General features: G+C 40.1%; 8 protein-coding genes across 17 annotated transcripts; 6 read left to right on the forward strand and 2 right to left on the reverse strand.

The window, feature by feature from the left end:
* The first annotated feature begins 4055 nt into the window (after positions 1-4055).
* LOC134634082 (agouti-related protein-like) lies at positions 4056-7570 on the forward strand. Its single transcript, XM_063483139.1, has 3 exons — positions 4056-4176; positions 6959-7035; positions 7298-7570. The coding sequence occupies exons 1-3, from the start codon at positions 4056-4058 to the stop codon at positions 7568-7570; spliced, it is 471 nt and encodes a 156-aa protein (XP_063339209.1).
* A 6855-nt stretch (positions 7571-14425) lies between these two features.
* LOC134634753 (NEDD4-like E3 ubiquitin-protein ligase WWP1) lies at positions 14426-40496 on the forward strand. 2 transcript variants are annotated; one of them, XM_063484104.1, is made up of 25 exons: positions 14426-14595; positions 20262-20318; positions 20988-21079; positions 21308-21449; positions 22851-22975; positions 23307-23483; positions 23657-23729; positions 26301-26482; positions 27343-27754; positions 27939-28034; positions 28523-28697; positions 29831-29885; positions 30571-30655; positions 31357-31485; positions 31906-31978; positions 32085-32156; positions 32660-32748; positions 32866-33025; positions 33340-33473; positions 34945-35085; positions 35181-35301; positions 35522-35626; positions 35884-35980; positions 36077-36149; positions 36961-40496. In XM_063484104.1, the coding sequence occupies exons 3-25, from the start codon at positions 21010-21012 to the stop codon at positions 37058-37060; spliced, it is 2886 nt and encodes a 961-aa protein (XP_063340174.1). In that variant the 5' UTR covers positions 14426-14595; positions 20262-20318; positions 20988-21009; the 3' UTR covers positions 37061-40496. The 2 variants fall into 2 exon arrangements, with proteins under 2 accessions (XP_063340174.1, XP_063340175.1); XM_063484105.1 differs by having other exon boundaries at positions 23307-23459.
* Positions 40497-43115: 2619 nt separating this feature from the next.
* Positions 43116-46443, reverse strand: rmdn1 (regulator of microtubule dynamics 1). Its single transcript, XM_063483622.1, has 10 exons — positions 46229-46443; positions 45645-45750; positions 45456-45540; positions 45096-45255; positions 44904-44993; positions 44762-44817; positions 43815-43902; positions 43702-43732; positions 43440-43573; positions 43116-43320 (listed from the first exon to the last, which is right to left on the reverse strand). Exons 1-10 carry the CDS (start codon positions 46361-46363, stop codon positions 43279-43281), a joined length of 927 nt encoding a protein of 308 aa, XP_063339692.1. The 5' UTR covers positions 46364-46443; the 3' UTR covers positions 43116-43278.
* Positions 46444-47566: 1123 nt separating this feature from the next.
* On the forward strand, positions 47567-56913 carry LOC134634754 (copine-3-like). Its single transcript, XM_063484107.1, has 16 exons — positions 47567-47665; positions 49006-49175; positions 49312-49491; positions 49583-49657; positions 50315-50386; positions 50470-50547; positions 50631-50720; positions 51332-51430; positions 51515-51598; positions 51719-51778; positions 51956-52089; positions 52417-52471; positions 54243-54294; positions 54394-54527; positions 55244-55477; positions 55594-56913. Exons 2-16 carry the CDS (start codon positions 49017-49019, stop codon positions 55711-55713), a joined length of 1626 nt encoding a protein of 541 aa, XP_063340177.1. The 5' UTR covers positions 47567-47665; positions 49006-49016; the 3' UTR covers positions 55714-56913.
* Positions 56914-60302: 3389 nt separating this feature from the next.
* On the forward strand, positions 60303-77449 carry LOC134634758 (copine-3-like). Of its 4 annotated transcripts, XR_010094873.1 has the most exons (17): positions 60303-60400; positions 67278-67466; positions 67617-67796; positions 67918-67992; positions 68090-68161; positions 69886-69966; positions 70083-70172; positions 72103-72201; positions 72317-72403; positions 72571-72630; positions 72764-72897; positions 73819-73873; positions 73998-74049; positions 75053-75186; positions 75289-75525; positions 75612-75894; positions 76154-76262. XR_010094873.1 is itself a non-coding variant. In XM_063484114.1 (16 exons), the coding sequence occupies exons 2-16, from the start codon at positions 67308-67310 to the stop codon at positions 76295-76297; spliced, it is 1659 nt and encodes a 552-aa protein (XP_063340184.1). In that variant the 5' UTR covers positions 60303-60400; positions 67278-67307; the 3' UTR covers positions 76298-77449. The 4 variants fall into 4 exon arrangements, 3 of the variants coding, with proteins under 3 accessions (XP_063340184.1, XP_063340185.1, XP_063340186.1); XM_063484114.1 differs by lacking the exon at positions 75612-75894 and having other exon boundaries at positions 76154-77449; XM_063484115.1 differs by having other exon boundaries at positions 75612-76266.
* A 2768-nt stretch (positions 77450-80217) lies between these two features.
* On the forward strand, positions 80218-91080 carry LOC134634759 (copine-3-like). Of its 3 annotated transcripts, none has more exons than XM_063484118.1 (17): positions 80218-80338; positions 80533-80559; positions 80952-81100; positions 81458-81637; positions 82022-82096; positions 82183-82254; positions 82344-82424; positions 84337-84426; positions 85166-85264; positions 85395-85481; positions 85580-85639; positions 85731-85864; positions 86045-86099; positions 86268-86319; positions 86447-86580; positions 87541-87777; positions 89192-91080. In XM_063484118.1, exons 3-17 carry the CDS (start codon positions 80969-80971, stop codon positions 89318-89320), a joined length of 1617 nt encoding a protein of 538 aa, XP_063340188.1. In that variant the 5' UTR covers positions 80218-80338; positions 80533-80559; positions 80952-80968; the 3' UTR covers positions 89321-91080. The 3 variants fall into 3 exon arrangements, with proteins under 3 accessions (XP_063340188.1, XP_063340189.1, XP_063340187.1); XM_063484119.1 differs by lacking the exon at positions 80533-80559 and adding an exon at positions 88539-88651 and having other exon boundaries at positions 89192-89302; XM_063484117.1 differs by lacking the exon at positions 80533-80559.
* Positions 91081-91937: 857 nt separating this feature from the next.
* Positions 91938-98030, reverse strand: idi1 (isopentenyl-diphosphate delta isomerase 1). Of its 2 annotated transcripts, none has more exons than XM_063484125.1 (7): positions 97971-98030; positions 96014-96168; positions 95161-95333; positions 94975-95067; positions 94727-94857; positions 94518-94622; positions 91938-92708 (listed from the first exon to the last, which is right to left on the reverse strand). In XM_063484125.1, the coding sequence occupies exons 1-7, from the start codon at positions 97983-97985 to the stop codon at positions 92496-92498; spliced, it is 885 nt and encodes a 294-aa protein (XP_063340195.1). In that variant the 5' UTR covers positions 97986-98030; the 3' UTR covers positions 91938-92495. The 2 variants fall into 2 exon arrangements, with proteins under 2 accessions (XP_063340195.1, XP_063340197.1); XM_063484127.1 differs by having other exon boundaries at positions 97909-97984.
* On the forward strand, positions 97480-120062 carry LOC134634762 (WD repeat-containing protein 37-like). 3 transcript variants are annotated; one of them, XM_063484123.1, is made up of 14 exons: positions 97480-97803; positions 98978-99244; positions 101164-101260; positions 101357-101452; positions 103573-103637; positions 107148-107286; positions 107758-107829; positions 108118-108162; positions 108341-108417; positions 108539-108773; positions 110099-110240; positions 115057-115191; positions 117636-117750; positions 117862-120062. In XM_063484123.1, the coding sequence occupies exons 2-14, from the start codon at positions 99092-99094 to the stop codon at positions 117991-117993; spliced, it is 1503 nt and encodes a 500-aa protein (XP_063340193.1). In that variant the 5' UTR covers positions 97480-97803; positions 98978-99091; the 3' UTR covers positions 117994-120062. The 3 variants fall into 3 exon arrangements, with proteins under 3 accessions (XP_063340193.1, XP_063340192.1, XP_063340194.1); XM_063484122.1 differs by lacking the exon at positions 97480-97803 and adding an exon at positions 98147-98364; XM_063484124.1 differs by lacking the exons at positions 97480-97803; positions 98978-99244 and adding an exon at positions 100747-100806.
* Positions 120063-121896: the final 1834 nt, after the last annotated feature.

The following is a 121896-nucleotide window of genomic DNA, read 5'->3' on the forward strand; positions in this document are numbered from 1 at the left end:
CTCTCAGCTTTTGAGTTGTGAAGTTGTATGTCTCCTTTTCCTGTGTTGATTCATAGTTTCCTTTGAAGTGGAGGACACAGACGCCAGCTCTTCTCCCATGTGTCTGAAGTGGGAAGTTCTTCTGAACGTTTTCAAGGGACCAGTTAAAGACCCTTCGGGGACTTTCCCCATGAACTGCTTTTTATAAGATTGGTTTTGTGGCAAGTTTCAAGCTCAATAAAGAGAATAATTTGTGTGCCCTCTGCTCCCTGAAGATGTTTGCATATTCCCGGTTAAAATAATAAAAGATGGATGACATCCATAGCGCCATGGCAGCTCACTGTCGATCTTTTCTGGCCTACTGAGCCTTTTTAAAAACAAAAACAACAACATCTGACAGTGACAGAGCCTGAGTCTGGTTTTCATATCCTGGCACATATAGAATTTTTCTTGGATGGTCATAGTTGGACAGAACCATCTGGGTCATATTTTTCTTGACAGATTGAAATAAAGTAATGGCTTTTTTTAACGGCTTCTTAGGTTTCCATTAAAAGTCATCATTCATTGAATGTAAGTTATCTTAAATTGTCTGTTTGGAAGCTGTCCCTGAAAACCTTAAGTCATTCTGACTGGGGCTTTTGTTCCTCGCAATACACTGCTCTACAAAGGTCCTGCTTTTCTACAAATTAAAAAAAAAAGGGAAATAGGTGAAATGATTTAATAAATGAGAATAAAAACTTTATTTCGGTTTAAATTTTAATTCCAATAAATGCATTCAGCTTGAAGCATATAAGCAGAAACTGAGCAGAGAAAAAGAATGAAAAAAATAACAGAGAATGAGTGCACTCAGGGGTGGAACCCTAAAATCGGTTGTATTGGCTCAACGTGGGGAAAAGAATCCCAATTTCTATTGTGAGCTTCAGTAGATTTTTTCCATGTACAGGCTGTGATCAGCTGATCTGGGCTACTGCTGCTCTGAGGTTTACTGCTCTTTGTGGATTTACACAACGGCATTCAACAAATGTAAGCAGGTTTTTTATGAGTTGTCCTGTTTATGCTCTCTTTATACTAAACAATATGAAGGTGGAATTCAGTAAATAAATCTAAGCATCATCAGCTTAACATTTAAATTCCTGTCTTTCTTCTCTTTCTCCGTCTCTGAGTGAAGTTAGCTCTCTTTCTTTTCTCTCCTTGTGAAAACTAGCAACACACTGGGAGACAAACTGCACACACACATTATTGCTCAAAAGTTCACTGCATTTGGAATTACCTTTTATTTAAAAAGCATTACCCCTCGGCCCTCTTTTGTAGCACTACCTACATGTTGAAATAAATACTCATGGGCATCTGCTCTCGTCCCGGTGTTGCTCCGGGGAAAAAACTGGCCCCACTTTAACCCCTGATAACGGCACACGGTTTCGCCTCTTTTATCTCTTTTTATTTGACATGCTCTGGTGATTAATACACAAATAGGATTTCCTCTCATGTGTTACTCTTTAGCCTCAATTCGGTTTCATGTTTGAATGCTCGTAGTCACGTGAAATAATGATTCCCCTCAAATACATTAAAGCAAAAGTATTGAGCCCGTTTTGAAAATATAAGGAGTAGAAAGTACAGATATTTGTTTAAAAATCCAGAGTGTAAAAGTTGTCAGAAAAAAAACTACTCAAGTAAAGTACAGATACTTAAGAAAATTGTACTTAAGGACAGTAACAAAGTACTATTACTTCGTTACTTCCCACCTCTGATGGTGTTGCATAGTGGAACACAATCTGATAGTACTTCTCTGCCTCCATGACTCCATCAGTTTTAACAAGATCCCCAACACCACTGGCTGAAAACCATGACAGAGCTTCTACCATGTTTTACAAATGGATGTAGACACTCACCACAACTTCTGACCTCCTCTTTTCATAGGACAATGTTTTGAACCAGAAATGTTTCATTGGGATTCATTACTCCATCAGACCTGTTGCCACTGATTTTCTGTCCAGTTCTTGTGTAGCTTGACGTACCACAGCTAGTAACAAAATGCCTGAAGACACAATATAAAATCATTGTCATTTACTAAGTTGAGCTGACACAGCATTGGTTCATACATTAAGTGCCTTTTTATGCTTGAACGATTCATAAGTCAGTGTTAAATGGCTTACAAACAATAACATCAAGAACCTGTACCTGACCATTGTCAGAGGGAAATGATCAGGTACAAGGACTGAACTGAAAATGAGTGAAAGAGCAGCCAAATAGCCAAAGAAAAAAACTGAAACAGCTCCAGAAACCCTGGAGGAAGAAAAGAATCTGGCTACCAGGAAAAACAATACAGAGAAATGAGGGGTGTCTTAAGAACTGCACAGTCCTGTCAATCATCTTGCCTAAGAGTCAAGAATTATCTGCTTAAGCAACTTCAAAAGAGACAAAATGTCATGGAAACTCAAAACATTTAGGTAAGTATGTTTTTTTTTAAAAAAAAAGATTTGCTTGATATATTTATTTCTTTGAACTCTTGAGCTCATGATGTGCTCAAGTTGAAATATCTTTGCTCGCTATACAACTCAGCACAAACTGTAACAGAACTGTGAGCATGTATTACCTATTAGAATATAATCAGTTGCAGGATCTCCCCACAGACCTTTCAGAGCTCTGAGATCACGGTTTTTTGGGACAATAGAGTCTCTCTGATAATAAAAAGCTTTATCAGACTCATTATTCACCAAGTCAAAGATTGTGTTGTGGCTGTATTAACATGTGGATGCCAGATGAAGCTCTTATTATGTGTCAAATCAGACATGAGACTGAAAATGTAGCTCTTGTGTCTTATAAATGTATCCATGGGTTTAACACACTTTCTTTATAACCAGGGGGCACGCAGGGAGTATAAGTCACAAAGTACAGCTAAATATATATTTTGATAAAGTCCTGACCAAGAATCCCCACCAAGCAGACAAACACAAATCTACTGCAGCTATGTAAGAGTGCAATGTAGCGCTTAAGGCCAAGCTGCTGCCTTTCATTTCTGACTCGCTTTGTCAGCATGGAAAGGAGATATTGTTACATGTCCTTAAAATCCACTGTCAATCATTTTAAACATGTTTCAAATTAAAAGCTGCTTTGATATTATGACTGAACTTTCTTCCTTCATCAAGTGTTGTATAATAATTGAATGTCATGCACAGTGTCAGATTGCAGGTTCCCATCATGTGTGCTTTCTTCAAACTACAAAAGGCAAGGTTCACCGAAGAAGTTTTAACATTTTCTTTACACTAAAAGCTTCATTTAATGTGCTGCCTTCACTGCATTCATCCAGCTCATTGTATCACTTTCAAAATGCAAACACAAGTTCTGACATGTTCTGTAAATAAAATCTAAGCATTTTGACTTGAGCTACAGTTAATAAAACTTAACAAAAGCGATAAAAGCTTCAAATTCCACCCATGAACATATCACCATGTTAAATTTATATCCTCGATCTTGTCCCAAGGCTTCAGGGGAAGGCAACAAGAACACAATTAGATAAATTCCACATGGACAGAATTATCACATAAAAACATCCAACACAGGTTGCCAGTCTGTGTTCTGCCGCAGACGCTTAATCATGTTCTCTACATTCAGCACTTGGACTTCAGATAACATCTAAATAAAGACACACTAGTAACTTCTTTCAGATTATTAGGAGCAACATTTCATCCTGTTACATGTGCATGAATAAATCTGCTCTCTTTATGTTGTGAAGTGGCCAATAAATAATTTTTCTATTTGTGTAAGAGCCGTTATTTAATTTTTTTTTTTTTATAAAGGCAGAACAAATCTATTTGTTTAAAGTGAATAAAGGACGCTACCCTGTCGGTCACTGTGATTTGGAGGCGTTGAGACAAAGAGGGGTGTGTACCATGCGTGTGTGAGCCTGCCTCTTTAATATATTAAAGTTGGAGAGGCGTGAGAAGCGGACACAGAGAACAGGCCAGCTAAGTAACAGGTTGGGTTTAAAGGCTTCAGCTGGCATCACAACACAAGGAAGGCCTTTCCCGTCAGGGGTCCTGTGTGTCATCGGTAAGAGGGAGCTGCTTAGAGTCGGGATGAAGCTGGCACTGCTGTGCCTGTGCATTGTGCAGCTGGCCTTCGGAAGTCGTCGAATCAACGATCGTGAAGCCGCTGCCCGCGGGGATGTGCCGCTGAGGAAGGCCTCTCACGGCACAGGTGAGTGCGTGGGATAACACGTTATAGTTTACCACGAGGTCGCTGCTGGTTTACAAACCAGCAGAAACAGCAGACTGTAATAATGGCTGAACCTCATTAAAGTAATAAAACTGATAACTTCGTTTTTGGCTATTATAAAAATAAAAATAATAACACAAAATAAAATGAGATTTCTTTTTTTAAAAAGAATTGCACAAGTCTGCTGTACAGGGTGAGGGACAAAAAGTATAGTAGGACTGACGTAATACCACCTTAAGTGGCCACCTTTATATCACGCTGCTGTTGTTTAAAGGTGCGCTTAAACAGTCTCAGAGTAAAGCTGGGGATGGTTTAAATGTGATTTGTCAGGATGAATTGATAAGAAAAAAATGGCGTTGCTGAAATTAAAATTTAGTGTGAGTCCTGGGAGTGCTTAAAGGACATAGGACAGCTGTTGGGTTCATTTTGATGCCTCATTTGTGACATAAATGTGTTACAAATGGTGGTGGAATCTAGCACAAAGTTTCACGAACAGAACAGAACATTTGTGTCTTTCTATCTTTTTGGGTGTGTTCATCCCTGAAGTCAAAACAGCCTTTAGTAAAGCAGAGGTGGGAAATTAATTTTCCCAGTGGCCCACGTGAGAAACCGGGGCCTTTATAAACATATAAAGAGATAAAAATAATAATATTGCGCAAACTGAGTTCAGCTGATTGATGTGGCCCTCCAGATACGTGAAAATTCTACTTGAGTATACCACTGGTATTGCACAGTGGAACAAAATCTGATAGTACTTTCGTTTCATTGCCCATTGGGAAAATAAATTGCCCTTGCCTGCTTTAAAGGCTGTAAAAAGCATTCACTTTATATGTGACTGCTCTTGCTCTCCGAGCCTCCTCTGTAAACGACACCTTGGCCCATGTCTGTATATGAAATGGCACTGAATACGTTATCCTACACACAGTGCGATCAAACGTTTACCCACCACCACTTCTGTGCTGTATTTCCACACACTCCAAAGCTGACTGGAATATGTAAAAATTCAATTGTCTGCACGTAGTTAAAGCAGCAAAGAGCATGACAAGCATATTTAGCCCAGTAGCAGTGGGGACGTGTCACTTTCTGATATATCACTTAGGTCAGATTTACAAGTGTTTAAAGTTAGAGTATTTGAGTTCGCTATCTTTTTATTGTGACTGATTTATGTGCGTTCAGATTTACTGCTGTGTAATTTTAGCAAAGTTAGACAAGTCTTACTGTTAACTGCAGAAGTGCGCTCTGCTAGGATTACAGTCGGGGATCAAAGCACCACCAAACGTTTTCCACTTAAAGAGTTTAAAGGGTGACCATAAAACGTCAGGCATCTCCTGATTCATCAGCACAACATGAGCCGCAGAGGAGGAGGCCCAATGCTCCTCGTAGCGCATAACGGTACAGCTGGCATCACCTATGAAAGCGTATATCAACATGACAACACTTTATGGGAGTCTTCAATAATAATAACAATAATAATAATAATCTCGTTTGCGCAATTTCCTGCTGATTGGTCAAGTTTTAATATCTAGTGGTTAGAGCTTTTTTTTCTTTTTTTGGGGGGGGGGGGGTATACATTTTATATCCGTGTTATTATTCATGTTATTACAACATAAATCAGGATTTCACATAAGAAGGGGAACACACGCGGCAGTGAAAGCTCCGGGCACCTCTATCACCTGTCTAGAACTGACAGCTTGTGGGAAAATAAATCACCTTGTCAGTCTCAGAGTTTCCTGCTAAGCAGGGTGTGAGGTTGCTGCGGCTGCTTATCTATAGAGATCCGCCAGTGTCTAGGCAAATCTTGTCTCATCTATTTGAGGAGTGATTTATTACTGCCATAAAATTATATGAGCTGCAAATTGAGAGTTGACCTGTCTCTATACCAGTATACATTCATGCACTGTCATATACCCCTGGTGTGAACCGTTTTACATTTTTTCAGCAGTCTCAGATATGTGACCTCGGGCCAATGTTTTCAGTTACAGTTTTAGAGGAATTTATGGGCCTGCCTGCTCAGCTCTTGGGTATCCAGATATCTTGTGCGTGTGTGTCTAATTAAATAAATCGGAGATGATTTGCAGCTCTTCAGTGGGAAAAAGATTTAGACGTCTAACTTAGAGGATCACATTGAGGCCCTCTGGTGGCCAAAGAGGTGACAAATTACATGGATTAAAACAAATTTACAGAATATTTTTTTTATCTCATATGATATTAATAAAACCAGATTTATTTTCTATGTTGATATATTTTTTCCCGAGGCGCCCTAATCCTCATCTGTAGCTTTGCCGTTAATAAGTTATAGAACAGAACAGTAATTTTGCTGCGCCAGTGCTTCGTGACTTAAACAAATGATTATAAAAATGCACTTTGTGTGACATGAAACAAACTCTAGAAGTTGTACTTTCATTTATGTGCGTACATTTTAATTCTATTGTATTATTTTACTCTTTTCTGAACAAAAAATTTGCCTTTTTCCTGATTCAGAACTTTAAAAAATCAACAATTTAAAGAAACGTTTGTTGATTGGAGTTCAGCATCAAGTCTGTTAAACTTTGGGGATATTGATGTGTTGAGTTAAGTAGCAGAGGGGCATTGTTCATCAGTTTTTGCTGATTTGGTGTTAAGGAAATTAACAACAGGTGCACTACAGGGGCAAAAATGAGACAACCCTCAAAACAGGAAAGTAAAGAGAAGGTTTGAAAAGCATGGGGTCACAGTATGTGTTGATCTTCTTAAGTAAGAAAATAGTTTGATGTTGTTTCAACAGGGTCTACGAATGAAATCAGGGTGAGGCCACTGTTTGCCAGGAGAGGACATTATGAACGACAGAGGATTCTTGTGCCAGTAAGTTCAAGATCTGTGCTGTTAATCTGTAAGTCTAACAAAACCTATACATCTTTGGGGGCCTGCATGTTCATGTTTTAGTCATACATGATGTCAATCAATCCTTAAAATGGTCAAAAATTTTAGCATTTACTGTGTGCTGTGGGTACCCACAGTCAAAGCTTTCAGTGTTTGGAGGCAGTATTACTATAAGGATCCAGAAGAGTCAGATGGCTTTTCTGATGCTCTCGCCATCTGTTTTGTTTTTCTCCCCACCTCACAGAAGCCCAGAGGCGCTCCTGCTGCTCAAAATGAGATTTGTCCTCCTGCTAAAGTGAGGCCAAATCCTGTGAAGATCAAATGCTCCCAGCTCGCTCAAAGCTGTTTGCCTCAGTCCGGTTGCTGTGACCCGTGTGCAACATGCCACTGCCGCTTCTTCAATGTCATCTGCTTCTGTCGCAAGACAAAATCGCAATCTGAGAAAAACAGACAAAAGGAAACACCCCATCACATCAAATCAGAGACGAAAAGTCCAACACAGGCTACAGGCCATTGACCAGAAATCCTATCCACCCTGCTACAGTGGTATTACACAAACCACTTCAATAGTGATAAAATGACAGGCACATATCACAGTGCCAGCATCTTGAGTCAGTAAACAGATTTACTACAGTCTACATGACTTTTATACCTCGTATGAAAGGCAGCTGCTTCAGCAAATTATTCATCCCAAACATTTATGTGAATGTGAATTTCTACAAATAACCTATAATGCATATTATTTTGTTTGTAATATTAATTACATTGTTGTTGCATTTTACCCTTAAAAAACAGTGCCTGGTGAATGTATACATGTGTTATTGTTGGTGTTTGGTAATATTAATACAAATATTACGTTCACAGAATTGCATGAGAAAGCTTTATCTCATTAAAGACTATTCATTTTTTAATCAAGTTTTCACAGTAATCAGGGAGTTATTTAACAACAAGGTTACAGCAGAAACTGAGAAAATGTTTTTACAACCTTCTGTTGTCCAATTTTGGTGGAGAAAACCTAACATAGGACATGTAAGAGAGCTGTCCTTCAAAATAAAACAGGAAGTAATCAAAGGAGACTCATACAGGTATGAATACTAACAAATTTTCAATCACAAAAAACTCTGAAACAATAAAACAACACAAAAAATTAAAATTAACTAATGTTCAACTATATTAACTAAGAATAAAAAACAAGAAACCTAAGCCTCACACAACGACACTGCTGTGATAGTTATCCTAAATTTGTGTCATATCCTGAATTTATCAATTTGTTTTTTCTACAATTTTTCATTTTTTATGTATTTTTTTTTTTTATTTTGCAGTCAGCCATGGCTTATACACCTAGAACAGGATTCAGAGATATGCATTCAGTTTAGGAATCCAGCAACCAGACCAGACAGACAGGCCGAAGTTGCTATTTATAGGCATATTAGAACAATGTTTGTAGCCCAGTTAAACAAATACTACATCCCTGCTACAGAGGAGGGAGGAGCAGTTGGTAGCTTTCTGAAGCAGATGCAGGGCCATGCAGTACTCTTCTTCCAAACCAGCCAACTGTATTGCCAAAGCCAACATTTATTAGGCAGTTTGTTTGCCATGTTAGTGTCCTGCTGCTCGATGTACTCAAAGGAGAAACCGTCATTACAACATTAACAGCAGGAAAAGCAAAAACATGAACTTTTCACACAACAAGAGCAGGAAAAACTATATTAACAGCAGCTTTTTGTAGGCATGTGATCATTAGAGTCAATAATTGCTCAGCAATTTCCCTTTCATGAAGGGAGATCACTGCATCATGGGGAGTTGTGGGAGACAACTCCCCATGATGCAGTGCAACATAAGTCGGACTGTGTGGGTGAGTTGAAGGGACAGGAAGCAATTGCAGATAGGCAATATGTTTATAATATACAATTGCTGTGGGTAACTATGCCTTTAGGAGCAAGGAGATAATATTTAACCCCAGAGCAGCTCAAGCTGATGGATGAGGCACAAAGGAAGGGTCATCAGTATTGGTTATTTACAGAATTCCTAGCTGGTCTCTTGATCAGCTGAATTTGATGAGTTGCAGTAACTTGTGGTCTTGTTCATGGGCAGGGGGAGAGTGGCGCAGGAGATTGACAGACAGGCTGGAATAGCATCTGATGTAATCTCGCTGCTCTATCGGTCTGTTGTGATAAAGAAAGAGCTGAGCGTTAAGGCAAAGCTGTCAAATTACTAAACAATGCATTCTTACCCTCAACTATAGCCACAAACTACAGATACTACCAGAAAGAATATAATCTTGGATACAATGTACAGAAATGAACTTCCTCTGAAGGGTGTCACGTTCACGGTTAGAGAGAGGACAAAGATTTTGGTTAATTGTGAGGGGCTCAGAGCTGCTGTACCTCCACATTTCAAAGAGCCAGTTGATGTGGTTCAGATATCAGACCAGGATGTCTGGACTATCTATATACTATACACTGGAGCGATTATGTGTCTAGATGGTGGCTAGGGGGAGGGTCTGGGTATCTGTGCTTAGACTGCTTAGACTGCTGTCCCTGTGACCCAGATCCAGAGAAGTAACAGAGGATGAAGGTGGATGGATGGATGGATGGATGGATGATATCTGATATCCCTTCAAAAATCTGCTGGCATTGGTTTAAAACTGATGTCCACAAATTGAATCAGGAAGAATTCAAGCATCATTTTCAGACTGTTCACTGCTTGAACAGCTATCTTGAACAATTAAACATCGCTGGAATAACTGACTACTCACAGTCACAATATCAAACATCTACATAGTTTTTATTGGATTCTATAGTTTAAATGAGAGAGCCTTTTCAGGCTTGAGGTTGCTGTGTCATATTGTGCAAACTGGCCTTTATGTCAATGACCACAGTCTTTAAAATTGTTTTGTTACCCTCTCTTGTCTTTTAAAAGACACATGAAAAGTGAGTCTTCTTTTAATAAATTCCATGTGTATTGTATAGCTTTTTTTGATGGATTACAGTAGGTGATTAAGCAGTAACGTAGAGCAAGTGGATTCAGACAATTCTGATGTTCATGTGTAAAATCAAGAGTTTGAAAACACTTTATCTGAAGTTGCCTGCCTCAGTAAATCCCATCCAAAAGATTCAGAATTTGTTTTCACAAAGGTAATTCTCCTTAAACCAGTATCTTTTTTTTTCATCTGGCATGAGTTTTAGATAAAAGAGACCCCCAACATCAGTCTCTGACCTCATAAATGCACAATTTTAAATGATGCTTTCATATATTTATCTAAAAAAAATGTTATCCACACCTATCAGTAAGTAAAATTTATTTATATAGCGCTTTTCGCAGATAAAAATCACAAAGTGCTTTACAACAAAGAAAATTAAAAATTAAAAAGACTGACCTGGCAGATCCCATAGAATATCCAGGGGCTTTTTTACCTTGAGAAACTCTTGGGTTACCTTTGCAGTATGCTGTGCATCGTTATCCATTTGCACTGCATAGTTATATCCAATCAATATTTTTTGCAGTAATGGGCTGAATCTGAGTAGAGAATATAGTCCTATGCACTTCACAATTAACCCTGCTACAAACAGCAGCATTCACATTATCAATAGAAACACAGTTCCACTGCCATAAATGCCCATGCCATAAGTTCGCCAGATGATATGAAAGTTAATGTGGTATGCTGCAGATCATGAGTTGTTTCCCTCTGTCTCTATGCTTTGCTCCTCCTGCCATTCTGCTACAAGTTTTTCTTCTGTACATATATTTTTGTCCAAACTGTGCACTCATTTAGATGCTTTCTGACAAAGGTCAAACTGTCCTTCTTGAGTGTAACCAGGCGTTTGCACTTTGTGATAAATCCTATACATATCTCCAATCATGAAATTGCCTCTTGATTGTAGATCAAGTTTTCTTAGATTGCTTAGCTTACCCTGTCAAGTTCACATGGGTTCACCTTTTCTGGAACTGCATATTTTGTTGTCTGTTGGAAATAAGTGCAGTGGCATGCATCCAGGAACATTTTCATGTTCTGAGGAATTATTTATTTCATTATTTTTGTGGGCCTAATATAACAATGCAGTTGTGAGGACAAAAAAGGTTTAGAGAATGGGTGTCAAACATATGGCTCCTAATGTAAAATGAACTGTCTTTCACAGTGTGATGATGCCAAGAACAATTTCTAGATCTCAACAATTTGTTAGAAACATAAAGTTGTTAAAACGCTTTTTTTTTCTTTTTTTTTTAACCAAACTATTACATGTGTGAAGTTTTTGTGCCTTTGTGGCACCCCTGTGCTCTTTCAGTGATAATGTGTGTAATGACAGTAGACTGACTAAATGCATTAAAAAATTTACATTAATCAAATTTTAAGAGTGTAAAACTTTTTTTAAAAGACTTCACTTTTTATTAACAGTTGTGTAAATGTATGATTCATTCAAGTTTTAAGACTGCAGTTGTTCTTGTTTACACTAAAAGTCATTTTTTAAACAGGTTAGACAGTGATTTTACTCACTGAGCCATTTGCGAATTTTTATTATGTATTTCATTTAAACTGACGTACCCACCTGCAAATAATTCATGCAAGGTTACAGAGTTTTCTGTGGCCTGATCTCTGGCCTCTAGCTCACCAACAAATGAGGGTCACAAATGTAGTAACTCTGGAAGGTTTTGGACCTGTCATTGTAATAAGTCTCCATTATTTTTGCAGACTGAGATGAGCTGTTCGCTTGAGAGATGGATGTGTGATGATTACAGCTCTGATGATTCTCAGTCAATCATAACATCATTTATTCAGTTTAAATGTCATCCACACCAGGAGTCCAGCATGCACCATACCAGGACCACACAATTCAATAACAGTGTCATCAATTACATCTGCACTCTTCCTGGAATTACACCCATCTGCCTGCCACAGAACCGCAGTTTTTATCTCAGGATTATTTGTTAGTTAGTCAATCATTTTAAGCTCAAAAGCATCCCCTTGACTCAAATGCTATTCTAAATTGGGAAATAGATAATTAGGATTTTTACTTCCATGTGCCTACTAACAAAAAACAGTACAGACTGAGGTTTGTTATAATAGTTGATCAATAATACTGGGCAACCACCAACACAATATCATCTGAAAACTGATGAAAGTTGTTTGGCAAAAAAAAAAAAAACAGCCCTTCCAGTTCATGTCCTCCAAATACTTCCTTAAAAAAGAAATTGTAAAAACTTAAACATTGAGACGTATTTTTTAATTCAAACTTTTATTTTTAGCCAAATGAAGAATCTTTTTTCCAAAAGTAACTTCACCACTAATTTAGGTCCTGTATCTTTATTTTAATTCATGTCTACGTTTTGGAGTTCAAGGCTTTCAAAACTTCCTTTTAACATAATTTTAAAGAAAGCCTTGCTTTAATTTGCTTACAATGTTAATATTTACTACATTATTTGACATTATTTGCACAAATTAACAGTTGTAATCTTTGGTATAGACAAAAGGCAACAGATCTTAGGAGAAGACCTGTTATTAAGTGTATTAAGCAGGGTGCTGAGATCTGTCGTCATTTTAGGTTTGGGCAGCTTGGAGTCAATTCTGCATCATATCAAAAGGGGAATAGTCAATTTAAATCCCAAGAAAACTTTCACAAATCTTGTAACGAATGTTCTTAAGAAGAGTCTGAAAATTTGACATCAGAGACTCCAAGACAAGTGCACATACAAACTAGTTAAACCCACAGAATACTTTTACATCTACTCAAATTTCTGTTGGATAACAAAGCTTTTTAGCCTTTCGGTTTTGTCCCAATTTACCATCTGTATCTGTGGACTGTTCAAAGTGGGTAACTTCGATACACAAACATAACTGACAAAAACATTTATGATGCTTGTATGTGCATTTTGTGTTATCTACCCTGTGAGCTGTTGTTCCTGTATAATGACTGCAAGCTTTTCTGAATTTTATTTCATTTTATTGTATTTTATTTTTACTTTTTTGTGCTCCAAACATTTAGTAAAAAAGAGACCTCAATCCCACGAGACGTCCCATTAAACAACCATTATCTCTATGTAAAAGATTACCAGAAACTTTTGATTTTTCCAGACAATTTAATATAACATTCATTAATATAAGATTTTGTAAATCATCAACCACACACATGAAAAAGAGCAGCAGATCCTCTGAAAACAACACCAGCAAGGGTCTGAAATGTGTCTGTATAAGTTTCTCTTTAATATGTGGAAAATAAAGTATTAAATATAAGTCACTGCAGTATTTTTGTTTTGTTTTGTTTTTTACAAAATAAAGCTGGCTCCAAAATCTGAATGTACTCTGTATTTTAAAATGATAAAAAATAAGCATCAGGACACACTGGCAGGAAGAACTAGGCACTGAGCATGTGTGGGGAAAAATGTTGTGGCAAATATCCACAGCATCTACATAAATTCTTTGCACACTCTGATGCAATTCAGTCTTTCAAAGACTTGCACAGATGTTGGTTCTCAATAGATTATAGATTTTGTAGAATCACTATTTTGATATCTTTATCGAGGTTTTTAATTTGGAGTACCCCTTTGCCCCTCTTAAAGCATTATTTGAGGTGGTAGACTCAAGCAGGTTACACATCATGAAAAAGCTCTATCCACAGTGTTAGCAGGAAAAATTCTGCTCCAGTCTAGGAAATCTGAGACAAACCCAATGTTTGATAAGTGGCTGAAAGAATTAGGAAATTTGCTACACCTGGGGAAAAATATGGAAAGTTAGATACAGTATATCAGACAAAATGAGTCTCTTTCAGAAAATCTAGTTAACAATCACAAGTTGAAATCAATCTCTAATGGTCTTACAGATCAACAACAAGGCAGGTAAGTAAAGTGAACACTAACACATCAAATCATATATTTTTTCTTCTTTCTTCTAAATATTTGTATTTTCTAAACTTTTAAAACTACAAATATATTTTTAAAAAGCATCAGGTAATAAGAGGTTACATTACATCAACACATTCAGTTACCACAAATCGGCCTAGTTTTCTTTCCTAATGTATCGGTGCTAGACAGATTTATCGAGGACCTGTGTAGGGACGCAGACACCCCTACACCATTTTTCTGGTAAAATTGGTTAAGTAAACGGGAAACGGGACTTTCAGTCAAAATGCTTACAACGTTCAGTAACGTGAAACGTAAAAATAAATAAATTTTGAGATTAAACAAACAAACAAAGAGTATTTTAAAAGGAAAAACAAAAGTTTGGATTTTATTAATAAACTGGATAATGACGAACCGAATATATATCCGTTTAGATTACATAAAAGTAATAAATGTGCAGTGTATAGCAGTAAGCCTGTTTCGTGTCCCGACTTATTACACAGCAGTATTACCCCTTTTCCACTAGTATCTACTGGGGTGGCGCGCCTGTCGCCCGTGTGTTTTGCTAGTCATAGGCTTCTGTACAGAGATGGCAAGAGAGCCGTAGCAGACTGAGGGGCCTGCTCGGCTGAGGATTTTACTGACAACCGTTGCGTTAGCACACAGCCAAGACACAGAGTGTAGGAAAGTAGAGGAACAGCGAGCAAGGTAAAACACCCCTGCTAATGTCACTTAAAGCATTTAGAAAGACTTTCTCCGAGTGTTTAAATAGTATTTCTTGATAAGCCTGTATTTTATATGCAGCCGAACTGGCTAGCTTTGTGATGGCGGACAATTAGCCAAGATGCTAAGTAAGTTAGTCAGATAGCCGGCTAGCGAGCAGCTAACTTGGCTCACCTAGCTAGCGTCTGCTGTAATGTTATAACATTATGCAGATGTAGATTAAGCAAACACGCTACGTTTTTAGTTATGTGCCCATTATCACCCCTTGGTTTGTCAGATGGATATTATACACACAGTAGAAAGGATAGTCACCTAGCGTTAAGCTACTTTCACAACACTAAAATTGTTTTGCTTTTTTAACTGTAGCTAGCTGGCTACCTTATTGATAGCTAGCTGTGTAGCTTTAGTTACAGACTAGTACTGCTACATATTTAAAGGTTGTCACCGGGAGTATCTGCACATATTGTACGTATGTGTGTTGCAAATAGATTTAGGAAGTTAAGTGTCCGAAGGCCAGTAGCTGCCTATTAAGTTACACTTTGTAAGCTAATGCTAGCAGTCAGTAGATTACACCAAAGTTAGCCGCTGTTCGGTAACTGTACCGGAGTTTGTGTGTTATGATCAGTATTTAATATGTAAATTAAGCATTGCTAGCGTATGGCCTGCGAATTGTGCCAAAGTGGAATCAATCTTGTGCTTTATTACCCATTAATCCATGTGACTGATTACTAAACTTTTTGTCATGAAAGGAAACGATATGTTACTCTTTAACTTTTAAACGTGTTGACATTTCTAGTCTTTGGGTGTTTCTCGGGTCGTAGACAGTGCTTAACACAGGTGAATGTGAGCCTGACCCTTGAGCCACAGCTGTTTATTTCAGTGTTGCTCCAACTTGAGTTATCCTATGAATAGTGAGTAGAACATGTAACACTTTCAGGGTCTCTAGCTTTAAAGACGAAATTCTGAGCAGAGACAGAGTAAGAGAGACCATATTTATGTGGGCTCCGCTAACACCTGATGAGAATCCCTGTCAGTACTCATTAGGCCCAGTTGCCTTACATTTCCCTTTTCTGGACAGGCTTGGTCTCAAGGAGAAATGGTCTTTCACGGCTGTGTTTGTTTGAGTGGCTGATGCAGGTTTATGTTTATACAGTATCTGCTATTGTATTTCAGGATTCTTAGTGAGTGTCTTGCTGTCTCTCTGTCATGAACAGTGGTTTAGTATTTAGGCTATCACATGCTGTGTATGCTAGTGCCACATTGGAAGGAAATTACTTACAGAAAAGTGCCTTATTTGCCTGCTGGCTCTAAAATATGCTTGTTTTTGTGCTCTCACTCACTTGCAAAGACACTGAACTTTTGAAAAGCAGGAAAGCAGCTGTGGGTGAAATTAGGAGTTGTAGCCTGCTACCATTGTGTAAAGCTTGTGTGTTTTGCCCATGAGAGAATCTTTTTTTAAAGTCTGGCAAAATAAAAGAGAGGTGGACTAAAAAAACTTTAAAGAGCTTTTACGGTATGGGGTAGTGTAAGAATAATCACAGTCTCATTATTTTGGATAAAGATAAGATTTACTGTATTTGTCTTAAAGTTAGGAAATTCCTGCTACATTAGTTAAAAATTAAAATAAACAGAACAAACATAAAAATAACCCAAGTAAGTAATAAATAAAAAAATAACCATGTCAGTCGGTGTCAGGTTAAAAACAATAGGTATTCAGCGTCAGGACTTTTAAACGTTTAAATATACTTTATATGCATCTATGCTTCATCCCTGCTCATGGTCTGCCCGGATGTGTTCTATAGACAGCTGTAGTACAGCGGGCATGTGTGTCTATGTATAAACTGTTATGTGCGTCATTAGGTCACAGGAAGACAGACAGTGCATTAGAACAGACAGCAAAGCTCGTTTGACAGGTGGTGTGAGAAAGGATTTGTCTTGGCTTTTTACACACAAAGGTGTACACTTAGAGAAACAAGGGAGGTTGTCTGCTGTCAAGCTGATTTTTTTTTGTTAGCCAGCATCTCCTTTGAAACCTTTGGATTAAGCAGGAACATGATCAGACAATCTTCACAAAATACAAAATGCATGTCCAGCAGTAAGCACGTTACTCTTGTTTTGTAGGCAAATCTAACCCTGTGCTAACCCTGCTGGCAGCCAGCATATTAAAACAGATAAGCAGTCCTCGAGCAAAACAAAGAAAACTGAATTGAACCTAAGATTAAAGGTCCTGTGTTTTCTATGGTTTTATAGGATTTTTTTTAATAACTGTGAATTCATCTGGTGTTACCCAAGAATCCAGATCCTACAAATAAAGTATTAATTGTCCCCTAGACTTGCTGTTAAACCCCTCCAAGCAGGTATTGAACAGGTTCAAAACAGGTATCTGTAAACACAGTAAGCCAAAGTCCTTGGGTGTGTATTAATTGGGCAATTAACAATTTTCAGATTGTCAGTATCTCTGAGCTGTTAAAATGTTTAAGTTGTATTTCAGAAAACAAATTTAATTGCAATATTAAATCAGCTATTGAGTTATGATCCTCTTTCAACCCTGGTGATTAGGAGTCAAACACCGCTGTATAAATACCACTCTGTTTCCATATTTCTTGCTCAGAGATGCTGTTTAGTAGTAACCCTCACAGGTCCCACTTTAATCAATACCTGACATAACCCCTGACTTGGGGTGGCTGTATCTCAGGAGGTAGGGTAGGTCATCTACTGATCAGAAGGTTGGTGGTTCGATCCCTGGCTCCTCCCCTGCATGCCAAATGTCCTTGGGCAAGATATTAACCCCAAGTTGCTCTCCGATGCATCCATTGGATGTGTGTGAATGGTAGTTAGAAAGCACACAAGCACATGCTTGTGTGAATGGGTGAATGTGGCATGTTGTACAGAGCGCTCTGAGTACTCAGAGAGAGCTATACAGGTCCTTCTCAAAAAATTAGCATATTGTGATAAAGTTCATTATTTTCTGTAATGTACTGATAAACATTAGACTTTCATATATTTTAGATTCATTACACACAACTGAAGTAGTTCAAGCCTTTCATTGTTTTAATATTGATGATTTTGGCATACATAACTCATGAAAACCCAAAATTCCTGTCTCAAAAAATTAGCATATCATGAAAAGGTTCTCTAAACGAGCTATTAACCTAACCATCTGAATCATCGAATTAACTCTAAACACCTGCAAAAGATTCCTGAGGCTTTTAAAAACTCCCAGCCTGGTTCATTACTCAAAACCGCAATCATGGGTAAGACTGCCGACCTGACTGCTGTCCAGAAGGCCATCATTGACACCCTCAAGCAAGAGGGTAAGACACAGAAAGAAATTTCTGAACGAATAGGCTGTTCCCAGAGTGCTGTATCAAGGCACCTCAGTGGGAAGTCTGTGGGAAGGAAAAAGTGTGGCAGAAAACGCTGCACAAAGAGAAGAGGTGACCGGACCCTGAGGAAGATTGTGGAGAGGAACCGATTCCAGACCTTGGGGGACCTGCGGAAGAAGTGGACTGAGTCTGGAGTAGAAACATCCAGAGCCACCGTGTACAGGCGTGTGCAGGAAATGGCCTACAGGTGCCGCATTCCCCAGGTCAAGCCACTTTTGAACCAGAAATAGCGGCAGAAGTGCCTGACCTGGGCTACAGAGAAGCAGCACTGGACTGTTGCTCAGTGGTCCAAAGTACTTTTTTCGGATGAAAGCAACTTTTGCATGTCATTCGGAAATCAAGGTGCCAGAGTCTGGAGGAAGACTGGGGAGAGGGAAATGCCAAAATGCCTGAAGTCCAGTGTCAAGTACCCACAGTCAGTGATGGTCTGGGGTGCCATGTCAGCTGCTGGTGTTGGTCCACTGTGTTTTATCAAGGGCAGGGTCAATGCAGCTAGCTATCAGGAGATTCTGGAGCACTTCATGCTTCCATCTGCTGAAAAGCTTTATGGAGATGAAGATTTCATTTTTCAGCACGACCTGGCACCTGCTCACAGTGCCAAAACCACTGGTAAATGGTTTACTGACCATGGTATTACTGTGCTCAATTGGCCTGCCAACTCTCCTGACCTGAACCCCATAGAGAATCTGTGGGATATTGTGAAGAGAAAGTTGAGAGACGCAAGACCCAACACTGTGGATGAGCTTAAGGCCGCTATCGAAGCATCCTGGGCCTCCATAACACCTCAGCAGTGCCACAGGTTGATTGCCTCCATGCCACGCCGCATTGAAGCAGTCATTTCTGCAAAAGGATTCCCGACCAAGTATTGAGTGCATAACTGAACATAATTATTTGAAGGTTGACTTTTTTTGTATTAAAAACACTTTTCTTTTATTGGTCGGATGAAATATGCTAATTTTTTGAGACAGGAATTTTGGGTTTTCATGAGTTATGTATGCCAAAATCATCAATATTAAAACAATGAAAGGCTTGAACTACTTCAGTTGTGTGTAATGAATCTAAAATATATGAAAGTCTAATGTTTATCAGTACATTACAGGAAATATGAACTTTATCACAATATGCTAATTTTTTGAGAAGGACCTGTATAAGATATATAAATATGTGCATTAAGGGAATAGAATTGGCTAGAATGACCTTGAAAGTAGTCATTGTAAACCAGACATGATATGAAAAGCTGATGACTAGTTGATGACTTGGAAGAATGGTTGAATTTCCTCAGATATTTATTTAGTATGTTTTTCCCAGCTGACTGAGGCTGTAATAGGTTGTGGATTTGCTCTGTGTTACTTAATGGATGCTGTCTTTTGCAAGAAGTTGTGTCTGACTAATGTGCTGACAGTGGTTTAGTGTCCAGAAGTCTTAACATCAGTTGACTCTTCACTAAGCCCCACACGAGCATTATAACTATGCATGGGAGGCTTGTCAGGCCTTTGGAAATGTTGCAGTAACTGAAGTAAATTGTTAGTGGTTGCCACAGATTTGAATTGTATTTGTAGCACACTAAAAATTTATAAGGTGCTACTTGGAAAATGTTTTAAGTGCCAACTATTTTGAGACAAATAAATAACAGAGCAATATAATCAAATGCCTCTCCAGTGAGTCTCTCATCCTACTAGACTCCAACCAACCAGTCTTAATATTTCTTGGGGTGCTCTGCAACCTCAGTGAGCTGAAGGGTTCAGCTCACAGTGGGTCTCCAAGCAGAACAAAGACTGCTGTCTCCAGCTGCAGTCCAACGTGGTGGTCTTGGAGTCTGTGTTTACATGATAAGACACTCTGGAGAAACAGCTTAGTGACAGTGGTCTCTGCAGTGATGTGGCCAGTGAGATGGCTGGTAAGAAAACATGAGCTGGGATGTGTGGGGGACCTGAACTTTCAAAATATGGGCAAGGGTATATCTGCTAGTTAACTGATTGCAGATGTAGTCATTGTCTTGTAACAATAAAGAAATAAAGCCAGAATGAGTTGCCAAATATACTTGAGCAGATATAAACATACTTGGATGGCCCACCCAAGTTACACAAGATACTCAGCTTTAGTTCTGTTAACCTGAAGCGCTTCAGCACTTAGTGTCCTTACAGTTTGATTATTGTGGTTGAAATAAATACATATCAAGTCATAACTATATATTTGTTATCTTAATCAATTAAACTTTTCTACCAGCTAAATCTTATCCTAAAAACCTGTGCTTTTCTGTTTCAGTGGAACCATGGGACACGGAGTAGGCTGAACCAGAGGGTCTAGCAGCACACACCAGTTGTGAGTATACATGATTTTTGTTTTTTTATTTTTCTGGAGTTTCTGTGGAGAATTACAGTTAGTGGGTAATATTCATATCTGAAGAGAGATAATAATATAAGAATAAAACTGTAACTCCATGTATAAAATAAATAATTCCAAACCACCAACATTTGTGTTTATTTGACGCACTTTACACTCCACAGAAAGTAAAAGTTCTCCCAAATCTGTCCTGGTACTTCTGTGGCATAGCAAGAGAATGCTGTCTTGCATAATTTGAAGAGAAATATTCTCTTATTAAACCTTGGCCAAGTTTGAATTTTATATTAGACTACTTTAAAATTCATTTCCTGTTTCAAGTGTAGCCATAGTTGCGACTGCTTTTGACTCAACATTGCCCAGACTGTGCTGGATTTAAAAAAAAAAAAAAAAAAAAAACTGCACGGGTGACATGGTCTCGCTTTCTCACTCCGATGAAAGAGAATATAAAAGTGAAGGCTGCTTACAGAGGATGTTGATTAACTTTGAGGCGCTGTTAGCTGGTTAGACCTCAGTTACAAACCTGTCATTCACAATATGCACAATATGCAGCTTTTTTGATTTTCTGTATTCTTATTGAGAAATATCGGAGCTCACGTTTCTTTTGTGAATTGACTCGGTCATTTGTGTGTAATGTTTGCGGGTTTAAAGGTTTTCCACTGTGGTGTATGACATGGCCACGGCCTCATCTAGAGCAGAGACTAGCCATAACCACAGAGGAACGTCACAACTCTATGCCATTGGTGAGTAAAACACTGTGGGCTACGATGTGTAAAAGTGTCAGTAGCCTCAGGGTGTTGCCACTCCCACAAAAAGCTTATGTTGAAGCACTCTGTGTACATTTTCTATGTGAATACTCATGTATCACACTTTATGACCTAAATGTCAGAGTTAGTGTCACCTTTTCTGCTGTAAATATAATGTAATTGAGTTTAAATGGTGTCTTTCTCTCTTCATTTTCTCTCCATCAGTGTCCTGTGCCAAACTCAAGAGGAAGAAGAGTTCCCTGTTTGGGACTGCCATTTATGTGGAGGTGACAGCTGAGGGGGAGACGCGGCGCACTACGAAATCTCATAGCTCCTCCAATCCTAAATGGGACGAGAGGCTCACTTTGTAAGTGTGCTGTGTACAACTGGCTGACAGCGTTCAACAGGCTGTGTGTTGTCATTTTATTTAATGTCAGTGGCTGTTTCTTTCATCTTTATTTATTTAACAGCTAAGTTTGTGGAGACGAGACACACACACACACACACAAACAAGCAAAAAAGTGTGACGTTTCCAGAAGCTGTTTTCAAGTATTATGCCGTGTTGACATTAAAAGCTGTTGACGGAGAGTTTCTGTGGTGCTTTGTTTTTTGTTTGGTTCAGCAGTCTTATACAGTATTTAATCAAAGAGTGGTTGTTGAATCATATTAGGCAATCATAAGAACAGGAGAACCCTCAGATGGCTGATTTTATAAGTATTAAACTAAGGGAAAAGTTGTATGATAATATACAAAACTCTTTGTATCATTTAAAAGCCCCCAGTTCTTTGAGTGGTCAGACTGGACTAGAAAAGTTCTGTAAATGGTGTTTGATTTACCATTTAATGGAGCCAGCATCCTGAACATGGCAGGCGTTTGCAGCTCTCTGGCTTCCGACTGGCTCAGCCATATGTCAGAAGCATGTCGTTGGAAATGCTAATTGGCTTGATGGGGTCATTATTGCTGACAAGACAGAGCGCTGCTGCGTTTGTGGTCTCGTGTTTGCACCATGGATGTTTTGCAAGCTGTTATGGGTGCTACACAAAGGCTTTAATCTTCAGTGTTTTTCTTTAGGCTGATATTCAGAGACCTAAATGCAGTTACTGTGCTGTATAGTGTTCATTTTGAAGATGGAAATCAAAGAGAGGCGGTATCATGTGTGCTTGGTACATTGGTTACCCAGGATAAATAACAAGTTATTGGTGTTTTGAGGGGATGAAGGTGTTGAAAAATAGAGAAACTAGAAGAATGAAAAGCTTCAAAATATTTTTTTTTTCGTTTGTTGTTATACTTTCCTGAGGTGGGGAATAGCTGTTGAGAGGGGGACCTGTTGAATCATAGTTACATGTCATATCAAATCAGTGTGTTCCCTTTGCTCGCGTTACTGATAAGTTTATTCACTGATTATTTGTTTTTTTTTATACCCACCCACCCCCCCCCCCCACACACACACACACAAATGATTTATAAAAGTTCTAGAGTTGCTCTTAGATCTCAGTGTATTTGAAATATAAGTCTGTGTGAGTATTGCAGAGCGTTTCGACAATAAGAGCCTTTTTTTTTCCTTAGTTGAGTCGTCCTAGAGTAAAAAGAAGATTAAAATACTGCCAGTTTGTTTGTTTTTTTTAACTTTAAAAAACTAAAAGTACAGTTTTAACTGCTGCTATTCCTTTTTGTGATAGCATAAATCTATTTGAATTGTTTAAAAAGATTTTGGGGGGAATTTCAAGAATTACACATATTTTGTGTGTGTTTGTTTATGATTTTCTAGGAATGTAACTCCACACACACAGGTGGATTTCAAAGTTTGGAGCCACCACACCCTGAAAGCAGATGCTCTGCTGGGCAAAGCCACGCTGGACCTCACTCGAGCCTTGGAAGACCATGACAGAAAATGTAACTTTTTTGTTACAGAAAGTAGCAAATGATACCCATGTAGAAAGTGTAGGTTGTAATTTGTCTAACTGTTTAGTAAATATACAGTTAGGACAGCATCAAATCAGGGTTTTTCCCAGCTCAAAAAACGTTTGTATTCAGGAGAAACCCGACAGAAAACCACTTCATTATGGATTGCTTAAATCAGGCTCACTAGTACTATGTGTTGCATGACCCTGATAATATCCTTCAAAGATGCAGAAGCATAGTGTCATGTAATTGTAGTTTTTCTTTACGTTATTTGTAATTATTATTAGCTGTTTCTAATACTATCCTTGCTTTGAATCCACAGTAGAGAATGTGAAGGAAGTGCTGAAGCTGAGTGCGGAGCAGAAGGGGGTGACAGTGCCCATGGGGGAGCTGACTGTGTACCTTGATGGACTCACTGTCACCGACCAGGAGGAACTGGCACCACTTACCAACGGCAATGCACCAAATGGCTCCAGTGAGCTCAGTGTTTATGTTAGGGGTGGGTGATTTATTTATTTTTTTTTCTTTTTCTAAGGGAGAGGAGGGGCAGAGGGGTCTTTCATCTTTATTAACAGTATGTGAATGGATTGTGCATACAGATTGAGTTGAATGAATTCCCAACATACATAATCCCGTTATCTCTAGGCTAACATTGTTTTCTTAAATCTTCAGAGGTCCAACAGAATGGTGACGCCATCCATGAAAACGGAGATTCATCTTCCTCATCCTCAAGGGCTGCCAACAGGTAAAACTGAAAAGGCAAACTAACCCTTTTTGGGACATTTTATGTTCGCCCGCATAGTTTCCCCCCCACGCAAAGCAAATTTTTATCTACTTCTCTTTGCCTTAAATACTTTCTGGCCTGTTAAGAATTACTGCTTCAAACCAGGGAGCATGCTTATTCTCAAGTAAAAGAATGCTAACAGGCTGATAAGTGTGTTAGCCTTGTTTCAATGCAATAAGTTGTGTTGGAATACACGAAGCCATATTTTTCATTGCTGTTAATACTCATGTCCTGTTTTTTGCTAGCCCCGTGAGGTCTGTTTCTTGTCTTTCTCTGTCTTGCTATTTCTCAGTTCAGACCGTCGTCCCCTTTGTGTTTTAAGTTCTCACGCTAGCTGCTTGTGCCAGTCTTATCTGTAACAGTGGAAAAGTGCCCTTCAGTGAGCTATACTGGCTTCTATTGAAGAGCCACAAAAAAAATACTCTTCACAGCAGATGGGGGGTGGTTATGAGGGTTGTGGCTGCTTGGCTCCTCTCTGCATTGCAGCTACTGAGAAGACTGCAAGACACAAACAGTAGGATATTTAAAGCTGTTTCCACTTCCTGGGAGTTCCAGAAATGTGCAAGTACACAGACAGATTGCAAACATGGCCAGCTGAAGGACAATTGTGGCAGGCAGACATAATTTTCCCCATGTCATTGTTACCTAAACATTGAAACCCTAAACACCCATCTTGAAAGCAAGACAGTTAAAGCAGCAAATATATGCACATGAGTCTAGCTCTCTAAACAATAATTTGTGAACAAATCCCCTTTAAACCTTTTAAGAAATGTATAAACAGGAATAAGCATAAAATAATGACTCATTTTGAAATCATTTTTACATAACATTAATAAACAAAGCGAGGATGCTCTGAGATGCCACAAGAAACTGTGCCTTAGTGCTTGTTTGAGCTTTAAATGCTACTACATTAAATTTTCCCTAAATTGTTGTGAACATAAAATGTTTGTGTGTTTGATTAACTAAATAGTTGGAACTGTTGCAAGTTCTTCCCATAAAAACCTATTAACTTCGTTGTGGTTTTACAAAGGTAGTTAGCAATCTCGCAAACTGTATTGAATTTTTAGTTGCAGATAAACTGAGATTCTTGCATAGACGTATATGACATGTCGCCCGCTGCTTTAACATCCTAGACAGTATAAAACATGGACGGAGCTTCTGGGTGGAAATGTAAAGGTACTGTGGCTTAATTCTGCCTCTTGGTCACCAGATAGTTGGGATGGCAAACACATTTCCAGTCCTACAGAAGGCTATGGAAAATGGCTTGCTGTCGTGACCTATGTACACAATTTCCTGCTATATTAATGGGCACGGTCATTTATTTATCCATTTATATGCTGAATAATAAATCTTGATCATGCATTATTTTAGAATGCTTTCATTATCCAGGGCATCTTCATTGCCTAATGATTTGTGATTGATAAGCAAGCAGATTCACAGCTAGACGTGCCCCTGCTCATCACATCTGGGTTTTTGTTTTGTTTTTTTGTTGTTTTTTTTTCTTAAACCAAGATGGCGATCATGAATACGCCATGTGAAGGCTTCAAAACAGAAATTGAGAAACCAGTGGATGTGTCACAGTAGCTACAGCTCTCTTTTATAGTGTCTATGCAACCTACATTTTTTGTGTTATTATTTTAGTGTTTTTGTGTTAACACCTGCAGTGAATTCAGATTGACCTAAAACCTTGAGTGCTCAGCAAAACCTGGCTCTAAATTATTGTTGTTACTGTTAAGTGATCTGCATCGTTTCACACAGGAGGCCTTTTTCTCCCTTTGTAATGCCTGTGCCTTGGTTTCTCTCTTCTGTTTATTCCTCTTTGATTTGTTGCATTTCCTTTGTTCTTTCCCCTCAGTTAGTTTGTGTTTCCAGTTTTTAAATGGTCAAGTAAAGGAACCCTTCTGTGGATCTAGCAGCAGCAGGTTTTATAACCCGTCAAACCACATGATAAAGGCTGTAGGCCTGTGATGCATTGTTGTCTTCAAACTGTGCATGTTTTTCTGTTTTTGTAATTGGTACCCTGTCTTTTGTCTCAGCATCACGTCAACTTGCCTTAAGCAGGTCCACCTGGGTTTGACTCAGTGTTTAAAATTTGTTGGCATCACTTCCTGTGCACAGCATCTTAACAGGTTTTGAGTTGTAATTATAGGGAGAGCTTTTATGGCTTCTAAATATGCTGACTAGTAAAAAACTCATTAATGTGAGTTATCTGCATTTGCCATCTCTTTTGGGTTTTCCTAATCACACAGAGAGTACCCACCTCTCACCAAGACAAAGGTTGGCCTTGACAGCAGGTTTTGCGATAGTCCCTTTCTGTCAGCTCACAAAGGAGCCTCTTTAGTTGTGCTCATTACATCACCGTACCATCCTATTATAGCCTGTTTTCCTCTACAAAACAATCAGTTCAGTGTTATAACTCAAATCCGATGGCCATGGATGCAGTGAAGTAGCACACAGTTGCTCATTCTCATGAGCAATTCAGATTTGAATTAAAAAATAAAAAGATGAAATCTCCTGTATTTTATCCTAAAGCACAGTGAATGGTACAGACTTGGGCCCAAGGTCAGGTTCCTGTTCAGCCTCCAGTGGTGCGGATGGTCAGGTGCCTTCAAGCTCCTGCAGCCCTGCTCTTTGTCATGCCGTCAACGGAGACTCCACAACCAACTCCACCCCTGTCCACCAACCCTCAGACAGTGATAATGAGAGTAGGATGGGTGAGTTTGCACATGCTGTAATGTGTACTTTACACTACACATTACAAAACTCATTTATCTTTGTTTTTTGTTTTGTTTTTATTTTAATTTTATTTTAGACAAAAAATAACTTAGATTTGGATAAGACTGAATATTATTAGAGCACCCTGGTAACATTTATGTTATAGTGCCTTGGATGGTCTCAAACCACCTCAGGTTTATGCTCTCCATGGTTGATGTGAACCTAGTGAAGAGTAGAGAAGAGGAGTAATTACATTAAGGGAAGCCTTTAATCTCTGCTGCCCTCAGCACCTCTATCCAATCTCCTTGGAAAGAAAAGCGAAAAGCGAAGTGAAAGCAGAGCACACTTAAACTCGGAGGACAGGCCACATTGAGCTGAGGTTCATGACAGAATATTAATTTTTTAATGGCATTGCATATAAAGAACACACACAGTTGGAGCAAATGGAAACTAGCAGTGTGGGGTTATCAGAATACCAAACTGGTACCTGGTAAGAGTTCCATAGGCTACCTTTGGTGCATGAAAAGTAGCTCAAGTAGACAGTTTTCACCTTCTAAAAATTTGGGTTCAATTAATAATCTTATCATTCATTTTGTGCTCATGAATTCCAACGTAATAGATGTATTTACCTTCACAGAGATCCTTGCTGATAAGCCGGTTTCTATCACTTTATCCATGTTCTGTGGACATATGCAGATTCCTAGACTGTTACACTAAAAGTCAGTTGTTGCAGACAACAGCTTAAAAGACTGATTTGTTTTTTAATTTATTTATTTATTGCCCTTGAGGCATTACTGACATCAATGGATTGAGTTGTACAAGTAAACGGCACTCCTGTCTTATTGTGACTTGCCTGCAGTCAATGGGGAGTCCTGTGATGCTGCTGAAGGGCAGTCATCTGCTACAAGAAGTGATGTGCTGCCCTCTGGAAGTGACCACGAGGACTGCATTCAGGATGCTGCACTGCCAGACTCTGACACAGCACCAAATAGCACATCTCAACCCCCACCTGCTTCCACATCATCTTCAACCTCTTCTGTTGCTGCTAATTCTGCCACTGCCGTTGCTGCCTCCTCCTCTTCCTCCACATTCACCTCTCCAAACCAGGGGGTCACCACGTCCTCGTCGTCATCCTCCCCAGCGCTTGCTGAAGCAAATGCTTCAGGAAGTGGAGGTGGTAGTAATAGTAGCAGTGCAACAGTAACTACAGATGGGGCCAAGCCCAGGCAGCAGGTCCCCAATACTGGAGCCTCAGATCCTCTTCCACCAGGGTAAAAAAAAAACACAAAAACAACCCTGCTGCTCATTTACTGATCAGTATTACTGTATTTATTTTTATGTATTTATTTTTTCAAATTACCTAAACACCAGTGCACACAGAAATATGACAACAGTAGAGTGACGTTGACCAGAATTTTTCATCCTTTGTTTGTTGTTTAATTTTGCATCTTTTAGGTGGGAGCAGAGAAAAGACCCACATGGGAGAACGTACTATGTAGACCACAACACCAGGACGACTACCTGGGAAAGACCACAGCCGCTACCACCAGGGTGAGGGTCTCACCTTTGTCTTATGTTGTTGTCACACTTGTTGTGTTCAGTCTGTTTAAATCAAACATGAACACAATAAGCACTCAGGGGCAGACTGAAACAACAGTTCCAAATGAACTCCAGAGCAGTGCATTTACGTTGTGAACGTGATCCAACCTTGATCCAAACCAACTACCAGACGCACGTTGCAAGTCTGGGCTAACAAAATTCCCGTAGACACGTATGCTTTGCATTCTGGGATCCACCAAAGCTCTATAGTGCAGGTCTGTACGGGCTAGCAACTAGCTGTGAATTGAATGTATATTCTCCATGTTCTCCTATAGTCCAGAACACAGCACCTTCTTTCTATATTTACTTTTGTTGTTTGCAGGCGTAAGTAGTTATTTCAGTCTTTTCGTTTAATCACCTACATGTCAGTCTCTGGCATCGAAATGTATTTTCATGTGTATTTCTCTATTTTTACCATCCCATTTCATTCGTTCTACCAGTTGGGAACGTCGAGTGGATGACCGGGGTAGGATCTATTATGTGGACCACAACACCCGCACCACCACATGGCAGCGTCCCACTATGGAATCGGTGCGCAATTTTGAGCAGTGGCAGAGCCAGCGCAGCCAGCTGCAGGGAGCTATGCACCAGTTTAACCAGAGATACCTCTACTCTGTAAGACATATCACCACACTCGCTCTTCTGCCTAATTACTTGTGTTTTCATATTTATACATATAAATAAGTAACTTACATACTGCCCATTTAAAAGAGAGGCTCTAATACAATCTAAAATAGCGTTATTTTGATTGCATTATTATTAGTATGTGGACCAAGCCATATCCCTTTTTCTTTTAGAAGTCAAGGTCCTCATCAAAAAGAAGCCCTGAAGCCCTAATGACTGAAAAATTTGCACTCTTTTCACTTGTTTTTATAACAAGCGCCCTGTAAATAAATGTATTTACAGAGCAAAAACCACATTTTGCTGACTGAAAATGCTGCTATCTGCCATCCTTTGATCTTTCACTCTATGTAATCTGTGCATTATTGACTCAGCAGACCAAGTGGATACACACAGCTTTCAGGGTTTATCAGCTTGTTACTTATCCAGCACTACAGAAAATGGCAGACATCAGTGTCTCTGACCACTTTAGATTGGCTCTAGCATGAATGTAGAAATATGTTACCAAGTTTAAGCCGGTTTTTGCAAAATGATTTTCATCCAGTAGAATGAATCTCATCAAATTTCATTTGTAAAAATACAGAGCTTGGAGATTAAATCAGCTGTGGTTTCAGTCATTTTCACCACCAATTTTACAATCTCCCTTAGCCGCCTCAGTAAACAGGTTGTCGTCAGTCTTATCATCATGATGAGCTCAGACATTCAAAGGACCAGCTGTTGATGGTCATTTTTCTTTCCACCCTTAATCTCGTCTCGTTGTCTCAGGACTTTTGTTTTGGAAACCCACTTACTCAATATACTGTTGGCACCCAGCCCAGCTCATTTAGCCCAAAGGTGAGAACCAGAACTTAATATATGAGAGGCGGTCTTTTATCAGTGATGTCGTCTTCACATCTTCATGATTAGTTTACAGCATAAATAAAAAGGCAAGTAGCTGTTAAGCTTCTACCAGTAGGCAGCTACAAAGACCACTTCACATCAAGGACTATTCGACAAATAGTTTTTGAACAATATATTTTTTATTTTTTTATTTTTTATTTATTTTGCTTTTGGGGCTTTTGTGACTAGATTTGCACCTTCCTGGTGTTTCCACAATGAATGTCTATCTGTGTATCCCTTGTTTGCAGGCATCCATGATGTCTGCTGAAAATGATCCTCTTGGCCCACTGCCTCCTGGTTGGGGTGAGTTGACATTCATTTTTCTCTAAAAGCTGTGCTTGCTTTTTCTGGTGTCAGTACTTTGTGTTCTATACTTAAAAAGGGGAGCTAGGAGTACATCAGCAGTTCTTAATAAGGTAAGCAGTCGTGCTAGGTTTCTACACGTGCAGAGAGGGAACAACACACCTGGAAGGTAGGTTGTTCCTTCTCTTCTTGCTAGAGTCCTTTAGAGGTCACACCATTGCTCACAGGTCCTTGTTTGTTTTGTTGCTGGATAGTTGGTCAGGAAAAATGGCTGTATGTTTTGGGTCTTTGTTATATTGCAGAATACGTTTGGACCAATCAGTCTCCTCCCCTTTGGTGTTTTGTGCTGGATTGTATTGTGTGGCTTTATTTTGAACATGCTAAAATAATATAACAACAATAAAGAAAAGAAAGGGGGAAAACGCATTTAGTGTTACCAAAACTTTAGCAAAGTGCTGTACATATGACCTATTTCTATGCCAGATTCTGATATACGTATAGTATATGCATATTCTGAATATACCCCAATATGTTTTAAAGTTAAATGTCAGCATTCTGCTCTGCTCAATGATTAAAAGGATTCATTAATTAACAGCTTTTTCTGTGTACTGATATGTAGGGCCAAGTGTCTCTTATGTCTGTTGCTACGCTACAGATTTCTTGTGTTTATTTGAATACATTTCAGAGAGACGTGTTGACTCCAATGATCGAGTGTACTTTGTCAACCATAACACAAAGACAACACAGTGGGAAGACCCTCGAACCCAAGGGTGAGTGGCAGAAAAACACTACAGACCAACTCTGCCAGTGTGGCCTTTTGGGTGTAAACCATTAACTTCACTGTGCAGTGCTACTTTGTGTTAACTTTACTAGTAGCCACACAGTAACTTCACCATTTTTCTTGAACAGCATGCAGGAGTTTATGGTCAGATGGGACAGATCAAACTATTGCAATCTTGACCTACTTTACTGTCAGTACCTGGAACCCTCTCATTTCCTTATTTTTCTGTCATGAAACCTGCTCAATTTATTTTTAAAGCTGCAAGAAGCTACAACACCCTATATGTGTGTCTTCATCTAATCTTAATGTACTATAACCCTTGCTGGTTTTGCAGAACCAGTATGTTCTTCAGCCAATAAAGTTGAGCAAAAAACAAGGAAACCCAAAGGAATTTAATTAAATTAGCCATTATAATTTGATTCAGTGCAGTAAAGTAAATAGCTGAAAAGGGTTAAACACAAAACTTTCTGCTGTTCATTTGATGGTTTAGAGTTTGCCAAAATTCACTTTAAAAGGAATATTAACATTTTATTGTTTTGCCTTTGGTTTATGCTAACTTGTTTTCTATTACTCTTTAGTAGTGAAGTAAAGTGCTGCCAGATATTTTCAATTTGGACTTTGTCCTTGTAGGTAATGTCTGTGTTCAGCAGCTACATACCTACATAACACTTTGCGTCTGTGTGCCTGCAGGCTACAGAATGAGGATCCTCTGCCTGAAGGTTGGGAGATCCGGTACACAAGGGAAGGGGTTCGCTACTTCGTGGATCACAACACCCGAACCACAACTTTCAGCGACCCCCGCACTGGAAAGTCTTCAGTGTAAGAACACCTTTCAAATCAATTTATGCAACAGGTGTCTGAAGACCTGCAGCTTCAGGTGCTTATGTAAAGTTTAAGGGGCCATGTTTAATGAGGCCAGCTGGAGTTATTTTGAGATTTAATTTAGCTGATATGCTGTACATATAGCATTAAGCTGGGTAAGAAGAAAAAAGGATGTTGATTCAAAAGAAGCACTTCCCACTGGTGTTCAGTTTTATTGTTTTATTTCACACTGGGCCTTTGAGGAAACCTTGTAATGTTTTTTGGGAACTCCAAATGTATGCCTAGAGCACATTTTCCATGCAGGGCAAACACTGAAAAACATAAATGGATGCAACTATTTACATCTGCTGGTGAAAGCTTTTCTGTTGCACCTGTCAGACTCCACGTTTTTACCTCTAAATCTTCTTTTCTCCTCAGCACCAAAGGCCCTCAGATTGCATACGAGCGCAGCTTTCGATGGAAGCTTGCCCATTTCCGCTACTTGTGCCAGGTTTGTGTTTCCTCTCACTTAACGAATTAAAGACAGTGAGAGATTAACTTGATCTTCCAATTTCCTAATCCCACTCTAATACATTTTTGTTCTTGTCTCCACTCAGTCTAATGCTCTCCCAAGCCATGTGAAGATCACTGTCTCCAGGCAGACACTGTTTGAAGACTCCTTTCAGCAAGTAAGTGCGTCCTTTTCCTTTTGTCATCTTTGTGTTTAAGCTGATGTTTACAGCATAAAGTAGTACCTTAGTGCAGTGGTTCCCAAACTTTTTTTTTGCTAGGCCCCCCTTTGTTTTACAAGAAAATATTTGAAAATCTGTTTTGGTGCAAAGTGACAATGGGTGCAATGGAGAGGCATTAAGACAATCCCCAAACAATAAATGGGTTTGCAGGCAGTGCCCACAGACCTTTACTCTCTCCTTATCCCTCTGACTGACTGGGGGTCTGTTTTGGGGGTTGTCTTTCAAGTGCACCTGTTGTCACTTTGATTTGCACAAAGCAGCTAAAAAGGATTCACAGTGACTGCTGCGTCCTAGCTGGGCACAATGATATCCCTGAAGTTTAACAGACTTTGTGTTATACTTTAACGATCAAGCGTTCTTTATTTATTTTTGTACAATATGTATTCACAACTGTGTACTCATCACTTGCTGATGTTGTGTGTGTGCTAACTGTCTCTTAGATTATGGCCCTGAAGCCTTACGACTTGAGGAGGCGATTGTACGTCATCTTCAGAGGCGAGGAGGGTCTGGATTACGGTGGCCTGGCCCGGTAATAAAGACACTCAAATATAATTTTAACTTTAAAGAATTCCAAAGAATATTTGTGTGTAAAGAGTAAACAAAAATGTGCAGCTCATGGCCCTCCATCTCCCTCTTCTCTTCACAGAGAGTGGTTCTTCTTGTTGTCCCATGAAGTGCTGAACCCCATGTACTGTCTGTTTGAATACGCTGGAAAAAGCAACTATTGTCTGCAGATCAACCCAGCCTCAGCCATCAACCCCGACCACCTCTCCTACTTCTGCTTCATAGGCCGCTTTATTGCAATGGTACGTTCACTTGATTCTCACACACATTAAAACCGTCATGACAACACAGATGGTTGTGTTACAGTAGGATTACACATGGTTTGTCAACCAGTGTCTCATATCCAGTTTGTTTTTTTTTAAGACAAGTCATATTTTGGAAAAAGTTATTTCAAAATCATAAGAGCTCAAGTGTTCAGTGTTGTTTTACACTTCCCAATATTTATTTTTTTTGTTAATATGCAATTACACTGTGAGACTGTCTGCAATCTCTTTATCTTGATGCTTTCTGATTGACCAGCAGTTAAAGAACCTTATCTCCTCTTGATTACCCACAGGCACTTTTCCATGGCAAGTTCATTGACACAGGCTTCTCTCTGCCTTTCTACAAACGCATGCTGAACAAGAAGCTAATACTCAAAGACCTTGAGTCCATTGACCCAGAGTTCTACAACTCACTCATATGGATCAGGTAATTGATCTCTCCTGTGTTAGAGCCCTACCATATTGTATTCATTTGAGAAGAGGGCATGGCTAGAAAATTAATTTCACTGCACTTATTACTGAGTTGGGCTTTTGGTTAAAGAGCCACATAGTGTACTCTTAATTTGATTATTTAGAAAGTTTCTCTTTGCTTGACTTTGCTTAGAATAACTTTCAAGGTCTCTTGACTGTTATTAAGGAACTATTGTTACTGGGCGCTTTTCAAGCAAATTTGTTGATAGAACAAATTGTGCAGTTTATTTAGGCTGGTATAATGGGGGTCATATCAAAGTGTTGCTCTTGGAACGCTATGTACAAATAAGGCTTATCAAATATATCTGTATAATTTCTCAAACTATTGCTGAGTCAAGACTGGAAATAAAAGGCAAAACTGCATAATTGTTTTGTTTTTGGTCCCGAGTACAATGAACAAACTGTAAATAACACCTGGAGTCAAGTCGGTTTCATTTATGCAGTCCAATATATGTTGTGGTAGGTTTTATAGTGCATAACATACAACCCTCTGGTTTTTGTCCACTTATTTGGATAAGAACACTCCATAAAATCAACTACTTAAAGAGGTGAGAAACATCAAGGAAAACATTTGAGGTGACGTCCCTTTCCCACTGCTCACAAACATGTTGTGTTTTATATTGAATCTTCAAAATAGCTTTTATGACAGCTTTGTCAAATTTGGAAGTGTCTTGACCACCTGTGATGGTTTCCATTTAATCACTGCTCCTAGTTAATGTTTAACTGGAATTTCTAGGCTTTTTAATAACGTGATCATTTTGTCAGGGTGTTGTTTTCACACAGGAAACGACCTGTTCCGCTAATCGTATATTAGCAAGAACTGCTGAACTTAGTTTTGAAAGTTTTTTTTGTATGGTTTCACCTGTATGCCTTCAAGTGTTTCTCCTCACTGACATCCTCTTCAAGTACAAATGCAGTTTGATAAATCAGTGTGCTTTGCAGCTGGTTCATGCAGTGTGCAGCATTACAAAGCAGTGACCTAACGCAGCTGTTTAAAAGAATGAAAGAGTTACGTGGAAAAGTTGGCAGCTTTGAAGACACTAAAATGCAGACCATGTTTTGATTGAGTTAACAATAATGTAAAAGCTGGGAATGGCTGACAGTGAAGAAAGCCAGACAACATCTTGTAATGGAGTTATTTATAGTAGCTTTGCCCCCTGCTTTATTTGCTTTTTACTCATTCTTAACTCAACTTAACCTCCTGCATTAGAAGTCAGAAAACCTTTTTACCGCAGAAGTATGGAAAGAGGAAAGGCTATCCTCGTACAAAAAGGTCAACTTAAGAATATCTCAGAAATAAAAATCCAGAGTGTTTGAAACACACAGAGTTCCCTGTGTGTCTCCGTGATATTAAACCACACATTAATAAACAGATGTGTTTAAATTTGGTTGTACTTTGGCAACATCTCAGTCTCGTCTTTCCTCAGGGACAACAACATCGAGGAATGCGGTCTGGAGATGTTCTTCTCCGTGGACATGGAGATCTTGGGGAAGATCACCTCTCATGACCTCAAACCCAATGGTGCCAACATCCAAGTCACTGAAGAGAACAAGGAGGAGTACATCAGGTTCACAGTCTTTTTTTTTTTTATCAAAAAAACCCTCACCTCTGAATATCATTTAAAGTACATATTAAAGAAGATTTGTACTGTTTGGCTTGCAGTCTAATGGCAGAGTGGAGGTTCTCTCGTGGGGTGGAAGGTCAAACCAAAGCTTTTCTCGACGGCTTCAATGAGGTGGTTCCACTTCAGTGGCTCCAGTACTTTGATGAAAAGGAGCTTGAGGTGAGCACCATTTTTCATCTATTTTAATGACTTCTGTTGTCTGTTTAAATGTAATACTAATTTAATAAGCAACTTGCTACATGCCACAGAATTATTTTTTCGTTGTTGTTTGGTAATAATTTCCTGGAAATCAAACCATACCCAACTACAGTGGAATGATGTTGGTTTATATCCTCTGTGTTTGTGAGAATAACCTTTTGTGTGTATGCGTTTGATCCAGGTGATGCTGTGTGGCATGCAGGAAGTAGACTTGCAGGACTGGCAGAGAAACACTGTGTATCGTCACTACACCAGGAACAGCAAACAGATCATCTGGTTCTGGCAGGTACAGAAATGCCCAGCCTCACACTTTGTTCTTTTTGTTCAGTTTGTGTTTTCTTTCCCTCCAAGTAGCAGTAAAACAAGCTCTTAGTGCAGGATTTGATAAAATAATTGAACTTCAAGAAATAGCGTTTGTTTTTTTCTTAATGTGTCTCATATTGCCTTAAATTCCCCTTATAACCTACGTGGATGAAGGTCCTTGACGAGTTAGTCGTAGAAAGTCAGTGATGAATGTGTGTGGCGTCATTTCCTTCCCTGCAGCTGGTGAAAGAGGTCGACAATGAGGTGCGACTACGGCTCATGCAGTTTGTCACTGGAACCTGCAGGCTTCCTCTGGGCGGCTTTGCTGAGCTCATGGGTCAGTGAGAGACGAGCATGCTTACTAAACATACTGTTTATATTTCCTTAATGCTTTTATTTTTTTTCTTAAGCCTCTTTTTTCTTTGCATTGCAGGAAGTAACGGACCGCAGAAGTTCTGCATTGAGAAGGTGGGGAAAGACACGTGGCTTCCTCGCAGCCACACGTGGTGAGTGCTTGACCTTTGACCTCTCTACTTGACCACTATGTCTCGTAATGTTGTGCACAGAATTTTACATCAGTATACTTTAGTACAGTTTTAGTTTTAAAACAGTGGAGTCCCACAGCCTGTCTGACTGCAGGATAAATGATATCAAGGACCACCAGAGTAGCAACCTGGCCAGCAAACCAGCTAGTAGCAGAAAACACAAGAAGGCTTGTTAGGAATATTCAAAATAACAGCAGAATTATTTACAAATTAAACAAATCCCCAAGTATCTCTGGGTAGCCTGCCTAAGCATCCTCTCCAGTGACAGGCCGGTGAAAAGGTTTTACATCTTGAATTGGATAGAAGAGGCATGAGAGAGTCCCATTCAGTTTTCTAGAATGAAAATACATTTTGCCTGTCTTCCATTATGTTAACCAGTCGGTGCTTTAAAGGTGTCAAATGATGAAGCTGTGAGAGCAGCTGTTTTAGAAGTATAATCATAACCATGTTTTTGTGCTGATGTTAATGCCAGAGGAGGTTTGGAGCTCAGTTAATGAGTCAGCAGTGACTTGGCGACCCTGCTCTGTGACTGCATGTGGTCCGAGTTGTTGTGTCTCTTAAATGCTTGCTTGTTGCAATGGTGACATAACGCTAGAGGACCACACTGGAACTCAGTGAGGTCTTTAGAACGACCCACTCTCTCTTTCACTCAGGATCGACTGATTTTTATACTCTTGGGTAATGTGACTGTTTTTTTCCAACCTATTTTAGATCTGATAAACACAGTTTAAAAATCCAATGTCTTTGTTTGTCTCCGTTTTTGTCTTTTCAGTTTCAATCGTCTGGACTTGCCTCCTTACAAGAGTTACGAACAGCTGAAAGAGAAGCTGCTCTTTGCCATCGAGGAAACAGAAGGATTTGGCCAAGAATAGAGGGAGGAGTCCTCTTCGATTTCCCTTCCTCTCCCATCGCTGTTTATTCAGCCAAGAAAAACAAACTTTAAAAAAATTGCACAAGATAACCACCACTGTATATAAGCTATTTTGTCATTTCAAACCAAATCCTAATTTGCTGCATAATTGTTGCCGCAGCCCTCTTCCCCCAGTCCCTATATATCTAAATATATATCTATATAATACACCTTCATGAAATATGCAAGCATTACAGCATTTTGCTCTTTGTTCAAAAACAGAAATCACTGATAGTTTTGGGTTTTTTGGGTTTTTTACACTTCCTCCACCACTGCTGACTGGCTTTTAAAAATACATTTAAATTGTTTTTGAGAGGATTTTATAAAGTGCAGTCTCCTTTTAAAGCTCTAGTTCTATAGGGCTTTTAAAAGGCTAGAATAGAAGTATCGGGGTCTGGTGCCTGAAATTCTTGCTCCTGTCAGACCCATAGTAATTTTGCAATTTTGGTGCACTTGCATGCTGCCTCTAGAGATGAGAAGACTGCTATGCCCACCCTCCACCGCACACATAGTTTTTAGCATGGATCTCTCCATTTCTAAATAAGTTCATTGCTACCATTAAAAACAATGCAGCACTACAATTGGACTGATTGGAAGCACAGAAACACCCAGTGTTTTGTTTTGTTCTAGTGTTTTTGCTTTTTTCTCTCACCAGCCCAGAGACAGAACATCTTTGGGGAAACAAGTGATTTTTTTTTTTAACATTTTATTTTAAACGCACACATGTGAGTGTGATGATGGTGGGAACTTCATGGATTAAAGTTTCAAGCTAGAGATCCTACATGAGATGTTGCAGATTGCCTATGCTGCAGTCTGCTTGCACACTGTGAAGCTACAAGAGCAAAGCTGGTTACTCTAACCTAAATAATGAGCTACAGACAGGTGAGAAATTAAAGGAGAATAAAGTGTCTTAAAAGATATTGGGCCATCAGTTCTTAGAGTCTCTGGGACTCTACGAGGGGAATAGAACAATGTTTTTCCGCAAGACGCTTGCTATTCCAGGTCCTCTTTGTTGGTCCAAAATCTCCACCCTCAGCCCTTCCCATTGTCATCCCTCTCCAGCCAGATTTGTTTTTGTAACTGAACATTTTTCGCCCTCGGCTGTAAAAGGCTGATAAGTCAAGGTCACTGAAATTCAAACTCGAGCGGTCAGGTTTTCTGAAAAGATGTTCTCTAGGATAATCTAAAATCCTCAGATAAGTTCAAATCTCAGTGACCTTGATGAGCTATTGTTGTCACCCCACCAGGTGGGAAAAGTCACACCAAACTTTCTGAACATGAGAAGGAGGTGACCTAGGATTTTCAAATTTATACCCTACGTGTATCTACTAAAAACCTCGGATAAGTTCAAATCTTGGTGACTTTGACCTCACGTTCGAGGTTCTTTAATGTGTCATGTTTCATTCGTCATAAAATAACATGACACATAGACATGAAGTCACTCAGGTCTTAGTGTTAATAGCAATTAAAATAGGTAATCCATCTGATTAAAATTTAATAATTAAATAATATAACAGTAAAAATATACAGTCAGAGGTGAAGTCAGAGCCAGAGGCCTAAGATTTCAAATTGATACTTAATGGTATTAATTTGACTTTGAATCTCAGTGACTTCTACCTCAAAGTCAACATCAGAGGTCAGGTTTTCTGAAAATCTTATGAATGAAATAACCCAAGAAGGAAGTCACCTGGGATTTTCAAATTGACACCATAAGTGCAGCTACTAGGATGCTGAGGGGTGGCACTGCTGGCTGTCAGTGTTTTAAATCAATTACAAACTGAGTCAGTCATGTCAGCAAATTGTCAAATCCTAACAGAACCAGACGCACTCGCTATAGAGGGAAAGGGTTCAAGGCCTGTCTTTTGTCTTGGTGTAAAACACACATGTGCCCCCTGCAGACCATCGTAGGTGCCGTCACCTCTGTAATGAGGGCTCTACTATGATTTCCTCTCAGACTGTTGTTGGCGCTGTCTGTTTACATCCTGCATTGACATTCTCAGTCACCCCCCCACCCCCCTTATATCACACTGATGCCATTTTTCTTGCCAGCTTCATACAAGCACAGATTCACTTAAAAAAGAACGCGTGTGCTTAGCTGGCTTTCTTCTGCCTCTTTGATTGAATTATCTCAGACTGAAGTGTGCTATAAAGTCGTCATGTTTCAGAGGACGGCAGGTATTATCATTGTTTTTGAGTGGCAGGCATCACACCTAACCAACATAATGCACAACAAATAAATATATAAATCAAATTTGTCCATGTCGTGCCACAGTGAGGTTTAAAAAACAGTTGCACCCCAGGAAGGCAACTACATTTCATCTACACAAAATGACGACCTGACCCAAGCATTCGAGTCTTAACCACATGATACAATCTCCTTTATTCACCTCCGTATTTAGACTGATGTCCTTAAATTAAAAATAATCTTTTGTGGCAACTCCTCAGCATCTTAGGCCCTAATGCAGCATCAGCAGGATAACGCACTGCTTTGTTGTGTGTTCTTGTCTTTACACCCCCAATTTCCCCTGGTCCTTTTTGGTTCTTTAACTGCCTCGCTGTTATGTTGAAACTCCATTGTTTGTAAATGACAACTCTGGTGCTTACTCTTTCAGTCAGTGGTCTAAATGCAGGAAAAAAAGAAAATAACTCAGCCAGTGGCAGGCCATTCTCCTCATCTTTGATGTGTAGGGTTTGTTTTTTTGTTTTATTTAAAGACCACTGCAAACAGCAGCAAGCTGATTTAGACTTTGATTCCTCTGAGGAGCTCGTGATTTAGTAAAACGATCGGTGGTGTATATAACTTGTTCAGCTCTCTGAGATGAAGCGCTGAAACGAGGGACAACAACATGAAGAGATGCATTGCTCTGTAGCAAAAGGAGCCGACTTTTAAGAGACGTTAAAACTGCATAACTGTGCTTCCTTTTGAACAGAAACCTGTAATCAAAGAAAATCAACTGTATGTGAATATTCATTGTAAAAAAGAGACAGTAAATGAAGTACTTAAATATTATAATTACTTACACAGAGCTGCCGCGCCATTGATGGAAATCTGTGATGCCTTTGTTCTTATCAGAAGTAGATGGACGTTTCAGATCGCCTTCACTGCAGCCAGTAACTCGCCGAAGTATCACGTGAATATCGGAAACAAAGTAGCGTTGAGTAATGATGCTGTATATCAACTTAATGGAGCGGGGAAGTTGCTGCGGTTTAGGCGATCTGAAATGCATCCAAACTTGTAACATATCGCGTGTAGATACACACTGTAAACACAAACTACACTGTACAGAATGCCCCTTTACTGGAGAAGATGTGTATAGAAGTTTCATTTTTAATCTGCTTTCACCCATTTTCAATGGAGAGAGATTGATTTATGAGATACAAATAAATAAGTGAATAAATCCCCGCATTGATTCATGTTTTCATTCTTTTTTTGTGTGTTTCCTGTGCCTTTGGGGCATTATATATAGAGGAGAAAAATAAAACAAGGTTTGGAAATGACACTGATGTGACTTAAAGAATCTGTTGGGATTATTTCTACATGACAAAAATGTAATTTTGGTCTTTACGGGATTTGGTCCAACAGTAATTTGACAAACTAACATATATCTCAACTTAGGCATTGTTTGAAAAGTCCTGTGAAGCAGGTGACTGGAGTCTACAACTCATGGACGTCACTGAATGCTGCGTTTCCTCCACTGAGATGCTCTGCCAGGCCTTCATTACAGTCATCTTCAGTTGCTGCGTGCTGCTTGTTGCTTGAGATCAGGTGACTGACTTGGCTGTTAAAAAATAACCCATTTCTTTGCCTTGAGAAACTGTTGAGTTGCTTTTACAGTTTGTTTTGGGTCATTATCTATTTGAAATGTGAAGCACCAGCTGATCAGTTTTGCAGAATTTGGCTGAATCCAAGCAGAGTGTACAGCCCTGTATGCTTCACAATCCTCCCTGCTGCTTCAGCAAACTCATCATCAGTAAACGTAGTATAAAGCACTATACAAGTACAGACCATTTACAATCATCAGTAAACGCACTAACAGCACAGTTACACTGGAAGCCATACATGCCAGTAACATTCAGTCTTCATGTTTGACAGGAGATATGATATGCATTCTTTTCTTTTGGATGTAGACTGGCAGAGTCTCTAATCTGGCAATCAGTGGTTTGCACCTTATTGTAAACCCACAGTATTCACATTTATGAAGCCATTTTTTGATCGTAGACATTGACAATAGTACACCTCCCATCTTGACAATTCTTGGCTTGGATGGATGTTTTGAGGGAAATTTTCTTAACCATGAAAAGAATTCTGGTATCATCCACCTTCACTTTTGTGGTGTTTCAGGAAGTTTGGTGTTGCTGAGCTTGCTGTCTCTCTTTGATGGGTCTATTTTGTTTTTTAAGCCTATCGATGGCCTCCTTCACTCCATGCATTGACACCTCTTTGGACCACTGAGAGTTCCAGTGCAGGCAAAATTACAATAAATTTGTCATTGTCCAAAAATGTATGGACCTAACATTTATTTTTGGATTTTAATGTTTTTCAGATAGGCAGTCCTAACTTTAATGTTACAGTAGGTTTGGTCAGCTTGTTTCAAACAGGAACAGTCGCATCTACAATGCATCAAGCGAACTATGTTAACCTATTACAGTAACAACTGTCTTGACTGGCTTTCTGTGAGTGCTTTCATATATTAAAACAGGGAAGCATAAATAGAGAAGTAGATATGGTCAAGGAAACCCAGGATTTCTGTATTAGTGGTGGGTATAAAGATCAAGGTATCAACAGTATTGATACCAATGCAGATAATGATATTGGATCAATTCTAACATGATGATTTTGATACTTTGTTTCTATCCTCTGAGTTCAGTATGTAACCCACTGAATTGGGTTCATTTATTTTATGGAAATAAAAAACATACATTTAAACAACAGAAGCTGACCCAAAGTGCTTTAAAGTTGGGCACAGTTACATTCCAGGTTTTAAAATAACTTTAGCTTTTCATGTATTTTGAAAAAAGTGTTTTTTATTGTATTAACTCATTCTCATGGAAGAGTAAGAATAACAGTTATTTAGTTGTCATCACGAATTTACAAGTTGATGATGATTCCTGTCATAAATCATGAGACATGGAGCTATACCACCTTTGTAAGTTGAAAGCATGGTTATCAGTATTGGCATCGGATTTATTGGTATCAGATCGATACCAAAATTTGAATTATGGCACACCCATAATCTGTATGCAGTTACCTCAGGGCGCTATATATTGTGATTTAAAGACCCTACAGTAGTACACAGAAAAAAGAAAAACTAAATAAATATGTAAAAAATACTATTAGAAAACACAAAACTTTAATAAATCTGCCTTTTTTAGGATTCACATCAGTGGCATTCATAATACTCGTTTTTTGTTTTGATGTGAATGAATTCATGAATCCAAAAAGAAGTACTGTTCTGAAGAATGTGTGCGAGCGTGACTCGATTAGTAAGCACTCAGGGTGCCAGCACTTGAATAGCTCAGCTCACCCTGTGCTGGTAAACATGGATGTCACAAAGATGTCTCTCTTGGTTCTGCAAAAACGCAACTTGAACTCTCCATGGAAATCCTCCGTGGAAAGCAAAAGGTTCACGCAGGGTTCATTTGTTTTTAATCTGGAAATAAGCAAATGGAAATACCTTGCTGATGCCAGAGGTCAGAGATGAATGGGCAGAATGCATTAAGCTAATAGGAAGGCAACAGGAACTCAAGTAACCATTCGTTACGTCCAAGATATGCGGAGGAGCATCTCTGAATGCACAACTTGTCAAACCTAGAAGCAGATGACCACACGGGGTGGCACTCCTGTCAGCTAAGAACAGGAAACTGAAGCTACAGTCCAACTGGACAACAGAAAATTGGAAAATTGTTGTCAGGCCTGGGGAAGTCTTGCTTTCTGCTGCAATATTCAGATGGTAAATTTAGAACTCTGAAGTTCGGATAAAATGAGATGAAATAACGCAACATACAAAACTACTAACGACAGGACACTGTTTTATTATTTCTTGAAGGCATGTGTGATTTCTGTGTGCAAAGCCGGAAACTGTTCGGTTTTTATAGTTAATAATGAAGTAGAAAATCTTTAGGAAACAGTCTTGTTAGCAGCTGTTAAGGGTCCAGAGGGGCATCATGTTTCACCGAGCTTCATCCCAGCTTCTTCAGGAGATCCACAGCTTCCTTGTGGACCTGCAGAGGAAGAGGGGCATGCACTGATTAAGTTAAATAGTCCCACTGATATACAGTTAAACTGAAATATACAAAAACACAGAGTAAACCATAAGTCTGGAGTCAGGGTGTGTGTGTACCTCTTTGTCTTCCAGCGTGTGAGCAGGGTATTCCTTTGTTTTGGTCAGCCACAGCAGTGCTTTCTCCTTGTCTTTCATGGCTAAATAAGTCTTTCCGAGCATCAGCAGGTTCTTGCTGTAGAAGTTTGGATCGACTGGGAAAAACAAGAGAGAGAGAGAGACAAATGTTTGTCGGCTGACTGCTTTTTTTAAAAAAAAAAATCACAGACACATGTTTGTCTGTGATTATTTTTAAAGAATCGTGTTGGTGACAGTACTCTACCTTCCTCAGCTTTTAGGAAAAACGCCAAAGCCTGAAAGACACAGAAAAACAAAACTCACTGTGCAGCTAGTAAGAAAGCAAAGGATGTCAGATTCAGACTGGGCGGTCCTCACCTCCTCGTATGTAGACTCGGGTGGTGATGAGAATATTACAGCTGCCACCTTGCGCTGATACCACGGCAGCTCAGCAAAAGCAAAGCACCTGAGAGACAAAGGCCAGCATATGTTAGGTGCCATCCATGTGGATGTTACTTTGACGCGTACCACCTTGTTGCAGACATATACACCCTTTCATCCAAACGGCACTCCCTCATGGCTGTGGCCTCTTTCAGCAGGACACTGCACCCTGCCTCAAAGCAAAAATGGTTCAGGGATGATTCGAGGAGCACAAGAATGAGTTTGAGGTCTTGGCTTGGCCTCTAAATTCCCCAGATCTCAATTCAATCAAATTAATTGCGGGATGTGATGGACAAACAATCCACCTCACAATTTAGAAGACTTTAAGGATTGGTTGCTAACATCTTGGTGCAGATGCTCCAGCACACCTTTAGGCGTCTAGTGGAGTCCATGCCTCGACGAATCAGGACTGTTTTGAAAGAAAAAGGGGACCAATGCAATATTAGGAGGGTGGTCATAATGTTATGCCTGATCGGTGTATATTTTCTGGGATTTGCACATAGAAAGTTGCTTCAAGGGCTTTTTAATCATTTATCTTATTAATCATGTTGGTTGAAATCCAGACACTGATCCAGCTTTACCAAATGAACATATGGTAAAGATTTTAATCTTAAAGTTTCATCCAACACATTTAGTCGACATCTATTTCATTTTACATTCCTTGGGCCACAAAGAGTCACAACTCCATTGTTTATTTTTTTCTAAATTTCTCCAATTCCAGCTGCACTCCCTTGGAAGTTGTGGAAGAAACACTCCCGTAAGTGTGAGAGTTCAACCACACATGGCTGGGTCTATTCAGCACAGTACAGAGCCAGTTTGAGAGAGGGGAGCCCTCCTTTCACTCAGTCTTAAAAACCCCCCACGAAAACAAAAAACAGTCTCACCAGTAACCCAAAATGTGTATGGAAGTGGCATCTTTAGGGTTGAGCTCGATGGCTCTCTAAGAGGAAAAAAAAAAAAAAATCAGTGTTCAGATGTTAAATATGTGATTTTGGTCACATGACTTCCATCTTAAGGTCCTCTCACCTCTAGATGATCCCTGATGATGTACGAATTTCCAATTTTAACCTTGACACCCTCATAATCCCCGACGTCGCTGAGACACACGGCATACCACTGTGTGACGAGCAGAAGAAAAAAAGAAAAGAAAAACCTGTTAAAACTCGTAATCAACATCCTGTGAGTGTCGAGTTAACCTCGGAGAAACCACAATCTCACCTTGTGAGCTGCAGAGCACAGGTCATCTTTCTCCAGGGCCTTTTTGGCGTACTCAAAGGCCTCAAACGTGAGCTGCTTCTTCCGCCCGGCCTCGATGTTGGGCAGGAGGGACAGGTCCCGAGAAGCCCGGGCCAATCTCCACAGGAACTCTGCATCGTTGCTACACACACACACACAAAGAGAGTCATTATTGTCCAACTAAATTCAGACTGAATGAAAACAAAAACCACAACTTTACACCCAGTGGGTGGTAAAACACTTTGCTTTGGTGGCATGTGGTTGTTGTATTACAAAAACACATACAAAGACAGAAAAAACAAAGATCAAATAGAATCAATAAACCCTTTGAACTCTCCTTACCTGTCTTTGTACTGCACCAGCAGCTGGTAGAGTTTCTCTGTCTCTGCACAGCTGTACAGGTAGTCAGCCTGCTCCAAAACCTCCCCTAGACAGACACAAAACCCACCAGTTCAGCCATAAAGCCCAGCTGACATTCACTAGATCAAACATAATAAAAAGCACATGTTCGTATCTGAGTTTGCCATCTACCTCTATCTAAAGCGCAGACCACAGCTGAACTCTGCACCTTGCGATAAGCTGCATAACCGAGGCACGACAGTGCAGGGAGCCCCAGCAGGAATGCAGCCCGTCCACTCTGTGCACAAGTGAGGAAGTGACACAAAAACACACTTGTGAATGCAAGCGCTAGGCAAGAACAGACTGTCTCCCATTCTAAGTCACTCTTGGCGTCTGTGCTGACCCTGAGTAACCTGAACCCAGAGCTGGACTGTGAAGCCATGGGGTCACTGCATTTTTCAGTCCACACTTTACAGGATGTTCCAGTTTAATTACACAGCCAGCTGACAAGCATAGCATCATCATTGCTGTACAGTACTGGTAGTTCTCTTCCTGCATGGATAAACAGCTCTGACAGCATTGAGAAAAACAAACAAACAAAAAAAAAAAAAACAACGTTTGCCCCTTCACCTATATATCAAATATGAAGCTCTGAGGAAATGGCACCACTGACCTTCCTGAGCGCAAATCACGGAGCTCGCATAAAGATAAAGAAAGCAGTGTGATAATGAATGAAGCAGCGTTATTTTGGATGAGACAAAGGCATCGTTATTTACAGTCAGAGCGGTGGAAGTCCTTCGTAGGGCAGTCCAGTAGTTTCGGTTTGTCCCTCTGCTTTTTACGCAGTTTGCGCCAGACCCAAACTCCACTAAAGCCCTGCTCACACACCGTGTTATAATCCTCCCAGCCATCTTATCACAGGTCCACACTATCAGTGATCACTCATCACACTGACACAAACTTACAGACTCTCGGCGAGTGTCCCCGAGAGGGGGGATGGTGCGTTCAAGAGCACAAATTAAACACGTTGCGAAATAAACAAATGAATGACTAAATCGTGGATTTTTAGAGCAAATAAAAGTTATTTTGTAAATGCTTTGAAGACGGAACAAAATATCCTTGCTTTAAAATAAAAATTTAATCCATCCAATACAAATGTCCCTAATTTGCTCTTTATCTGTTCAAACATGACAGTGGAAAAAACAAAACAAAACAGAACAAAAAAAAAAACAAAACAAAACATGAAAGACTCTTTTATTCCTGCTTCACCAGGATAAATTTGTTATTACTTCATATTCATTACAAGATGCTTGTATAAAAGCATGTATAAATTATTTGCTGAATGTATTAAATCCCAAGCCTTTAAATATCTTGTCTCTGAAAATCGGCTGATTGGTGTTTTGTCAGCAGAAAAGTTATAGTTTAACAAACGACTGAAGTAAATGAATATTCAAGGATATCCTTCCAGTTAGTAGTGAGTTTTTCAGTTGGTAGTGAGGCTTTTACCTTGGCATTATTAGGTATCATAGAAAACGCTAATATACAAGCTCTCGGGACCAAAAACGGATGAGCTCTTCTGTGAATACCATTAGACAAAACGACGCAGTCATTTGGATTGAGAACAGCTCAAAATTAGACATATCAGGTGTCTGTTTATTGGCCAACACTGGTTTGAAAACAGAGGAAAACAACACAGCAGCTTTTCTATTAGCTAAATGAATATCTACTCACAGTCCGTCCAGAAAAAGGTCTCTCCCAGAGCTCTTAACTAGATGGTACCTGGTCGCATCACCAACAGCAGCTTAAATTGGCGTTCAGCACAGCTGCAAAACACTTTTCTTGAATGCACCCCGGACAACGCTGTGCCGCTTTGTTATCGAGTCGGCGAGAAACAGAGAAACAACAGAAACACAAGAACGTTCCGGTATAATATGAAGCGCCTATCGTACACTAATGTTACAACAGCGTGTTTGTTAATATAATGTTATTCCAGGTGAAGCAGACACACCAAACAGGCATTTACACAAAACTTCAACTTTAGATAAAAGTAGTTGTAAAATTAGTTGAAGTTGTGAAACGAGCAGAACACTGGGCAGGGCAGAGTGTGGGCTCCACCCAGTGCGGCAACACAGCTGTTGCTGTCAGATTAACGTTACGCGTTCATATAGGAGCAGAGGCAGAAAAAAAGTGTATATTTGTCAACAACTACACAGGTAAATGATCCAGTAAGCATTATGAAAAGATAACGTAGTGTGAAAGGGAGAAGTGGTGTGGTTGTTAGAGCTCCACCTAACTGTCACTGCCTGCATGTGTTAGCTCGAGTAACGGTAACTTACATTATTTGGTTGTGGTACTACAAAGCTAGAAATCTGGGGGAAAGTCATCACAGCAAAATTAAATGTGTGTGTGTGTGTGTGTGTGTGTGTGTGTGTGTGTGTGTGTGTGTGTGTGTGTGTGTGTGTGTGTGTGTGTGTGAGGGAAAGAGAGAGAGATCCAGATTTTTAAACACGAACAGTTGATTTATTTACTTATTTTTAACTGTGACATAAAGTCTGTCAGTAAAGATTGTTTGATTGTTTGACGGTTTTCTAACATTTCGCTCGAAGCTCTGAAATTACAGTCACGTGATCAGTTACAACTCACCCATGTTTTCACTTGTCTGTCCCTTTAAACGTGACTTTTCCTGCACTTCTGATAGATCCATAAATGTGTGTGCAGAGTTTTGTGTGTAAATCAAGGCTTTATGTAGCCTAAGCTCCGGCTTCCAGATGCTGTGCCAAAAAGTGATCGCCTGCCAGAAAACTGATTTGTTTCCGTGTGATTTTATGTGTAATATCTTTAGGAATGTTGGTAAATAGACTTCGGTGAACAGGGTTTACAAAGGGGTAAAATAGAAAATTTTAAAAAATTACCTGTTTTTCAAGTATCTTTATAAGTCTCTGTTATTGTACTTACATTATAACCAATCCGGTTCTTTTTGTCCACTCAAAATATGTTTACATAACTATTGTTATATTTGTTGCAATTTCTGCTGTCCTCTTGGCCAGATTACTCTTAAAAGAAGACATTTTTGATGTCAACAAGATTTTTTTAACTGGATAAATAAAGGATATATGAAAGTCACTGCCAAAAACTGATTGCGGCTTCTACCTTTTGACAGGAATGTTGTTTGTGGCTCAAGATGACTTGATATCATTCATGAGGGATACATTTGACATATCTATCACATATTATAGACCAACAAGTTATTTATAGCAGTTTAAATTGGCAGACGATCATTTTTTGGCACACTGCCTCTCAAACTGTACTTGTTCTTAAATTGCTGTGGACATACCACCAGGTGGCGTTGTATTCAGTGATTTATGTGTGAACTTAGTGGCCTGGTTGTGGTGGCGTTTTACCATCTGAGCCTGCCTTACTTTGGACAACCACCACTACCACCTGAATAAAGTCATGACTGAAGATTGAGTAATATGTAGTAACAAGTCAAGAGAGCATTTTGAGAAGATGGAAGGAGTGCTCTAAAGAGATTTCTGTGGTTTATTGTTTTCAGGAACAGCTGCAATGGCCTCAGGTGGGGCCCCACTGCCCACAGCCACCCAGTGTGCCACTAAGGTGGAGCTGAGCATCTCCTGTGAAAACCTAATGGACATGGACGTCTTCTCTAAGTCTGACCCTCTGTGTGCTTTGTACATCAATACATCAGGCTCTCAGTGGTATGAGGTATGTAATTGGTAGTGGTACGAGATTTTTGCATTTAACAGTTAAGATTGCAAATCTATGGCAGGCATTAAATAATATGTTCTAACCTAAGTCTTGTGACTTACATTACACATCTTTTTTTTACTTTGTGAATTAGTTTGGCCGCACGGAGATGATCCTGAACTGCCTGAATCCGAAGTTTGCTAAGAGGTTTGTGATCGATTATTATTTTGAGACGGTGCAGAGGCTGAAGTTCTGCGTGTATGATATCGACAACGATACCTACGACCTGAGTGACGATGATTTCCTTGGAGAGCTTGAATGCACCCTCGGACAGGTAAGTTTCCCCTTGATCAGGTTGCTCTTTAAACACTGATCGTTCGCCCACTGCTTTAGCGCTCCTTGTTGTTTCCATTGTTTGTGTCCAGGTCGTTTCTAATAAGCAGATGACGCGGCCATTGTTGCTGAAGGACAGGAGGCCGGCAGGCCGTGGGACCATCACAGTGAGCTCACTTTTTTGTCTGTGTGAACTTAGTTTCTCCAGTTTGTCCTTCTGTATGCAGCTATGTGCTAAAAATAAGAATATGCTTAGCTTGTAGGGTTGATTTTGCTCATATTTTGCATGAATTAGTCATTTTAGCAAGCTACAAACAAAAGCTGTGGAAACCTTGTATTGATTGATTGGCTTCCTGTAGTGTAATATAAGTGTCAGGGCTCATGGTTGGATTTGTAAGTGTAAAATTGTAGTTTACTTGTGCCACTTTCTAACCAAGTGATGGATATGGCTGTTACTGTCCTGGTTTGTCTACTGTTTTGTGCTAAATGAAACCATAGTGTACAAAATGAACACCATGCTGTAATAATTAAGAAGTAAAACTATCATTTTAGCCCATAAACCTACTGGGAAAATATATACTAAGGTAATTCATGAAGGGAGAAATGGTGTGATTTTCTCATAGATTTCTGTACAATCAGACTTCTTTTTAAAACTAGAGAAGCTGCCCCCTGCTGGCCATCAGAAAGAATGCAATTGCACTTTTAAATTGGCTTCATTTTTTTTGTATATAGCTGAGGTTATGTTAATCTTTTACATAAAGAAAACCACTGTGAACCTTAGTATAAAACTGCACAAATCTTTATGTTTTTCTCCTTTTTGATAGATCTGTGCTGAAGAAATCACAGACACCAGGGTAGCAAACTTTGAAGTGTCTGCCCGCAGGCTGGACAAAAAGGTAATGAAAGTTGCTTCAGGGTTTTTTAATGAAGTTCATTAAATTTAAGTTCTGTGAATGACTAACTGGGAATGGTTTGTCAGTATCTGTGGTGGTCCGACCCTTTCCTGGAATTCTACAAGCAGACAGAAACTGGATGGCAGCTGGCTCACAGGACAGAGGTACACACATTTACCATCAGGTCCTTCATCCGCGTGCACTAAATTCCCGTGGACTCATTACTCACGGTAACCTGTTTATGCAGGTTGTGTACAACAACCTGAATCCAATATGGAGGCCGTTCCGCATCTCATTGCGAACTCTTTGTGGAGGAGATGTGGAGAAGCCTATTAAGGTAATTCTATTCAGTGAACCTGCACAATGAAATGCACCTAATTAACAAAACCTGTAAGCACCTCTTAAGTAACACTCCAATGGGTGAAACAGTGGATTTCGTCCCCCTCCCTCCCCTTTTTGAATTTTCGAATTGGCTTTATTGACCACACTGCTGACTAATAACTAATCTTGTAATTGCAATTCTCTTATTATCTTACAAAGCTCCCAAACATATAAAACAAAGGGAGTGCTTGTGACCCAGTTGGATAAGCACTCCGTGCATGTATGCACGATTCATGACATCACCACGTGAGGCTTTCTTCCTCTTTGTTTACTCATTTGACTTACTGCATTAGCTATTGCATTTATACTGATAACTGTTTGCACTCTTTCCATATGTCAGGTGTTCAGAATATGATGACGCTTCGTCACTGACTGTAAATAGTGAATGATTAGTGGGGGTTTTAGCAGCAGTCTAAAAAAAGACATGTTAATTTCACACCCTGACCAAGAACTTCATCATCAGCCATAGTTTACTCATTCTGTCCTCCTGTATGATCTGAACCTTTCATGCAGTAGTTTTTACCTGGTCCCCCGTTAGAGAAAAATCTTCCTGTTTTGCATCCTCAGGTTGACTGTTACGACCATCACAACAGCGGCTCCCATGATCTCATTGGGAGCTTTAAAACCACACTAGCAGAGATGCAAACGGGGACGCGCATCTCCCCGGTGAGGCCCTTTATGTTTTGTGTGTGTGTCTCTTGTGTGTTATACTGTTAATGTTACACTGACATTAACATGGTCTCGTTTCAGGCTGAATTCGAATGTATTAACCCCAAAAAGTCAAATAAGAAAAACTATAAAAACTCCGGGGTCGTTTGCATCCGGCAGTGCCAGGTAAGGAATTTAAACTGTTCCTCTGCCTTGATTTTACCACATACTTCCCACCAGGTTTGTTTTGGATCTCTGTACATTGTGCATTGCTGCACATTGTTAGCGTACTCTTTACCCTTTCAGATTGTGAGGGAATACACCTTCCTGGATTATATAATGGGTGGATGCCAAATCAACTTCACTGTGAGTGTGGAAATATTTTTATTGCTAAAGTAAATAAATTGTTTGGTAAGATTTGTAATATTTCTAAATTGACTGTCACATTGCACGACACTCTGAAACTTGCAGAATACTTATGAAGTATGTCAGATGTTGACCTGGTGACTGAAAAGCTCTCTGACCCGTATCCTCTCGGTCCAGATCGCCATTGACTTCACGGGCTCTAACGGGGATCCGAGGTCTCCTCAGTCCCTCCACTACATCAGCCCAGAGGGCTACAATGAGTACCTGGCAGCCATCTGGTCAGTGGGTAATGTCATCCAGGACTACGACAGGTGAACCCAAGCATCCTACATTATCCCGTCATCTAAAGTCTCAGTGAAAGAAATGATATCAGAGGAAGAAACAGATACTGAAAAAACAATATGTTAAGCCAGAGTTGAGCAGAATGAAAGAGTCTTATCACCCACTTACACCAACCCCCCCAAAAAATTATTAACCTTTTTGCTACTAATGTTAATATTAAAAATCTTTAACGGCAGCATCCTTGATAATCACCCACTTACTGTTAAACATTTTCCCTGGAATTAGTTTCTGTTCAAACTTTGGGCCCACTGATCTACCGCTTGATGAGCTCATGAGTTTGTTCTATCTCTGTGTAGTAAGAAGATGTTTCCTGTGTTTGGTTTTGGAGCCCAGCTCCCTCCATCCTGGCAGGTATGAAATATTCATTAAAGAAACAGCATCATTGAGCCATATGTGTGACACAAAGTTGTTATTTCAATATCACTGAGCTATTAAGGTGCTTTATTGTGTTCATCCTCTCTCTCTTGGCTGGAATTCTGGGTATTGAAAAACATTGGAAATTTGCAGTATCTCAAAGGACCAGTGCTGCAGCATTTCCACTCCTTACTTGAATGTGACTGCTGAATTCGGAGCGCTCTCACATGGTTGTGTGGTTTTGGGGCTGTTGAGTGTCCTGTTGTGTATGAAAGGCAGTTTGCTCTGACTGGTAATGCTCAATGAACAGTAGGATGGTGGAGTGTAGCTCAGCTGCTGAGGCACGGCAGTAGAAGGCGTGATGCTGTGAGCCTGATGAACAATTTAATGATCCCTCATTAGGGAGCTGATGCAGCAGTTTGTAACATCAGCTTCTTTATTATTTTTCTTTTTTTCTGTCTCCTGACGTGTCTGGAAACTTTTGCAATCAGAATTATGATCTTTATGTGTTGTGCCTCTTGTTCACATGTTTCGTTTATGTGTTTATTTGATCATTTTTATGAGTGTTATTTCAGTTATTACATTATATGTAAAATGGGCAGCACGGTGGCATGGTAGTTAGCTCACAGCAAGAAGGTCCTGAGTTCAATTCCACCATCAGGCCGGGGTCTTTCTATGCGGAGTTTGCATGTTCGTGTTTGCGTGGGTTCCCCCCGGGTACTCCGGCTTCCTCCCACAGTCAATAAGACATGCATTAGGATAAGTGGAAGCAAATGGATGGATTATATGTAAAATAGTACAGTATAGTGTGACAGTGTTTAAGCTAAGAGGCAGGAGGGGAAAAAGGGGGGAAAGGAGAAACTGCTGTCGACCTCTGCATCTGTAAGACAACACAAGTACAGTGCCTGAACAAAAATACAAAGATGCACAGACTTGCAAATCAGCAGAGTATGTGGAGAGTATGTGAGCAAGGGAGTGAGTGTATTTGTCACAAAATGTACGTGACAATGAGGGTGGGAAGCTGGAATAACGCCCCCCATCCGCAGCCCCCAAGAGTACCAAAGACCTGAGGCCACACATCACTGCAACATCTGCAGCAGGAGAACAAGCGAAGCTCCAGATGGGGCCGCTCACGGCTATAGAGCGAGAGTCCCACAAAGAGCTTTTCATATTCAAAGTTGTGCTTTTGGAAGATATCTGCTTGGTTTAACTTTACATTAGCTTCAGATCATTCGGGGAACCCGCCTGCTAGTTTGCTAGCACCAGCTAGGTTAAATGGCCAATTGTTCAGGGCTTCCATTATAATCAAAGCCAGTCAAATATGCTTGCAGCTTACACTATATGTTTATTTCACCTGACATTTATGAACTCTTCCAATCTTACTGATCACTCAAAGCGCTTTAGACTGGAAGTTCCTATTTTTTTACCACACTGCCTGACATCCATGACCAATTTCGATTCACTGACTAACCTAACATGCATGTTGTTGGACTGTGGGAGGCAGTTGGAGTACCCAGAGAAAACCCACCCAGGTACAGGGACGGCGTGCACCCAGAAAGGCTCCAGCTAGGACTCAAACTAGGAACCATCTTGCTGTGAGGCATCAATTCCAACTGCGACATAGCATATGTATATTCTTATACAAACACACTGTGCTTGCTTCTTATCGTTCATGTACTCCCCCTCGCCCCCGTGTTGTGTCATGTACATGTCAAACACAGCTCTCTTGAACAGTCGTCTAAAGCTTTTGTTGATTTTACTCCTACAGGTATCCCATGAGTTTCCTGTCAATTTCAATCCAGTAAATCCCTTCTGTTCAGGCAGGTTTAAACTTCTCACAAAGCTGTGTTTGGTTCTTGAAAGTTGCCCATGGATGTTGTAATGGTGAACCACTGTACCTGTGGATGTGTGTGCCACAGGCATAGAGGGCGTGGTGGATGCCTACAGACACTGTCTACCTCAGCTGAAGCTCTGGGGTCCCACCAACTTTTCCCCGATTATCAACCACGTGGCCTGCTTCGCCAGACAAGCTCTCCAGCAGCGTGTGGCCTCAGTAAGGAAGCAGGAAGTGTTTAGACACTCGCTGCTTACAAACACTTTAATCACCCTTCTGCTGTTTTGACATTGTTTTGCGAGCTTCTATTTTCTCATCTGCATAATATGCTAAACTGTATGTATTTCCCCAACTGTGTCCAAATCTTTATTTTACAACAATTAGCTACTTTACACAACTTGGCTTCTTTTGTGATATACACCTGATGAACACCTGCTTTGTCTAACTTTCTGAGCTTTCTTCTCAGATTTTAGCATCCAACAGTTTTATGGCTCATTATGACAGATTTATGTCAGCCTAACAGTAAAAACAATTAATCCGCTTGACATTTTTATGACTTTAAGACCAGTTTTACCTGCAAATTAAGCTATAATTTGTATCACTTGGGGGTTTCTACAACTTTGAACTTTTAGAGTGACTAATCATATGTCACAGCTTTTCTCAATAGGCCATAAAACTGTCAAAGTTACACATTAGTCCCAATTATTAAATCCCAAAATAACCACTGTGCATCAACAGGTGCTCATACAAAAAAGTGCAGATTTATGATATAAATGTAGATAATACTTGACCAAAGTATATGAGCCACAAATAATTTGAGTATATGGGTCAAATGCTTAACATTGGTATATAGTGTATACAAGTATATGTGTTTCAGAATATATATGTGCCATCTAATCCCCAACTCTGTGATCTACTTTTCTGTCATCGTGCAGAATTACTTTGTGCTGCTCATCATCACGGATGGAGTGATCACAGACATGGACCATACACGTGCCGCTATCGTGGAGGCCTCTCGTCTGCCCATGTCTATCATCATAGTAGGCGTTGGCGGGGCAGACTTCAGCGCCATGGAGTTTCTGGACAGCGATGACAAACTGCTGCAGGCGCCCAGCGGGGTCGTCGCCTCCAGAGACATCGTGCAGTTTGTGCCCTTCAGAAATTTCCAGGTAGGCAGCAGCTCCGAGGCTTTAGCCAGCCAGCCTTCCTCTGCCCAGCACACACGCGCAAACCTGAGTGCTGCTGAACAAGCCGACTTCTCATTCTTGTGAATTTATGTTTGCAGAGAAACAGCGTGGCCCTGGCGCAGAGCGTGCTGGCAGAGCTTCCCGATCAAGTCACATCCTTCTTCAATGCCTACAAGCTGAAACCACCTAATCTTTTCAATGTTCCTGAGCCGTCCTAGTAAAGCAGGTTAAATGTACTCGAGTATCTCCAATGCACTTCCTGTCTGTCTCTTCTTCACCCTCTTTCTACATTCAGTGCATAGAGGGGTGTAAATCAGTGTTGGGCAAACCATTTGAGATTTACAGATTAATGATTACTTCACACTGGAACACTGGAAAGCAGCAAACCAACTCTGAGGTGAAATCTACAATGGTAAACTGGAACAACTCAGAAAAAGCAGTTAATGCTATTTAAAATCGCACACCATCAGAAAAAATACATTAATCAATAAATAAATAATAATAATTTAATATTTGTATACAATGACGATCAGTTTCAGCTTGCATGGCTCACAAATAAAATCCAGAGCAGGACATTGTTATGGCCACGGAAATGCTTCCTCAGGCTAAAATTTGGGATTCTTCTCCATGATGTCATCACTGTGTGGGTGGTTGAGCAACAGTCGCCCTTTGGCAAAAGCTCTAAACAAGTGGTTGCATGACAGCTGCCTAAGGTGTAGCATCACAGTGGTCAGGATGAAAGGAAACAGGAAGTGGCTTTGAACAAGTGTGCAAGCCAATCTTATCCTTTTAATCGCTCAGAAATCAGTTTCTGTTACAATTAACAAAGAGCACCCAAATGGCCTTAAACAGCAAGTTTAATGTTGTGCAGTTGACTTTTTCACAATATTGATGTAAATAACTAGTATTACAGTTTCTCTAACAAGCTGAGTGACTGAAGTGTTTTCCATGTGATTTGAGACCCTCCAGCTTGTTCACTGCATGTAATTAATAAGAAATCATAATAATAGGAAACAATCACAGTGTACTCCGTGCATCTTCACACATGGCTTTGCTGATTAAATGCTATATTTGTTGCATAAACGAATGGCACCTTATTTGTTGTGTGTTCATAACATAAAAGGAAACGGTGGATATCTGCTGAGACACAGCTCAGAGTCTACATTGTTACACTGGATGTTCCCGGCTAGCAACCTGACTCCTGCTACCTTAATTAAAGACTTTGACATGTAACCTTGTTTGCTAACAAGATTTTATACGTTGTGTAGATGTGAATATTTATTGTTGTTTATAATGGTTGGAAATGATTTTGACTCCCCTGTGTGGCCCACAGTGGTTGCTTCCGACTGTCTTTTCCCAAATTAAATAAAGGAACTGCCAGCTGGCGGCAAAAGTGAATTAGTAACCATGGTTATTAACTAGATTAAGTACCACAGTGTGTATACACATTTCCATGAGGATTTATATCCTCTTGATTGATGCAGAAACATGTTTTCATACTTATTGTATATTATAGTAGTGTATAGTGTATATACATTTTAGACTGCAGATAATGTATAATACATTTCTAGTAACAAATAAATGTAATAAATTATTCTCCTCCATCATAATTTTGGGGATGTCTAACATAAGGCCCGGGGGCCAGAAGTGGCCCTGCAAAGTCTTCAATCTGGCTTTGGAAAATGTGAAGGAGGGCATACATTTCAGACTTTTAACTGTATGCTGACAGATTTATTTCAGTTACTACAGCAGGGTTTCTTTATCATGCAGATAAACATGCTGTGGAAATTACACTTCTTTTTTTATATTTAAATGTCTTATTGATTAAATATGTAGCTAAATGTCTGTACAATGACAGAAAAGGAAGTTTCACATAAGATCAACATACGTGGCTCACGATGTAAAATGAGTTTGACATCCCTATCTTGATGCAACGAACAGAACACAGATTTAAAGCTGGTACAGTGGTCCCTCCTTTGTCGCGGGAGTTACCTTCCAAAAATAACCCACGATAGGTGAAATCCACGAAGTAGCCAACTTTATTTTTTACAGTTATTATAGATGTTTAAGGCTGTAAAACCCCTCACTACACACTTTTTACACTTTTCAGGCATGAACATTTTCACACTTTCATCTCTTGTTTAAACACTCTTAAAGTTCAAACTTTCGTAGAAAAATAAGTCCAGTATTATAGAATGAAACCAAAAGCACCCGCAGGTGCAAAATGTTTCGTCGACATTGTTGTGTTTGTTGGGGAACAAACTTACAAACATACAGTACAGCACTTCAGAGTCACACTGCTAGCAATCAAGCTGAATGCATTCCGTACTGTACAGGAGACATGGCACAAAATTGATTGACAGTGGTCTACAGCCAATCAGGACGCAGAACACAATGCGCGAAACAGCAAAGGTGAACCGCGTTATAGCGAGCGACCACTGTACTTGAATTTTTGGTGCTACAAGCTGCTGGATCATGGAGTGCACTTAGTTTTTGTTAAATAAATGTCATGTGTTGTTGTTATTAATTTCAGGACATAATCATTTTTTATCAGGTCCCAATATGTAAAACATATTGTGAAAGTGAGCATGCTCTCGTTTCAACACGCATGTTGGTAGGACTCGATTGGTTCATTTTGTGAGAAAGCTGTATGGAGGACTACAGTTGTCACAGAAGTATTTAAACATTTCCTTAACTAAGAACTAACTGCACAGGAAAAAGACAAATGTGGAGAGATCTTTTGAGGCATTTGTAAATACTGTAGTTTTTTTTTATGATTATTGAAAAGGGATTTACAAAAACAACCACTCAACCAGTCTTTTAAAGAGAATAGGGGGTTTTCCTATAAGCTTTTGAATTTGTAGTCATTTAGTTTTCAGGTCACATGCACTAAAATGGAAATTCAGTTAACCTGCAGTTTAATCTGACATTTTAAGGCAGCATGAATTAGCTAGGTAACTAAAGGGTTAAAACCCCTCTTGGCAACCCTGAGATGTAATACCATCTCCCATAACATGCCATAACATGGTAATACTGTAGCTAAATAAAGATTGCATTCATTCTCCTTTAAACAGAGCAAGTTCCTCTCCTAAGTGCTTTAGGGTGCTGAGGCTTATAAAAAAAAACAATTAAAAAAATTAGCACACCCTAAAAAATGATGAATGAGAATATAAGTTTCAATCTCTCTAAGATCTCTAAGCTAAAAGGTAGAAGGAGTGGAGTGGGTGTAGGTGGTAGGAGGCAGAGATTTTTCTGTTTTTTTCTTGCTTTTAATTGAGTCATTTCTTTCTTTTTATTCCTTTAGATATCCTCAGCCACCTTCTCACTGTTTTGCTGTGAATCTTTCCTTCCTCGTCCTCCCATTCCTTGTAAATTTTGTTTGTTATAAATGCGAGCTCATATAAAGACAGGCTGTATTCTACATCCTACAGTCTATAATATCTTGGAAGGATCAGAAAAACAAACTCAATAAACATGAGCAGTAATGTTGTGGGGACGAAGCTGGACTCCCTTAAGTTGGTGTCAGAGAGGCGGATGTTGTCCAAGATAAGGATAGTGCTGGACCTCCCACCCACTCCATGACGTGCTGGCCAGTCACAGGAGGACGCTCACTGATAGAGTGAGATTACTCAAATGCACCACTGAAAGACACAGGAAGTCATTCCTGCCTGTGGATATCTCTCTGTACAAGTCCTCCATTTAATGCACAAATACAGATGGCTGGTTGTTGGAAAACAGACGTCTTACAAGTCTTTACTTTGGCTACTTTATTAAATGACACCAAAACAGATGTACTTGTTTTTGAAGGGACTACTACACACTATAAACATTTTTGGGCTTTCCCACACATTTAATGGTCCTCACTGTTTTTCATAACAAGAACTGAGGAGTTTTAGAATTTCTTTTTTCTATTTTGAAGATTTTGTCCAGTTTCCAGCTGTGTTAGCATGATGCCTTTTATGGAAAATTTGGGGCAGGGATGTTAAAATCATTTTACACTGATGGCTACATATAACCCACTATGATCTTAAGTAGGCAGGGCAAGGGAAAATCTTAATAAGTTAAGAGTAAGTTAAAGAAGTGCAATTTCAACAACACTTCTCAATTTTTCTGCATGATAAATATATAAAATTACTGAAAACGTTCTGGTAGCTCACCAGACTGCCCTATATCTAAAAATCATTCACAACTTACAATCTTTAAACTGAAATTTCTATAGTAGACAGTGAAGAAATGGGAACTTTTCTGCCATTTAATTGTTTGACTTAAACTAAACTTACAAAAATACAGTTAAAAGTCCAAACATGTATACCTTCCTTCATATTTTCCAAAGCTGTCAAGAAGGCCAGATTGGAGTCTTTGCTGGGCCGATTGTGGCCCCCGGGCTTTATGTTTGACATCCGTGACTACAGGGCAACATGTAGTGGAACCCGAGTGGAACACACAGTGTTAGCTGCTAAGAATGGTCAACGATCACATGAGCACCAAGTAGTGAGCTGGTTGGTAATTTACTTAAATTATGGTATCACTTTAATTCTAAATAAATGTACGAATTCATGTGTTTTTATCGTTTACTATTAAATAAAATAGTTCATTGTCATTTCCGCGACACTAATAGTCCTCCATACACCACCCGCATGGCTATGATACGCTTTTGGGCTGACTTCGTAATGGCACAAGTTGTGTCCTTGTTTATTATTTTTACAGTATATGTGTCTGTGTGTGAGTTTTATACCTTTTTGTCTCATGTAGTTCGTACAGTTTGGGAGGTCGTGTTTGCGGTCGGTACGTGAAGTGAGCGCACTGGACTCCGCCCACTACCACTGAGCTAGCTGTGCTGTTACTGCAGCAGCTGGAAACAAACCACAGCACCGCAGCAGTGTCGCTAGCAAGCAAGCTTACGAGGTAAGCTACCACCGCGCTAGTCTTGACATTTGCAATTGTTCAAGAGTTTAAGCGCTGCTGATGAATTCCCACAGAGTGTGTATACTTTTTCTCGCGTCATGTGACTGTCGCTGATAATAGACCCATTCAACTTAACGAGTATAGAGAGTTCGTAGGTGTGGCTTTTCGCGTGGTGAACAGCCACCACCTTTCTGTGTTTCTTTAGAGAAGTTTTTAGGCAACTAAATCTAATATTGTAACGTTAATTAAGGTTTATTTACTATGTGCTAATGTTTGTCAGTTGTCTCTGATGGATTGACTTCTTGTTCTATAATCTGGGAAATGTGTGTCAAACATATCTCTCGTGAATGATATCGAGACATTTTTAAGCTAGAAGGATATTTCTGTCACGAGATGGAAGCTCCAACCTTTTTTTGGGGGCAAAGCAACTTTGATAAATTCTTTATTTATCAGTGTAAAAGTCTCATTGACATTTAAAATGTCTTTTTCAAGAAAGGTCAGGCCAAGAAGGCAGCAGAAGTTCCAACAAATATACGCTGACAGTTATATAAAAATGTTTTAAGTGACCAAAAAGGATTAGTTTTATTATATTGTAGAACACAGAGTATGAACAAAAACACAAAGATAGTTGCAAAACACATGGAAACACGTGTTGAGGGGAGTATCGGCATAGATATTTTGATATAACAGATATGATTCATTCTCTATGCTGGTATTTCCCTGCTGGTCACATCCTCCACTGCTTCATGGTGGTTGGTTTTAATGTAAATGATTAACCCAAATCCAAATGTAAAAAGTACATTAAAATACAATGTATAACATATCATGTATATAAAAGCATCTTCCACTGACTGTGCATTATTATTAGTACATCTGTAATTTCTAAATGGCTTTGAATAAGAACATTAACTAGAAAGCCAACAGATATTACACTAAAATACTAATCATGTGCTTTAATATAATGTAATAGATCAATAATAAGGGGACTGATTATTTGGCTGACAAATAATCTGTGCAAAAGTCTTGAGTCATCACTGATTTCTTTATTTTTCCCTTCCAAGCAGCCACACATTTATGTAGGTTCTTGAGCAATCGTTCGCCAGGCTTTCTCTTTGGACATTGACCGCTCCTCAGTCCTTGTCAGTCCGGTCCTTGTACCTGACCATTTTCGCAGGAATGTTTTGTGTTTGTTAAGCCATTTAACACTGACCTGCGAACCATTCAAACAAAACAATAAAAAAGAAAGAAAGAAAGCCTCTAAAACAGCCTTTAAAAAAGAAAACAGCTGTGGCAAAACAGCAATACTCCGGTAGCTGGAGCGCCTGAAAAAATACCATGAAATCATGGAAATATACAATCATGACATAATGAAAACTTTCCGTAGTTAAAACAGGGAAATATTCCTATTAAAATACAGTTGTTAGAAAAAACAGATTTTTGACATTAAATATAGACTTTATTCTTCCTCAGTCAAACAGCAGCACTCATGCGATTGTTTTGCCCCTTAGCTCCAGCTGTAGCGCCCAGATTACTTACAGCTACTTCCGTGCAACTGATATAAGATGCGGTAAGCTGAAGACAGTTTCAACCGTCTGTTTGTTGAAAAATATTAACGGACCGCACTGCATTTTCTTGTTAGCAACGGTAACGGCGTTGTAACGGTAGAAAAAATAATTAGTTAGATTACGCGTTACTGAAAAAGTAACGCCGTTACTTGTAACGCTGTTATTCCCATCACTGATGATGACGCTCTGTTCTAATACATTTAATCAGGCCGAAGTAATGTTATTAGTTAGGTTTTATTATGTGACTTTAAGTGAAAAATCCGGGGCTTTTATTGCATAATTAATGTAATAATATGTTATACCACCCATTTAAAAAAGACAGAATACTTTTTAGTAAACTAGTAACTGGGTTTAAAATGACATTTATACTGTGGTTGAGAATTTGATGAGATTTTGTTTTACAATGACAAATCCTGTGGCTGAACATTTAATTCTGTTAACAAGTAGACCACATCAGAAAGCTTCTAACAATTTTACATAAAAAATAAAAGTCCACTATTCAAATGGTTTTTAATGAGCCATAAAAACAAAACAATTAAAATTAAAAAACATCTAGCAGTTGAACCAAGGGTACCCTCAACTTACAGTCACACTGAACGTGACAGGTTCCCCTGGTACTGCAGACACCTAAAGGTTTTTGGACACATGTAGACAGCAAAGTTATGTTTCAGTCTAGGTGCAGGTGACAGCAGGTACAGTTTAGGTGCATTTAAACAATTACATTAGAAACTAGCAGGTTTAAAAGAACAAAAAAAACCTAGCCTTTAATTTGCATGTGTGTGTAGCCAGTCTGGCCTTCAACTCTATGTTGCTGCAAACTGCGTTGTGTGGTGTGAATTAGGGCTGCCACGATTAGTTGACTAGTCACGATTACGTCGACTATCAAAATCGTCGACGACTAATTTAATAGTCGACGCGTCGTTTGAAGCTTTGTAAGATCACAAAAGCCGCAGGAATAAGTAGTAGGATTTAAGAGTGTAATAACGGACTGAAACAGAAGATGGCAGCACTGACATGTACAAGGATGCCAGCTGCCGTTAAACCCCGAAGAAGAAGAAGTAGCTCTATCCCAGAATTCATAGCGCAGCCCAGCTCAGTTTCCAACAATGGCGGCAGCTAGTTAGTTTTAATATTACTCTTATTATTCTTTCTGGGTCACAAAATAAACGTTTAACATATTTTCAGGCGAGAATGTAACTGTGTAAACCTCAAATATCTGCTCAGTTTATCAAGACACCACATATTTTCAAAAGCGCTCCGACGTTTTCGGAGACGTCTGTTACCCACTAGCTCGATAGCTAGCCGGGGGCAAGGCTCACTAGAGCCGGTGAGAATACCAGACTCCGGGCAAATCGTTTTCATACCCACCGCTGTCTTTCGCTACTCAGGTTAAACGTGATATATAAGTCACTTAGATAACTTAAAAATGTTATTGTTTGGCTTTTTTTAGTATTTTATTTGTTCCTGAGTAAATCGGTTTGGCTGAGATTAAAGTTATAGTTTTTACACAGCTGAATAAACGTCAAGCAGACAACTGATTATCAGAAGTGTGAGATGCTCGAGAATATACTCCGGTGTCCTGTTATATTTTAGATAGCAAGGAGCAGACGGCTGAGTTTATTAAACTCCACCGAAACAATCTGCAAATTTCATTAAAATTTAATAAACTATCATCTTGTCTTTATTTTTAGTTAGCACATACCTGAAACACTTAAAGCTGTAAGCTAATGATAGTTATATAAGAGCAGATCCATGCTGGTGCAATAAGCTGTACATTTTACGTCCAATGGATGCATGATCTCAGGGCTCGCAAAATCGCTAGCCCGACGTCCCGGGGCTAGCGATTTTTCCAGTCGGGCTACCAGAATCTATCCCTGCCCTGCCCGTCGGGCTATCATAGGAAGGAAAAATATATGTCAATGCTTTTGCATTCTTTCGGAAATGTAGCTGGGTAAATATGTCATTGGCATCGGTGAACCACTGCCAATATGTGACTAGGGCTGCTCAATTAATCGAATTTTAATCTAAATTACGATCTGGGCTTTCAACGATCATTAAAAATGACTGAGCCGATTATTAGCACCTCCCTCGTACTTTATTCTCGCGCTGCTCCGTGTGGCAAATCGAGCGCACCTCTCTGGGTTTCGAATACGCGGCACAACAATTAAGAGGAGCTAACAGAGGGAAGCTCGGAAAGCTAAGCAGAAGTTATTTGGAGAGGAGAGTGACTGCCGTTGGTTGAAAAGAGAGGTAAAAAAACCCTTCAGTGGTGTGGAAACATTATGGGTTCGTGGAGTCAGACGTGGATCAAGTAGACATAGCGTGTAAACTTTGGTGTTGTAGCTGCACCACAGAGCGACATGGCAAAGTTTACTAAACATAGATGTTTACATTTTGTTTTTTATATTGCAAACATTTGCACTGTTATCAGTATTTGCACACTATTTTATACTATTTTTGACAATCTTTAAAGCTATTATTCAATACATTTTTATTGTTAAATAAATATCATCAAATAATCGAGATCTCCATTTCAGTGAAAATAATCGTGATTATCATTTTTGCCATAATCGAGCAGCCCTATATGTGACATATTGAAATCGCATTTGAATTTGCGCTTGTTTTTTGCTTTCACTTTGCAATCGCGCGAACTGTGTATAGAGAGCGACAGTACTGATTGGTGAGTGATGATAATTTGCGCACCAATTCCTCTGACATCGTCTTATCAATCGTTAGTTTACTATCAAACATGACAAGTGAAATCTCCCGCAGGAAGCTTAAACATGTGAGAGGTTGATCGCGCAGAGAATCGCTCAGTGTTATGTGAGTGCGTGTGTAAAGGCAGCAGGATATATATTTTAGTTCTGCTGAGCCAAATAAGACAGGTCAGGGTGAAGAAGTGACAGCCAAAGAAAAGCTTACCACAAAACGGAAAAGTTATGACAAATCAGACTATAAGGTAAAAAGAAAGTGCAGCTTTATGGTTTCATGGACAAAAGAATTTCTGTGGCTGCAATATGACAAGCTAAATAACCAGGGGTGCACATAAGTGGTCCGCAGGTGCGCATTCGCTGTCAAAATAAAATAGCGCACAAGATAAGAAGTTGCAACGCGTGTTTGCGTCCATAAGATTTTCTGGAGGAGGACAGACATTTGTTTAGAACTCTTAAAGATGTCGAAGGAGCTCCTTTAAGCAATTACTTTGGTGTTCCTCCACCTCCAAAGAAATGTCAGATGGAGTCCGAACCACAAAAGAAGCGCGTATTCTAGGAAAAGTGGTTGCAGGAGGTGAGCTGGCTTTAAACAAATGATGAATGCACAGAGATGTGGTGCAGAATGTGCCATGAAAATCCCACTCTAGCGGACAAAAACAGTGCCTTTTATATGGACGCAAACGCGCGTTGCAACTTCTTATCTGGTGCGCGTCTTTTATTTTGACAGCGGATGCGCACATGCGGACCACTTATGTGCACCCGTGTAAATAACACAATGTTCTGCCGGGTGTGTTGTTGGTTTCCCTCGATTTCTGAGTCGACGAGCGCCTTTGTTACTGGGACCAGTAATTTTAAGAAAGGCCCCCATTAGAACCCATGAGAAATGCAAGAAATGGATTATTGCTCAGTCTGCAAATAACATACTAAAAATCAACCTGAAAAATCTGTTTAGAACAGCGTACTATGTTGCAAAGAGTGAACTACCATTGGCAAAATTTAGCAGTCTTTGCAAACTTCAAAAAGCAAATGGCCTAGATCTTGGTTCCACTTGCCTCTTACCTGTGATTTCAGTGGAAATTTCAAATTCAGGATCTGACACAGACTGATTCCTGTTGTACAGTTCTTACAAGTTCATAGAAATTTCTGTTCAATTACAACCAAGTATTTGAGTTGATGATTGTAATTTTTATACAATATTGTAATTTGTGTTTCAACAATTTTTTAATTAATATTTTGTTTCCGTTACAATATTATACTTTAAAGTATAATATTGTAACGGAAACAAAACAGGAAACAAAACATAAAAAAATTGCTCCCTTTTTTATTCGGGCTACTTAAATTTATTTTGGGCTACTAAAAACTGAAGAGTCCCTGCCCGAAGGGCTACCAGGGATTTTGAAATTTTGCGAGCCCTGGATCTGATTAGTCGACTAATCGCAAAAATAATCGGTGACTAGTCGACTATCAAAATAATCGTTTGTGGCAGCCCTAGTGTGAATTAAGTGTTTTAATTAAGTTGGTTCGGGCTTTGCCGGCTGAAATGGGTTCATTCCGCCAAAGCTGTTTACATACAACAGAAATTCTGTGCAGTTACTTCATGTGACTGACTGGGCTCCTCCATGCACATCTTCAAGAGAGAGGGAAGAGTAGCAGAGAAAACAACTGGTCGCGGCAGATGGCTGCCCCTCCTCGAGCTAGGTTCTTCTGGAGATTTCTTCCAGTTAAAAGGAAGTTTTTCCTTCCCACTGTCACCAAAGCCCTTACTCATTGGGAGTCATATGATTGGGGTTTTCTCTCTGCTTTGTATTAGTATAGGGTCTTTACCTTACAATAGTGCCTTGAGGCAACTGTTGTTGTGATTTGGCGCTTTATAAATAAAAGAAATTTAAGTGAATTGACTTGAATGAGAAACCACCTGCATGCTCGCACAGCAACTGTCTAAATTATAAAAAAAATAAAAAACTAGAGGAGGTCAGGAGAGAGGTGTGTGTTTATAGCCATAGATAAAATATTGTGGATGTATTGGAGATTTTCTCAAAATCAATGGAATTATGAATGCAGAAGAGGATTTTGATCCACCTTACCTGTAGCATCTGTAAAGCGTCTGATTGGCAGTGGCTTCATTTTTCAGCATGCAAATAATCCCAAACACACTGCCAAATAACTAAAAACATACCTGGGTAAAAAAACAAACAAACAAAGGAACCATATCAGTCATGGATTGGCCTCCGCAGTGGCCGGAGTTGAACATTATGGAAGCAGTTGGGATCATCTCAACAAAGAACAGAACAAGAGGAGACAAAATCGGAGAAAAGCTTTAAAAGTCCTTCCTGGAAAGCCTGGAGAACTGTTCCTGAAGATCACAGAAATTACTATAGAGCTTGCCTAAGAGAGTTCTGGCTCCATTGAGGAATAAAGGCAGTAATTCCAGATACTGACTTCCAAGTTCATTTGAATTTATGTATCTTTGCATCTTTCGGTAAATTGCTGCACCTATTTTAAATGAAAAGTTTAAGCGGAGCTCAAGACTTTTTGCACAATACTGTATTCTATGTTCTCCATGTTCACTTTCTGTTTATCCACATTTATGGTTATCAGCTCTTGTGAGTTGAGCGTTTCCGGGCTGCGATGGCGGCAGTTGGAGTCCAGCAGACGAGGGTCGCAAACTGTGTGACCAAGGTGTCGCTGAGCATCTCCTGTGACCATCTGCTCGACATGGATGCATTCTCAAAGTCCGACCCTCTATGTGTGCTTTTCATGAACTCCTCTGGAAACCACTGGTTTGAGGTAAGTAGGTTTTCGTTGTGTGGATTTGAAAGGCCAGGATTGCTCATACTCTTAAAAAATTAGAGTTATCAATTTCCAGTTTTAGGGTAACAGCTCAACTTTAAAAGTTCCTGAAAGAAAATCCTTGACTGTGAAACGTGTTTGTGTTAGGTTGGCCGCACGGAGAAAATCGAGAACTGCCTCAGTCCCAAGTTTTCCAAGCCTATTGTCCTTGACTACTACTTTGAGATGGTGCAGAAGTTGAGGTTTGAAGTGCACGATATTGACACTGAAAACTGCAGTCTGCAAGAGGCTGACTTCCTGGGACAGCTGGAGTGTACCTTGGGACAGGTTTGCCATCTTTGATTTTCATTACAAGCCATTTGTCTATATATATACTGAAAGAGCTATAAGTGGTGGGAAGTGGTATTGGCATTGTTTAGTGATGACTAAGATGTGTCTTTCTGTTCAGATCGTGTCCTCAAGAAAACTAACAAAACCACTTGTTAAGAAGGACAAGATGCCTGCAGGAAAGGGAACCATTACTGTGAGTTTCTTTGAGTGAGGGACGCAGTGATTTGGTGAAATCTGAGTGAGTGCACTTATTTCACATTTTTAATTCAAAACTACTTCTTGCTCTCTAGATATGTGCAGAAGAAATGACTGACAACAGAGTGGTGGCATTTGAAGTCGCAGCAAGAAAACTGGACAAAAAGGTGTCAAAGACTAGAAGGAATTATGTTCCTGAAATCAGAAATCTTTACGCGGATGATTTGACTGAAGTTACTAACTCTTACTGGTCACACTTTATGATTAGAAAAACATTTAACACCACTCATCAAAAGTTTGTGCCACTTTGAAAGGTTATGTTTTTATATTTAGAGAAACGCACTTGAACTGATTAAAATTGTTTTGGGTGAAAATCAGTGGTCATAGGCACACATTTGTAGTGTTTCCAATGAAAAGCTGTGTTTCAGTGACATATTGTGTGGATTAAACAACCAACAATTTAGTTAGTTAAGAAAATGCCAAAAATTGAAGTCATAGGGAGGCATGTACCAGTTTCCTCACAAACAACCATAACCTATTGTACTGGAAAACTTTTCATGAAGCTGCAAGTGTATTGTGTTAAAAGGCCAGAAAATTAGCCAAACTGTTCTTCTTTTTAAAACAAGGATTGCCACTCCATGCAGGCATTTCTCAATGATTTCACACAATGGTGAGAGTTTGCAGAGAACAATTCAAACTGCTCTTACCAGAATAGAAGGAGAGATAGGGTAAATGGACTGATTCTTATATAGCACTTTTCTACTCCCCCAGAGCACTCAAAGCGCTTTATACAACATGCCACATTCACTCCACCCCCCTATCCTTTGAAGTGCTTTCTATTCATACTCCGACAGATGCATCAAAGAGCAATTTAGGATTAGTATGTTGCCCCCAGATGCATGCCAGACTAGGGGAGCCAGGGATCGAACCACCAACCTTCCGATCAGCAGATGACCTCATGAGCTACAGTCACCCTAGAATAGGAACCAGAGTACAATTTAGCAAGTGGGGGAAAAAGAGACCTTACAGATCGTTGGTCGGCCTCTGGATTCTGAGAGCCAGATTGTCCTGGTTCAGATGTGTTTGATCCGTTGGGTTTGCATTAGGTAACACAATGTTTGAAAATTCGCCAGTGTTCTTCTTCTTTTTTTTTTTTTAAACAATGATTGCCACTCTATGCAGGCATTTCTCAGTGATTTCATACAATGGTGTGTGCTAATCCTTTCAGAGAAGCAAACTGCAAACTGCTCTTAAAAGAATAGAAGGAAAGATAGGAACCAGGGTACAATTTAGCAAGAGGAAAAGTAAGGTAGAGTCCTAGTTTGGGAAAAAGAAACTTCACAAGATCCTTGATGGGCCTCTGGATTCTGAGAGACAGATTGTCCGGGTTCAGATGTGTTTGATCCGTTAGGTGTGCATTAGGTAACACAATGTGCACCTACAGAATGTGGATTTTCTCAAAATGATTTTTGATGAATGTCTCCATTAACCTTTAATTGTCACTGATAGCATTTCTGATCAATTCAAAGTTCTATTAAATGCAAAAATGTCTTTCTTTCCAAAACGAAGAAATTTCCACGTGAAGCCAAACTTTTTAAGTGTCAGGGATGTGACAGCTAAGATGATTGCGTCTGGAAATTTGTCTGAAATTTGATTGGTCAACTCGAGCTGTGCCTGTTTAGTAAGTGTAGTTTAGTAATGACTCTTGGACACAGTTACCTGGACGTAACTCCAGGTGAAAAAGTGTAAAGGCAGCTGATGAGCAGTGATCGATATCGTGTTATAGTGGTATAAAACAACCAGTCTGATGTCATTACTTTATCCTCACTTTAGAATTTACGGTGTAATCTGTGTTTGTTGTTGCCTGCTTTTTCCTCCCTTTTATCTCCAGGATTTTTTTGGCAAATCCGACCCTTTCTTGGAATTCTACAAGCAGACAGAAACTGGATGGCAGCTGGCTCACAGGACAGAGGTAAACCTGCACTCATTGTGTTTGAGGCTTTCTGGCGCACGGGGAAAAGTGTTTAAAGTTTGTACAGTTACATCTCGCAACAGTGAAAGTCTTTCTGTATCTGTGTTGTTGTGCAGGTGGTGAAAAATAACCTAAATCCCGTTTGGAGGCCATTCCAAATCCCAATTCAGTCACTTTGTGCAGGCGACGTCGAGAAACCTATCAAGGTACACACACTCATACACACATAGAGTAACCTTTTTTTCCTAACTGTCTGCAGAACTGAAAGATGTGAAGCAGCCTGTAAAACTGGAAAGTTGGGATGTACTAATTGTGAAATTCTGGAGTGGTGCTGATGTTTGAAATACCAAACTGCTACCCAGTGTAGCAGGGAGACAACATAGGTATCGTTAGAAAGTTGGGTTTTTTTACACATATATCCTAAAAACAAACATTATGACTACTGAAGCTTTTATTTTCACCGTTTTTCATCTCGGAAAGATTTGAATCGTAAACGTCCTCTGTTGTCTCCCTCTTGCATATCCTTGATTTTACTGCCACTAAAGAATTGTTGCGAGTCTTAGTTTATGTTGTTGTTGTTTCCATCCTCTAACTCTTATTAAGGCAAACTTATCAGGAAGAGATGCTTTCCAGTCAACAGTACACGTGAGGTAACTGTCGACAGTGTCAACATGGAATGTTGTTAATGTGAAGGATGCAGGGTCTGTGACAGGACCGGCTCAAGTCCTGGATGCATCTACATCTATCTTAAAGGAACGCACACTTTTAAGGAGTTTGGCCCATTGGTTAAATTTACCTGATCATTTACTGACGCAGTGTGGGAGCGCCTTTAATCAAATGTAATTAACAACACTTTAAACTATGTCTAAAAATGATCTCTGATTACAAAAACATTTAACAAAATCATATTTTTGAACCTTCAAATATTCCTGTTAAACAGGATATGAAGCTTATTTATGAAGTTTACTGGTGATTGTATTTGGTGGCTCCACACTATATCCCGTTTTGATCCTGGGAGGAGACACAAATCCGTTGAGGGTTGTGTCAGGAAGAGCAAAAAATCTGCCAAATCAAACATACAGAGCTATCTGCTGTGGCGACCCCCTGTGAATAAGGGAGAAGCTCAAAGTAGCCCACTGATTCTATTTAATTTGATATAAAGGTTTAGGTAAGCTAACCAAGGGGTCAGTTTTCCAAATGGGACAAGTTTTCCATTAAGATGGATCCATTTTTTTACTTACCCATTAGCTTTCATAGCTGTTGAAGAGTCACTAGTGTGAAATTAGTCGTAAAGAGGAATATGGTGCTGCACGACAATCCTTTGGTTGCTAGCGGGTTGCTGCAGTTACCACTTCATTGAATGGAAGATGCAGATGTGTCTGCAAACACAAACTATTCTCTAAACGGCAGTGAAATATGCAAACTGGAAACAGGGACTGTTCGCCTTCAAAGTGAAAGTTGTGCTGATTGCAGAGGGTCAGTGCAGTGCTAAGGCACAACTATAGCTTTGAGGGTGACAATCCCCATTTCCTTTTTCAAACGTTCAATGAAGCTTTTTCAAGTTTCACTACAGATTGGAGAACAAATAGCACGTATTTGCAGACAAATTAGCATCTTCCACACCAACTACTTGCCACAGATGGGCAGGTTTTTGGTGCAGCACCATCTTTGCAACTGATTTTACGTAGCGACATCCAGCAACCTTCAGTAACCACTTGCCACCCGGTCTGGGAATTTAGATTTTTCCTAGTCAACAGAGGTTACTGAGGGGTCACCGACAGACTGGTTTGTAGGCCCGTGTGACTGAGGCCTAAGATGTCCATGCTGTGTATGGAGCTGTTTGTGTTTTCCATGTTCTCTCAACGCCGAAAGTGTTACAGAATCTACTGTGTGTGACTGTGAGCAGGTCCTGTAATCGCTCTAAAGGAGGATTTCTGTCACCCCATTTACCAGCTTAGATGGCCTCTGTGTGTGTGTGTGTGTGTTTCTGGTTGACGTTTTAGTATCATGAAGTCGCCTTACATTTGAAGCTTCACGCCCACCATGCTTTTGCCTCACCTACTTTGATTTCCAAGCGTCGCTGATCATTTCAGTGCAAAATTTGGTGATTCCAAGTCCCACCTCTCTGTTCGCTAGATTGACTGTTATGACCACAACAACAGCGGCGATCACGACTTCATTGGAACATTTCAGACCTCACTCAGTCAAATCCAGCAGGCAACAGAAACATTTGCGGTGAGTTCATGTGTGTGTTTGTGTGTGTTTGCCAGTTTGGACATTTTGCTTAAGAATAAGCAGAGGGGGAAAAGTACATCCTGACGCCTGCATGCTGTGTTTCTCTTCTTCACAGGCGGAATTTGAGTGCATCAACAGCAAAAAGAAAGAGAAGAAGAAAGGATATAAAAACTCTGGCATCATCATCATAAAAAAAAGCAAGGTACTCTGGTTTTAGATGTTTTTTAATATGTGTATTTGATATGTTTTCTTATGTTTTTTAGATATATCATTAGTCCTGTTGTTTATCTGCTAGAGCACAAAAACAACATTGTTTACCCTTTTTAATAGATGAGTACTACTGCACAGTAACTCTTGTGGTATTTACAGATAGTGAGGGAGTACACGTTTCTGGATTACATAATGGGAGGCTGTCAGATTAACTTCACTGTAAGTTTCACATTTATTTGTTAATCCTAATCCTTCCAGTTATCATTTGGAGACACACCTGACATTTTATGATTCATTCATAATTAACTGACGTTTATTGAAAATGCAACACATCCCTCTCGGGGCGGTGCAGATTGCAATTGACTTCACAGGCTCCAATGGGGATCCCAAATTCCCCCAGTCACTCCACTACATCAACCCTCAGGGCTACAATGAGTACCTGGCAGCCATCTGGGCGGTTGGTAATGTCATCCAGGACTACGACAGGTAAATACATACATAAAGGATTATGCAGGTGCAGAAAGTAAGTCTGTTTTCCTTCATTCAGAAAAATTGTAAGTCAGACCGATTTAAAAACAAGCTCCACCGTAACTTTTTCTTTTCTAGTCTTAAAGGTTTCTGTGCACTTCATCAGTTCATCTACAGTAATTTCAATGCAATTTAACATGTCGTTTATAAGTCTTAATATGCGCCTCACTTTTGGCAAACTCACAATCATTCTTACAAGCCTTGAAAGACCTAATATATCACAGTACTAGTTGTCCACATTCAACAAGTTTCAAATAATGAGGTCAGTGTGTGGGCATGTAATCCCTTGTGAGCCAAAACCTCTAGCTTCAGACTGTTTTACTCGTGGCTGTGTGAACACTACCAACTCAGCACAGAAACCCACCTTCCTCCTGTTCAAGTTAATGAGAGAGTCAGTCAGGAGAAAGGTGGCTTAAACAGAGGGGAGGGGGCTAGCAGCAAAGGTGGCCCGTGGTGAATATGGTGCTGGGAATGAATATAATAGATCTCTGCTCTCATAATACCATGATAGTAGCAGCAAAATACTAATAATCTGACTAGTACTTATCTGTTATTTTGAGCGTTCATTCCTAATGCATGGATGAATAACCGAATTCCCAGCAAACCACTTAATGCAGCATGTCAGCTGACAGGCATTAAGCCAGAGCACCAGCTTATCATCCTGATATTCACTAGTTGTCTTGCACTACAGGAAAATAAATGATTAATAAAGTGAAAACATAACAGCGTGAGAAGCAAGGCCGGGATGTCTTGTTTAAATAGAACCATGAAGAACATTAATGTAAAGAGTCTGACAAAAAGACTTCATTTTAAATGTTCACTGGTCTTTACAAACTGACATTAACAGTCTTTATTTTTGTATTGCTTCCTTTTGCACAGTGATAAGATGTTCCCTGCTTTTGGTTTCGGAGCACAGATTCCTCCTGCATGGCAGGTGATTGTTGCACTTTTCATGTTTGCGTACATCTGACACGCGACAGAAAGATTGTTTGTGTTGTAGATCAGTGTAAGCCATTGCAGATACGATCATTTGGGATCTGGGTTGTTTATGTGTGCAGGTCAGCCACGAGTTTCCCATCAACTTCAACCCATCCAATCCATTTTGTGCAGGTAATAACAGACTGAATGTAATGTGAGATTTGTTTCACACTGCCATGTGTTTGTATAAACATTAGCAGTTATTTAGCACCGTGGAGGTGAGTGTCTGTTCAGATTTGTCAGTGTGCAGAACAGCTGCAACACGGGGAAAACAATTAATATGTTTTACACTAAATAAGAGCTATTTTAATTTTAACATATTAGTAGATTTATTTATGCATCTTGTTCTTCTCATAATTTAATTTCTATGTTGTGACCTACTGCTTAATAAACATGGACGTACCTTTGGGTATAAAATTCAATTCAATACAGTTTTATTTATACAGTGCCAAATCACAACAACAGTTGCCTTAAGGTGCTTTATATTGTAAGGTAAACACCCTACAGTGTTAGAGAGAAAAGTCCAACAATCAGATGACCCTCTTTTGAGCAAGCACTTGGCGACAGTGGGAAGGAAAAACTCCCTTTTAACAGGAAGAAACCTCCAGTAGAACCAAGCTCGGGGAGAGGTAGTGATCTGCTGTGAGCAGCTGGGGCCGAGGGGAAGAAGAGAAGACAAAGACACGCTGTGGATGAGAGCTAGAGATGAATTATATAACTAATGATTAAATGCAGAGTGGTGAATTAACACATGGAGAGTCTAAAGAGGTGAGTGAAGAAGAAACACTCAGTGCATCATGGGAAGCCCTCAGCAGCTTGTTCCAGTGTAAGTAAGGGAGGACTGAGGTTCACCTGATCCAGCTGTAACTTTATCAACAGAGATCATTTTAAGGCTAATTTTAAAAGAAGAAAGGTTTTCTGTCTCCTGAATCCAAACTGGGAGCTGTTTCCACAGAAAACAGACCTGAAAGCTGAAGGCTCCGCGTCCTATTCTACTTTTAAATATCCCAGAAACCAAAACTCCAGTAAACCTGCAGTCTGAGCACCTTGCTTTAGTGCGGTGATACGGTACATTCCATCAGCCTTCGTGTAACTGTGACCCGTGACGTTATGATTTTTTTTGTGTGTGTTTCAGGTGTAGAGGGTGTGGTAGCTGCCTACCAGCAGTGTCTGCCCCAGGTGAAGCTTTACGGCCCAACAAACTTTTCCCCAATCATCAACCACGTCGCCCATTTTGGAAGACAGGCGCTGCAGCAGCAAACTGCATCTGTGAGTTACAGAAAGTTTGGAATCATTTAAAGCAGTCCTAATGTCAACTGACTGTTCCACTCTGCTGCTTTTTTTTGTTCCTGTTGTCCTGATGATTCACAGCAATACTTTGTTCTCCTGATCATCACTGATGGAGTAATCACGGACATGGACGAGACACGCAACGCCATCGTCAACGCCTCTCGTCTGCCCATGTCTATCATCATCGTCGGGGTCGGAGGGGCGGACTTCAGTGCCATGGAGTTCCTGGATGGAGACGATGGGGTTTTGCGTTCGACAACGGGAGAGAACGCCATGCGGGACATCGTGCAGTTTGTGCCATTCCGGAAGTTCCAAAATGTAAGCCGTGGTGAGCTATAAAGCACACTCTTTGTCCAGATGCACCAACACCACCAACATTTGAATGTTTGCACATCTTATTTCAGGCAGGCAGTGCAGCCCTTGCACAAAGTGTACTGGCAGAGTTGCCTGACCAACTGGCCTCCTTCTTCAAGTTATTTGAGCTGAAGCCCCCCACTGAACCGAGTCCTACCTAAAATGTGCAGGAGTACCCCAACCAACACGCTGATCGTGCCCCTCATCCTTCCCTTCATTTGATCCGAGCTGCAATCAGGATTTATAAATATCATAGTAACCTTGCTTTTTCAAGGTTATGTCATGCCTTGATTGTTCACAGTACGTGGTGCATTAAGTCATCAGATACTGTAGGTTTGTATGAGCACAAAACGGTAACTTAATGATGCACGATTCTGTCGAAGCCATGTGAAATTTTCTAGCTTTTCTAGCTCTGGTTTTATTGGCTGTAAGAAAATGTGACTAGCTTAAACTTTAAACACCTTCTCTTGGGTGCTATGCTCAAATTACAGCTGCAGCTCTGCAACCTTCCTGTTTTCTTTTCTAACTGCATGTTTCTGTGTGTGTGATTGGCAGACTTTCACTGTTGCTCTGTCTCTGCCCTTTGTCTCAGTGTCCTAAAGAACTGCTTGCTCAGAGCATCCTGGCAGAAATCCCAGATCAGGTGTCTGGCTTCTTCAACACCATGAATTTGAAGCCGCTTGAGAGCTGCACTCCTACTTCTGACCTCTCAGCATCTGCGCCACCCCTTCTGTGATTTATTCTGAAACTATCTTTCCTTCTTAATGTCTTACCTACAAATGTCTTGTGATTCCTCACTTGGAATTTTTTAGGAAAACTTCCTGCAGCTACAGGGTAAAGCCATACTGCGTTAATGTTATCAGAGATTTCCTAATATATGCTAATATGTGGAAATTTATGTCAGTTAAGTGCCAGATATAAATGTTGCTTTTATTTTATTACCTTTATTAAAGGATTTATTGTAACTGTGTTGTATTAGGTGAGTTGTTATTGACTGTTGGTCACATGACAGGGTCTGGAGTATTTAACTGGGTACTCCAATTTTGTGCTTATATCATCTCCTCTGTATTACAGCCATAACTTTGTTGGTTTTCACCATTTCATGTTGTAATGGAAAGTATACATTTCAGTTTAATACGTTTTAATTTAAAATTTCCAGCAGATTTCAGGTGTGATGTAATAAGTTTTACAAAATGAATCCATATGTACTGATCCCGATGTTCAAAATAATACATTTGTTGTTCTGTTTTTATATACGTTTTTACAGTTATGTGATTTTGATTAAAAATACTAAATGTGCTTGCATGTCTTAAACAAAAAGAATCAAAGTGATTAAGAAAATCCTTTTTTTACACAGTGTACTTTTTTGATTTTTACTTTGTCTTAAGAGAAAGTAGCAAAAAAATGTACTTCAACATTTATTAAATCCCCCGATACATTTCCCTTGGTGTATGTGTAAATTCATTGTTGATATTTGGAGCTGTTTACACTGATGACTGTGGCGTTGCCTTATGCACTATACTTGTCTTTGTAATGGACGCTAACTTTGTCAGTATTTTACTTTGTTATAAAACACAATGGAAGGAAAAATGCCATGAGTTATCCTTCTGCATTCTTGTCATGGTGAAAAAATACTGCAACAGCCAGTTTTGCATGTTGTTCTTCGTGTCTGTGTGTAATCCAGTTCAAGAAATATTTCTGAGCTTTTACAGGTGAGACTTCAACTCAACTGGTGCAACTAAAGCAAAATCTCTTCCCTGTCAGTTTTGGTATAAATCTATATTTTAAAAAAATGAATTTTTGGTGTTCTTTTTTTATTCAATGCTATTTATATTCCTTATTATTCTGTTTTATTTTCTCTTTATATATATTTTTGCAGGTAATACAATAAAAGTAACAATAATAAACATAAATATATTGAAGTGTGTCTCGTATGCTTTTATTTTCCAGTAATACCTGCAAAATAAATCATTAGATACTGCGACAGAATGAAATGCCATGACTGCAAACTTAGAAGAACGCTGACCTAGACAGAGCAATGATATATATTAAGGCAGCATCATTTTCAAAAGTCTGGAGGCAGATATGACTCAATGATGTGATAATGCGATTGGGCTTGAGTACTGTTATTTTTCATTAACATGAGATTAGAGCAAGCGTTTAACCAGTAGGAATGTCACTAATTACATTTACTACTTTAATCCACTATTACTTCATTTAGGTATTTCTATATTGTGCTCATTTGTGTTGCACCCTTGTTGTAGAGTGCTGCCCCCCAACTTGTATGCTTTTAAAAATACTTGCTTGTTTGTCCAAAAGCCTCTTATAACCTTCAAGTTAAATTTTAATTCACTAAAATTAAATAATTGTAAATATAATCTTAGGTTTCTGAAAAACATCAAATGCTTACGCGATGGTCTGCAACCCAGTGGAGAGAAGCCACTGAGCAGCCCAACTTTCTCCAGGTGAAATCGGTTTCTCCTGGTGATGTTTTAACACAAAACATTTAAGACAAATAAGTTTGTAATGAATTAAATGTCTGCTGAAGGTTACGGATGGTTTAATACATACATTAATCACATGCAGTAGTACGGCCCCATTTAAAAATATTACCCAAAACACTTCACCGAGCAACAAAAACAAGTTTCCTCAGTGAGTGGTAGAAATGGTACAAACAGTAAGTTATTAAAAATCAGAATTATATTCAAACTCTGACTGAAATGTTGCTTTTGACAGCCACTCAAAACATTTCTGAACATGGCCATGACGAAACAGAAACCTCACAAAACCAGAGAAATTTCCTTAAGATCTTAGATCTTATAAGCAAACATGATGTATTAGTGAAAAGACGACCGTCACAAGGTCCCACAAATGCAAAATACATCAGCAAAAGCACTCAAAATGAGATTCTGGGATGTTTAGCTGCAGTGGTGAGAGAGGAAATCCTCAAGAAGGTTCAAGAAAGTTAGCATTTTTCTATTTTGACACATGAGACAAAGGACATAAAAAACAAAAACTGAGCAGTTGTCTCTAGTTGTAAGATATTATTATGATGGTGTGACTCAGGAGAGCTTCCTTGAACACCAAAGAGCAGAACAACTGGATGCTTCCAGTTTAAGAGAGAAGATCATTTGATGTCTGGAGAAGTAAGGGATGTAATATAAAGAGAACCTGGTGCGCCAGATGATGGGGCTGCAGTGATGAGTGGCAGGGGCTCTGGTGTCCAAATAAGAGTTAAGGAAGTTGCCAAATATACATTTTATGTATGCATTTTATGTTCACTGCAGTGCTCAGTGTTTAAATCTTGTCATTGCTGACTCTGTGAAAATGTCGCAGAAGCTGCATGTTTTTTCACTGCTGGAAAGACTGTATACATTCATGTCAGGCTCACATGTTCACAATAATCAGATTAATATTCGAAAAGAAATTTTCAGTAGGCCAGCACAAGAATTACCAAAACTGAGTGACCCTGTGGTCCTGTTGCTTTGCTACGCATAAAAACCTTCTGGACAGGTTGTCTGCAGTAATGAGAGTGCTGGAGGAAAATCCACAAAATGCTGTAGATGCAAGAGGATTACGCTCTCAGACTGACTCCACGGGACTCCTTATGGTCTTCAGAAAATTTCTACGTGAAACAAAGATTTTGTCTGAGAAGCTCCAGTCAATAAATGTGGACCCTGCCAAAGCAGCTGACCTTAATGAAGCCCTCCGACAGACATTTGAAGACTGCCTCAAAGAGGAGAGCTTTGATGAGCTGTGGCGTATAGCCACTGAAACATGCAATAGTTGCCATCTTTCTACCATTGCCAAATCAAAAAGACCAAAACAAACATCTAGCAGACTGTCTGATAGTCTTAGTCTTATCTACATTTGGACAGAAAACAAATGTCAACAGCAAAGATGCCTTTACAGTCTCTATATTCCCTCCCATTATAGATAGGTGAGATGGAGAAATGCTTCTTAGCATTTCTCCATATATGACTCTGAATTGCAAGACTTACAAACTGAGATGTGCCATACAATAAGACTTCTTGAAAGAAACAAAGCAAATGGCAGAGCGTGCCCATCCCGTCTGACTGAGTTTGTGACATTCCTGGAACCTTGGAAGGAGGTCTTCTTGGAATTATTTCGCTTGTGCAATTGTCTTTGTTTCCTTAGAAGAGGTAATGATGCAAGTAATAGTTTTAAAGCCTTTTTGTGGATATTTTGTTGACTCCATTTACACATAGGGGATTTTCACATACTTCACTAAAGATTTGCCACCCTGCCGAGATCTCTTGCCCCTCCTTTGCCACCCCTAATGTAAAATTTTCTAGATCCGCCACTGCTGAAGTAAAAAGTGAGAGGGTTTTTTTTTCATATTTTGCAAAACCACTATCCAACACTAAAGTATGTTTAAACTCTTGTGCAGCTCCACTTTTCACACAATAGATCATTAGCAGGACAAAATACTGCTTATGAGTTTGAAAACTGTACCCAGTGTTTTGTTTTTTGGCTTAACTCGAGTTTAAAGTAGTTTACACTGGTTTTATATCAGATTGATCATATATTCCCCTCTTGCCCTTAGCCCCCCCACCCAGCCACCCACACACACAGATTCCTGGTGACACCCCTGTTCGTTTAAACTGGTGGGCGTGGTTTCGTGCTTTCGCGAGAAAGCTGACGGAAACTACTTTTCCTTACAGGAGCGCTGTGCCAAGGGAGTGTTACCAGTGTCGGTTATATTAGCCAATATTTTCTTTCCGTGAGTCCCATAACGCGTCTCACACTTTCAAAGGTAAGCCTGAATTTAAACTAACTAATACTAATTTTGCGGAAGTTGACGTGGTATACCAGCTAACCTAGTTAGTTGTCAGTTGTTAGCATTTATTAGCCCTGTGAGCCTACAAGCAGTCTTTTTTTAAAGTGCTCTTTAGCTTTTCTGCTCCACACCCACTGCACGGCATTAATGGTTGTGTCACATTTTCCAAGACACTGTGCAGCAGAGAAGCATTGTACGTAAGTGAATTCATTGGCTACCTTAGTCATAACGGGATAGTGTAACATTAGCACCCCTAATGTAGTGTAACAGTAGACCGCTAATAGGTAGGACAGTTAAACGTAATGTCGAAGCCGAAAAAAATCCCCCCGAAAACAAAAACCAAAACAAACCCGTCTCTGTGTTAGAACAACATCACTGCCTAGTTGCACGAATGGTTTCATTTAGAGGGAGGCTGGGAGGGCTAACAGTAGCGTCACAAATGTATACCTACGTAAACAAACGCAAAAATGTCAGCATTTCAGGACGATCTTCACTAAACATTACCACAGCCGCTTACTGTTAAATCAGGGCTTATAGTACTATGTAGTGCAATGTGTTTTTTAACACCTCTATGTTGTTGTCTTCCCAGTTTATTACCAGTCAGACATGGCTGCCCAGTGTGTAACCAAGGTGGAGCTGACTGTGTCCTGTGAGAACCTCCTGGACAAAGACGTCGGCTCAAAGTCAGACCCCCTGTGTGTCCTGTTAATGAACAGCTCTGATTCTCAGTGGTATGAGGTCAGTGTGCTTCGCAGGTCTAAATGATTTGAGGGTCAAACCCACCATCGTGAGCCTGTATTCCATACTAACGTACTTTAAAGGAACAGATGGATTCCTAAGAGTCTCTCCCTACACTGGAAAGTTGATAAGACAGGATATTGGAAAGCCCACGTTCTCTAGGTGCAATCAGTTATATCACTGTAGTAGTAGCTAAGCTACAGTGCAGTGTTAATTGTTAACAGTGTTAAAAGCCCCCTGAAGGGATAGTTTCCATTTCCTGTTTCCTCACTGTGTGTCTCAATACAAACTACTGCTTTGTGAAAAGTTCACAGCACTAATTTTTCTCTGACTAACTGATGCAATCTTTTCAAACAGGTGGGTCGCACAGAGAAAGTCCAGAATTGTCTCAGCCCAAAGTTTGCCAAGAAGTTTGTCGTTGACTACTACTTTGAAATAGTGCAAAAGCTGAAGTTTGGGGTTTATGACATTGACAACAAGACAATTGACCTGACTGACGATGACTTCCTGGGTGAACTAGAATGCACCCTGGGCCAAGTAAGGTTTCCTTCTCTTTTCCTCTTTCTGTAAGGCTGAAGGTTTTCAGCATTCAGCATTTCAGAATTCACTTCTGTTAAATGAAGTAAACAAGATTTTGCAGGTACAAAACTGGTAGGACTTTGCTGTAAGAAGACACTACAGTGTTACCATGTTGCAGATGAAGCATTAACATCCCTGATAAGCAGTTGCTGGTTTGACTCTTATCAGTGTAATGTGACCTCATGTGTTCATTATTCCTGATTTGTCATTTGCTTTATGGTCTGCAGGCTGATGTGTAGTACTCATTTATTCTCTGGTCTTCATTCTGAGCCTATTCATTCAAATTCTTTTGCTGTGGCTAATTGTCTTTGTCAAAGTGCATGTTTTTTTGCTTGCTTTTAGGTTGTATCTAGTAAGAAACTGACCAGACCGCTTGTGTTGAAGAACAAATCGCCAGCAGGGAAAGGGACCATCACAGTGAGTGATGCAGAAAGCTGCAGATAAACAGTTGGATGGTGTTGTTTTGCTTTTGGCTCAGTCATTTATCTTTAATTGTGTTATAGATCAATGCAGAGGAAATAAAAGACAATAGGGTGGTGAATTTTGAAGTGGCAGCAAGAAAACTAGACAACAAGGTATGGCTGATACAGCGTCAAACCTTAAATTCGTTCTTTCATTTTTAGGTATTATTGATCTCATTACCTTTATTCATTTTCGTACACAGGATTTGTTTGGAAAGTCCGACCCCTACCTGGAGTTCTACAAGCAGACAGAAACGGGCTGGCAGCTGGCTCACAGAACAGAGGTGAACACAAAGCTTTTACTTATTGAGCTATAGCACAGACCATTGCTGTGCAATGATGTGATTTAGCTATTTAATGTTCAGAGGTTGTAAAACGAAGAGGGGAAGACTATCTTTAAATTTACACATAGTATAAAAACATCAGGAGAAGTTTGAGCTGTCACTGGAGAAAGCGTCATGCCGAAAATCAAAGCGAGTTTAGTTTAGACTTGAGAAAAGAATTGTTGATGCTCACAGAGGAGATGGATGTACAAAGTTATCACAGCATTTCTGAGTGTCAAGAGCTAGAGCGAGAAGTATCAATTCATTATCATTATGATTGGGGAAAGAATGGAGAGGCGTGCAACCCAAAGATCATCATCATCTCCACAGTGAAACATGGTGGGTGGAATATTATGCTGGCAGATGCTTCAGTGTGTCTGAAATCATGAAGAAAGAAGGATGTGGGAAGTAAAAGCAATGACCCATCAATTATGGCTCTCATGGCGAAGAACTATCTGCAGAAGACCAAAGTGAACAAATAATTTTCTCCTCATCTCTAACTTTTCTCTGATAGAGGAACAGTGATTTTTCTCTTCACCCTCAATATTCAGGGTGAAAAGAGGAACTTCTGATGGTGTAACTGTTAAACACAGCTTTTGCATAATGTGCCACATGGAGCCAGGCTCTAATTGTTGTCCAATGTCAGAGTCATAGTGTTAGAGTAAATGCCATTATTTTCTGCCTCTAATGGCATTTAGGCAAAGATGAGAGATGAAACATGCTTTTAGCAAACCACTCACGAAAAAAATGTTTGGCCATAGAGAGCTGTTTATTTCTTTTTCATCTGATTTGTGGATGCAAATACATTAAAGAAGTCTGTGGTTGGGATTCAGAAATCAGCTAAGTGATTTGTTGTAGTCATTTCGTCCTTCTTAATCTTGTGCTTTAAAATATAAATAACTGTATACAGAAGATGGATCCTTTGATTCAGGACTCTGTGTTTTGAAGCCTGAGGTTGTTTTTTGGAGCCAGAAGTGACTATACTTAAGCAGGAGGGTGAAATTATTAGCTAGCACTAATTTAGTTAGCAAGCTGCACAGACACACGTAGCTGCTAATTACTGGTGAATTACATACATCTCTCTCTTGGCAGTGTGTACCTCACAACAGGATGTATTATTTATCTGATAATACAATTACAATGTTCCATAAGGCACTAACAGCAGAACACTCCAGTTTAGTGACTGGATTTGGTGGAGGTGAGGCGTAGCAGATGGCTTTAGGCTGTCTGTCCTTATCTACCTGTCAAAGAGGCCACACCCTAACTTTAAGCCTTAACCAAAGCAAAACAGGTGAGTGATTATAAAAGCTAGAGAGCCTGATACAAACAGTTTTCCGTACCAGGTTGTAAACCTGTTAATTTAAATTTTGATGTTTGGCATTTTGAGAAGGGGGTTGACTCTGTTTTGGAGCCAGGCTCCAGACTCTATATTGTTGTTGTTCAGTGAGTCATGGCATTAACTTAAGCCTGTGCTTTGTTTCTCAAATACTGAAAACCGGTTTTGATCCAAATGTGAGGGTGTATTTATAGCTTTTCTTTCTAGGAAGGACTGGGCTCTTGTTTGAGACCAAGTAAGCTCCAGAGGGGAAGAATTTTTTTCTCTTCTCCATGTGGTGCTCCCCAGCACCTGATCAAGAAATCACTGTATCTCTGATACTAAAATTTCCTTTGTTGGATAACAAACTGTAGCTGTAGTTTGTGCGTTGTTGTTATTAGGGTGTCAGCCTACCAGTTGGTGACACAGCATCAACAAACCACAGATGAGATAAAAGGAGCATATTTGACATTTTCTCCAGTGATATGTTGACTAAACCAGACTGACTGGACTTGTAGTATTCTGCAGTATCTGATTGTGATGAACTGTTTTTCTCAGGTGGTGAAGAACAACTTGAATCCAACATGGAGGCCGTTTCGAATCCCTCTGCAGTCTCTCTGTGGAGGAGACATGGAGAAGCCAATAAAAGTAGGCACTCTGAAGATAAATATGTAAAATGATTTCAATCCACTGGGCACAATCACTCTGATTTTTCTTGTTGAGTTCAAGTTCACTTTTCTACTTTAGAGCTGTCGGAATAAGTGGTACTTCAAAACATACAAAGTAATTAGCATGTTACAAATTAGTTTGATGATATTTTTTTTTTAACCTCTGAAGCAAACATGTCAGGAAGGAAGCACTTTCCCACCATAGAGGACAAGTGAGTTATTTGTGAATCAAAGTATTTGTATTTTCACATCTCTCCATCGTTTCCTGTGTGATGTGTGCGTGAAAGGAGCAGATTGGGAACGAGGCGGTGTCTCTGCAAGGTGTTGCCACTTTTATCAAGTTTACCATTCGTAAAAAGCAACACATACAAGTCCAGTCATTTTACTGTCCGCCTCTCTTCAAGAACACGTGGAGTACAAAGTGTTCATTTGAGTGTTACCTTTGCATGTTGTTTGTTTCTTCTGTTTTGTTTGTCTGCAGAGAGGAACTTCACCAAACCTTTTCTCATTTGTCTATAATGGCATTCAGCACTGCGGATAGTTTTAGTTTTTATTCGGAGGCCTCCTAGTTACTGAGAATAATCCCATTTCCATAGAGAAAGTATTCTTAGCAAAGTCTGGTTATTTATTACTTCTACTTTGGGTGAACTGACCCTTAATGGAAGATTTTTCCTTCCAGTTTAACTCGATCATGACCAAATGTTTTTGCCGGTTTTCAGGTTGAGTGTTACGACTACGATAATGACGGGTCACATGATCTTATTGGAGTCTTTGAGACGACAATGAGACGCCTCCAAGAAGCCTCACACACTTCTCCGGTATGAGAGTCCTGCAATATGTGGGCAGCTCAAACATTTCTACACTGTGTTTGAGTTGATGGCTAAAACTGCCCTTTGGTCTCTGAAGTTGCAACAGAATGTGGCCTTTACTGTGGTTTTATTCTTGCAGGCAGAGTTTGAATGCATCAACAGTAAAAAGAAACAGAAGAAGAAAGGCTACAAGAACTCTGGTGTTGTGAGCGTAAAGTTTTGCCAGGTGTGGTACTGATTTTTGTTGTTGTTTTGTTTTTTGAATGTTCTTCCCTTGTGAATATTTTTTTTAAACTGACTCGATGACCAATATATTTGTTCTAGGTGGTGAAGGAGTATACTTTCTTGGATTATATTATGGGAGGCTGTCAGATTAACTTCACTGTGAGTCTCGTCTTCTGTTTCTTTCCCGTTTTCAATTCATTCATCTTTGCAGTAAGGTTTTCTATAGCTTCACCTGCATGTTTGCCAATAGGTGGCCGTTGACTTCACAGGTTCCAACGGGGATCCCCGGTCACCCCAGTCTTTGCATTACATTAGTCCCCAGGGTGTTAACGAGTACCTCACTGCAATCTGGTCAGTGGGTAATGTCATCCAGGACTATGACAGGTAGGAATATATTTCACACACCTGGTATTATTAGTGTAAACTATGAGCTATTTAAAGCTACTTAAGTAGAGTTGTATGATAGGGACTCATTTAACTTGGCTGATAACTGTATCAACTTATTGGCAGTGCAATCTATGGCTCATAATTCAAATAAGCTTTTGGTTTGTCTTTCATGTGTAGTGATAAGATGTTTCCTGCATTTGGCTTTGGAGCCCAGATTCCACCCACATGGCAGGTAAAGTTTCTGTTTATATAAAATAAGAAACTTCCACACCACATAAGACAGTTTTTTGTTTGTTACCACACTGTAGGTTGTGCTTTGACTTTGTCAGATCACACTGTGAACCTGTGATGTTTGCTCTAATTTGATGATTTTTCTCTGTTGTATTCTATTGTGTTACAGGTTTCCCATGAGTTTCCGCTCAATTTCAACCCATCAAATCCATTTTGTGCAGGTGTGTTTACAGATAAATGCACTGGAGCTGATGTTTTATTACTTACTATACACATGCACCGTAGTACAATGTAGTTCTCAGTTTGCAGTGTGTTTAATCTCTGGTGTCTGTATGGGTGTGTGTGTAGGTGTTGAAGGTGTGGTTGCAGCCTACAGAAGCTGCCTGCCGCAAGTCAAACTGTACGGTCCCACCAATTTCTCCCCGATTATCAACCACGTGGCCTGCTTTGCAAAGCAAGCCCTCCAGCAGACCACTGCAGCTGTGAGTATTTCACCTCTTCAGCTCACTCACTGTAGGCAAGGGCTGTTAGTTTCATATTTGAAATTTAATTTAATGCTTTAACATGCGGACCATCTACAATTGACAAAAGAAGAGATTGATGCATGCTTAACATACAACCCCACCCAGTGGATGAACTGAGAGACTGCACCAAGGCCTGGTATGAGATAAACAAGGGTTGTTCTATGCTGTGAATAATGCAAAGCTGCTCTACTCTAAAGTCCAAGAATAACATTATGGAGTAGAAGGATATGAGCATAGTAGGTTACCTTTTACGATACAACCCTGTGAGCATTTGCAATATCCCACATGGGATATAAGACTGCACTGAAGAGTAAGAGATATTAGTAATGTCATTGAGTAGTGCAGTTCACAAATTCATATGTTTAGTCATCGGTTCTAGTAAGATCATAGTGTGTTAAAGTCTCAGCACTCAACTTGAAAACCATGCAGGCGAACTCAAAAATGCCTCGACTCTACATGTTTGGAATGTTTAAACATTCCAAATCCAAAACTAAAAAACAAAAACTGCAAGTGTTTGCAATATCTCTTTGAATTGTTAAGCCATTATTGGGTACTGTATTTGTAAAAATAATTATTCTTACATCATGGCCACAAATGCTGTCCTGTTAATAAGAAAAAAAATGCTTCTTGGGAGTGGGTTATGAGTTCACTACCTCATTTATGCTTTCAGTAAACATTTGGTTTTGCCTTTGGGCAGTCCTGTCAGTATAATGGTTGTATAATCTTCACATTGGATCAAGCTATTATCAAATCATCTGCTTCAAAGCTACAGGATAACGGGGGATAGTGCTTTCCGATGCTCGAGCGACACTAAGCAGTAGAACTGAGCAAATATCAGAGTTTTGATGAGGATTCAAAAGCTTCTTGTTTACAAATTGCTGTAATAATTGTGTTTTTGTTGTTATTGTCTTGTTGTAGCAATATTTTGTTCTGCTGATCATCACTGATGGTGTGATCACGGACATGGACGAGACGCGCAACGCTATCGTCAACGCCTCTCGCCTGCCCATGTCTATCATTATTGTCGGGGTCGGAGGGGCGGACTTTAGTGCCATGGAGTTCCTGGATGGAGACGATGGTCGTCTGCGCTCTCTCACTGGCGAGGCTGCCATGAGAGACATTGTCCAGTTTGTACCATTCAGGCAATTTCAAAATGTAAGTGACAGTAAAAGCATAAAAAGTTTTTGTTGCTTTTATTATATATCTAGATGTAGCAGGTTTCTGGATGGGGTTAGCTTTGGGTGTCCCCCTGATTTTCTGTCCACGTTGCATGTACTTCTTTTTTTTTTTCTAAGCTGACCTCAAAATTACAAACTAAATGGAGCAGAGTGTTTCTCGAGCCAATACTAGTTAATCATATATATGCAAAGTGAGGGATTGCCTGCGCCTCAGCCTAAAAATCATTTAAGCTGTTTTCACACATGAACTCTGGACAATGTTGCAGGAAACATGTTAGGACAACCAGAGAATGTCCCTTCTCACATTTTCCACATCCCAGGAACAATGCCTATGTGGGCCCACAGTGGGAAAGTGTGGGTGAACTGTGGGGTTGTGTAGGTGGGGCAAACCCACACTTACACCATGTAAGTCCCAAGTTGGGTGTGCTAATGCTGGGCCCCTCTCTGCTTCGTGTAGTCCACACTATGGGCTGCCTCACTGGAACCTTACATTTCATGCCAGTGAAATATGCTGTTTGGTGTAGGAGAGGTGGTTGCATGGGCTCTTCCCACATGAGTGCATTGTTACAAGAGAGCCGGGAGGCTGACGGCCGTTTAATGTCCAGTCTGACTGAGACTGACATATGCATTACCACAACCAGCTAACTGTGTAATGTCTGGAAACATGCAGAGCTACAGTGCATGTGTGAAAACAGCTTTAGCTTATCTGTTTGCTTTGTTTTATCCATTTCTTTTCAGGCGCCCAGCCAGGCTCTTGCCCAAAGCGTATTGGCCGAGTTACCTCAGCAAGTGACCTCCTTCTTCAGTTCATTGAAACTGAAGCCTCCCCAAGATCCTAGTCCTTCATAGGGGTACCTCAGAAATCTTAAGTCATAAACCCTGCTTTCATCTAACTTCTCCTTCACCTGCATGAAAAACTGCAGCAATGAATCACTGCATGCGATTCATCATCAGTCTGGTACAACAAAGTCTGTTGTACTGTCTGAGGATCTGTGGCTCTGGTTAAAGGCACTGGTGGCACTCTGACTTATATTAAAGGAAAATTCCTCTATTTACGTAACGCTATTAAAGCGGCACTTTGTTGTTAAAGTGATAAGCAGTTGAACACATCTTTGATTGGTCCAGGAGTGTTTTAGTAGGTTTTGATTAATGTTAGCCGACCACCGGCCGCAAAAGTATAATCAACTCTGCTGGAGTTTGACAGAATTACAGCCTCAGAAAGTGTCAAGATAACATCTGAACATTAAAATATGTGGAATTTTCCTTTGAGCTCTCTTCATCTCCATGACTCTCTCCTTGCTGTGTTCAATAATCGCGCAAGGAATCAATTAAAAACATGTAGAATTATTTTCCTCTTCACTGTTTTTGACTGAACTCTTTTTGCTCTTCAGGCCCCGAAGGAAGCTCTGGCAAAGACCGTGCTGGCTGAAGTACCGGGTCAGCTGGTGGATTTTTTTAATACCATGAAACTGAGTCCACCCAACTCCAACCCTGCAACCAACCCTGCAGGCACTGTGTAGCAGGCTCATCTCATCTCCGACAGCTATAGATCACCTCACACCTTCATCGGATTATGCAATCACCACACTGAGACAAAAGAAAACACACACCCTACACAATCACTCTCCTAGGTTGAATAATCTGTCATTACTTTTAGATGCTAAAACAGGCTTGGTGCTTAAGAGATTACAGTGAATTCTAAAGCAACTGCAAGATAACCAACACTAAGATTTAAGGCTTTAGTGTTAATGTAATATTTACTGAATAACAGGATATTCAGATTTACAAGATAAAACACTGCAAAGCAGTGTGATAGATTTATTTTTTTTAATGTGTGTGTTTGTTGGAACCACATTATAATAATTAGGTAAAATGTAGAATAGGGAGTTCTGGGCTTCTCTGCTTAGGCTGCTGCCCCCACGACCCGGGCCCAGATAAACAGAAAAAAATGGATGGATGGAGGTAAAATGTAGAATAATAGATTATCTTTTGATAGAATCATACCACATGTTTATTGTTGTTGTTTTTGGCACGTGGAGCTTCTTCTAAAAGCTGTGGCATTATTGCACATATATAAAAAGCATTATATTAATCTGTTTAGTTAGAATGAAATGCCAAACCCAGAGAATTATTCTGAAATTATGTTGTGATAACTGGAATGTATAATGCCAGTTTCTAGTTTTGTGTCAGCTACATTTAGGATACTTTGCTAATCTTCATCCAAGAGATAAAGGTACCATGGGATCATTTCTTCAACTGGACCAAGAACTAAGAGGAACATAAATCAGTATTAAACATGCTGGCACAGTAGAAACCAAACTCAGGACCGATCGTTACAGTTATGTATAGAGTCTGATTGATACAGTAGTTTTTAAGATCGATAACGATATATGATGATTTAATAATCTGATACTTTGATATATAGGCAGACTTTTTTCATTTTTTTCTTCTCTTACCTTGTTTACTCTGCCGGCCTTTGCTTGCTTTGTGGCGTTCCAAACATACGTGCTGCCAACAGGGAAGCTGCATGTTTCAAGGGCATATCTACCGTAACTTCTTTACCTGATACTGAAGGATTGGCAAACAGCTAACATTGTTCGGGTGATAAATGGGTCAGGTCCTAGTCATGTACATGTATGGTTGTTGTTGTTTTTTTTTGTTTTCTTTTGGTTCTTTACCTTTTTGTTTTTATATGGTTTTACAATGAAACAAATGTATCACGTTTCATCTGCTTTGTGGTCTGAAAGAAGTGGGAACTGTGCCTTCATGGTGCATTAAGCATGCAAATAAAGCCTATTTTATTCAAAAAAATTAAATCAGAACATCATTTAACCCTTACAAAGAACTAGAAACTGTTTATTTCTCATGCACACAGTAAAGTTGAAGCCATTTCTGTTGCTACTAATGTTAGTGTTATGTTAATTCCACAGCTTAGTTTAGGATGTTGATTCACTCTGCTGGTCTTATAAAGTGTAAGGATTTGTGGATACAGTCATATACGGTATTTAAAAGACAGACGAGGCTTTCAACGCTGCAAAGTAAAGCCAGTGTGGAAGTGCTCTGAAAATGCATTCTTTCTAATGGCCACCAGGGGGTGAAGGAAATGGGCACAGAACACGTGTATACTGAAATATGTTTATAAATGCATGGGTGTGTGCATGTGCACAGGCACGTATGTATGTTTATATTTGAGAATGTATTCATGTATATACATATAAATGTGCAAATTTGTCCATGTTTCTGTTTGTTTGCAGCGGAGCATATATCAGGATAAAGTTTATTGCTATCAATTTTCCATTGATTGCACCCCAGTAAACCTATTTAAAGAATCACAGAAATATTGAGTGATGCTACTTTAGACTGTTTGTTTGCTGCTCTTTGAGTTCAGCAGGAGGAGGTGAACCTACAGCTGGGAGCGATTCCCTGGTGGGTGGGAGGATCGTATTTTGTTATTCCTGGTCTGAACCTCAGACAAGAACTGAGTCAGCTTTTTTGAAGTTTTCCTACAGAAAGAGGACTAAGACGGCAACACACTCTTAATGATTTGTCTTCTCAGTGTTGCCATAATATTTTCAGTTGTTAAATACTAAACTAAAACTAAAAGCAGATAATTCAGTGTTGAAATATTCCACAAAAGTTCCACATTAAGAAAAGTGACCCCAGTCTACGAAGGTGTTTTTCTGTCCACAAAGTAAATATGATTCAAGAATCACCAATTACAGGATTTCAGCCCCCCAAAAAATATTCACATATCAGCTTTCTCTAGATTTAATTCTTATTGAATAGCACGTTCATTTTGTGAGTTACATTCCCCCCGTGAGTCAAAGAAATGATAAAGCAAAGCATACTTAAGGGCAGACCTCCCATGATATTGCCAAATCACCGTATAATCACTCCCTTGGCCTCTCAGTTGAGGTCTGGTTTCAAAAAACTCAACTCAGCTCGACTTTATAAACCTCACTTTTTAAAACCCAGGAATAAAATGAGACATTACCATCATGATAATTGTTAATTAGAATAGTTGTGTTGATATAAGATGTACAACTTACTGAAATTATTACCACATAATATCGATCAAGGTATTATTTAGCTATTAGTGAATCAATTGAATCTAAAATTCAAAAATAAATGCTCGTGCAAAGTTCACACAAATACTTTATTGTGTAAAAGTGTACAAAGATACAGCTTGTTCACTGATGTCACTGTCAACAATGCAGAGTGATAGCAGTTGTGGCTTAGAGATACTAATCCCCTCAGGCTAACGACCTATAATCAGGCACTTCACATTATTATATAAAAATAGGTTACTGCCTTTGTGGAGCTGTTCTAATTTAGTGTCACATTTCCTGCTAACATCACCTTCTGCTCAGGCCGTGAACCCAGCTTATCTGAACTATTGCCTGAAAGATGACACGTGAGCACTACAGCAAACATCTGATCTACAGTGAAGATGGATGCATCTCAGTGCTACAAACCTACCAATCACCTTATAGATAACATGACTGAGACATTCTTTACTTTGCGTTACAGTGCCGAAGCTCTACACCTTCTCCAAAGTAGCCAGTGGAAACCTCACATCTTGAGGTTTGGTTTATTTTCAGGTCTCCAGCAGCTCAGCCAACTGTATTTTTATGTCAGTTCTGCATAAATCAAAGAGCTTGAAATGCTGGAGGAGGAGCCTGATCCTGGATATAATTACATGCGGTGGATTTTGTGGTGATCCATGAACTGTTTGAGGTTCTGCAGGTTGTCCCACCACGTGAAGAGGAAGGTCTCTGCAATGAGACTGAACCAGGGCGTGATCTCCAGTTCTTTGCGCTTGGCCTTCTCCAACATCTCCTTCAGCTCCTCTTTGCTCACATAACAGTGGCTTTTGATCTCATTGGGGTCTGGATTCAAGTCCACGTCCTGTGGAGAGGCATAAGAAAGGATTGTCTTTGATGCATAACTGATAGACAAAAGGCAGACTCACAGACAAATGAAATCCAGATACATGCTACATCAAGATAAATGAAAACAGCTGTCTGTAAAGTTAATTTGCTCAGGAGTAATCATGTTTTTGCTCCATTCCTGCTTCCTCTAAGCTGGTACTCTCTCATATTGTCTGCACCTTGTAAACATGAGGCCTCTGTGCTCATACCCAGAGCTGTATGCCTTTGAGACCACAGGGATGCTCTCTATATGATACAGAGTGATGAGCCATTACTTGCACATACGCTGACCTCATTATAGGAAAAACTGGACAATGTTTAATGTGAGCTGTCACAGTTTGCATGCTTAACTTTAAATCATCATGGAATTGTATCCGTATCTGTAGGAAAACCTTAAAATTTAAGGTGATAATATTCAGTTGTATGATTGTGGTCAGTGACTCACTGAGCTAACATGCACCTAATATATGTGCATTTAATGTGTGTGTTTGTGACTGGCATGCAAAAATTAAGAGCAGTTTCACCTGAGGCAGGTCCACCTCACATCAGTGTCCTGCAGAGTAGCCACAAGTTAGTTTGAAGAGCTTAATGATTACATCCTGAAGCATATTCCTAAATGAAGCTATTCTTTTGAATCCGCAGAACTCATTTACTCAGAGGTAAACTCAGGCCAAGGCTTGTTATTTACACGGGTGAAATGAAGCTGTCACATCAAGCCTGCACACTGTGTAAGGTAGATTTAGCCTTTCAGGTTAAAAGAAAAATCACTGAGTACAGTGGATATAAAAAGTGTACACATCCCTGTTAAAATGCCAGGTTTTTATGATGTTAAAAAAACAAGACCACAAAAAAATTATTTCAAATCTTTTCCCACCATTAACATGAACTTTGACCTCTGCACAATTCAACTGAAAAACAAACGGATCTGTTGTGGGGAAAAAATATGAATAATTAAAAACATACAATAAGGGAGGCTGCCAAGATACCTACAGCAATACTGAAGGATGTGCAGGTATTTCTGGCATGTACTGGTTGTGTGCTACATATGACAACATCCTGTATGTTGTCATACGTGTGGACTATGGGGCAGGGTTTCAAGACGGAAGCCTTCTCTGACAAAGAAAGACATCCAATCCCAGGCACAATTTGCAAAAAAAATTAAAAAAAATGCTAAAGTCTCTCAAAAGCATGTTACCATTCCCATGGTGAGCCATGGTGGCGGCGGTATCATGCTTTGAAGTTGATTTTTATCAGCTGGAACTGGAGCTTTAGTCGAGGTGGAGGGAATTATGAACACCAAATACCAGTCGCTTTTGGCTCAAAACCTTCAGTCATCTGCTTGAAAGCTGAAGATGAAGAGAAATTTCACCTCCAATGACCCCAAGCATATATCCAGATCAAGATAAGAAATATTTTCTTTTAGTGAAAGTTTTACACTGGAAATGACCTCACAATCTGACAGCTGGAGCAATTTTACAAGGAAGAGTGGGCAAATGTTGCCAAATCAAGATGTGCCATGCTGATGGATTCTTACCCCAAAAGGGTAAATGCTGTAATTAAATAAAAAGTTGCTTCAACAAAGTTTTAGTTTAAATGTGTGCATGCTTATGCGAGCAGCCTATTGTCCATTTTCTGTCTTAGATTTTTTCCCATAACAGATTTGAATGTTTTTCAACTGAACTATACAGGTTGTATGCACATTACACATGGGAAAAGCTTTGAGGGTCATGCACACCATTTATATCCACTGCATATATTTGAGGTCTAACAGATACTACAGCACTACCTTCTGCACAAAAAGGATGTAGTCAATCTCATGTTCTCCCCAAACCCCATCGGACTGGGCCTTGTAATGGATTCTTGTTAGGTATGTCATTTCATCTGGAGTCACCTGAGGAGAAATAGGAAAGCGGAGTTCACACACAAGCGAAGATTTGCCACAATCCTTAGTAATCCTCTTCCAGTGTGTGTAGAAGCCAGAATTGAAACACGCACCTGCTCCATGGGAATACCGAGCTCTGCGCCGAGTCTCCTCTGAGCAGCTCTCCTCACCCCCAACGCATCCTTCTCCTCCAGCTCACTGTCTGTGTGTAGAGGATGACTGCAGCATGTGTTTGTGAAGCAGCCTGCACAAAAACACACAGAGAGACACAGAGGATTGTTAAAACCTATAAATACTACTTAGCCTTGATAAAGCAGCATCTGAGGGGACCGCAGGAGAATTTAAAAGTAGTGAGACTGACCTGGAAAAGTGATTTTGGCATCAGACCTCTGCTGTAAAAGCAGCTTCTCCTCGCTGTTGAAAATAAAGACGCTGAAAGCTCTGTGCAGCAAACCTGTTGGCAAGAACAAACAACATGCATAGAAATGAGTGATGCAGAACAATACCTGTGTGGATCTATGTGGATCCTAATGTGGAAGATAGGCACCTTTGTCGATGTTGGAGTTGAGGTGGCAGTTTTTCTTAGTGTCCGCTCCGATCTTGCGGTCGTTCTCGTCGATGAGGATGCACATCTCGGACAGAAGCTGCACCTGCTTCTCATCCAGGTGATCGGTGGTTACTTCGGGCATTCTGGCTGCAGACTGCAGGTGTCTGACTTCACTGCAGCGCACAGGGTAGCAAACAGTTCATGATTCACCAATTTATCAGTGTTAAATGTCACCTTTCCTTTGAATGAGAGGCTTCACCATAGTATTTTTTTCTGTGGTTTTACAGTAGATGAAAAAAGGATTACTGTGAGGTGCTCCTGAAAGCTCTAGAAAGTGGACCTTGAGTTTTATTCCAAGTTTAGGATTCAAAATTCTCACTCAAGGAATATTGTATAGCAATAACACTGAAAATCCAAAACCAAGACACTCCGTGAAATGATCAAGAAACCCTCTTTGAAACAGCGAAACACATGAAACGTTGGTATCTTGCTAGCTCTGTATAGCTTTTATATTAAGACCAAAGTTTACTAAATACACCTTCTACAACATATAAAGCATGCCGTACTGGCGACAATATACTGAGGATTTGAGCCACGATCATAACAGTGTGTACTTGAACCATTATTTAAAGCTATGTCAAGTGCAAGACTTTGTTTTAGACAGAATTTGGCCTGAGTTTTGTTGGTAGCTGTGATAACCCGGAGCATACAAACAAACGCGCTGCGGCACTCAGCTATCAATAGCCCAAAAAACAGCGTTACTTCCTGTTTACGGCTAATAAGCTTAACCGTTAGCTGGCTTTTAAGCTCACTATTTTGGACCTGTTTCAGAAACCTACGTCTTCCGTCTTACCTGGATATCGCTCTGCCGCAGGTAGTAACAGCTGCGCACGCAGGTCTGGATCTCCGTAAAGCTCCTGTGGTGGCACAAGGTGCGTTTGATTTCAGCACAGCGGCTCCCTCCCTGGATAGCATCCGGAGGACCGCCCACACAGCCCGCGCCATGGCCTGAGAGAAACAGAAAACCAATCACAGGGACCGGGGTGTGGCTGTCGGTAAAAAACGGCCAGGATCGCAGTGGGTCGGGATCGGAAGGTTAAATCACGCTTCTTGACAAGGTTATTCTGCCAGATTACCACCACTCTATAATTCAGATATATTTAACTTACAATGACACAAGAGAGAGAGAGCTCGGCTATCAAGTGCTGTTCAAACGCTCGATTTTTTAGCATTAAGGTTCCTGTTTTAGATCAAGTGCAGTTCATGTTACATCCATATAGGAAAGCCATAGAACTTAATCCAGGGCCTAACCAAAGGCCAGTGACGGGATCAAAGAACTGTAATAGGTGTTCTTTTTTCCAGGTGTTTGTCCTTACCTGATAACTAAATCTAGTATATTACTTTGAGTCTGAGTCTGCTACTTGTATATAACAAGACGTTCTCCAGCAGTGTTGTCACTGGGAATGCACATGCAAGTCTCCAAGGTGCAGGCTCGCTTATCAAGCCCACTATGTCCCTTCAACTGAATTCTACTGATCTGTTTTGACTGTAAGTTACACTAATTCATACAATTCGGTAGTGAAACTCTCAAACACCTATATTTCCAGTAAGTTAATGCAGTTCAAGCTCCATTAATCATTCCAACTTATTATTCACATAATTGCTTCTGCAACAATCACGGTAACCAGGAGGACACTGAGCCGATACGATCCGATTTTGGGAAGTATCTTTCATGTCTCTTTGAAACCAGTACAAGGTGATTCACCAGGTGTACAGCTAGCTTTAAAGCATGGCTCTACTCAAAAATGGCAAAACAAATAAAATGAAAATGTGATGAGGCTATTGTGCTAGTGATCCACTTCTACACCCTGGAAAATGCCTCTCTTGTTTTGCCTCTGCAATCTAACAGAGACATTTTTGCACTTTTATAACTGTGGCTACACCTCTCCATAAGTGTACTATGCATATATGCTTATAAATATGCAGACAGCCATCTTTAAAAGGCAACCCGAACAACTTGTGACAGTCTGGCCCTGCATTTATAATGGAACTGCATCATATTACATATATGTAATTTAGTGAGGAGGACATATTTCGACGATGCAACTTTGATAAAAAAAAAATATATATATTAGGAACATGGTATAGGAATAAACTACTCCAAAGTTTACGCAAACACAAGTATGATTGCGTTATATTAATCATTTAAGTGTAGTTATGTATTAATAAAACATTAAAGTTACTTATTTTAAATTGGCATCGTCAAAACCTTCCTTACCTGTTTACTAAAGCTATCAAGAGAAGGTGAAGAAAGAAGGGCAATACCAAGTTGTACCACAAGATGGTGCAATGAATCCATCTAACATTTATTCTACCTGGTAACTCATATTTTTATTAGTGGCCACACAAAATAAAAGGAATAAAGGAGCAAACAAGAAGTAAAGTACAAATCCCTAAACACCCCAAGTTAAAATGCAATTGCATAAAACAACTTTAAGGGCTAAGCTGAAAATGGTAATGACCCAACAGCTCCGTTCCCGTAGACTCTGCTTCATGTTTTCCTCCAAGCCCCGACTGTCAACGCGCAATCAGACCACTGCACAGCACATCTGCGCCACCCAAGCTTCTGTCAACTGAACATAAGTATGCACCGGCTGTTGTATATACACGCTACGGAGAAAGCGACAAAGCATTCAATTACTCACGAAAGCTGTACTTTCTTTAAGGTTTACAAATCACGTCTTTTACCGTGTTTCGACGGTGTTTTAGGGCGCAGTCTGTCGGAACGACTAGCGCTTCCAGTTACTAACCTCACGGTTTTTCATTCGTTGTCCTCCCAGCCGCGTGACAGCTCATTGGCTAACAAAGTGCAAACACGGTCTACGTTACACGGAAGTAGAGTGCACAAATAATATACGTCATGTGTCAAAATTTTCTAATAAAATTCTGATACTTTTTGTAATAAAACTATAATTTATCACCCATTTTTCAAACTAATGAGTCACAGCCTTGTCAAAAATGCAAACTTGTTAGCGTACACGAGCTCGTGTGACGTTAGAGATGATATAACCCGTCGTGTCCTTTAGCTGCTGTGCGCTGTTTGGTCTAAGATGCCGCGAGGAAGCTGATATGTGGCAGTTAGCTCGTGCTAGCGTTTAGCTCTAGTAATTTTTCGGGCTGCTTGGCGTATATAGATTCAGTCAGGTAATGACAGTGGTGTGTGTCGTCTTGTTTCGTGTACCTGTATATCAAAATGATGTCAAATTACCTTTTAATTTTTCATAGGTAGTTAATAGACGTACTGTTTTATGAATCGACGCGTTCAGGCGCGTTTACCGTTTCCAGTCTCAGTTTCACGCTCATATATATATAACAAGCGAACTAATATTTATTACACATCATTGCCTGTCCTATAAAATTTCTGTTGGCTTATATTTATTACCCGTTGTCCTCTGGCTTACTATCATACTGCGCTATAATAACGGAAGCAGCGGACATACAGCGCTGCAGAACTTCAAAATTAATGTGATGTCTGCTGGCAAAGAAATGTACGATTTAGAAGATGATCGGGTCTTTCAGGCTTTACTGGCTGTCTATTGTAAATTCAGGCGACACCATTTACCTCGGGACTCTTTATTAATTGAACAAAAGGTCTAAATGCACTTTCTATATCTATTATTTCCCTGTGTAAAAGAATAACGTGAACACATAGTTAAATTGTTGGTATTTTTGAATGGATTTAGAATTTAGGTTGTTTTACCTTAAAGAATTCATGTAATGGGGCTAAACCTGCATTTTCCTTTCTTTTCACTGACAGACAGGTGGCGATAACTGAAAGCCTGAACCAGCCAACCAGAAAGTCCAGCCATTGTTTACCTGTTTCTCAGGTAGGGTGTGAACAGGGGGCAGGGCCACCCACGAGGTAGGAGGGATGCCCGTGGAGGGCGGAAGCAGCAGCGGCTCTGCTTCAGCTGCCCGTCACCCCAAGCAGAAGCGCAAGGCTCACAGTTTGTCTATCAGGCGCACCAACAGCACAGAGGAGAGGCCGGGAGGCATCCAAAGAGGAGACATGCTGGATGGACAGGTGAGGGGGAAATACTCAAAGACACGGATCCATGGGTTTTCTCATTTACACACAAACAAATTGACAACAGCAGACCAGCAATCTGTGTTAACTTGCAGTTTTGAAGACAGCGTAATAACATATGTTAGGTGTAAAACACACAGAGTTTCACTTTAAAACACTGAGCAGGCTGTTCTCGCATAATTAGCATTTTTATTGTTAGGCTGCTTTGGTGCGAGGCTGGTTCTTTCATTCGCAAGAGTACAGTATGAGCCGGTTAAGCAGCATTTCTTTTATTTTGTACTTGCAACATCAACAACGCCATGCTTTCATGTGTTTATGAGTTTCTCCCTCTTTGTGAAACAGTAGCTGCAGTTTCTTAGTTTTGGGCAGATATTTTTTAGTCAAAAAGTTAATGCTGTCTCTGTCCTCTGTGGGTTTAGACTTTGGTTACTCATTTCTTTGTTTTAAAACAAAGTACTCGCCTGTGTCTCTGGTATCAAGTTGGTTATTAACTTTCTCCAAACACGGTTCTCTAAATTAGGGCTACAATTGATTTATTTCTTCCAGAAAAGGGAAGCCTGAGAACCTGTTCACGAGCAGCCATTTCCTGGTGCAGACCAGTTGCTTCTTCCCTTCTGAGATAATAAAAACTGTTTCTGTTTGATCAAGAATATCCTGGTTGTTAACTTTTGGGAGTTGGCTTTACAGCGACCTTATTGAAAGTCATCTCCCAGATAAGACCAACAGATGGTTTGTGAGTGTGTTACATTGTATTGACAGGTTTCTCCTATCAGGGGAGATGATAGACAACGTGTAGGATTAAAATGAAAAACATGTTGGATGACCTACTTATCAGTCGCTCTCAAAAATGGGATGGTTGAATTTGTCAGTGTGCGAGACCATGGAAATCCTTTGCCTTTTACTTTCTGCGCTTTGTCAGCCACTAAAACTAGAGCTCAGCTTGCACTCGCCTGTTGTCTCATCAAGTTTTAATATGGGCCGCTTGTTCAGGTCTGATTAGTCTTTTCAACACTCCTTTTTTGTTTATTGCCAAGACTGGCTGGCGCTGTTTATGTACCTCCTCTATTCCCTGCAGCACTAGCTACACATACACAGACAGTTTTATGGACCCATATTTTACACAGAACAGATATTCTTCCTCACTTGTAACTTTGGCTTTGGCCTGAGTAAGCTGCAGGTTTAAGTGCCACTACTAAAGCAGCTTTAAATTCATAAGGCCTGCCTGTTACTTCTTAAATGACCTTTATTTATTTGTTTGGGCTTTTTTTGATAAAGTGTGTGAACGTGGTGATGACAGAACGGTCATGCGGCTAACGTCATTGTGCCAAGCGGTTGGTTTTTTTAACACATGCCTCAGCTGAAGGGTGACAAGTGAAGTGTTTGGTATCGTTGTCTTTTGGGCGGCTGAAGGACTGAGCAGCAGCTCTCAGGGGGAGCTGTGAGACGCAGCCTTCTGAATCTAGTGTTTTCATGGCAGCTTTTATGTGTCTTCACATGCTAGTCTGGTGGAGATTGGTGGTCAGCTGGTAACTGGGTACATCTAGGACTGCACCATGGAGGTAAGTTAGTAGAGGCTGGTTGGACACTCCTGTTGTGTAGTTATTTGTTTTTAGCTTGTAGCTCTGTAGCTCAAACTGTGGCCAAGAGTTCGCACAAGTTCATCTGCTGCCTGATTAAATCGTGTAAACACGTGTGTTCAGTTAATCGTTTTACCTTTAAGACTCACAAACCTCACTTCCGATTGTAATAACAGAACATTGTTGTTGTTCTGCATTTTTGGCATAGCATTATGCTACATTATGTTACGCCACACTTGAGGAGGATGTGGAGTGAATTCCTGCTCTACATTCCTGACCTTGAAGCGTGCCGTGTGTATGACCTTACTGTGTGTTTGGTTCTGTTTTCTGTCTGTCCAGGACTCCAAGCTGCCTCTCGCTTTGCGGAGCAATCTTCTTGACCTGTTTGGTCAGATTGAACGGGAGTTTGAGAATCTCTACATAGAAAACCTTGAATGTGAGTAACTGACAGTGTACGCTTCAGTGTTCATTTACTGAGTGGACGTTTTCAGTGTTTAAATACTGACACGTCATCGCTGTGCTTACGTTGCAGTACGTCGGGAAATTGAATCACTGAACGAGCGGCTGACTGGAGATGGACAGGCTGTTGAGGGAGGAGACCCCACCAAGGGAGCCTTGAAAACAAAAGGTCCGTAATTTCCAACACAAATCTATTTAAGTCTGTAATTTACACTGAGTACAGTTAATAGAAGTCTTTGGAAATTGAAATGGAAAATACTGATTGTGTTTAAAGTGGATATCTCATCCCATGGTGGCTGAAGTAATCTCCCTAAACATAAAGATTTAAATTGACATGTTACTTATGTGTCATGTTTGTGACAGACTGTCGTAAAACAGCTGTACACATATGAGCAGTTGTTTTTATTTTTACCTTTAGGAAGCCAAACTGTGTTTGTTCTTTGAGTTACTGTGGTTTAGTCACGATGCAGATAGATAAATGGTGACTTGTAGGGCGTTCGTAAATGATTAAACTGCTGATTAAAACTCCAAGAAGTTGTTGATCACAGTCCACACAGTGTTATCGCCACAGGCTAAAGACAGGAGTCGCCAGCATCACAAAGGCGGTGAATTTCGCCGGCTGAGTGGCACCGTAACACCCACAAAGGCGTGTGGGACTTTTCAGTAAACTGATTTCTCCTGCATTGATCTGAGAGATATTACAAACAGTGTTATTCCCACTCTGTCTCTAGCTAGCTTTTCGTGTTCTGCATCACATGCATGTCATGAAATTTCTCAAAAAGTATCACAAAAAACGTTTTGGACCCAAACTACCAGGAGTCCAGGAACACAAATTGAAGGGAAATCTGCCCCCAAATCAATCAAACATACGATAGCATTCGAGAAGAAGATAAGTACAAAGATACAAGCAACTAAATGTTTACAAAATTATAGATAATACCAAAATAACTTTAAAATATTCAAGATAAAATAGCGAAGGACTCAAAGTCACGGATATTTTCTACCTTTAAAAAATGCTGTAACGAATAAGAATTAAAGTGAAGGTTAATGAAAGCATATTAGTACAACAAAGTTTAATTTGAGATGTTTTATCAGCTCTCTCAGACAGGCAGACACTACCTGCACAGCCTAAAAAGACAATTTATCATTTCATTTTTTTTGAAACTTTTTATGGCAGACGTTTGTACCAGCTGTGTTTGTTTATGTTGTGTCTATATGCTGACCAGGCTGCTATGTGACATGGCTACACATTTGCATGAGCCACCTGTTTTTTCTTTGTATGATGATACAGGGTGAGTGAACATTTTCTAGGAGCTAATGTTTACTTGGATTTTACTATTTGGGCATCCAGCAGCCTCCATAAGATGAAAATACTCTCCAGTAACCCTCCGCCTGGCTGTGTATCCCTGTTTTTAGTAAATGTGTTTTCAATGCCAACAGTTACCTCGATTTTCACTGCAGCATCCATAGTTTTCATTTGACTTCAGAGCTCGAGGCACATGCCCACCTGGAGGGCAAAAACAGTATGGCGGCCCTTTGAAAGTCTATAAGTTTAACTTACCGAAAATACCAGAAGGTTCCTGTGCTATCAGATGCACTAATAAGCACTGTAAATTTCCACAAGACATGAGATTGGAATACATATGAAAATACATGTAGCTGTAAGCTTCCAACCTGGCAGCAGTGCAAGGTGAAAACCCCCCCCAGACACTTTAGTCCTGCAGTATTACTGAGTGTCCACTATCGTCTGTCATGATGGAGTAACGTTTTGCCCACCAGGTTAGCAGGTTGGTCACATGACTGAAATCTGTGAATCACTATAAGATGCCATATAAAAATTGTACAAACAATGGTGACACGTTCTGTAAACTGATCGACGTTCATTACTGCTTGGGGTGAGACACTCACATAGGTCAGACTTATGTAAACCCTCTGTTGTGACACCTAATATCCTTAAAGCCAGCCTGGATTTCTAAAATAAGCTCAGTTTAACTGGTGATCACACTTTGTGAAGCTGAGCTCTCGACAGTATTTTCACAGCTCCGTCCTTGCTGGACACGGGGACATTTACACCGCATAAATGTTCAAAAGTCATTAGCAGCAGTGCAGATAGTATTAACAACTCATAACTAGAAACGCTCAACAAGGCTTTGTATTGTCGAGGTGTGTGCTATTTTAAAATCTTGACACTTTATGAGGCCGTTACTGCAGCAGTGAATAAAAGCAAGTGAGAGTTCTGTCACTGGGTAATGAATTTCATTCATTGTTCTTTGTGTCTCTGTCACACAGCCAGCCACAGCACCAGTCAACTGTCACAGAAGCTGAAGACGACCTACAAAGCCTCTACCAGCAAGGTACCTGGCACAAGCCACGTTAGCCTGTTCAATAGAGCTCGTAAAACGTGTCATGTGTGTAAATATTTGAGCTTTTGGGATTCAGGCCTGTGTGAAGTAACTGACTGTGGAAAGCCCCTGTAATGCTGAGTGAGAGGAAGGAAGAATCTTCCTCCGAGGAGATCATAATGTGTTTAAAAAAGTGGGTAAACAAATAATTCACTGATATGATTGAAGATTTTAATCACAGGGGTAAAAGAAATCGTGTGTTTACTACAGCATTTACCACAAAATGTCATCTCCCATGACTTTGTCCTTTGTAATCTCTTGACTCTCTGACACAGTGCTTGTACACTTTCCAGGGCAAATTAGGTGGACCTCGCAACTTCAGTGTGGCAACATGGGAGTTGTGGGGCGGAGATTCATGGGTAACTTCCTGAATGCTCTGTTTGCCACTAAGCATCATGGGGGAGGCGGTGGTGGCTTGAATGTCTCTTTAACTGCAGTCTGAACTTGACTCCTTCTCTGCTCTGCACTCATACTCAAGTCATTTGGGCAAAGCTGCATTTGTTAGATGTACAAAGTGTTACTTTTTATTTTATTTGTTTATCCTTTTTTGTATCGCCTTTCATTACTTTGGCGATTCTTTGAGTCACTTTTCATCAGCTATTTCAAACACCGTGTCAGTTGGCTACACTTACCTTTTTGCTAGATGAGAAGATCAAAATCAGTCCCAATTTTGGGGGGAGCTGACGTTAGTAGCTGCATAGCTTAGCTAAGCACAAAGACTAGGCCTAAAGACTTGCAATGAGGAAGCAACATTGTATTGCCCGAAAGGTAACATAATATATCTATCAACAATGATTTCTGTGGAACTTTTGTGCTAGTAATTTCAAGTTTCTGCTGGTTGCCTTAAAAAATTAGTCTGGCACATGATCCCTGCCTTCATAAAGTTTTGTTGTTTTTACAGTTAAGTTTTTGCACAGTTCAAACAATTGATATAAAAGATTTTGTGTGCCAGGAAGCAGATTATGCCTTGTTTTGACTGTTTTTCCTGTTTTCAGATTTTATGTTATCCACAGTTAACTGGCAACTTGACCAGTGATTAGTGTTTTGTAGTTGTTGTTTTTTTTGTTTTGTTTTTTGTTTATTTGTTGTTGTTGTTTTTTTTTGTTTGTTTTGATCAGTGTTCCCCCGAATCGGCTTATGTTGGACAGGTCTGCTTTCAGCTTCTTTTTGTTTTCTTTCCCATACAGATGTTGTTAGTAATAATTACTATTATTCTGCCTTTGAAATTAACAGATAGTTTTTGTAAAACTATTTCAGAAAATTTGGATTTTGAAAAAAAATAACATCAGATTTTTTCATTAATCTGACAAATTGATGCCTTTTGTCTTATAAAGCTAGATGAAGTGTTTCCTCTCTAATTGGTAAAAACCTGTATCTGTGCTTGCCATCAGGTTACAGATGAAACATCAGCAGGACAGCTGATGCCCTCAAGCTAGCATCCCTGCCACTAGCAGTATAGCTTCTAGCATCTTTACATCTGGTTAAAACGTTTAGGGCTGATCTCTGTCTGATCGAAATCTGTTGTAATGAAAAAGCTACCATATTCTATCTTCACTTTACCTACTTTGCTCTGCTCCTCTCCACATTCATGCACACACAGTGAGCAGAGGAGAGGAAACTGGTGTGAGCTAAAAATTACACGAGTGCAGATAAAATTAGTAAAATAGAAAAATACCTAAAATAAATATTTATCTTTTTTTTCATTGCTACATTTACAGTAATAGGAGAATAATTTTTCTCTTCTTTTGTGTTCTATGTAAAATGCTGTTCTGCTTTTTTAATGCAGAGAAACACCTTGAATATAGCCACAGTGAAAAGAGCATTGAGGGAATCAAGAAAAGGCTTCTTTAATTAACCCCATGACAGAAGTAGCAGCTATGTACAATACCACTAACCTCTCAGCTGGCTAAGAAACATAACCAAAAACTAATTTTGGAAAGATGGAGGGGACTTGAAACTAATGATCCTCACTAACTATAGCTTCAGTGTTGTACGGGGTTGACATTGACTGGGCTATTCACTCATCTTGTCTACTTATTTTGCTCTAACAACAGGAGGTGTATAGTAAGGTTGCATCAGAGTGCAAGGTGAATATAAACACTCGGGACAGAATAAGAGTTTATATTAACACAGTCTGGCACTCATGAACAAAATACTTTGCTGCTGCTGCATCTAATGTCTAGCAATGTTGTTAGCTTGTTGCTGTGGTCAGCTGTCTGCAGCAGCATGTAAAGTACTGGCTGTGACAGCTCTGTGACAAGTGAAACTGCACTTTAGTTTGTTTATCTGGTAGCCTGCAGTGATAGGTCCATGTGCAATCAGACCACTAGTTATTTTTAGAGGTTGCACCGGTCGTTTACAAGGACAATCACAATCTGTCCTCTCGATAATTTGATACTCTAGTGACATGCAGTGTGGTGCAATCTGAAATCACAAATATGGCAAACATAAAAGAAGAGCGCTTTTTTTTGCAGTGTACAAACACACTTGGGGTCTGTATCACAAAGCCAGTTTAAATTATTCTGATAAGCTGACATTTAACAATGAAAACTTATAACTTTAAATAGAGAAACACAGTATAGAGATATTCAAATAACTTCCCGATAATATAACTAATGTGTTTAAACAAACAGAATTACCACAAAGTGAAGTCTTTTTAATGTGTTTGGCATTTTCAACATGAGCGGTTATAAACTGATAAACATTAAAAACAGTTAAAAGTTAAGGAAGGCTCGACCTGCCAATGCAGAGGGTGACCAGTACAGATAGTCTGTGCTGAAAAATAAAACAGGTACGCGATAAAGCTCTAACTTTGCTTTTTTAATTAACTGAATTCATAAACAGCATGCACAGTTAATATTTCATTGTAATTGGTTATTGAACTTCAGTTTGTAGTAAAACTGGACATGGAAAAAAAACTTTTTATCTCTGACATAATTATCACCAAAAGTAAAAACAACTTATTATTCTTATTGCTCATCTCTTTAATGAAAACCTTTGCGGTCATTATGATCATGTGTCAGGCTGGCTTTGTTCCCATGTCCTTAAGTTAAATTGCTTTGGAGCCATTTAGCTGTGCAGTTGGGTTTAATGACGTCTCAAAGAGACTTAACCTATTTCCTAAGAAGACGCCTTTCCAGGTGACCTTGTTTTGTGATACACACCCTTGATCTAATCTGGCAAGCAGTACATTAGCTTTTACTCTGTTTGACAGTGAGTAACAGTTAACTGGCAATACCTGTATGTAGCCAGGTGTTAGTTAGGAGTTATATCAGTATTTATGGAGCCTAAATGAAGCTGTGCAGTAAAACAGGAGAACTACAAGTTAAACTCTACATATTCTTATGTTTTGTAATCAGTGTAATACTTGTGTCTGCGAGCCTACTGTTACTTACATTTTTTAATAATTTAACTGAGTGCTGTTAAGCCGTTTTACTTTTCTCTCCCTCACACTCACTTCAGATCGTGTCCAGTTTCAAAGCCACCACCGGCTCCCGGGCTTTGTGCCAGCTGCTCAAGGAGTATGTGGGCCATCGGGATGGGATCTGGGACCTCAGTGTCACCCGAACTCAGCCAGTGGTGCTGGGCACTGCCTCTGCAGGTAAAAAAAAAAAAAGAAGTCCCTTCACAGACTATATAAATCAATCATGATAGCTTTGTTGTACACACAGGCAGCATGTGGCACCCTAGTTTTAAATAAGAATAAATAGCAAGGACTAAAGGTGCTGCAAGCAATATTTGCATCATTATATCTTTGTCAAATTAATTGTGATGCCTCGGTGCAATTAGCAGAAAATGAGAACATACTTAAGATGATTGATTACATCTGTTGATGCAGCGCAAGTAGTGTTTTAGTATCAATATTTATCCAAACCAGTCCTTCAGAAACAACATGTTGGCCTCGTTTTATCTTTAAGGAAGCTCATTAAACAATCCAGAAATTTCTTACCACATCCACTCAGACTATACAGCCCATTACGTAAATGCAGGATCATACAGCGTGAAATCATTAGCTAGATACTGTAAAAATGGAAATGGCTACATGTTGTTTATACCTGCTCTCCCTTAACAGACCACTCAGCGCTGCTGTGGAGTATAGAGACTGGCAAATGTCTGCTGAGGTATGCTGGCCATGCAGGATCAGGTAATCACAGCCAAAAGCTTTATTTGTCTACAGACATTCACACTTTTCAAAGTCCATACAAAAAAATTATTCTAAATCGTTTATATTTTTTCTAATGGAATGCTGAGTGCTTATAATAACAATATTTAGTGTGACGTACAGCCTGTCGTGCGACACCTCTTGTTAATAAACACTGCCTGGCTCATGGCAGAAGCATTTCGAAGCTTATTCTTAGATGTAACACTGTCTGTCAGCATTTGCTTACACGGCCTGTTAGATGACGTCTCTTCATTGTTCCCTTTGCCACAGTCAACTCCATCAAATTCCACCCCACAGAGCAGATGGCACTCACAGGTAAGCATTTGAATGCATGTTTGACTTGTCAAATCGACTACGTTAAATATAGCATCTGTTTCAACAGGTTTGTTCTCCTTGTCGTCGTTTCAACCGTTTTCTGCTGCATCTGTTGCCTCCAGCAGTCACTCGTGTGTAGATGTGAGCTGTGCTCTTTGTTGATTTGTACTTTCCACAGCCTCTGGGGACCAGACGGCTCACATCTGGCGGTACATGGTGCAGCTTCCAGCCCCACAGCCACCACCAGATGTCAGTGTGAGTAGCTTTGAACTTGTTCTCTTCCCAGTGTTTCTACAATAGGTCACTTTACTCGCAAATGAATCAAACCAAAACAAGACAGGAGCTCGACTGAGCTTTTGTTTTGCGTCTTTCACAGGCTCCGTGCGATGAAGACCAGGATTCTTCGGACAGAGAGGAAGGCGAGGTGGATGGCGAGGGCCCTTGTGAAGTGCCCACGGTCCGGGTTGCTACTGCAACACTCAAGAGCCACCAGGGCGTCGTAATAGCAGCTGATTGGTTAGTGGGAGGCCGACAAGTGGTGACAGCTTCCTGGGATCGTGCTGCCAACCTGTACGAGGTTGAGACTTCTGAACTGGTTCACACGCTCACTGGTATGTAATGGCAGAGGAGTCGTAAACAGAAGTCAGGGTTTTTGTTATTTTTCTTCCTCATTAGTGTACTTTGTATGCCACTCTAAAGAGGAATTAATACAGTTCAACCAGACTGTTATTAAAGGTCAAATATGAAACTACAGACATTTTATCTTGATGCATGCTCACTCATCCAGATAAGGAAATCCCAAAAGGTTGATTCTGTTCATCTCGACGTAGCGTTTTCAGTGGGGAAAACCACTCATCCAAGTGACTTCTTCAGTCTCAGCTGACTGCAGGTTTCCCCAACCTGATCAACAAGCACTGATCAATGACCATGAGTACCATTCACAGAGAGTTGGGGAATGGCTGCAATCAAAGCATTGTAGGATGATGAAAGATGTACCCTCAGGCCCCCTCCTTGATTCAGAGATGGTCTTTCCCTTTTCCTTGACTCCTTGCTTGAACCAGCATTCCTCCCTGTCCAGGATGTGTACATCCTCATTATTGTCCACTCACCTGTAGGTGTAAATAGACTGCAGATTCCTGGCCTGACGAGGTAGCTCTTCTGTGTTGTTCCATCTGCTTAGCCAGAGGTTGTTTGGTTTCCCTGATGTATAAATTATGGCAATCCTCCTGGCACTTAACAGCGTACACTATGTTACTCTGTTTGTGTCAGGGGCCCGATCCTTGGGGTTGACCTGTTTTTGGTGCAGCGTGTTTTGGGGTTTGAAAGCCACAGAGACCCGGTGTTTAGAGAAAATGTGTTTCAGCTGTTCCAATACTCCTGACACATGACGGATCACTACAGGTTTTTGCTCAGGCAGCAGTTGTAGCAGCAGTGACAAAATGTTCTCATGATAGTCTTTCTGGTTTAGCAAAACCGTGCACCTACCCTTGTCTGCTAGACAGGTGATAATGTATGTTGTCGTCACTAAGCGATGTGAGTGCCTTCCTCTCCTCCATGCTGATGTTTGATGTTGGGCACAGACATTATAAAATCCATGTAGTTTGTGGAGCCAGCTTGCTTCTTTCAGTGTTTCTCAAACTCTTTTCAAAAGCTGCCAACTTACAACTTTTAAAAGTCATTATTAATACTAAACGATCCAGGTTGAATTTTACTAAAAAGGTCAGAGCAATAGCACCAACAAGCTTTCTTCTTTTCCATGAAATCACATTCAGCCTCATATTTTTCACCTTCTTGTCCATGCTCCACCTACACTGGTTTAATCCAAAGAAGATCTGTAAAAATCACATGCTGTTGTTTTTGTTGTTGTTTTTTATGTTGAGATTACTTAAAAAGGTGTGATTTTATGCAACACAATGTGCTGTGTGTGTGTGTTCAGGCCATGACCAGGAGCTGACTCACTGCTGTACCCACCCAACCCAGCGGCTGGTGGTCACTTCATCCAGAGACACCACCTTCAGACTGTGGGACTTCAGAGACCCATCCATCCATTCTGTCAACGTCTTCCAGGGACACACTGAGTGAGTCTTTCACCCACGCTCCTCCTTCCTGGTTCCCTGACAGATACTTAAATGTGGGTGCAGTCTTTAATTTGCCCACAGGGTGGTGCTGTAGCATCTCACCTCTCCATAAATCCCTCCAACATTTTCTTTTTCCTTTTACATTAATTTACAGACCCTGTTGCTCTAAGCCAAATCCTCCACTTGCCTCTCATTCATTACGGAGCACTTCTCCTCACTTCAACAGTTTGCTTCTCTTTCTCCTCTCTCTGCTCTTCGTACCTCTCGTTCTCCCTCCCTCCCCCGTTCATTTATCTGTCCGTTTCTGCGTTAATCCCCCCACTCTGTGTAATTTGGCACTTCGCTTGCTGTTAACACTCAATTGCAGCCGCTCATTTCAAAACGATGACTGTCAGGCTTGTCTGTGGCTTTCAATGGCAGTGCTCTTTAAAAGGCGCAAGAAGTGTAAGTGTGTGTGTGTGTGTGTGTGTGTGTGCCTACATGCGTGTGCCGGCTGGCTGGCAGCCTTTGATTGCAAGTGGGGGGATTATGGCAGAGCTCATTATGTACGACCCCAACATGTATAATTCCCGCAGATCCCACTCTAATTCTCTCCCATAGACAATTGCTGTAATGAGATTAAGCACCAGTGTTTCACAGTTAACAACAGCCCTCCTCCCCTCCTTTCCTTCCCTCCATCCTTATTTCCTTCACAAATGGCCACTTTCTTTGTGGCGCTGCATTTAAAGCAACAAGTAGACCTTCAGGCAGACGTACTGATTCCCCAAACTTCTGTAGGCTCATTACAGGACTGCAAAAAGCCTAGTCTGTAATAGTATTTCTGCCACTTGACACACTCAGTGTAAATAAGAATGCAGCTGAGCTGTTTTTCAACTTGCTGATTAATAGTTTAGTTTTGTAAATATGTATAAATGAAGGATGATGCCCATCTCAGAAGAACACAACTTTAAAGTCTTCAGATGTCATGTTTTCACTCATGAGGTGTGCATCAGTGAGTTGAAAACCCAACAATACTAATTTAGCTGAGATGTAAACAAGTAACACAATGTACACTTTGCTAAAAATGACTTCAAAGATGAATTAATTGGTTTAGTTTGTTAATTGCTTGCAAATCCATTCTCTGCCTTTCGCTCTGTAATTATTAAATATATTTAGTCCTGTTATTTACTTTATAAAGAACATGGTGACACTGCTGCCAAGTGCCTGTAAACATAATAAGACACAGAATCTGATTAGAGCTCAGTGTTGATATCTTGGTGATTTTGGTCCAACAAATATGCTAAAAACTCCTAAATACTCGCTTTAATGGTTTGGAAGAGTAGTAAGCAGAAGAGGAGTTGAGACAGGCGTACTCTGTTTATCAACTCATGGCTTTTGCTGTATGTTTGGGCGAGCAGGAGAGCATAATGGACAGGACACTGGAAAGAAGCTCATTGACTCTGTGTGTTTTTACAGTTTCCCCACGTTACTACTTGTGAGGTATCCTTGTTTTAACAGTGCCTTAGAGCACTAACAGGTTGCCATTCCTCCTACTAATTTCCCAGGATCTCCAATATGACATAATGGTGTGGCATAAATGGCATAATCTCCCCGTCCCTCCTGTGGAAACATCAGAAAGAGTAGAGTGTGAATAGTTTAATAGGCAGACGAGGTTGAGAGCTAGAGGGGAGACAGCCTCTCGTTTTCACCGTCTTCACTGGCAATTACAGCTAACGCTCCCTGACAGCGAACCTTGGCAGCTAAAAGTGCCGCGCGCCCCCTCTGTCCCGCCACCCCCGCCGTAATTGCAGTGTAATGACAACTGCGCGTGAGCTAACAAAACGACCGAGAGCAAACGAGAAATGACAGCGGACTTGCTCTACAGACGGACTGCCATGTCACGTTTGTCTCTGCTGCCGTCGACAGCTTTCGGTGACATCTGATTGCAGTTTTGGAGAAATGCAACTCTGTACGTATGTGTGCTTGTGTGTGTCTGCATGCAGATGTGACATCCTGTCTCTGGAGGAATACAACAGCACTTACCGGGTTCTCAGCGACTGTCAGATCTGCAGCATGGCAAAATAACAGAGTGCTCTTAAACCTCTTAGTCGTTGCTATCTGAATATTTTCATTAACATTTTAGGCTTATGCTCTCACCCACTCAACAGTGAGTACATGTTAAGGTTCTTTGAGATTTCCATACATTTAAATGCAGTCATTTAGACCAAAGCCTCAGTGCCAGAACAAAAAACTCCAGTCCACTTAACAGTTTTACATAAGAAAAATTAACATGCAGTTTGGTGTCAATATCAACAATACAAAGGAGTCTTACAAACTGTTATAATAAGTCTAGCCAGATCATTTTACACACTGCTTTCATGTGATATTTGCATTTATAATGCACAGAAAAATTTAACGCAGCAACACAAAGACATTCAGAGTGCTGTTAAAAATGTCTTATCATATTTCGGGAAAGTATTTTCATTTGAAGATTGGGCCGAAGCTTCACGTGAAGACTAGCTGTAACTGTCCAAATGGCTTTCTTTGTAGATGCTAAAGCTACAGGTGTGTCCTGGGCTGTGATGTCCCTTAAACGTATCACATGAGGCTTTTATAAAGTTTCTGTTTTGAAAAAGCACAGCCCCAAGAAAACACTCACCGAGTGGCTGTGCATGAGCAGATTGTAGCTTTCTGCCTTCTCGAGATTCACTCTTTCACACACATGAGTGACAGCGAGATAAAACGCTCTATTGTAGGGTCTTTACCTTATAATGTAAAGCACCTTGAAGTGACTGTTGTTGTGATTTGTTGCTGTAGAAATGAAATTGAACTGAATTGAAATGATCTGTTTTCTTTGTGAGAATAAGTTTGAGTTTCAGATCATCACAGTTGGTCAAAAGTTGGAAGTTTTGCATTGTTCTCATTTTCTTCACATCTTATCTGAGTCATGACACCTATTGTTCAGGAGAATACTGCAGCCTGTACTCGCACGCTCAGTGCTGGTGTAAATCCTACCGAACCGTGGCAGCGTCAGTATTTGTGTGCATGAACGACCATCTCTCGCTTCTTCTCCAGCACCCAAAGTCTCACAAAGAATCTCGACCTTGGCTGTCAGAGACACTGCAAAGCATTAAGTACTACTGAACATTCCCCTCCTTCCTCACACCCATTCTAAAAACCCTTTAACCTTAATCAACCTTTTAATCAATTATCTCGTCTGATTACACTCCCCTCACACCTCCCACCTAACACACCTCCTATCTTTCCTCTTCGCTATCTCTCCCTGCTCTTTGTGTATTCCCAGGTGGGCTGTACCCTGCAATGTCAGAAGGTGCCTGTAACGATAGAGCAGTTTCTTTGAGCCGCAGCCTCCCTAATAGCACAAAGTTTAGTCCGCTAATTAGCCCTTAATGCCATGTCGATTTAAATTAAGCAGGAAGCCAGTTTTAGCTAAAAAGATGGGATGTAGAAGCCAAGATAGTGCAGTGTGTGTAAAGGCAACACTAACGTTAATAAAGATCGAGAAAGCCTATTCAGGCTTTTGGTTTTACTTGCCTCCATGTATGAGTAGGAACAAAAGAGAACGCAACTGATGTATCGTCATTTTAAATATATATAGACCTTAGTCCTAACGTGGGGAAAGAGGAGTCATGCCTGGCTGAATATAGGGTGGCGGAGGAAGGGATGGGTGTATGCACCACTTCCTCCAGTGTGCCCAACATCCTTGTCAACAGGATCAGCTAAATAAAGTACTGCCTGAATTTGAGCACACATTTGTTTTTGTTAACAATATGACAAAAGAACATTTAAGTTTCTGAACACATGGAGATTTCCACTATAAAGTTAACACTGGTATCAAATGTTAGCGAGTTATCGCGGATCTATATATATACTGTATTGGTGTGGCTCTGTTGTATTGGCTCTGAGACTAATAAAAAACCATAACAATAAAACACTTGTGTATAGTTTAGGGGTGCCCAAGCATACATCGAAAGTGCTGCAAGTCATGGGGTACTTGAGGTTACCTCAAAAGGCTCTGAGAGGACATGGTAAACAGACTGGTTCTTATATAGTGCTTGTGTCCTCTACTTGAGTACTCAAAGAGCTTTATACATTCATACAAGCACTTTGCTCTACATTTCTAAGTGCTTTCTGTCTAATGTTCACGCTCTGATGAATGCATCAGGAGCAACCATGTATTACACTTGTATGTATTATGTTATATGTATAATGTTCCCAAACTTCGGAGCATGTGGTTCATCATATTTAATCGTAAACTGAAAGAAAGAAAACGTGACTAAAAGCCAATGCATCGAGAGGAAATCATCGTTCACAGCATCCTGATGGCTCAAACACGTTTGGTGGTGTGAATGCTTTCAAGTCATTATTTAGCTCTTCACTTTGTCCCGACTGCCGCATCTCTGTGACGTCCTCTGTGCACGAGTGAGATCCTGCCAACTTCAAGTGGCAAAATGACACTTTAAGGTTTTAACAATGCAGAGTCGCATTATAAATGAAGAAGCACACAGTGTCAGCTTTACAGTGTTGTACCTGACACACCCTCTGTGGCTCCAAGTGTCTTTGCATATCACCGTGACGCATGTGTGCGGATCGTGTCATCTTTTATGTATTAACAATAATAGCACTGCACTGTGGGAGGGGGTGACTAATAACTTGTCACTCAGAAAACTTGATTCGTTCCGTGACTGGTAGAGATGTGTAACTATGATCTCTGAAATAGAAAACTATACAGCAGCTCATTACCACCTCTGTTTGCTGCTTAAATGTTTTCGTGCGTAACAAGCGTGTAACGCTGTTGTGTGTGTTTGTCTTGCAGCACGGTGACGTCTGCGGTGTTCACAGTGGGTGACAATGTGGTTTCAGGAAGTGATGACCGTACTGTCAAGGTGTGGGATCTGAAGAACATGAGGTCGCCTATAGCAACCATCCGCACTGACTCAGCTGTGAACAGGTAGGTGAAAGGAGGAGAGAAACTGTAGCACTCGGTGCTGCACGTTACTATGGTGTTAAATTGATATGTTGGCTGGTTGAGCACTCTGTCAGTGGTTGTCAACACTATAAATTAATTTAAAGTCATAGATTGCTTTGAGGTTTATTTATTCAATTATAAAGTATAAATTGAATGAAAATTTTACAAGTAATTAAATTAGGCTGATGTAGTTAAAGTCAGCATTTTGGGCATCAAATTTGTTTTGTGTATTATACTTTATGCTTAACAAATGTATTAGAAAACCACCCGATGTACGGTTTATGCAACCGCTGCTCTAATTTAGAAGTGATGGTAACTACCAATACTGGTAATTACCAGTATGCGCAAGCTCTTTAGTCTAAATGATATTTTTAATGCTAAAATGTAATTACTGTTGTTATCCATGAAATTTAAAATTCACTGGGGGGGGGTTTAAAGCTGAAAAAAATAATAAAAAATAGCACACTGTTATTTTTGATTAAATGTCAAATTACAGTTATTCACTTGCATTCCTGAATAGAAAAATTAGTTTTAGTTATTGAATGTTCTTAAATGAGGTCATAGATGCAAGTGATGGAAATTAGTTTGATTCAAAGGGTGGCTGGGCTCTCCCTTACAGATGGGTTGAGGAGCTCGGTCATTTGAGAAGGACTTAGAGCAGAGGTGCTGCTCCTCCACATCGAATAGCGCCAGTTGAGGTGGTTTAAGCAGGATGGTTCCTAAATGCAACCTTGGCACATTGTTTCGGGCATGTCCTGCTGGTAGGAGACCTCTGGTCTGAGCTGGAAGAGATGGCCAGGGTGAGGGAATTCTGAACTTCTCTGCTTAGACTGCTGCCCCCGTGACCTGAACCTGGATAAGCAGCAGAATGGATAGATGGATGAATGTTACACTTAATCAATTTTGGACTTCTCAGAGGAGTCCAGTGTTATGTTTATATTGTTGGATTGTCATTTATGCTTAGAAATATATACTCATATATGCTTAGAGTTATATAATTGATTGCATATTGATTGGATGTCTGATCCTTAGCAGTCTGCAAAGACTCTGTGTGCCTTCCAGAGGGTTCTGGCATACACACACATCCTAAGGTCATGAGAGAGGTCGTACCTTCTCTTACTGATTTATGGTATAGAAGGACACCTACTCTGTATCTGTTTTAGTATAAGAGCCCTTTGTTTAGGTGGACCGCTGGACTCCTGGTACCAGCAGGTCTGGGGAGTCTTCACAGGGTCACATCTTGACCCCACACACTCACGCATGCCTATACGTACACACAGACAAGGTACTCTTTGGTCACATGCATGCCTGTGTAAGATGTCATATGTCAATGAACCTATGCATATTCATGTAACCACAATAAAGAGCAGTGCTACGGGGAGCTAACTGAGAGTGACTGGGGTTCGAGCGGAACGAACGGCGCTTGTCACGGTTCTCTCCCTCGTGCACGAGATTACCCAAAGAGTTCAGCCTGGTGTCTAATGCTTTTGCTGTTGAAGTAGAATTGTCTTGGCGTTCCAGCAGTGGGTTTATGCTAGATGAACCTATGCATGCCGGCTTAAATTTGGGTTTAAATTCACTTTGTCATTTGTATAATAAATAAGAGTAGAATTTTTAGTTTGAAACCGATTTTTTAAAAAAATACTTGTGTTTTCTATTAGTGACTGGGGATCTAAAACGGTGTTTCCCAACCTTTTGGAGCCACGGCACATATTTCACATTAGAAAAATCACACCGCACACCACCAAACAAAAATGCCACAAAAAGCATATTGATCATTTTTCCCCACGCACCAGATATAGTGGAATTGGCTCAGTTTGTCCCCAGTCTACCTTTTTTTGCTTTCTTCTGACCACTACTCATGCTTTTCTCCAGGACCCAGGTCAGACTGACTACTTTTTCTTTTCAAATAACTATCTATTGCTACTATTATGTAATTTTTTGCTTCATCTTCTTCTGTTTTACTGGCAGTTGGCATCCCATTTAATTAGAGCAGGTAGTTGTAGTGCCCTCTAGTGGAAGAGAATGTAATTGTTCTGCATGTTACTCACGCCAATGGCTTAGAGTGCACACCTATGTGCTGCAGGACAGTGGTGGGGAAACACTGGTCTAATAAACTTGTTAACCATTGTATGTACTGTTAAGGCAGTTAGATGTTCGTATTAACATGGCTAGTGTTCCTCATCTTCATCTTCCTTTAAAGTGCACCACACCACCATTTACCAGACAAGATTGTAAGTGGTTTATGTCATCGTTGTGCTGTTTATGCAAACAGAAAGTGAAAATGTGCTTCAGACGTGGCTAGATTTAAATTCTATTCTTTCAGTAAATCACTGTCATAGAGTCGGTCCAGTCAATCAGGAGAACTCGGGTCAGCAGATAAACTATGGCTCCAGTTTAAAGTGCGACTACATCTGATCTTTCAGGATCAGCGTCTCTGCCAACCAGAAGATCATTGCTCTGCCACACGACAATCGACAAGTACGCCTGTTTGACATGAGCGGGGTGAGGCTGGCCAGACTTCCACGCAGCAACAGAATGGTAAGAGCAGAATAACCTGGACGGGAACGCGGTTGTTAGCTCGGCATCGGTTACCATAAACTAAAACCTCTGTGTGTGTGTGTGTGTGTGTGTGTGTGCGCGCGCATGCAGGGTCACAGGCGAATGGTGTGCTGCACGGCATGGAATGAAGAAAACCAGTCGTGCAACCTGTTCACGTGCGGCTTCGACCGGCAGGCTATCGGCTGGAACATCAACATTCCCGCCCTGCTGCAGGAGAAGTGATCAGAGTCCCTCCGTGTACAGACGGCGCAGCACACGTCTGCACTGTAACCCGTGGCCTCGCACACGCGTGTTTCCTCTGTCGAGCAGTTTGGTTGTCGTGTGCTTCACAGCTTCCCAGCAGTGAGCTACAAGTTCAGACAATAATTGCTCCTCAATTACTCTCACATAAAAGCCTTTTCAGGTCATCTGAACACGCGTGTACGAGGCCACACAGCCGACCTTCTGCGTCTGACCCTTCACTTATTTAGCATGGATCGTGAATTGTGACAAGGCTCGGCCGATCTATCCGCCCCCAGCCTCCTCTATATATTTCTGACCCGTCTGCCGCGTGGCTGCCGATCACGTCACTGTTGTTTAGTTACTGCTGAATGGTCACTCTTGCATGTAGATAAACTCAGTTTGCAAATGTTACTTGTAAAGTCACAAGAGAATAGAACCGTTTGTAGAATACGATGTGTAAATAATATATTGTGGCCTGTTTAAAGTGACCTGTGTCGCAGGTTGTTGTTAGCTAATGTGTCTTACAGTTTGGCAGAGACAGTTCTGTGATTCTTTTATTTTATTTTATCCTTTTGGTCAAATATTTGGAAGATTTCTTATCGCAGAAACATATCACAAATCTCCGCCATATCACCTGTGCAGCGAGCGGGCTGCCGGGCCAGTCGGTGAGCGCTTCAAACGGCGTCTGAGGCGTTGTGGGAAACCTTTGACAGATTGAGATTCGCTCCCTCGCCTGTTACCTTTGATGCTTTCAGTTTCACAGCCAGCCTCCATATTTCCAGTATAGTTGAAACTGTAACTCTGCCTTGTTCCGTGTTTACAGTGGATTTTTATTTTTTTTAAACATGTTGCTTTTTTCTGCCTTTTCTGTAAGGATGTAAAGTGTCAAGAGCATAGCAATAATGACTCTCTGTGAACAGGAATGTGTTGTGCATTATCAATCCAGTATTCCCTACGTGCTGCTGGTCTGTGTGTCCATAAGCTCAGTATAGACTCGTCCTCTTTAGCTTGCTGCCAGCTCCTGAGCCCTGCGTTGCTGTACTGTGTGATCCTTAAGTGAACTTGTCAGGTCATTTCTGTGCTTCAGTAGCGCTCCTGTCAACATGCTCTCGCAGTTTGTGTTGAGCCCTCAGTCTTCTATAACTTCCTGCATCTTTGTCGCTGACGGCGCTTTTACTCTCTGCAAGGAGCGCTCTTTATCCAAAAACAGAAGCAATAACCCAGCTTGACTTGATGTTTCTGGTGCTCGGAGTGAAGCCCGGGTCTTTCTTTTTTGTTTTCTTCCATTTTGAAATCAGTGACTATAACTTGAAATACACACTGAATCTCAGTTTGAGTTCTGACCTGTCTAGAAATAGGCTTAACTGGATTCCAGGAAGCTTCAATTGTTACACTTGTGCAATATTTTAAACATGAAGTCATGCTGTAGTTTCTCACACGTTTAATCGACTTCAGTGCTGTAAAACCCATACAAATGACTTTGTGTACCTGTGTGACTGCTGTAGCTGTAGCTCAGTGTATAAAGGTGACTTACTGAAAAATCTGGCTTCAGACTTCACTGCTGTTTCTACCCACAACACAAACGGGATGCATTTTGAAGTAGCATGAATCTGAAAGTGTAATAATCTTATTGAAATGCCTTACATTGCATTGAGGAGAAAAAACCCGGTGCATGGGCCTTATCCATCCAAGCATCAGTGCACTTTTCCAAATGCTTGTTAAAGAACTAATTGTGTTCCCGAGCGCAGCAAAGATAGGATTTTTATTCCTGTTTCATTCAGGGAACTCAATTTGGCGCCCACCGGTATCAATGTCATTTTAATCTGCAGGTAGAACGGCACGGCCCGATTCGTGCCCCGCTTATGAATTTCAACCTGGAGGAAATATGATTTTGGATTGATACATTAAATTATTGTGTGCCAGGCTATAGGGGTAAAAAAAAAAAAAGAGAGTGGATGGGCTTCGCTTCACTGTAGCGAATCATATTCACCTCAAACTTCATTATGTGATCTACTTTGCATACTTTATTGTGACGGGTACGTGCTCTCTTGACACTTTCCAATAAAACGTGTGATTTCCTTTTTCCAGTCTCACATCTTTTTCATCCTATTCAAACACAAGTCCCTTGTTCACTTATGTTCACTTCAGATGTGTTTTTGAAAGGCGCACTTTACTCATCAGGTGGCTTCGGAAAAAAATGTAAAAATGGTGTTGATGAGAACAGATTTAAGAGGTGTGTGGATTTAATGAGACTTTTAATTTGCTTGTTAACTCGTTCTTAAAGGAAGCCATGTGGCAGCCACAGCGATGCACATAGCAGGCATGCAGCTACTTTATTTCTTAGTGTTCAACAACTTCTATTTCTCTTTTTCGTTAATGTCCAAGAACATAAAAAGGATCCGTCTGCTTCTTTTGCTTCCCCAGGTCAACAAGGGGCTTGGCTTAGGATGCCCAGACACCACCTCCTTAACTATATAAAGAAAGAACCAATCAGGAGGCTACTGGAAATCAGAAAATGTTATCAGTGATAACACCAAAGCAAAAAAGCAGCAAATAAAGTACAACATTCACCTTAACAAAGTAAATAATATTGGAAACCTGGAAAAGAGCATTTTTATGCTTGTGGGTCCCTCATCTTGAAATCAGTGATTTTCCGATTTGATCCCTGAAATAAAGTCTGTGGATAACACAAACTAAAAATTTTCATATGAAGCTTTCATGTTTTTGCAGAAATTAAAGGTTGGGAATACTGAGGTCGTGGGGCTGTGGTTTAGTAAGTCTGCGCAATAACACGTACACTTGAAAAAAATAAAAGTGGCATCATTTTGTGAAGATTGTTTTTCTGAACTAAACAGGCAAGTGTGAAAAACTGGTTTCCCACCTAGCTCACAGACATTCATATCTGCAGTAGACTAAACTACTATGAGACACAGTTAGCTTAAAACTCTGCCACACCTCTGATCATACACTTATTATGGTCTAGTGTTCAACTTGAAGAAATTAAGTTTGCACGGTTTCCATTGCTCACAAGTTCAGTTTCCTCTGTAATATTTGTTTCTTCATAAACAGTTCATCATGAAATCAGGGATTCTGTTTTTTCCCCAGATTTAACAAGTTCACATGTTCCTGCTAATCTTGAGCCACTTGTCCCTACTTAGTTTTGACATATTGTAACCATCTGTCAGAAACTGAGAACAACTTCTTTGTCCCAGTGCATTTTTAATATTTACCTTATACTTGAATATAATAAGGATTTATTACACTCTATTTCCATATTAAACAAAATCTTTTTTTTTAAATCTGAAACTGTTGTAGACCATACCCCGCTGGTGTAACCCTACATGATGACACAATATCATGTGTTCTGGTTCCTAGATTTCATTGAGAAGCAGCATGAAACGGAGTCAGAATACGCTGTGGAGCTTCACCTCTCCGTCCTCGTCCATTAGATTAGAGCTGGCTGGCTGTGACCAGCCGCTGGAGCAAATTGTCAATTACGATGTATATTGTTGAGCACACAGCCGACTCCGTGGCCTTAGGGGAAGAGGTGGAAGCTACTGAGGAGACATACCTTAAACTCCCTGCGCCTCCCCCCTCTTCGTCCTCACTCGATTCTTCCTCCAGGCTAATTTTTGGTGGCTGGTCTGTGTGACACCTGCCACTGAGCTTAACAGAGATTAACCATTTCCCCATGGATTTCCCCTGGGAGATGCAGGAGAAGGGAGGCCTCTTTAATAATAGTCTGGATGCTCTGAGCCTCAGAATATGATGGCACAAAAAGGTGGCCATGAGAAAATGGGAACAGGCCAATATCAGTGCTCAGTATAGACCAAATATTCTCCTTCTACCGGGTCAAACGTTCTCTTTCACCCTGCAATCAAACTGACAGTAAATGTGACGAGA

The sequence above is a fragment of the Pelmatolapia mariae genome, linkage group LG9 (assembly GCF_036321145.2).
Source record: "Pelmatolapia mariae isolate MD_Pm_ZW linkage group LG9, Pm_UMD_F_2, whole genome shotgun sequence".
NCBI lineage: Eukaryota > Metazoa > Chordata > Actinopteri > Cichliformes > Cichlidae > Pelmatolapia > Pelmatolapia mariae.

Bases quoted from the DNA above. Each gene is read 5' to 3' on its own strand.
- LOC134634082 (XM_063483139.1), top strand. From the start codon at position 4,056: ATGAAGCTGGCACTGCTGTGCCTGTGCATTGTGCAGCTGGCCTTCGGA. The intron at 4,177-6,958 runs GTGAGTGCGTGG...TTGTTTCAACAG, and splicing joins GAAGGCCTCTCACGGCACAG to GGTCTACGAATGAAATCAGG. The intron at 7,036-7,297 runs GTAAGTTCAAGA...CCCACCTCACAG, and splicing joins GACAGAGGATTCTTGTGCCA to AAGCCCAGAGGCGCTCCTGC.
- LOC134634753 (XM_063484104.1), top strand. From the start codon at position 21,010: ATGGCCACGGCCTCATCTAGAGCAGAGACTAGCCATAACCACAGAGGA. The intron at 21,450-22,850 runs GTAAGTGTGCTG...ATGATTTTCTAG, and splicing joins TGGGACGAGAGGCTCACTTT to GAATGTAACTCCACACACAC. The intron at 30,656-31,356 runs GTGAGTGGCAGA...GTGTGCCTGCAG, and splicing joins GAAGACCCTCGAACCCAAGG to GCTACAGAATGAGGATCCTC.
- rmdn1 (XM_063483622.1), bottom strand. From the start codon at position 46,363: ATGGCTGGGAGGATTATAACACGGTGTGTGAGCAGGGCTTTAGTGGAG. The intron at 44,818-44,903 runs GTGAGAGGACCT...TTTTCCTCTTAG, and splicing joins TCATCAGGGATCATCTAGAG to AGAGCCATCGAGCTCAACCC. The intron at 43,574-43,701 runs GTAGAGTACTGT...TGTTTTTCCCAG, and splicing joins TTTCCTAAAAGCTGAGGAAG to TCGATCCAAACTTCTACAGC.
- LOC134634754 (XM_063484107.1), top strand. From the start codon at position 49,017: ATGGCCTCAGGTGGGGCCCCACTGCCCACAGCCACCCAGTGTGCCACT. The intron at 50,548-50,630 runs GTACACACATTT...CTGTTTATGCAG, and splicing joins AGCTGGCTCACAGGACAGAG to GTTGTGTACAACAACCTGAA. The intron at 51,599-51,718 runs GTAAGGAATTTA...TTACCCTTTCAG, and splicing joins TTTGCATCCGGCAGTGCCAG to ATTGTGAGGGAATACACCTT.
- LOC134634758 (XM_063484114.1), top strand. From the start codon at position 67,308: ATGGCGGCAGTTGGAGTCCAGCAGACGAGGGTCGCAAACTGTGTGACC. The intron at 67,797-67,917 runs GTTTGCCATCTT...CTTTCTGTTCAG, and splicing joins TGGAGTGTACCTTGGGACAG to ATCGTGTCCTCAAGAAAACT. The intron at 72,404-72,570 runs GTACTCTGGTTT...TGGTATTTACAG, and splicing joins TCATCATAAAAAAAAGCAAG to ATAGTGAGGGAGTACACGTT.
- LOC134634759 (XM_063484118.1), top strand. From the start codon at position 80,969: ATGGCTGCCCAGTGTGTAACCAAGGTGGAGCTGACTGTGTCCTGTGAG. The intron at 82,255-82,343 runs GTATGGCTGATA...TTTCGTACACAG, and splicing joins CAAGAAAACTAGACAACAAG to GATTTGTTTGGAAAGTCCGA. The intron at 85,865-86,044 runs GTAGGAATATAT...TTTCATGTGTAG, and splicing joins GTCATCCAGGACTATGACAG to TGATAAGATGTTTCCTGCAT.
- idi1 (XM_063484125.1), bottom strand. The intron at 94,623-94,726 runs GTGCGTGTTTCA...ATTTCTCCTCAG, and splicing joins TCGGTATTCCCATGGAGCAG to GTGACTCCAGATGAAATGAC. The intron at 92,709-94,517 runs GTAGTGCTGTAG...GCCTCTCCACAG, and splicing joins ACATCCTTTTTGTGCAGAAG to GACGTGGACTTGAATCCAGA.
- LOC134634762 (XM_063484123.1), top strand. From the start codon at position 99,092: ATGCCCGTGGAGGGCGGAAGCAGCAGCGGCTCTGCTTCAGCTGCCCGT. The intron at 107,287-107,757 runs GTAAAAAAAAAA...CTCCCTTAACAG, and splicing joins GCTGGGCACTGCCTCTGCAG to ACCACTCAGCGCTGCTGTGG. The intron at 108,163-108,340 runs GTAAGCATTTGA...TACTTTCCACAG, and splicing joins AGAGCAGATGGCACTCACAG to CCTCTGGGGACCAGACGGCT.